The 125735-nt window shown below is 38.4% G+C and overlaps 3 protein-coding genes and 1 non-coding gene across 4 annotated transcripts; 2 read left to right on the top strand and 2 right to left on the bottom strand.

Annotated features, from left to right (window-relative positions):
• Window positions 1–18267: 18267 nt before the first annotated feature.
• LOC113180976 (U6 spliceosomal RNA) lies at window positions 18268–18373 on the bottom strand. Its single transcript, XR_003300554.1, has one exon. It is a non-coding gene; the product is annotated as a U6 spliceosomal RNA (small nuclear RNA).
• A 7102-nt stretch (window positions 18374–25475) lies between these two features.
• Window positions 25476–32453, top strand: Ucp1 (uncoupling protein 1). The gene is made up of 6 exons (XM_026386209.1): window positions 25476–25601; window positions 25924–26122; window positions 29956–30153; window positions 30243–30344; window positions 31257–31437; window positions 32339–32453. The coding sequence occupies exons 1-6, from the start codon at window positions 25476–25478 to the stop codon at window positions 32451–32453; spliced, it is 921 nt and encodes a 306-aa protein (XP_026241994.1).
• Window positions 32454–38846: 6393 nt separating this feature from the next.
• On the bottom strand, window positions 38847–66162 carry Elmod2 (ELMO domain containing 2). The gene is made up of 10 exons (XM_026386210.2): window positions 66063–66162; window positions 64734–64881; window positions 62874–62902; window positions 55403–55500; window positions 53831–53960; window positions 51383–51516; window positions 48028–48096; window positions 46569–46702; window positions 42266–42407; window positions 38847–40488 (listed from the first exon to the last, which is right to left on the bottom strand). Exons 2-10 carry the CDS (start codon window positions 64873–64875, stop codon window positions 40410–40412), a joined length of 957 nt encoding a protein of 318 aa, XP_026241995.1. The 5' UTR covers window positions 64876–64881; window positions 66063–66162; the 3' UTR covers window positions 38847–40409.
• Window positions 66163–77986: 11824 nt separating this feature from the next.
• On the top strand, window positions 77987–125451 carry Mgat4d (MGAT4 family member D). The gene is made up of 11 exons (XM_026386168.2): window positions 77987–78080; window positions 92988–93146; window positions 95824–95958; window positions 98906–99039; window positions 102663–102709; window positions 104380–104487; window positions 105140–105215; window positions 107444–107558; window positions 110468–110598; window positions 113715–113822; window positions 125080–125451. Exons 1-11 carry the CDS (start codon window positions 77987–77989, stop codon window positions 125449–125451), a joined length of 1479 nt encoding a protein of 492 aa, XP_026241953.2.
• Window positions 125452–125735: the final 284 nt, after the last annotated feature.

Below are 125735 nucleotides of genomic sequence, written 5' to 3'. Positions count from 1 at the left end.
AGAAAAGAAATCAGCACCCTTATCCTCCTTTATCTTCCACATCGTCCTCACAGTGGGTTTATTGGCATCAGATAATGAGGATATGTTCTCAATCCCTCACTCTGTTATCCAGTAGTTACTGCCTTATCTAACTGTGTTCAATAAGGCAATAGAACACCATGCAAGAGTCCTCTACATGAGTTTCTTCAACTGTGGTCTAACTTCGGCTCAGGTCAGCAAGACTGCTGGACTTGCCACTGCACTGAAACCACTCTTGTTGAGGATACCAGTAGCTCCCTGCTGCCGGATCCAGTGAATTCTGATTCTTTAGTGGTGGTGGCTGCTGTTTTTGTAGTGCTGGGGTGGAACCCAGGGCCTCACTGAGCTACACAAAGCTCACAGGGCCACACGCCCAGCCTTGACTACTAATTAGCTTATTTCTTCTTTCTGCAGCATTTGGTTCTATTGACTCTCCCTTATTAAAATCCTCTCCTCCCTCACCTGGTCTCTGTGATGCCAATATCTTTGAAATATTGACAAATACAACTAGATTCAGTAACACATGCCTGTCATCCTAGCAACTCAAGAGGCTGAGGCAAGAGGATCTCAAGTTCAACTCCAGCCTCAGCCACTTAGCAAGGCCCTTCCTCAAAATATGAAATAAAAAGGGCTGGGGGTATGGCTTAGTGGTTAAGTGCCTCTTAGTTCAATCCCTGGTACCAATAAATAAATAAATAAATAAATAAATAAATAAATAAATAAATAAGAAAAGAAAAGAAAAGAAAAAGAAATATTATATTGACAAATCCTCCACTGACTTTCCTGGCTGCATTCTTAGCCCAACCTTCAGTGACAACACCACAGGGATCTGCCCTGCGCTCTCAGGTCTTGCCTGCCATGAGCTAGCTCACCCACTTGCATGATTTCAAGGCCACTCTTTCTACTACTGACTCAGCAGTGCTCTCCCAGCTCAGACTCCCCTCCTGAGCCATCTCATTTGACAGTATGTTGTGTGGCCAATGGCAGCAATAACACTGAGCAAATGCAGTCCATGCTCTCTCTTCCTGAACAGGAGTTGCTTAGGACACACCTCTAGTTACTAAGCCCCACCCACCTTCTCATCTTCTTCTCTGCTCCTCTGACTTTTTCCATCACTCTGCCTCAAGCCGTGTGTCTGTTGATAGGTCCCACCCTTCCCACCCTTCCCGTGGCATCCCACAGAGCCTCATCACCATCTCTTCTATTTTATCCCACTAACATCTAGGCCACTGTATCCCACTAGGGGGCAGTGTTGGGCTAAGGATGGTCACCTCCTAATCTGAAGCCCACATCCCGTATATTCTCACTCAAGTTCTATTTGTCTGATCAAAACTAAAAGCACAGATTGCCCCTTCATGCTAGAGACAATTGGGGCAGAAAATAGGGCAGAGCTATGAATTCAAGGGTAACAAAAATGACATGATCAAAAAGATTTTGGCCAAAACAATTGTTCCATGCAACTCTAAGGAGGACCTCAAGGTTTACTCGGTGACCAACACAGGAAGCCAATGGAGGAAAGAAGAGGAACCAAGAGGGAGAAGGTGTCTCTCCTGACATTCATGTTACCTAGTATCGAATATTTTCACAAAATTTTGTTTCTGCTTAAAATGTAATTTCCCCTTGAGTTCATGGCCTTAAGCTGGCAAAATCCCCTCCTAGTCCTGCCAGAGCCAGGTTTCTGCCAGCACAGGCTGTCTCAGGAGTCACAGAGCCCTCCTCCCCAGCCAGCCATGTCTGCCACCCTCCCTTCAGGGTGCTGGCCAGGACCCCAGCGACTCCCTGGAGGCCTCGCCTGCCAATCACAAGCTCACGGAGGAACGTGGGCTGGAGGCCAGCTTTTCTCCATTTGCCCCACGATCATGCACAGAAAAGACCAGGTCACCCTTCAACCTTGGAAAGATCTTCCACCACTCTCAGGGCACTCGATTGGATGACACACTTTCTTTCTCCCACAGAGGAGGCCAATTCTGTTGCTCTTTGAAAAGCTCCCTTAAAAATATTCAAGATCTGAATTTAAAAAAAAAAAAAAATTCAAGGTTTGAATGAAGAAACTGAAATGAATGTCCGAAGGATCTCAATGAAATGAAACAACCATCCGAGGGTTCAATGGGTGACCTTAAAATTAATATAGCCTGAGCCCTGACTGAGGGATGGATGCAGTCTGGGTCTTCTACTAAAAGCTCAAAGGCGGCACCACCAGCAAAGAAAGAGGGATTGTTTTCTTCCCCAAACTTGGATGGATAGATAGATAGATAGATAGATAGATAGATAGATAGATGATAGATAGATAGATAGATAGATAGATAGATAGATAGATAGATAAAGAGAGAGAGGGAGAAAGCAAGAAATGTGAGTGGAAGACCCAGTGAGCTCCCTGAGGAAAATGGATTTCAAAATCGTCAGGAGTAAAGGAGGCTTGCCCCCCTGAGGGGGTCTCTGAAGGTCACCTTTGGACGTGACATCCGAGGTATTGAGAGATGTGAGGGACACTGTGAGCTGAGCCTGTGTCAGCAGGTAACAGGTGCTGGCTTACCTCCCACGTGCTTCCTGGGCCTCCCTCCCCATCCACAGATAAGGAGCTTGGAATGGGAAGAGCTACTGTGGCCCTGTCTCAAGTCCCTCACCTGAGCGCTTGAAGAACACCAGGAGTGGGAGTGTGGTGGGGACTCAGCAAGGCAGAGCCCTGGGGAGAGGAAACATCCTCCCACACCCTCTCTTGTCTACATGGACTCCCGTCTCTCTTCTTTCTCTCCTCCTCTCCTCACCGCAGGGGCCATTGAAACTTCTGTGAATTGCAAAGCAGGCCCAGGATTTTAGTGAACCCTTTGATCCAGAAGAGGAAAGGAAGGCATACCACTGCAGACCACTCCTGAAGGACCAAGGAGAGGCCGTCAGGGAAGCTGGGCTTCTCTCCATTCACACTCGCCTGAACCCAGAAGCCCAGGGTCCCTGCCTGGACAGCCCTGAGCCCCTCCTGGCCTGCACAGCCTTCCTCCCGTCCTCCTGAGAGCAGATCCATGAGTCCTAGACCTGGGCACCCGAGGCAGAAGGTGCCTGTGCATTGCCTGACACGTGGTGCTCTGGTGCGGAAACTGGAATCTCACCTCCCTACCGCAGGCTACCCGGTGAGATAGGCAAGATGAAGGCTGCTACCCGTTAGTACGACATCAATTTATAAGGTCACCAGTTGACCATAACACCATACATAGGTAGGGTGGAGCGAGGGACAGAGGGGCTGTCTGGCTCCACGCTGGTCCTAAGCTAACACAGTAGGCCTCCAGCTGTCTAATCAACGGTCCTCACACACCTAATGGCATTGCATTGCCCCAAACCCAGCTGAGGCCTACGAGGGGTTCATTTCCTATGCCAAGTCCTAGCTTGTGTATTTTGTGGGTGACTCTGGGGCATTCTCTGGAGTTGCCCACAGAAGGTGCCATGATCAGTGAGCCAGGTCCACCAGGGCAGCAGGAGAGAGAAGAGCCGCACGATGCCAGGGTCTGCGACCCCTGCTGAGGACAAGCATTTTAATACTTCCTACTCCTGTGCCCTTCCGACCGGGTCCTATCTTACCCTGGAAAGTCCTACGGAGAGCAGAACAGGTCAAGGCTAGACTCCCCTTGGGACATGCGGGTTTTATTTTCTGGACACCAGAACACGTCCCTTCTGTTAACTCATGCTGATGGATGGTTTGGGGCTGTGGCTTATCCGGAACTCCTCCTTCTTCTAGAAGCTGCCCCTCTGTCCCCATCAGGGCCCTTCTCCCGGCACCCATGCGGCTGCAGTGGCCCCACTTTGCCCGTCCAAGCGACCTCAGGCACTTGGGAAGAGCTGATGGGTGACAGAGGATTCCCCACATTCCAGTCTGCCCTGCGTGGGCCCAAGTAACTGGAGTAACAGATCCAAGTAGTCAGGCTTCTGAGCTCTGAATCCTCCTCTGACAGGAGGTAACTGAGACAATGAGGTTCTACACCCACAGTACAAAAAGAAAAAAGAAAAAAAAAAACCATTTACAGACCATCATTTTTATGTTTTAAAAGATATCAAAAATTACTCGGTCCAAAATCCCTAATTATTTTGAAAACTTTTTGAAGCTTTTTTAACTTATTTATTTATTTATTTTTATGTGGTACTGAGGATCGAACTCGGTGCTTCACATGTGCAAGGCAAGTGCTCTACCACTGAGCTACGGCCCCAGCCCCCAAGTGCCTAATTTTTCCAAGAGAGGAACTGAGACTCTGCATGTTTAAACTCTACTTGAATTTTATAGAATAAAAGCAAACCCAGCAATCTTTTGCTACAACTCTGCTTGATGGCCAATATTTCTATCCAGCCCCAACAAAAGAGACTCAGCGGTTTTTCTTCTCAGTGTCCTGAGTAATTCTCCCTAGCACAGGCTAGACAGATGGGGGACAGAGGCTTCTGCTATAGCCACAGGCCACCATGTCCCCAGGAAGCATTAGAATCCATTGGATCGTGGAAACACGAACTTCTCTGCTGCTTCTCACTATTTACACTAAAGACAGTCCCCTTAGTTTTTAGCTGGTAGCAAACACTGCTCAGGCTGCACAAAAGGCACTAAGGTGTAAGCTTATGGCTGCAGAGTACAGTGCAACCCAGTCACTTTTACAGAGACTGGTCCAGGGTGTCTCATAGATGCAAAAAAAAAAAAAAGAAAGAAAGGAAATTTAGTAGATGTATGTGAAAGCAAATACTCTACCTGTTTTAGATCCTTTGATATCCTTAGGGATTTCCAGTATAAAACAATTTTTAAAGTCAAATTTATATTTTACAGTACAGGTCGGTTTAATTTATGGTAGCTCACTAATAATTTATCATACAGAAAAATAATTCTATAACTTGGAGATCAATCAGCTGCTCACCTCTTTTTACTCTTCTTTAAAAGTATGCTATCAATGCCGGGCATAGAAGCACATGTGTATAATCCCAACACCTGGGAGGCCGAGGCAGGAGGATTGCAAGTTCAAAGCCAGCCTCAGCAACTTAGTGAGGCCCTGTCTCAAAATTTTAAAAATAATAATAAAAAGGTTGAGGGGATTTGGCTCAGTGATTAAACACCCCAGAGGTCAATTGCCAATACTAACCAACAAACAAACAAAACAAAAAAACAAGTACGTTATCAAGTGCTCATCTATTTTGTGGCAGATGAGCACTATTGCAAAAACAACTGGAAAAGTTGGATAAGATACCAAAACACTGAATAAAACCCCCTTGCATAAGGAAGTCATTAAAGAAGCAAGGACTTCAGGGATCCAGGTCCTGGACAGAGGAATTGTGTGTGGAGGTGACCACGACATTCTGCTCAGCTTTCTCTGTTAAGAAATTCTCCAATTATTTGTCAGTACAGGGGAAAGAGCTTAGGATGTCAAATGAAGAGGCAAAGATGCTGATCAGAGATTTGGACAGTCTCTTGAAGCTAAACAGACAAAAATTAGAGTTTGAGAATGATAAGGTGCAGAGGACATATGGAGCTCGTGTCATGGAGGGAGGGCAAGTGAAGAGGCTTGAACCAGATGTTGGGGGCCCCTCTCCCTTCCGGACGTTTGCTGTTTCCCAGGCAGCACACCAGCAAGAGGTTGACCTCAACTTCTCACAAACCAGGGAGGTAAGAATGAGGTCTCAGGGCCAGCCAAGGAGGTGATGCCAACACCCCAGGCTGCTGGCCGGAGCTGCTGCTAGTCTGTATCTCAAGAGCGTGACCCCACAGGGACCAGTCTTTATCAAGACTGACACCCAGGAACAAGTTCAACCTCTGTCAGGGAGATCTCTGACTACTTTCATGGGGTGTCAAAAAGAAAGTAGATCCTCTCTGGATGATGATACTATCACCCAGAGCCTCTGCCATTTTTCACATATAATACCTGGCATTAAATTTAAAAGTCACTAAGCATACCTTGGTGCAAGACTAGGGAAAAACACAATAGGATCAAACCTAAAGACGATCAGATATTGACGTTTGTGATACAGGCTTTTAAAAGAGATTGTATTTAATTTGTTTAGGATGAAGAATTTTATGAGAGTAAGATGCGGATTAAAATTCCATAGCAGATAAAATAATAACTACAGTTAAAAACTCAGTAATAATAAATTGTACAGAAAGTTAGATGCACCCCCCACCAAAAAAAGTTGATGAGCTAAAAAGAAAAGTCAATAGAAATGTCCAGACAGAAACAGAGAAAGAAAAAAAATGGAATAAAAGATACCGAAAACAGTATCAAATAAATGTGAACTTAGGGAGAAAGGTCTACAATACAGAGAACATAGAAAACAGTATAAAATAAATGAGGCTTAGGAGAGAAGTTTGAAATACATCAGTGCACACTCAGAAGAGAAGGAGAGAGGATGGACAGAAAATTTAGAAGTCATTTTCAGTAGCATCAGAATTCATGATTTACCTCAAAATAAATCCAACAAGAGGTGTGTTAAGACCTCTTTACTGATAATTATAGAATATTGTTGAAGAAATGTAAAGAGGGAAAAACTAATGAAAGCAATTTTCCATATTCATGGATTGGAAGACTGAATATTATAAAGATGTCCATTTCCAAGCAAACTTGTAGTAAATGTTAATTTTATTTTGCCTTATTTTAGTGGAAATGAAATCTGGTTCTAAAATTATTGGGCAATGCAAAGGATCTAGAAGAACCAAAGCAATCTTAGTGGAGTTATAGAAGAACCAAAACTTTATTTTAAAGCCATGATGATTCTGGCAACATGTGAGTGGCACAGATGAGACGGACAGACTGATGGCATTCGACTTACAACAAAGGCTACAATGAAGAGCATTGAGAAAAGAGTGGTTTTCTCAAATAATATGCAAACCATTCTGTATGAAACAAAGATGTTTGACCCTTTTTTCAAGGTCAATACTGATAGTGCTTATTTAGCAAATTCAAGTAGAAATCCCAAAAGATTTTTGTAAACTTAGCCACAGTTGCCACATCATTTGGAGCCTGCGTCAATGGCCTCCCAATTCTTGCCCTCCCTGAAGAGATTCAGAAATGGCTGAAGAGCTCTCTGTCTTCAATCCTGTCTCAGACTGAAAAGCCAGTCCTCAAGGTCAGGCAGCCTGGCGGCTGGGCCTAGGCTCAGCAAGGTCAGTCCCAGGAGGAAGTCAGATCATAACCAGGAAGCCTATGAGAAAACCTGGGCCTTCTGCAGGTCTTCTGGAGTGCAGGAGTGAAGGGCCATGATCCCCTAACTCATCTTGGTACTTGAGTCCTACTGGACTTCAGTTTGTCCTGGAGGAGCACTGTCAAAGCCCTCACTGGTCACTAATCATTCATCTCCGTCTCGTCTTCCTCTGGAAGTTGCCTACTTTGATGTAGTGAGCAAATTGTACAGCCAGGATTCAAACCCAAACCTTCCTGTCTGCCCACGTTCATGGCCCTGTAACACTCCAGCTCCCATGTCATTGACACGCCATTTCTGGAACCTCAGCTTCTGAATCCTAGAGATTTGCCTGGCCTTGGAAGGGAAGTAGTGCTTGCAGGTTTCAGATCCTTCATTTTGTACTCCTGAGCTCAGCTTAACAATAAATCACCACCCAGAGAAGAAAGGATCCTCACAGATAGGCGAGGTGCGAGGGGAGGAAGGAAAAGGCATTGAGGTGCTCAGTAATACACCTGGAATCCCTGTACAGTCATTCCCTTCTCGGAGCCCACCTCTCTGGATCAGTTCTGCACTTGTGATCACCTCCTGAATTAGATTCAGGTTTATTCCATTACTTCATTCTGGTACCGCTCAAGTGTTAGCTTATTAGTGACACCTGTTCTGAGTAGTGCATCAAAATGACAGCTGCCAGTCTCTCCCCATCCCTTATTCTGCATTATTTTTCTACATAGCATTGATTATTACCTAAAATATTGTCAATTTACTTACTTGTTTACTATCTTTTTCCCCCCTCTACTTTAATCCTAATATAATTTGGGGAGGGCAAGTAAACTGCTTTATCTATAGGGTCTAGAATAGTTTTTGAAGCACATTGAGGGTTGAACGTATTTGTTAAGTAAAAGAAATGTGATGGATTCCTAAATCATATTCAAAAGGGTGAAATAGGAAGGAAAACCGAGTTAACAAAAACCTGTTCTAAATGAACTTACAATCATAGCATTTAAAAAGAGGGATGGGGTGGATACAATTTCACACCCAAGAGGGGAATGAAAACAGCAAACCACTCCAAGTTATCACCCCTGTTGACTTTATGCACAGTTTGGAATCCAGCCTCCAGGACAGCCAACGTGTGGTGGGGCCTGAACCAGCCCTGGGGACAGGATGGCAGGTGGGAGGAGGGCTACTGTAAACGCCCACTTCAGGAGCCTGAGAGGAGGTAAGCAGTATTTTCAGGCCCAGAAGAGATAGCAAACATTACAAATATCTTCTCCCACCTTTTTAAGCTTCTTTTTATTATTTTTCTGCTTTTTTTATGATAGCCACAATAATACTTCATATATTTCTCTAATATTAGCAACTCTGTTTCCAGGTCAGCACCCTCAAAATCATGAAAAGAAAAAAAAAAAACTGATTTATGCTGGCCAAAGTTTTGGTTGACACTTAAAAGACTGGTTGAATTCAAAAGACCTAAATCATTTAGTTGATGATAGGCCAGGCCATATATGGCAATGTAGGCAAGCCACAGATCTGGGATTCCAAAACAACCAATGAAATCAAGTGCATCAATCCACTTAAGAGACTGAAGCCAACTGTCTCTACATAGTCAATTACATAGTCACTGTCAATCACTGAGGGCGAATTTGGAAAGAACAGTTATCTAAGGGAGAAAGGGACTTCCTGAGTTGTTAAGAAGTCCCCATCAAATTACTTAGCTTGAAGGGGACCAAATTAGCTCAGATGAAGCATGGGTTGTGCTTGTATGTGCACAGCAGGTGCAAGGCGGAAGGAGACAGTGAGGTAGCATCTGGGTGCAGAAACTCTCCTCGTCCCCCAAGGATACACCTTCACAAATAAACAATGACCCCAAAAATGGGAAGAGCCATGGAAGGGGATATGTGCAGGGAACCTGGAATCTCTGAAAGGTAGCTCACCGCCTGGGGACTGCGAAGGGAGGATGAACTGGAGGAGGTGATACTTCCTCTGAGTCTCTGGGGTGAAGAGGAGTTGGCCAAACCTGAGGAGAGAAAGCCCTTCCAAGCAGGGGACACAGCCTGCAAGTGAAACGCAGGTGAGAAAGAACACCCAGGAGAGAAAGGTACCCGAGTGACGCGGTGGGGTGTGGAAAGCACGGCCGACTGAGTCGATTTTAGCTGTATTCGTGGTTAACTCTCAGAAGTTTTACGTTGTGACCTAACAAAATCGATCGGTAGTTTCTTGTTTCTTTTTACCAATTTTGTGTGATTCTAATATGCTTTTCCTATTCCAGGTCGACAAAAGTCATCTTTTGTATTTTCTCTAGTACTTTTATTGTCAGCTTTTTTTAATGTAATTTTGTGAATAATGTTAAAAAGAGATATCACTCTATCTGCAATGTCATTTCCCCCCTCATATCAAATTACAAGTAGACAGGAGTCAAATTATTCAGAGACCTAGAAGTCTCTTTAATTTTGTTCTCAATCTGACAATTGATTTGAGGGTTGATTTATCATTTTGAACTGTCTTTTTTTTCACATATGGCGAAATATAGTCTCTTTGGTGTACAGTTGTACGAACTCTACCATATGGTATCTTCATGGAATTATGTAACCACCATTGCCATAATGATGAGCCACTGGAAACCCACGTCCTCCAACCCTCCTCATTCAAGCCCTTCTTATTCAAACTCTTCCCCTCCCGCTGGAAACCAATGATCAACTGTCTTCCTCTCTCCAGTGCCTATCCCCAAATGTTGTGTAAATATGCTCACCCTGTGTAGCCTTTTGAGTCTAGCTGCTTTGACTTGCACCATTCGTTCATAAGCCATCTATGTAGCTTATCAATCAGCACATCATTCCTTTTTATTGTGAGTAGGATTTCATCCAGGTACAACTGTACCATGGTTTGTTTATACATTCACCAGTTAACTTTCCCAGACCCCCTAATTTCTAGACACTGATCATCTAATATGGGTTTAAGGAACACGGTCTTTGCTATACTACCCTTTTCTGTGTACTATGTCTTCTTTTTTAAAAATACCATTTCATCAAATTGCTGTGTTGTTCTGTGTGTGTGTGTGTGTGTGTGTGTGTGTGTGTGTGTGCGCGTGTGTGTTGCTAGAGAGTGAACCCAGAGTCTGGTGCTTGCTGAGCATGTGTTCTACCCCTGAGCCGTACCCCCAATCCTAAATCAACATTTAAAATGCTTTGAACCATCATTCTCAGGATATTCTAGAATTTTTAAAATCTTTGAACATAAAGTATATAAACTTTCCCCCCAACTATTTTGATGTAACAAGCTCTTGCTTTGTTTTATCATGGCAAGTTACTAATAGATGGGTTTTATCGAAGTTTTTCCATTCATTCAATAACACAGAATTTTTTTAAATAAAGTTATACTGACCACTCATAAGTGTATTCACATGTGATACTTGGCCTCTTAAAACTGAGCTTTTTTTAACTAAACTAGTAAACTGTAAAAATAAGAAAATTGATTATATATATGTATACATACACATACACAATATATACATGATGTTCATCTTGATACAGGTTGAAATTTGCACTGTAGTATAGAAAAAAAGGTTATTATTAAAAGAGTGTAGTGCCCAGTTTTTTTTTTAATGATAAACTAGGTAAACTAGGACAAGAATACAGCATAGAATTATGTCCAAAATGAAAATAAGGGGCTAGGGGTGTAGCTCAGTGGTAGAGGCCTTGCCCAGCAAGTGACAGGCCCTGAGTTCAATCCACAGCATCTCAGAAAAAAGGCAAGGTTCATTCATACTGGAAACTACCTGGTAAGATTCTGTGCACCAGCTGTCAATCCCAAGGAGCAGAACACCTTGCACATGTTAGTGACCCCAGAGGAGGATCTTGCCGTCAGAGTAGCCAAGGAGAACACACGGCAGTCCAGCCCTGGATGGAGTGATGCTTTACTTATACAGAGGAAAGACACAGCAACATCGGCTTCAGTGGTGTTCTCCCAGCATGAACGGGTCCCATGCACCCCTCTAGTAGAAAAATTCCCATCTCTCCCTGGTAGAGTCTGAAATATTGAAAACTGGGAACACAGATGCACATGCTTAAGCAGAACAAAAGAGAACACACCGAGTCTGAAACAGGGAAAGGGATTCCCAAACAAGGCAACGAACTGAGCAGAGACTGTGGGGCTCTTACCTAGTGATGCGGAAGCCTTTCGGAGTCAAGGGCTCTTCACAGTAGCCCATTGAAGGTCCAGAGACAGCAAGCAGAGGGCTGCCTTCCCCGGTACCATCCCAACCATCTGTGCCAGAGTAACAGCTTCTTCCAATCAGATAGAGCACTGGATATGCTAGTTTGGCCCTTGGCCTTTTTCCCTTGTAAAAGCCAGACCTGTGAGAGTCGCCACCTAGTAGAAAAGATATGGAAAAGTTTAAGCTCAAATTCAGACTTCAGTATGTAGCGGAGCTCCTAAAACAGATGTAGGAACTGCAAGACAAGTAAACTTAGTGGATTTGTGATGAATTTAGGTAGAAAGGCAAACAATTTACCAATGTAAAAAGCCATAAATAAAGGACATAATTTGAATAGAAAACTGATAACTTACCACATAAATATACAAATTCTTGAAAGAATATAATGGATTTTTGTTGTTGTTGTTGTTGTACTGGAGATTGAACCCAGGGGTACTCTACCACTGAGCCACATCCCCAGCGCTTCTTGTTTGTATTTTTTATTGTGAGACAGGATTTCACTTAAGTTGCTAGGGCCTCACTAAATTGCCAAGGCTGGCCTTGAACTTGCAATTTCCTGCATCAGCCTCCCTTGCTGCTGAGATTATAGGTATGCACCACTGCACCCAGCACAATGGATGTATTTCTTTATTATTTTTTAAATATATTTTAAGTATATTTTATTGGTTCTAATTAGTTACACATGACAGTAGGATGCATTTTGACACATCATACGTAAATGAATATAACTGCTCTTTCAGCTGGTTGTACCTGATGTAGAGTCACACAGGTCATGTGATCATATATGCACATAGGGTAATAATGTCCAATTCATTCTACTAACATTCCTACTCCCATGCCTCCTCCCCTCCCTTCACTCCCCTCTGTCTAGTCCAAACTACCTCTATTCCCCATTGTGAACCAGCATCCACATATCAGAGAAACATTTGGCCTTTGGTTCTTTGGGATTGCCTTATTTCACTTAGCATAATAGTCTCCATTTCCATCCATTTACCAGCAAATGCCATAATTTCATTCTTCTTTAAGGCTGAGTAATATTCCATTGTGTATATATACCCCAGTCTCTTTAGCAATGGATGTATTTAAAGTTAAAAATTGATGAATGTTATTACAATGCATAATATTGCATAACATTCTGATAGGATTTTCTCATCTATCATGAAGAATTTCTTTTTTTTTTTCCTGAGTATAATTTCAAGAAACCAGGAGCTGGCATCCGGCCACTGCTGCTTGATAGGTCTAGTGTTAAGAAGTGCAGTTCTGTCAGGAAAGGCATTCTCCTGCCTTTAAGTTTCAGAAGTCCTGCTGACAAAAGGGGGAGTCATGTTGCATTGCTTTGTTTCCTGTTGGCTGTCTTCGCTAGCATGGTCTATACCAGATAGCATTGTTTGGGTAATTCGGACTCCCTCTGTTTGGTGCTGCTTAGTCTCTTACTTTGTGCATTTCAGTGTTCACATGCCTGGAAGCTGTGGATATTAATCCCCCAACACTGCTGGGCTCCGCTCCTGGATCTGCAGGTTCTCAAAGTGGAGGGTTTCTGGGGCAGAGCTCTGGGGTGCACAATGGCGGGCAAGGGCTGGAGAGGGTGGGCACAAGAGGGTCCTTGCTCTCCCACTTGCCCAACAAGAAATGGAGGTGGGGGCGCCTGGTTCCGCGGTGCAGGGACAGGATGCTTGACAGGAGCCGGCGTCCAGGGCAGTGCCCCAAAGCCGGTGCACCTGTCCTGGATCACCTGGTGACCAAGTCCCTTGCAACCGGCCCAGCTTGGGGAGACCCTGCCTGCTGGAGCCACATTCAGACAGAGTCTAGGAGCTGGCGGCAGGGTGCCTCGTCCAGCTTCTTTAGCTTTAAATTTTGATTGGTCTGCCCTGACCTGCTTTATACCCAATGTCTTGAGGATGCTATTCTGAGCTTTGCATATCTTATGGTTGACTTTTCCACAACTGCCCATTCCTCTGATCAATTTTATTTTCTTGTCCAATGTTCTATACATTTGGGAGGTTTTCTCCAATAGCTGATTTTAATTCCATTCCTGCCTCTGAGACATTGGCAAAGGCAGGGATGCTACTTAATTTCTGATTCAGAGCTCATTTCTGAAGGCCTGGTAGAAAATTTACTTTTAGTTATCATTGGACCTCCTCCTCCCCAGGTCATGCTGAAGATCTTACAGCGTCAAGGGTGGAAGGAAGCTCCTTAAACAGCCCATCCCTGCAGGAGCATGCTACAGGGAATGCAAATCAAAACCACAGTGAGATGCCATCTCATCTCGGTTAGAATGGCTATTGTTGCCAGGCACAGTGGCGCACTCCTGTAATCCCAGTGGCTCAGGAGGCTAAGGCAGGAGTTCCAAGCCAGCCTCAGCAACTTAGTGAGGCTGTTAAAAAATTCAGCAAGACTCTGTCTCTAAATAAAATACAAATAAGGGCTGGGGATGTTTCTCAGAGGTTAAGTGCTCCTGGGTTCAATTCCTGGTACCAAAAAAAAAAAAAAATAGCTATTGTCAAAAAAGTAAAATATATCTTTGGGGGAAGGTGTAGAGGGAAAAGAAACTCTCATACATTGTTGGTGGGAATGCAAATTAGTGCATACAGCCATTATGAAAACAATAAGGATGTTCCTCAGAACAACTCAATATAGACCTAACGATGGATCCAGCTACCCCCCCTTTTGGGTATAATCAAAGGAAATGAAATCAGCCATATCAAAGAGATACATATCTGCCCATATTTATTGTGGCAGTATTCATAATAGCCAAGATACAAAATCGACCCAGCTGCCCATCAGTGGATGAATGGATGTGGAAGATGTGATCCATACCCACAATGGAATGTTGTTCCCCTGTGAAAAGTATGGGAATCCTGTCATTTGCAGTAAAATGGATAGAACTGGAAGATAATTAAATGAAATAGGTCAGACACAGTAAGACAACTACCAAGTATTCCTTCTCATGTGTGGAGCTTTAAAATGGGGCAGGGGAGAGGAGTCGACCTGAGTGTGGAATAGTGATTTCTAGAGCTTAGGAAAGGGCAGGTTGGCTAAAGGGAGGGTGGATTTGATCAGCACCCAAGGTGTTAATGTAGTACGCTGCACCCCACTAATGTATACAATTAGTACATGTTGATTAAAAAAAGATTAACTCCCTTTCTAGGATTTTGGGAAAACAAAAGCTAGGAATGGAGTTTTTTCAGGAAACATGTCTTTCCATCCTTCCCTCTATCTCCTAAAACAGGGAGGTTGGGGAACCAGTTATCTGTTTGAAAGAGATGAAGGAAAAGAAGAAAATAGAGGGAGGAAAGAACTCTTACAATAACATTTCAAGATACTAAGTGGCTCTACACAAGGGTCTGCTTAGCTCTTTCACCCCCTCAGATTTCTATGTGGCCATCGACATTTTGGGTTCCCCGGGTTTCTTCCTTGTCTCCTAGGTCCCTGTTCTCTCAACTTGTCTGCATCTCCTCCTCTTAACTTTCACCGTTACACGATCACCCTCGACTTTCTGCTTTTGTTTTAAAAAATCTCATCTTCCTACTTCATTTTAAATAGGTCACTCAATTTCTCTTACAGTTTCCTCTAGTTCCAGAAGAAAGATCTCTTAGCCACTACATGTCTTCTTTCTCTGTTTCTCTGTTTATTCATTTCCCAAAGGGGAACCTCTGCAGACTCAAAGCTTGCTAAAAAAACAAGTAAATAAATAAATATGCCTCTGCAGTTTGTTTTTGTCACCTGTCAAGGGTTAAATTGTGTCCCCCCATCTTTCAAATTCATATGTTGCTGTTGTAACCTCCAATGTTTTAGAATGTGCCTTTATAGCAGATATAATTAGTGAAACTCAGATGAGCTCATTAGAGTGGGTCCTAATCCAGTTTGACTGGCCCCCTCATTGAAAGGGGAAATTTGTGCACGCGTACACACACACACACACACACACACACACACACACACCATGGGAAGACAAAGGCATAGATGGGGTGGTACCATTTTCAAGCCAAAGATCTCCAGAGATGGCCAGTGACCTACCCGAGGCTAGGAGAGAGGCACGGGGCAGATTTCCTCTCACGGCCCTCAAGCTCTCCCTCCTCACACCCGTCAATCTCCCAAAAACATAAAGTTCACTTTGTGGCTTCCCCCTAAATACCTCCTTGATATTTATGAGATAATAGGATCGAACCCTCTGGAATTGCCCTCTGGAATTGCCAAGGCTCCAGCCTGACTCCTGCTTCCTGCTGCCTTGTGTGCTTCTGGGTATCCAGACTCACAGGCCCCTCCCTGGCTCCACATCCTGGCTGGGCCGTCACAGCTGTCAGGCAACACGGTTCTCCCCACTTCTCTGCCCTGTCCCCTGCCTGAGTAACTCCCACTCAGTCTTCCGTGTTTGGGTCCATCTGTGCCTTTCTTGGGAAGCCTTCTGTTGTGGTCTGAGAGTCATCCCATCCTAGTCTGAACGGACTGACTGGGTGGTAGCTGCAGGCAGCTGAACAGCGACTGGAGGAGGTGGGTTCCTGGGGCCATGCTCTGGAAGGGCTCATCCTCCCTGTGGACCTTGGTCCTTTCTCTCTCTCTCTCTCTCTCTCTCTCTCTCTCTCTCTCTCTCTCTGCTTTCTTGCTGCCATCAGGCCATCAGCCTTCCTCCACTGGGCCTTCTACCATGATATTCTGCATCACCTCAGGCCCAGAGCTGTGCAGTCCCTCGACCATGGACTGAACCCCTGAAACCATGAGCCAAAATGAACTTTTCCTCCTCTATGCTGTTCTTGCCAGGTCTCCTGGACAGAGTTGTGAAAGCTGACTAAAACACCTCCTAAATGCCCTGCCCACAGTACTCCTTCTCTTTGACCCCCAAGGACATGTTGAACACTGCACTTAACCATACGGGACTGCAGCCCTCTGTTCAGGTGTGCATCTCCCCGGACTTTAGCACAATGGTTGCAGGGGGTGCTCAGTAAAGGGATGTGTGATTAGGCATTCACTGAATAAACCAAGAGTTCAAGGATGTCTGCTCCATGGAGAGATGCCTCCAATACAAATCCCCTTTGTGCTCTACCAAGAAATGGCAAACAAGGGTGTTTTTAGCAAAGGATCTTAACAAAGAGGAACACCCCAAAAGATCAGTGGCCCCAAAACATAATGCCAAAGAATGTTTTCTAAGTGATTTGTTTTATCATGACATTCTGTCAGGCAAAGAAAGCCTCCTGAAGCCATCAAAAGATCATTCTACAGATTTTAGACAATAATAGGGAAAAAAAGCTTCATTCTTATCTGTGACAGTCAGACATTTAAATCATCATATTTGTGTTTCCAAATAATCATTTTCATCATATAAAGAAATTCACAAGAAAAGGCTCTTATAGATTTTTTTTTTCTACCAGGGAATGAACCCAGGGGCACTTAACCACTGAGCCACATCCCCAGCCATTTTAATTTTTTTATTTAGAGACAGGGCCTCGATAAATTGCTAAGGTTGGCTTTGAATTCCCAATCCTCCCAAGCCACTGGGATCACAGGCGTGCACCATAGCACCTACCACTCTTATGGAATTTTAAGCATACACACGTATGGGCACACTGTGAGGCGTGAATACACACTTCCTCAGTGGTTTTTCCCTCCTTCAACCACCGCACCCTGGGCAGCCCAGATGTGGAGACTCTGGGTCCCCTTTAGGAGGTTCCCCGTCCCCTGCCCTCTAGCTAACATGCTCAAGCAGCAAGTTAAAACTGTGAGAGGTAGTGGTTTCTTCATTATTCCCTCTGCACTGTGCTGTAGAGGAAATCAAATCCATCTTTTTCCTGGTGTCTGAACCTCGTCTTTCCTAGACACTCTGGAATAATCCATGGCCACACGAGGGTTTCTTCACAGAGGCAGGGTCCCAGCAGAGAAGGTCTCCTGGCTTGTCCCCCAACTTCCACGCACTCCTGGAAGTCAGCCAGCAAGCACAGACACCCTAAGGAACTCTTCCAACGTCACCTCGGTTCATCTCTGCCCCTTCCCCCAGTGTCTGTCACGTTCACACTTGGGCTGCAATCCTTCACCTTTCACACCACTCCACAGTATGCACTTGTCAGGGAGATTAGCAAGGAGGGACAGTGGAAGGAGAGCCCTGGAGTGGTCTGTGACCTCTAACCTGGCAACTCTGTCCTTGTTCAAACAGGGACTGAGCAGCCACTGAGCACCAGGAGCCGCAAGGCTGACTCGAAGCTGGAATGTCCCCATTTCACCTTCATGTGGTTCCTGGGAGCTCTCCATAAAGAGATCTGGGAGCCTGTCCTGCTTTGCCTAGGTAATGACTGACCCTGAGTGGGCTCTAGCACCATAGGCTCATAGGATCTCTGGGTGGGAAGGGACCTCAGCAGAACTGTTTTTCTTTAATGGTGAGCAGAACAAATCCAGCCTGTGCATCGGACATGCCTGCCAGGGTCCCAGGACTGTCATATCCTGTTCTGAGTCATTTTTTTTCTTTTTCATTCTCTGGTCCCCTCACTGGTCTCCATTTTTACAAATCTCATTTGTCTTTTCTAAATACAATCATATAATTTAATTGTAGTTCTGAACAGCCATTACAATCATATGTATTATAAAGCACTGATTTACATAAAGATCTATACTTGCCTCGTTCAGTTAACAAATGCAGCTTCCTAAGTTATTGACTACAGCTTGTGCACGCCCTCATATTAACTTGCAAACGAACCCAGGAACTGCCTCTAAGTTATAATACACAGCATAACTGAAAGATTTTCTTAGTGTTGCTATTTTATGAAAGTTAAGCATTTCTAAAGTAGGAATTTAACTATTATATCAAGTTCCAGGAACTTCCTCAGCCCTTAGGGTCATTACCAAGGTTATACAGTGTTTGTGGGAGTTAAGGCACGAAGCACCATTAGCAAGCTAGAGGAATTATGGGTTGTGGTAAAAATAAAAATACAGACTGCTTCATGAATTCATGTGTCATCCTTGAACAAGGCCATGCTAATTTTCTCTGTATTGTTCCAATCTGAATATATGTGCTGTCGAAGCCAGCACTGAATCTCATTTCTCTAAATCTCTTCCACCAGGTGCTACCAAAGATGAAAAAAGTTCTGTTTAAGCTACAAGTGGCATTATGTTTATGGATGTCTTTGAAAGTCCCCTAATAATATCAACAAACCAAGTAAAAAATACATGTTCCATGTGATTCTTTAAAAACTTTTGATTTGTCTTACCTAAATAATTAGTAGGGTAGTTAGTCCTTATATACCTTCACATCATAGGAAAGTATCAGGCCACACACATTGGATATCACATAGGAGCTGACATCTAGAGGTCTGTAGACCCTCTGTGCCATTTCCTGGTTATGTGACCTAGGAGAAATCACCCACCCTCTCTGAGCCTCTGAGTTTCCTGTAAAGTGGGGATGACAAGAGTATGTAACTCGAGGCTGCAATGAGAACTAAGTGTGTTAAATTCTGTACAGTCCTTAGAACAGTGTGAGTCACGTGGGTGATGTTACAGAAGTGTTAAGTTTATGAAATAATACTCCATGTTTTTATGAGGGTTATGTACCCCATGTGTATCAGTATATCAGGTGCTTTCCTCAAAGAGTGACTTAATGAGAACAACCTAATGGTGCAGGAATATTGTTTGCTGTTGCATCAAAACAGCAAACAATTTGAAATTCAGTGGAATAAAGTAATTTGATCATTCTTATCTAGTCAGTATCTCAGAATTTGAACATAGGACCTTTATTCTCTCAAATAGTAGGCCATCTGCCACCTTAACCAGAACAGAAATGGAATATTTTCTCCTTATCACAGTTCAGGAGTCCTCCTGTCTCTGGGATGAGCTAGATCAGGAAAACCCAATCCTGTCTTCTCCCTACTCTTTCTCTATCACTAAGAGCAGTCTCCTTTCCCAGTTTCACATCAATTCCAAACAGAGGACACTTATGGGCCATCAATAATGCACAGCTTTTCAGACAATCCCAGATATGCACATAGAGATTCCAAGTGTATACAGAATGATGCACATTACAGTGTAAAAATGTTAAACTGTGATATGCATCATTCTGTATACACTGATTTTATATTTGGGTGAATTATTTTAGGGTAGAAATTCAGAAGCTGTATTACTGAATCAAAGAACTTAGATGTTTTCTTAACTCAATGCACACTACCAATGGGTTTCAAAAGAATTGTGTCATTTATAAAGCCACCATTAATACAGCATTGATGTTATACTTATTATCTGTTTAACATTCATAATTTTTAATTATAACATTCACAAGTTATTTAATTATATTTGTAATATTAACTCAAAATTTATACTATGTATAAATGTTACAATAGTTATTATATTGATAAGGACAAGGTATTAATTTACTAGATGAAAGATGCACATTTTTTTGTTAGTTGTATCAAATTTATCTTTTGCATGTGTTTTTTAAGTTTGTTTTTCCTCCTTTATAAATCGTTCCTTCTGCCATTTGATCATTCATCTGTATAACTACACTATGATACAACCTACCTTTGGCTGAGGAGAGCATTGAACACAGTTCAGATGCAAAGGCTTGTTTTGTCTAGATGTCCTTCAGTTGATGAATGGATAAAAAAAAATGTGGCATATATACACAATGGAATTTGACTTAGCAATAAAAGAGAATAAAATCACGGCATTTGCAGGTAAATGGATGGCGTTGGAGAATATAATGCTAAGTGAAGTTAGCCAATCCCCCCCAAACCAAATACCAAATGTTTTCTCTGATATAAAGAGGCTGATTCATAGTGGGGTAGGGAAGGGGAGTATGGGAGGAAGAGACAAACTCTAGATAGGGCAGAGGGGTGGGAGGGAAAGGGAGGGGGCAGGGGATTAGCAAGATGTTGGATGTGATGGTCATCATTATCCAAAGTACCTGTATGAAGACACGATTGGGTGTCAACATACTTTATATACAAACAGAGATATGAAAAATTGTGGTATATATGTGTAATAAGAATTGTAATGTTAAAAAAACACCAAAACAGGTATGAAGACATGAATTGGAGTGAACATACTTTATATACAAAGATATGAAAAATCGTGCTCTATATGTGTAATAAGAATTGTAATACATTCCGCTGTCATGTTTTTAAAAATATAAAATCAACCAAAACAATGGCTTGTTTTGCTTTTGGATTTAAGATGAACACATTTTGTCCAGTGGCTCCTGATTGACCGACCACAGTTTGAGCAAATGCACTTGTTCATGTTCCAAATTTTAAAAGAAGGACTGGGAATCGAGTCCATTCGGAATTTGCTGCCACTCCTTTGCAGCGTCACAGAAGGCCGGTGACCCTTGCTCACACTGCACTTCTTTACCTCTCCACTTCTTGTGCCAGAACAGCAGAAATCTGACCCTTTAGGATGCCACCCTCTCCCCTACTATTCTCTCCAACCTGAGACAAACTTTCTCCTACTTCCCTGCGCCTCCCAGAGGCTGTGAGGTCAGCCTGCTCCTGGGAATCCACAACCGTCCTTTGTCTTGAACTTCTGTGACCTGGCAGGGTCTCCTTGCCTAGATTGTCAGTTCTGCTTCTCCTTGATCCTTCATAGCCAGCATCGTACCTGGCACATCCCAGGTCCCCAGTCACCATGGAGCTCCACTGATGCTGTCTCCTGGAGAAGTCCCAGTCGATCGTGTCTAGCCCGGTATTAATAACCCAGAAGGTCATGCAGTCGTCTTCTTTACATTTTCAAGCAAATTAACCTCTTCATCCTGTCTCGGGTCCTCTCTCCCAACCTGTCTTCATGTGATCTGTATCATGATCTATTTTTTAATATTTTTAACTGTGTCTCTGACATACACCCCTTTTAGTAGTCATCCTCTCTCCTTCTCCTTTAGTTTATCATACTTTGCCTTTAAAATAGACCAGCACATGTTTTATGCAAAACAAAACAACTTTTGGTGCACTCTGTTTCTTCCTTACAATTGTATTGGGACTTCATTTAAGGAGAGAGAAGGGAAAGCATATGGAAATGGTAGGAGACCCTCAATGTTACACAAAATTACATATAAGAGGTTGTGAGGGGAAAGGGCCGGGGGAAACAAGGGAGAGAATTGAACAACAGCAGATGAGGTAGAGAGGGAAGATGGGAGGAGAGGGGAGGGGGTTATAGTAGGGGATAGGAAAGGCAGAAGAATACAACAGTCACTAATATGCCATTATGTAAAAATGTGAGTGTGTAACCGATGTGATTCTGCAATTTGTATTTGGGGTAAAATTGGGAGTTCATAACCCACTTGAGTCAAATGTATGAAAGATGATATATCATGAGCTTTGTAATGTTTTGAACAACCAATTAAAAAAAAAAGATTCCTTTGCAGTGTCACAGAAGGCCGGTGACCCTAAAGACTCGACACCTACCATATCATCCAGTTCCTCATCATGATGGTAGGGTTGAAGGGGCAGAGAGAGCTTATGCCCATCCCAGCTCCCCAGATAAATGAAGTTGCTGTTCTGCTCACCCTGTCCTACCTTAAGACAACACCATTTGATTTCATCTCATGTATTCATGAACTTGGGCAGGGTTTGACTGGGTGATTCTTCTGTTCTGCTGGTGTTGACAGAGATGACCTAGTGGTAATGAGCCTGCAGATCGGCTTATCTGGTGGGGTTCAAGATACCTGCTCTTAAATGTCTGGTGCCTTGGTTGGAAGGTTCAGAAATGCCTACAGGGCCTCTTCAGCAAGATGACCTCAAAAAAGTTTAATTCCCATCCCCACGTTGTACTGGGAATTGAACCTGGAATGCTCTACCGTCGAGCTACATTTCCAGCTCTTTTTATTTTTTATTTTGAGACGGGGCCTTGCTAAGTTACCCAGGCTGATCTCAAACTTGCAAACAGGCTCCCTAACAGCTGGGATTATAGGAGTATACCATATGCCTGGTGGGAAGTTTGATTTCATACATAGTGACCTAGGGCTCTGACAGCAAGTGTTCCACTGAATAAAGCAGAAGTTGCAAAGACTTTTATGACCCAGCCTTGGAAACCACACAGCTTTGGTGTTGTCTTATTCCATTGGTCAAAGGACTCATAAACCTGCCAGAGGCAAGGAGAAGGGACATGGACCCTCATTTTTTTTTATAAGAAGAATGTTGTGAATTTGCAATTATATTTTTAAAGGCCATTCCATATAAAACCACCAAGAAAGATTCAGGAGTAGCGTACAGGTGAGAGTTGGAGACTAACTAGTTTATTTTGAGGGTCCCTAGAGTGACTAAGGAGTAATGCCCCTCATACATTTAGTTAGAGTATGTTGGATACACCCAATCTCTGCTTGCCTTAACTCCATGACAATGGGTCCCTTAAGGTCACAAAAAAATGTTAGAACCAAATCCAATAGAATTTTCTTTGTTTTGTTCCTTTGACACTTATCCCAAACTTGACACTGGTCAAGACTCAACCTTTCTTTAATTGTATATCTCAGATCCAGATTCCAGGACTGGGCAAGATACTGTTTCTTATCCTAACTCTGCCGTTGGGAGGCCATTCTTCTCAGAGAACTCTGGGTTCCTCTATGGTGTGGCCCCTGTCCCCTTTTCCTATAGTCCCATGCAAGTGCACCCCTTTCAACACGTCCATGTCACTAACTCCCAAGTACCTCCCCAACTTCAAGTTCTCACTCTCTTAGCAAATTATAGGCAACTTCCTGTAGTAGCTGCTACACATGTAACAACGCCATTCTTTCCAAATAAATTCAAGATTTTAAATGTTGTTCTCATCTCCTTGCCTCTAAAATCACCTACCCTGGGCTGGGACTGTGGCTCAGCGATAAAACACTCGCCTAGCATGTATGAGGCCCTGGGTTCCATCCTCAGCAACACATAAAAAAATAAATAATTAAAACAAAGGTATTGTGCCCAACTACAACTCAAAAAAAAAAAAAATGAAGATCACCTTCTCTTCCCAGCTGCCTCATGACAATTAGTTTGCTACATCACGGAACCTGCTGCCCATTAAACAATTCACTTTTGAAAAATCTTTGATTCCACATCTAAACTTTCATAAAACGGTATTGTCTATTAGATGAAAAGTGACATTTATGTGAGAGCATTTTACAAGCATTTCACAGGTATGAGGTGACAATATAAATCCACAATTACAATAGATTTTCAGGATCTGCTCCTCATTTGACTTCTATGGGCTCATCTCTTTCCAACTTTTGGTCTTCCCCCTCCTTTCTCTCCATGACTGACTTCCCAGTCCATCAGGCCACCAGAATACACTCCTCCCTGTATACCCTGCTATACATCTTCACGCATGCATCTTTTGCCTTAGTGGCTCTTTATTTCAACAGGTCTTTGTAGAGGAGAAACCTCTCTGTCTTCTTCCTCCTATTTATTGTGAGTCCACCCATTAGTGCACATGGCCTTCCTCAGGCAAGCCCTCAGAGTGTGCACTCCCGTGGAAATTCCTTAGAACTGGGTTCTTGCCAGGCAAGGTGGCACACAGGGTGATCCCAGTGACTCAGGAGGCTGAGACAGGAAGATGGCCAGTTCAAAGGCAGCCTCAGAAACCTAGTGAGACCGTCTCAAAATAAAAAATAAAAAAGGACTGAGGATGTGGCTCAGGGGTTAAACACCCCTGGCTTTATATCCCTGGTACCAAACCAAACCAAACTGAACAACAATAACAAAAAATAAAACTGGGTTCTTGCAGAGAACACACCCCTTTTCTTATAGAGGATTTGAGAATTATTCTTTAGGAGCTTCATGTCTTAATTGCTCTCCTCTGATGACTCCAACTTCCACTCACTCTTTTTGGGTTGCATTCAGTGTTGAGTACCAGCAGGACCCAGGACTCACTATGGATGATGGTAATATCCATGGGATCTTATCTTGAGAGGTCTTGAAAATGGGGGCCTGATCTTTTTCCCTGCCCTCTTTCTTTCTCCTGTTTCCTGTGGTTTCCCACTTACATTTTTTAAAAGGGCATTTTCAGATGTTTTCAAAATATAAATAAATCCTTGCACAATGGTAGAGGTATGAAAATCTTCTGCCACAAAACCACACATTAGGGTATTTGAGTTATCACTATAGTTAGCAGGATTCAGACCTGGGGCAGCTCTGGAACCACATTGTATACAGTAGGGAACAAGAGTCGCAGTAAAGATGACTTTCCCAGGGTCACGGAACTGGTAAGGTGGTAGAGCTGTACCTGGAGCCAAGCCACCTGCCTATTGCTTGCGTCCCTTCCACTGTGTCCCCTAAGAAATGTACCTACAAGGAGCAAGGGATAGCTCATTTTGTACAGAGCTGTAGCAACTTGCTGACCGCGTTCTAGGGCGTCTATAGTCTCATTGGACTTTTCCCTACAAAAAGTAATCAAACATTCTTTTTTTTTTTTTTTTTTTTTTTGAAAGCTTGGTCTTTACGTGGATTTTTTTCCAAGTCTGATTTTGGTGATGGGAAAGTGACGGGAAGGAAAGAGAATGGTGAAAATAAATGGAGAGAAATGGAAGCAGAAAATGTTTCCAGGTGCCAGCAAGGAGCCCGGGGAGTAGGAGGAATGCCGCCAGCGCCGGCCACTTGTCTCTTCTAGGAGGCCTGGCGGGGACCTTTTTAGCAAGAGCTCTGAGATCGCGCTCGTTTGGGGGATCCCCCACCTGCTCCCCTCCCCAGCCGAGGGTCCCAGCAGGAGAGTGACAGAGGGTGCCGCGCGCCTACTGCGAGGAAGGGGGTGTCTGCCTGTCGCTAGCGCGCTTTCCGGGTGACGTCCGGAGCTTGGCGCAGACGGTGGGGTCCCGGGCCAAGGATTTAGTGATTGAAGTGAGGCTGGGCAGGCGCTGGGCGAGGAGGTGTGGGAGGTACTGGCACCAGAGCACGCCCCTGCAGGTCCCCCCGCCCAGGTCTTCCCGGCTATATACGCCACCGCGGGTCGGCCTGGGCGCAGCGAGTCACCCCGGCGCGAGCGTCGGGGGGAGACGCTCGGTTGCACCACTGTGCTCCGCCTGCAGCCGTCACCTCTGGACTGCCACCTCCCTGGTGGTGGCTGTCCCAGAAGTCAGAGAGTGGGCTCGCTGCCCAGGCCGGGAGGGAAAAGAACTTCCAACTTGGAGGTTGGAGCCTTTCACTCTTGCCAGGCGCCTGGCCCCGCTTTCTGAGGGAGGATGGTGAGCCCCACAGCCTCCGACGTGCACCCGACCATGGCCATCAAGATCGTCTCAGCCGGAGTGTCAGCCTGCTTGGCGGATGTGATCACCTTCCCGCTGGACACCGCCAAAGTCCGGCTACAGGTAGCGAGCCAGAGGCGGATGGCTGGGGGTCTCGGGGAAGAGAGAGGACCACCCGCTATGGTGTGTGTCCCTTTGATGCAATGTTTGGGCTCAACCATCCTTTCAATAAGCGAAGGATGGTGGCAGCCTTGGAGAGCGGCTTGGCTGTCTGAGATTGGATGCTTTGGGATGGGAAACTGAAACTTTTCCAGGGACTAGTTGAACCAAGGTCAAGGATGATGGGTTGACCATAACTACTGCCAAACCCTCCCCAAAAGTTGGGGGCCCTAAGAGTTCTAAGCACCAAAGTACTAACCCTAACCTGTACCTTTCTCATTTCCAGATCCAAGGCGAATTCCCAGTCTCCAGCGGTATTACGTATAAAGGTGTCCTGGGAACAATCACCACCCTAGCAAAAACCGAAGGGCCCATGAAACTGTACAGCGGGTTGCCTGCGGGATTGCAAAGGCAAATAAGCTTCGCCTCTCTTAGGATCGGCCTCTATGATTCTGTCCAGGAGTACTTCACCTCAGGGAATGAAAGTAAGCAAACAGCCTTACTGGGGCTCCTGGGGGGCTGGGCTCTTTGAAAACGTGACCCTGGAGGCTGTGGTGGAACTCAGTAGTAGAGCCACTGGCCTAGCTTATGGGAGGCCCTGCCTCTATCCCAGCACCACTAAACCAACAAACAGGGTAGTGGTCTCCCTAACAATTTGGCCACAAAATATCAATATTTGAATTCTTGTCCTTTCCCCAGGTTCATAGAAAGAAAAACAAGTCTGCAAATCATTTTTTTTTCAGATGCAAATTTACTTATAAAAATCACCCAGACCTTGATGCAAGTTTGGGGTCTAATTTAGGTCTCCCTCTGGAGAATACGAATGGGCTGCAAAGTTCGCTAAACAACAAAGTATATCAGAAACACCTCTGGAACTTGTTGAAAATCCAAATGAAATCTACCATGGCCCTCTGAATCTGAATTCTCAGGAATCTGTACTTTCTTGTACAAGCTTTCCTGGTAATTTGGATATCTAACATGAGATTTGTGAAGAAAAGGCAGCTAGAACTTGAGAAGAGAGTCACAGGACAGGAAAAACTCATCTCCTTGTCCAGAAGGTCCTAGGAGTCTTCTACCGCTAGGGAGGGCCAGATAATAGAAGGTATTATCTATGTATCTGGGTTTGTTCAGGGGAAGGCAAGGAATCAGATGATTTCTGAGTGCCAGTGTAGTCTGAGCTCCTATCCGTTTAGCCAGGAAGTATTTAAGTCCTTCCAGTATCCTGGGCTTTTAGTTGAGATACATCACAACTAAAAAGATACTGATATTATGATCCCTTGGCAAATGGGGAAATTGAGCAATTTCATAACGTGCCCAAGTTCACATACCAGGAAAGGGGCAGAGCCAGAGTTCAAACCCAGGCAGTCTGTTCTCTGACCCCAGCTTTTAACCACTACACCTGCTGCCCTCTGCACCTGGCATATGATCCTCTACATCCTTCAATCCGGACAGCAATGCCATGAGTAGAAGGTATTATCTGTGTATCCAAGGAGTCAATTGACACAAAAGCACACAGTACATAGTAGAGATGCTGTCATGTGAAGTAGACAAGCCAGGGAGATGTGCTAACAAGGAACCAATGAACTTACTCCTTGGCTTGATGTCATCATTTGTCTTGAGTAACTTTTGAATACTGTAAGTATATGGGATAATTTTAAATTATTATGTATCTGTACAAATATAACTTAAACTTATCCACACAAGTACTCTCAACGTGAAAATAAAGTCTGTATGTTTCTAGATCGACACTGAATTGTCCAAGGTAAAGATGAGCATGAAACACAAAAGATGTAAAGCTGTCCGTTCAGGTGGTTTTCTTCAAAGAATGACTCTTCTAATCCGTCACTGAGTACTTTAGGCACCAAATGAATGAGATATATTTTGGTTCTATGGTGCAACTATTTGGTTCCTTTGGTAATCTTTGTTGAACTGCCAACATGCCAGAAACTGTGATAGATGTACAGATGTTCATGGTTCAGAGTAGGGGACTTGTGGGGAGGAGGAGCCAATAGATAACTATATATCATGGCATGTGCTATGTCACAGTGAAGGGAAACACAACTAGCTTCAGGGGCGTGGTCATACCAGATTTTCCTAAAGCTAATGTCTGAATTGAGTTGAAGGATCAGTAGGAGTAATCCAGGCAAAGTGGTAAGAAAAGACCTTTCAAGCTGAGTGAAGTTAATGTACAAAGATTCAGACAGGATGGAGAGAACTTACAGAGCAGAGGGGGAGGGCATGTTGTCCAGAAGGGAGAAAAGCAGGAAGGAGCAGATCACAGGCCAGGCTAATGCTAAGGAGTTTGGACTTTGTGCTGACAGTGGTGAAAAATTATTGAAAAATATTAAGCAGGGAGATGGCATAAACACATCTCATAGAGTATATATAAAGAAAGGATAAGAAAGGGGTAAGTCAGAAAGTAAGAAATAATCAAGTGATGTCCCAAAGCGTTGGCAATAGGGAAAGAGATGTCAATCAGAAAGATTTAGGAAGTGCAATTGACTGAACTTGGTGAAGGACTAGAAGTAAGGATTAAGGGAGAGGTAGGAATGTAAGGTGAGTTCTGAGTTTCTGGCTAAAGACACCACTTCTTCAGGAGGGAATATAGAAGCTATCTCATGGGGGGAAGATAGATTCAGTTTAGGACTCACCCAGAGGTGATGTCCAGTAGGCACGTGAGCTTAGGAGACAGATCTACGTGAGATTCCAGGAAGCAGAATGGCAAAAACACATTCATCAGAGTAAAGGGGTGGAAGGACTGTGGAGGAGCGGAGGACTGAGGAGGAAAAGAGGCGGCAAACTCGGCCTCTCTCAAGGGGCCTACCTGTGGTGAAGAAGGACAGGAGGGAGGGAGACTGGCAGGTAGGGTAAGTGAACCTGAGTGAGATCATAGACACGGGCCTAAGTGAAGGCAGCCTTCACCATGACATCAACAAGTGTAGGCTCAGCTCTTGGCCAAGCAAATGTGCAACCAGAATAGAGAGGAAAATTTGCTTCCAGTTTTGTGTATTTCCTCTGTACTATCCAGTGTGTTGAGGGCTTTGTCTATATTATTTTAATTCACACCATGATTTTATGAAGTCAATATTATTATTGACTTCATAAATAATATATTATTTAAGAATACTATGATGTTATTATAATTTATAATTATGTATATAATTAAATATAATATTTGTATAATTATGTATAATATTAATATTATATATAAATAATATTAGGGATAATATAATATTATTTATATAATATTAATATTATTTATATATAATATTTCATATATAATATAAACATTTTCTCCATATGATATTTATATTATAATAATTTTATATGATATTAATATTATATATGATATTAATATTATATATAAATAATATTAGATTATTATTCCTGTTCACAGACTAGGAAACGGAATTAGGAAGATTGAGAGTCCTTGATGAGTAAATGTTATTGGACCATAACTTTATATTTCATGACTTCAAGACTCTTTGTAGTTGTATTAAGTTGTATTAAGTTGTATTAGGCTTCAAGACTCTTTGTAGTTATATTAAGTGATACCTGTCTTGTTTTGTTTTGTTTGCGGTGGTATTGGGGGTTGAACCCAGAGGAGTTCTACCACTGACTTACACCCCAGCTTTTTTATTTTGACACAGGGTCTCCCTAAGTTGCCCAGGCTGGCCTTGAACTTGTGATCTTCCTGCCTCAGCCTACTGAATAGCTGAGATTACAGGAAAGCATCATCGGGCCCCGCTAAATGAGATCTATCTTGAGTGACATTGAGTGACATTAGCTAATTTTCCAACATTTCAAGACAAATATCACCTTCTCGACTTCTTTCTTCTTACTTTCATCCTCTTTCTATGGTGTAGCCTACTACTACAAGTTAAGGCAACTTGTCTACTGGGCTTCTCCTAAGACCACAGAGTCCAGTGATTAACATCGTCTTTGAAAGGAGGAAGACAAGCATCACAGGTGACCGGTGCCTCCTCATAGTTGGGAAATACTGAAAAAGACAGCAAAACACAGGAGGAACTATGCTGAATGCTAGAAAGAACGAAACCACTGTCCATTTAGACATTTTAACTTTTTCCTTGAACGTCTTTATTTTTTAAAAAAACTTTTAGGCAACTGAATTTTCCTAGCCCAACTATGATTTGGTCCTTTGTCAGTACATGGTCAACACATGAACACACAATTGGGAAAATAGAGAAGACGTAAAAATATGAAAACACTAACCACTAAACATTTAAGAGAAATAGGAATGCATTTGGGGTTTTGAATTTGGTGTCTTGAAAAATCATTTTTTCTCTCTGGACGGCAGCACCCAGTTTGGGAAGCAAAATCTCAGCCGGACTCACAACTGGAGGAGTGGCAGTGTTCATTGGGCAGCCCACCGAGGTGGTGAAGGTCAGGCTCCAAGCACAGAGCCACCTACATGGTCTCAAACCTCGCTACACCGGGACCTACAACGCGTACAGAATTATAGTAACAACAGAGAGCTTCAGGAGTCTTTGGAAAGGTAACTAACTTCTAGGCGCATTTTCTAACCATTAAAACACATTTATCCAAGAGTTTATTAAACTTTGTCTTTTGGTTTTTTTCCTCCAGGGACTACTCCTAATCTGTTGAGAAACGTCATCATCAATTGCACAGAGTTGGTAACATATGACCTGATGAAGGGGGCTCTTGTGAGAAACAAAATCCTAGCAGGTAGCTTCCTATTTCAGACAACACACACATTGGCACCTCTATTATTTCATCTTGGAGTTTTTATAGCCATGTTCTACTGAATCTCTTTCTCTCTCTCTCTCTCTCTCTCTTTGTACTGGGGATTGAACCCAGGGGCACTTAACCACTGAGCTACACCCTCAGCCCCTTTTTATTTTTTCATTTTGTTTCCTAAGGCTTTACTAATGTTGCTGAGACTGGCCTCAAACTTGAGATTCTCCTGTCTCAGCCTCCTGAGTCTCTAGGATTACAGTCGTGTGCCACTGTGCCCAGCTGAATTCCTTATTCCTAATAGTCTTCCCATTTTAGAACTTAAGCAATTTTGAACATTAAATATAATGTTTTGAGAAGCAGAAAAAGAGCTATAGCTTTGCTGCAATAAAATTCTTTGCAACAAATTTTTGTTGTACTTTTGCTGCTGCAAAACCAAAATTCAACTGCCCTTCATATCAACATTATTCTCATTTAAGACTAATATATGAACTTTTGTGAGAATCATATTCCTTCTATAGCAGAATTCTGGAGGTAAGTCCCTCCTGCACTGTAGCCCAAAAAGCTAGTTATATAAGGAGTCCATCAGTGATTCCATCTTCCATAGGATAGTTCCTCAAAGTAACATTGTTTCTAGAGACACTGAAAGTCTCTTTTGACAATGACTTTCATTCAGTTAAAAAGTGTCAGATGCCCTTGTACCAGGCATTATGCTGGGCCCCAAGGCCACAGGGAAAACAGTTATTCTCAAGTGTTTACAATCCATTTCGCCAGGTACTATTGACCACCTGCCTAGCTGCCACCATGACCTTGTGATTAATTATAAGACATCCACGTTGATCGCCTGTGACCAGTAGGGTTACAATGAGTCTGGTGCTGACCTGTCCCATTGACACATTCTAGATGATGTCCCCTGCCACCTGCTGTCCGCTTTCGTCGCTGGATTTTGCACCACACTCCTGTCCTCGCCTGCTGATGTAGTGAAGACCAGATTTATTAACTCTCCGCCAGGGCAGTATACCAGCGTGCCCAGATGTGCAATGGCAATGCTCCACCAGGAAGGGCCGTCGGCATTTTTCAAAGGGTAGGTGGTGCTCTTCTGCATGTGCGTGGTGTGCAGGGTGCCTGGTGCCTTGGGCTGGGTCTCACCTGAACAGCTGGAACCTGGCTTTCCAGCCTTAGCATGCGCAGTGGACTCAGTATCGACTTTTCCTCGCCTCAGGGTTTCTCCAACCCACCAATTCCACTGTCCCAGAAAAGAAACAGCTGTAATGGTAATAAGTTCTCAGCTTTGCTTAGAGGCTTATTCAAAATCAATATCCTTCTTATTGGTTTCAGTCTATTGGAAAGTGTGTAAGACCATATTCTAATCATTAAACCGTTCTTGGAGCAGGAGAACTATAAACTAGAAGAAAGAATAATAGAGGGCCATGAGAAAATAAGATTTGGTTTTCATTATTTTAATTTGATAGATTTAACTTTGACAATTTTATTAAAGCAAAACTAGAGAAAAGTCATCACCACCCATCTAGAAAAGTGATGCAGAAAATGATGTGGCTTAACTTATCTAGAAACTAGTATTGAGTAACAGGTCGTTTTTCCATAAAACTACATCATATCATATGAATCATATCATGTCATAAATCACTTTCCTAAGAAAATATAGTATGAATTTAATTTCTGAATATTTTCAGAAAGGTTTATTCTATTGATAGTAAAAGTCTCAAACCTTGTAAAAACAAGCAGGAAACTGGTAGTGGTGGCACACGCCTGTAATCTCAGTGGCCCAGGAGGCTGAAGTTGGAGAATCAGAAGTTTGACGCCAGCCTCAACAACTTAGCAAGGCCCTGAGCAGCTGGGGATGTAGCTGAGTTCAATCCCCAGTACCCCACCCCTAACCCTAATGAGAGGCATTAACCATCTATACCATAAAAGCTTTAAGAATTTCAAACAAGCTAATAGAATGGTGACATGCACTTTTCTAGATTTCTACCTTCCTTCCTGCGACTGGCATCCTGGAACCTCATTATGTTCGTGAGCTTTGAACAGCTGAAACGAGAATTGATGAAGTCCAGGCAGACAGTGGACTGCGCCACATGATCAGCTTCCAGAAAAGCATGTAGCACATCAGAGGGAATTGCTGACTGGATCCCTAATAAAAACAATCCCCAAACGACCCTATTGGTCTTAGTTCACTCTAAAAAATCAAAGAAATTCTGGTAGACAGTTTGGGACTTTCTTTTAAAAAAAATAAGAAAGGAATGGGGGATAGAGTTCTATGAGCAAATATAAAGAAGCTTAACATGTCTTAACTATAGTGTCAACTGGTGGAAAAGGAAAAAATAAGTACATTTTACATTTATAAATACTTAAAGATGAAGTTATCACAGAAAATTTTACTGTTTCATTTATTAACCACAGTTGTCAGTTAATATAATCAATAAAGTATTGCTAATATCTTTTGAAGTTGGTCTTTGGGGATCTGCACCTGGATATAAGAGGAGGGTTCACCTCGAACACAACATTATCCAACAGCAAGTGAAGGTATTTAGAATCAACTGGCAAAAACTGACGGAATGTGGTTAATATAGATTTTTCAAGTCCATGCTTTATGGCAGCTATAACCACTTCTAATGTGAGGCGTTGTTGGTGTTAGAGTCATAGTATCCAACATGGAGTCAGAGAATTTTAGAGTTGGAATGTCCATTTGGGCAGACAGAGGAAGCATCCACGATTCCTATGAGGAAAGTAAAACTTCATGGGATCTTTCCAGAAAAGCCAAACTTATTATCCATATGTGTAAGTGAGCTTTTTATGCTTAAAAATGAGTGCAGAAGAGACAAGGAAAGCAGAGACCAGAGATGAACAGAAGTATAAGACAAGGCCAACCTTGTTTTAAACCCCAAACAAGGACTGCCAGGAGGACCCGGGAGCCTATAGACATCCAAGCATTATTCTGTTTCTGTTTTAATCAACCTTACATTACATTTATGATCACAGCTTTCCTCACACTTAAGACTTCACACTTAACTGTGTCTGACCAGTTAGTGTTGCTATTACAAAATACTGAAACTGGGTACTTTAAAGAGAAAAGATGTTTATCTGGAACATCTACTCAGTTCTGCTGAGAGCCTCATGGCCTATGGAATCGCAATAGAGGGAGTGCATGCTGAAGAGAACGTATGGTGAGACAGGAGGCAGAGTCTGGGGAGAGGCCAGGCTTGCTCATTTTATAACAATCCATTCTCAAGGGAACTCACTCCTCAGAGACTCAACCCACAAACCAGGAGCCCCTCTGGACCTAATTACCTTCTACCAGGAACCTCCTCTTAAAGGCTCCTCCACCTCAACACTGCACACTGGGGACCAACCCTCGAGCACAGGATCATCTCAGGGACAAACCACACTCAAACCATAGCACTTTCCTTCCCCATATGTTACAGGTGAGAGCGTCTTGTGGCAGACGCTGGCAGGCCCCCTACATACAGGATTCCTCTTAACAAGTTGGTGCATGCTGGCCTGACTTCTGGTTGCCATGTCAGCCCCTCCTGTTTTTAGGATCTTCTCCCAGCTTTGCCCATCCGCTCGGGGCACACTAGATGACTGGGAAGTAGCACCCTTAGACACAGCCTGGACCAGTGACTTGCTTGAGATGGTGTATCAGTATCTCAGTTCTCTGGACCCGCCCCCACCCCCAGGTGAAATACAGCTGAGGGATCAAATGATCAAAGGCCAGTGGCATTTTGCTTGATACAAAGTCGCTGTGTGGGCTGACTTCAATTCCCTCTCTCAGTTCCCCACTCCCTTATCAGTGTTTCCTGGAGTCGCCTCCCAGATGAATTGCAAATCCTTTACTCAATGTCTGATTCTGAAGGAATCCAAACCAAGACAAATCACAAACTTAGTTTGGCAAATTCCTGGTATGCAGAAAAGTCAGCAGACATACGTGAGAGTCTGACATTGTATGTAGTGGTGAATAGAACCGGCTTGGGCACTGCCCTACACAGAGGAACTAGAGGGGAATAGATGTGGTATCCAGTCAGTGGTATATGGCCATTTTCTGAGTGACCCCCTCATCCCATAATAAGCAGCCTCAGTAATCTCATCTGGTAGGGAATACAACTTGGGGAAGAGCCCCTAGAGGGGGCTTGAGAATCACTATGCAGTGATTTTTCTTTTTCATGCAAAGTAAATGGCAATAGTTAGAGGCCCTGGGTTCAATCCCAAGTACTGCACAAATTTTAAAAAAGAAAAAAATCACATTTGCCTGTTTTTTTTTAAGATCTCTTTTTAAAATGGGATTTTTATTTTATTGTAGACTATAACACATAGAATTATGAATATAAAAGTGCATAAATCCAATTAATATTTTAGTGTCGTATTACCAAGTGAATACACAAGTAGCCACAGCAAAGCTTAAGAAGCAAAATTGCAAGCACCCCAGGTTGGCCTCCACTTCCATAAGCACCACTCAGAACCATCCTAATTCCACATTCACAGTAAATGATTTTTTTCTTAAAACTATAGATTCACCATTAAGTATTTATCCCTAGGCAAAGCAGCTACTTTTTGAACCTTATTTAAAAAGATTCATCTAGTATGTTTTTATTTGTAGCACATTTTGACCAATACATTTTAAGATTCATCCATGTTGTTTGATATAACTGTAGTTTGTTCATGATCAGTGCTGTACCATGTTCTATTGTATGACTGTTCAAGAATTTATCCTATTTGATGAACATTTGTTTCTATTATTATAGTGTTGGTATTAATTCTTATGATGTATTAGTTTCTTGTTTCTGCTGTAAGAAATCATCACAAACTAGGTGACTTGAAACAACATGAATTTATTATTGTACGGCTCTGTCGTTGAGTATCTAAAGTGCTTGGGCAGGGTTGTGTTCTGCTTCGGGTTCTAGAGGACTCTGGTCTTCAGCTTCTTGAGCCACTCCTTGGCTTATGACCACATATCCACTATCTCTGCTTTATTGTATCACCCTCTCCTTAGTCAAATTCTCATCAGTCTCCCTCTTCTATGGACAGTTGTGATTACCTTGGGGTGCATCTGGATAATCAGATCATCTCCCCTTCTTAAGTCCTTGATTTAACAACATTTACTAGATCACTATTACCATGCAATGTCACATTCTCATAGGTTGTGGTACGTACAACTTGGTCACTTGGGGAAGGGGTTATTTAGTCTATATACATACATATATACATATATGCTGGGGTACACAATCACCAATTTCTATAGGGTAGCTACCAGGGTCAAGTTTCTTTACTACATATGATAGACTGGATCATTGTTCAACAAATATTCACTCCTCTCTTCACCTGGAAATGGCCTATACCTCCTCACTACATTCAGTGTGGCTGTGTCAATTACTTTAGCCCCTGGTATAAACATGCATGACGTAAACAGAACATTTAAATGCACTCCAATAATCTGCCTTGAGTGTAAAATGCCCTGGGTAGCTGCTGATCTAAGGGGATGCTGGAGACCTATGGAGCAGTTTGATACAGATATTGCCCCTCTAGGTACACACCATGAATGAGAAGAAATGAGAAAAATAAATGCCTTGAATCTACAGTATGCATTAAATCTACTAGACCAATATAAAGAATAGCTTTTCAATCCTTTAATATGGTATGTATGACTATAGGCTTTTAAAATTGTTTTCATTAGTATTATAGTCTTATCCTTAGGGATATGAGTTTTCTTGTGTTATATTTATTCCTCATACTAGGTACTTTAAAATTGCAAATAAAAACTTTCATGACTTTATTTTCTAGTTTAATTTTGCTGATATATAAAAATGTAGTTGATTTTTTGAAATAGTATCCTTTTATTTATAGGACAGTTCTGAGCTCTACTCTGTAGGTCTATTTGGGTATTCAATATATTATTCTCAGTTTTAAGGATGTTAGAAATAGTGCATAGCTTTTCTCAATTGGCACAAAATTGTACATATTTATGGGGTACCATGGAATGTCTCAATTCATGTATACATTACATAGTGTTCAAATCCAAACTATCTCTATCTCCTCAAAAATTTACCATTTCTTGTGAGACTATTCAAAATTCTTTCTTCTAGCTTTTTTGAAAGAGTTCACTATTATCTATAATCTATTTTTATATTGGTAGCTACTGATTTGCCAAACTTTTAATCTATATATCAATTCTTTTGAATTATGTTTCTCACCACCCATTTGTCTTACTGTACTAGCTAGGATCCCCAGTACAATGCTGTAACAATTTGGATTTATATGGCGTATTGATTCCTCTTACTTTCCCAGTTGTTTTTCTCTGATCTCTTGACATTGGACTTGGCCACAGGATTTGTCATGACCAATGGAATATTAGCAGACATGTGAGTGAAAGACTGAAATGTTTGAGCAATTGGGCTTGTTCTTGTGCGTCTGCCATCACCACGAAAAAGAGAAGGGTCTCCACTGGCCCCAGAAGAATAGTCACATGGAGCTGACCAAAACAGTTCATAAACCTATGGCCCTGAATCCAGCTAAGATGATCAGACCTGACTAGCTAGCCACAGATGTATGGAATAAATGCTTTCTGTGTGAAAAAAAAATATATATATATACACACACACACACACACACACACACATATATATATATATATATATATAAATAAATAAATAAATAAATATAAATATATAAATAAATAAATAAATATATATATATATATATATATATATATATATATATCTTGTTTTGTGGTTATTATGGCAATACAAATGATAAATTCTTAATTTGATCCCAATGTTTCATTATGATGTATACTGATACATTTTGTAAAATTATCTTTTAAGTTACATTTTCTATATTTCCTATTGTTTTCAACATGAATGGAAGTTGAACTTTTTTAAAAATTTTTTGTCAATAAACCTTTATTTTATTTATATGCAGGGCTGAAAATCAACCCAATGCTTCGGACATGCTAGACAGGTGCTCTAACAATGAGCTACAACCCCAGCCCACATGGAAGTTGAATTTTTAATCAAGTCCTTTTGCTGCGTCCAAGATCATTATGATTTTCAAATGTTAATGTGGCAAATAGCATTAGTTTATCATGATGTTAAATGAACAGAACCACAACTGATCACATAATTCATAGTATGTATGTACACACACACACACACACCACCTATATATACAAACATGCTAAGTCAACATAATAAATTTGGTATGTTTCTGGATTCAGTATGCTAACATTTTATTTAAATCATTGCATCTTAAGTCACATTGGCATAAAATGTTTCCTTCCCATACTGTCCTTTCTGGTCATCAGATTATGACAACTTTGGGTTAGGGATGTGGCTCTGTGGCATAGCACTTGCCTACTATGCATCAGTCCTTGGCTTTGATCCCCAGCACATCAAATTATAAAAAATAAAAAATATGAGTTTTCTGAATTGCAGAATGTACAATATTATTTGGAGTTTATAAAAAATGACACCATTTTAAATGTGTTATTTAACTCACTGATGCAAGCAAAGTTTTCAGTGGAAAGGTTTTCAATTCAGTTTAATGGCTCTAGAACCTTTCCTTTTTTTTTAATTGTATATTTTGATGTCATATTTCAAAAGAAATTTATTTAACTTTCAAAATTTGAAAAAAGTTTTTCTTAATAATTTTCCAATATTTGTAGGCTGTCATGATGTAATCTTATTCATTCTTCACATAATTATTTGCTCTTTTTTCTTGTCTCACTGAAGTATATTCATATCCATCTTTTTCAAGCAACATTTTATTTTTGATCTTATGACACATTTGTTTTCTATTCTCTGCAATTAAGCTCTACTTTTAATAGTTTCTTCTCTAATTTCTTTACATTTGTTTTGTTCTTCTCAACCAAACTTCTTAAGATGCTGTCTTTAGCTTTCAGTCTGTTTTCTAACATATGCATTTTTTGTTATAATTAGTAATATTAAGTTCTGCTTCACCCTTATTCAGCCAGTTCTCAATACAGTATTTTTGTTTATTTCAAAATTACACACACACACACACACACACACACACGAATGCTACCCAGCTGTAAATAACAGAATAAGGACGCTATGTATTAATATGAAAGTAGCTCAAAGATACACAGCATAAAGTTAAGGAAAAAATAGTACAGTACAGTATGAATTGTCCCTCCCTTTTGTAAAGGGTGGGGTGGAAGTAGTGGCTTGTTTTAGAATGAAGCAAATATACAGCATCATAATCTCCTTTTCTCATTAAATAACATCTTAAGTAGTAATTCGTGTGTGAGTTAAAAAGTCACAAAAATAAAAATTTCTGTATATTCAGATTCACCTATGGCACCAGAATAGATGATTAAACAAGACAAAATTGTTTTATGAATATAAATAATTGAAATAAAGGTAGGACAAGAAGACAGCAAGTGCATCAATGGAAGGGCTTACAACAATTTCAACAGGTTTTTATTTGATCACTTAACATCACAAACAAAATGACATCACGTTTCACACTATTGCTTTTGCTTAAGAAGTCAACCGCTTTATCCAAGTAGACAAAAAATTAATTTAAGTTGCCAACTGGCAATTCTTCCTGCAGGGAACACTACTGCTTAAATATTTTTTTTAAATACTTCAACAAAAACACAGAATTGCTCTCTAATAGCTGTAGTCGCTGGGTCTTACCTGCACTACACTTTTAATGCTTCTCATCAAAAGGTGAAGACAGAAAAAACACCAATTCAAGTCATGGTTTCTCTCAGAGTACTAACAATTCCATTAATCTTCATCTACAAATTGCTTGTGTGAACAGGTTCTTAAGTATGAAAGTGGAAGTTTAGGCTCCCCAGACTTGTTCAGAGAGGCAGGGTGAACACATCCTGAGAAAATCAGCTGCTGGTCCCCAGTCACCATTTTAAGGAAGATGATAAACGTTATGGCCCTGCAAGCCACAAAGCTGCGTGACCTTTTCTATCCCAGAATAAGCATCCCTTTGCATGCTCATATGCTATATATCCTTTGAGCAGCTCTTTGATCAAATTCTATTTAACTGAATGTTCTCAAAGGGGAGAAATAGTGTGTGCACAATTGTATGAACGCTAGAATAATAAGAATGTACATACATACAAGTGTAAACACATACAAAAAATTAAAGATGCTCTTGGAAAAAAACCAAAACGGACATTTGTAAGAAAAAAATGTGTTTTCTAAACTATAAATGCTTTAACTGTAATGGCCAGTTTAAGATACTGATTTTAATCTCCAGCTATATTGCCAGAGGTTGGTATAGGTTCACTGATGACCTCCTGATTTCTCCTGTTTTAGATTGTCTTTCAGAATGTATTTAAACTGCAAATGATTAAATTGTATTTTTTTACACTACTCCTGTCACTGATGTAATCTCCTCAACCTGGCATATACAAAAATTCACTTCCATGTTGATTTTACTTTTTGATGCTAAAACTAACATAATTTTCCTGCTACTTCAATGCCATAATATCCTATTCACTACTTTGGCATTTTACTAATCGTAGAAAAGGTGAAATTCTAAATATGGATTTTTACAATACATAACATTCTAACATACATTTCAAAGTAAGGGGGAGGAGGAAGGAAGAACATTATATTGTCCTTTTCTTATATGTCACTATGACGTGAAGGTCAGAAGGCTCATGCTACACTACACCTGGGAAGAGCTTGCCTTCCAAACTATCAAATCTGAGAATCTGCTGGTGGTCATTAGATCAACTGACAACACAGTGTCTGAAATAGTTAGGGTTATTTTAAGCAAAAACAGGACAACATCTGTAATGTACAGAGATGAATCTGAAGAACATGTTATGAGAAAACTTTATAATGACATTTTCTTAACCCCATTCATTTTTTCCCCCTCTAAAAGGGGAAAAACTTACTTAACAGTATTCCCATCCATACTTTAAGCATTCTTTTAATAAGCATCCTGACAAAGGTTTAAATCAGATCAAGATCTCAGTTGTTGCAAGATTAAAACATAAACAAATATTTTCAGCACAAAAATTAAAGACTAACTGAATTACTTTCCATAGAATAGTTAATACGGTAACAGAGTGAACTTCATGGTTAACACCTGATCTTTGTTTGAAATTCTGCTACACATCAGAAGACTCCAGCTGAAAGAAAGAGCATGAAAACACTTTTGAAAAACAGCTGAAGATATTCCCAAAAGGTGAGAAGTCCCCTATAAGAAATCAATTATGAACTTCCTATAATACTGAAGAGTTAAATTGTCACTATTATGACAAAATGGACCAAGTTTTTAAAAGTTTTATTTAAAAAATCATTTTAATGCATGTACTTGAATGCATGTGGTATAAAACACTGCATGTATTCCTTTCCAATTGGATATTTCTTACCACTCTTTGACAAGTTTGAAGAGAGGTCTGTCAACAGACATGAGCAAACACTTGAAAAATACCAAGTCTTGCTATATCACATACAAGTCAGTACTTAAACAGTATATATACGTGTGTGTGTATGTGTGTCTGTGTTTGAAAGATGTGCAAAATATTATCATGCTTTAAATTATGTCTTTTAACAAGTTGAATTCCACAGGGTTTAAGGAGGACTTAGTTATCACATGAACTTTCCTATCTTTAAGCTCCTTTAGTTTTGCTGAGTACAAACATGTAAATCACATCAAGAAGAAATTCCCATTAGGATCTCATCACATGTAATCCTTGACAGCACCTGCTGCCCTCCTGAGATTTTTTAGGAGAATAAAGCTATACAAAATGCACAGTCAAGCTATTTTAGTGTCCCACAGACAGTTAACAGAAGGTCCACACTTGCTATCTCAAAACACCACGGAGTCAAAGCAAGAGTTCAAAGTAAGAGAAGCAAGAGTTAATGGTTCAGTCAAAAAAACCAATGATACTTAAAAAGATTATTAAAAAGCTTTAAATTTTCTTCTTAAATTTCCAAGACTGCTTTATTTTAGTAGAAACTGCTGAATAAAATTAAAATTTTCCTGGGCTGGAGTAGCTCAGTGGTAAAATACTTGTCTAGTATACGTGAGGTACTGGGCTTGATCCTCAGTACTGAAAGAAGGGGGATTAAAAAAAAAAAAAAAAAAGGAAGAAAGACTTTTAGCAAATGCATTGCTTTTCATAAGCACACGCAGGTAGAAGCCCTCACATCAAACCACTAAGTAAATAAGGTTCTTTTCTACAATGGATAAAAAGCAAAGCAAATACTGAAAATGAGAAAATGTCAGTAAGCCTTAACACTGTGATTTTTTAAAGCAGTATTTAAAAACAACAAAGCTAGTCACACCGCCATTCTCTCATTATCTGTTATGTTCAGTAACCAAAGAAAACAAAAAAGGAGGTCATGATTCTTGATCCTGTCTGACATCTCTGCTCTTGTTACCACTAATACAGTGACATCAGGACAAGTAATTGAGATGCAAAGAAAGTCCTAAGGAAATACTCTTGCTGTTAATTAGCGTAGAAATAAAAAGAAGACAAAACAAATTAAAAACAGTTATTCTAGGCCAAAACACTTAAAGTGTTTTTAAAAGGATACCAATTTGATAGCTATGACACGTAAGAATGAAAACTGACTTGTACACATTTTCATTAACCAATTTAATATAAATACCTGATTTATACTTTTCCACAACGGGCTAAGTCCCAAGTTCCAAACTGTAGCTGACATGGCTCTACAGAGGGGATCTTTGGAAGCATAAGGTACCTTTGGAGAACAGTGTATAAACAATTGTAAACATACACTGATTGTCCACTAGCTTTCTTAAATAGAATTTCTGAAGTATTTTCGTAGGAAATTATATATAAGAGTGTAATTGATCAGATACTTTCTATTACAACATATAAATTCTGTTGTGTGTGCAAAACGTGGTAGAAATAGAAGATACTATGGGTGATTTACATTTTTAAAGTAAGTGCTACATTGCAATCCATTAAGAGTCCTTTAATCTTTTCATGAAACTTCTCTCTGTACAGGTTGAAATACATGATGCTTTCTGGTTCTTCTTGAAACCAAAACTTGTCAAATTCATAGACAAGATAACCTGCAGTTAAAGAAAAACAAAACATAAAGCCCTCAACAGTAAAACCACATTAAAAACATCTTATATCTAGGAAGCATATAATCACCCTTAAATTCCATAGTTGGATACAATCATCAAAAATAGCTGTAAAACTAAAAGAAACCTGTGAAACTTGGTAAGAAACAGTATCTATGTTCAAAATATACAACAATTCAATAGAATATTTAGTGCACATTTACTGTTTGTCTCAAAAATTAGAAAATCTCTCAAATTTGAGAGATACAGCACTTTAAAAAAGACACCTTGGAAAAAGGAAAAGAAAATATTCTCAGAGACACCTGAAGCACAAAAATGAGAATAATGAGAAAATGTTGGACTAGGATAAAGAAAAACTGTTCCCACCTGATTTCTAACTCTAAGAGTTATTTTTTTCTATGAACTATTAGCACTTTCTCTTTTTGAAAAGAATAACGTGAAGTACAAATAGGTTTAATATTTTTGTTATTTCAATACCTTCATTACAATAACCCAAATGAAGCCTCAAAATGTTAAAAAGTATTTTGTGAAACTAAACATATGAGTTTAAATGTAAATTTAAAACCACTCCTAAATCTTATTTTACATTCAACCAAATATATTTATTAAATAGTTTTAAATTACTTATATAGTGCTCACCATATGCTCATTTTCTCTTTTAACAGAGGAGCACAGAGGCCAAATGATGTACCCCAAATGCACAGTTTGTAAGTGGTCTTGGATTTCTGTTTTCATTAGAGCCTCACTGTGCCTTCTAAAGGGACTTTCAAGAAGGGATAAAAGTGACTTATTTCAGCTAAGTCAAGAAAATAAGTCAATGACTTTATATAAAGTGTGCCTAGACTATTACTATTGCCTAGTAAGAGAAAAACAAATAGAAATTCCATTTTAAAGAGAAGCAAAGATTAATATTAGGAGCCAGAATGTTTCAATTACATTTTACTTCATAAGAAGGTTACCTTAAGAGTGATTTCAGGTTGGGGCTGGGGATGTGGCTCCTTAGTAGAGTGCTTACTTAAGCATGCCTAAGGTACTGGGTTGATACCCAAGAATACCAAAAATAAAAATAAACATCACAATAAAAAGATTTCAGGTTAATTTCTTGATGTAAGATAAAACAGATTTTTGTCAACCAGAATATATGAGAAAAATCAAAGAATGAAACTTCCAGAAAAATATCCTCTGCTTCTGGTATCAAAAGAGGGACTGAGAATGGTAAACTTGTAATTGTTTTTCAATGCTATTTCCTATCTTTATTTCATTCAAAACTTATTCTATACATACATTAAGCAATAGTATATGGGTAGAAATTACCTGTAATACATGAATTGAATCTATGCTCATCTCCACTCCTAATACATTGGTAGAGATATGCAATATAAAAATCTAGAGATAAAGTTCTAGATAGCAGGAAAAATCAGCTATTCATCAAAGCTTATGATATACTTTTTAAAAAATATTTCTGGTTATTAGGTTGTGGCTATTTCCCCCTCCTTATGGTAAGTTGTTTTTGCATTACTGTCAGCAATGTGATCCATTCAAATGATTACACAGGCCTGGAACAAACTGGTGAAGTACTAGAAATGTTTGCTTTACAGAGAAGTTGCTGGTCTATAATGTAACTGAGTGTCTGAGAAAGCCTGCCCTGAAAGCTGAGACTGCAATAGTAGTCTGATTTATGAAAACATCAGGAAACATGGGACAAAATGATATCAAGATTCCAGGAAGTGGGCAGGACATCTTGGTCAAGCCTCTTAAGCCCTATAGAAAGTAATGGAAAAGAGCTATTTTCATGAAGCATATATATTGTTCTTTAGACATTCAGAGGGTGGACTCAATAGAAGTTACTCATAAGAAAGTATAAACCTAAAAATTCCTGCATGGTTGTACTTAGGGGTGAAAAATAAGGAAAACACAAGAAGGGGGATTAATGGTAAAACAACATGAGGGATCTTATTAAGGTGACAAAAAATGTTCTAAAACTGCATTCTGATGATGACTGGCTAACTTGTGAAGCTCACTAAAACTCATTGAAATATACACTTAAAATGGGAGAACTTTATGTATATAAGTTATCCCCCAATAAACTTGTTACTGAGTTATAACTTTTTAATCATAGAAAAGGGATATGCCATTTTTTTGGAACCACCAATCCAGAAGTCCTGCTCAAACAACGGCGCTCAAATCCTGCAATGGGGACAACTGGACAGCAGCATCTGAAAGATGGAGTGCCTGAGCCCTTTTGCTAGACCTGTGGTCAGCAGCTTGCCAGGGTGAGAGTGGATACCTGCTCACAGGTCAGAAGGTGATAATGGAGATAAGAAGCTAAGGTACCACTTGTTATTCCCAGCCTTTCATACAAAGAATAAAAAAGGAAACAAAAAATGGCCAAGAGAATAAAGAGAAAGAGGGAGATAAATGTGGGCACCAGGAAATAAAATATATGAAAGAATTAATTTCTCTTGGCGAGGATGTGGGGGAAAAGGTACACTCATACATTCTGGTGGGACTGCAAATTGGTACAGCCAATATGGAAAGCAGTATGGAGATTCCTTGGAAAACTGGGAGTGGAACCACCATTTGACCCAGCTAACTCTCTCCTTGGCCTACACCCAAAGGATTTAAACAGAGCATACTACAGGGACACAGCCACATCAATGTTCATAGCAGCACAATTCACAATAGCTAAACTGTGGAGCCAACCTAGATGCCCTTCAGGAGATGAATGGATTAAAAAATGTGGCATATATATACACAATGGAATATTACTCATCAATGAAAGAGAATAAAATCATGGCATTTGCAGGAAAATGGATGGAGTTGGAGAAGATAATGCTAAGTGAAGTTAGCCAATCCCAAAAAACCAAATGCCGAATGTTCTCTCTGATATAAAGTGGCTGATTCATAATGGGGTAGGGAGGGGGAACAAGAGAGGTATAAATAAACTCTAGATAGGGCAGAGGGGTTGGAAGGGAAGGGAGGGAGCATGGTGTTATAAATGATGATGGAATGAGATGGACATCATTATCCAAAGTACATGTGTGAAGACATGAATTGGTGTGAATATACTTTGTATACAACCAGAGATATGAAAAATTGTGCTCTATATGTGTAGTATGAATTGTAATGCATTCTGCTGTCATATGTAAATAAAAAAAGAAAGTTAATCTTTCTATAGTTTTTTCTTCTGGAGAGGATTCATGATGCTGGAACTGATTTGTGCTAACTGGGCCCATTTTCCCAATAACAAAATGATGTGTCTTCAGAAGACAAGATTTAAAACTATTCCTTTAGTTAGAATAGGTCACTCCTGGGAAGAAAAGCCTTAATTAACACCCAAACTGTCCCCTGATACAAGTACTATGTCATGTATTATAAAGGAGATAGGAAGAGTAGACCAATGCAGGAGAAAGTCAGGATGTAGACAAAACTGAAGCAGGTAAGTAGGCAGCAGAGATCGAGAAGGAGCCATGAATGATACTTTCCACACAGAACTGAGGAAGCCAACTGGGCCACTTAGTATTTAAATAGCTTCCCATATTCTCCCAACACGCAAATGATACAGCAAAGCCACAAAAATACCAAGGAAAGTAGAGTGCAAAGCTAAGCTAGATATGAATTCTTTGCTTCTCAGCAGTAGATTTAGAAGAGGGATTTGCTCAATTAAACTATCAATGTTCAAATATTATCAAAATAAAAGTTACTGTAATAAAGGAACTGCTCTAGTATTAACACCAAATTAACACCAGGCAACCTGACCTTGAAATAAAGGGGTGAAAAGTTCCTTTAAATTTATTTTCCTATAAGAGTATAAAAAAAAAAAATCTGCAAATGATCTATCATTGACTCCTTAGGGAGTATTTGAGAGGGAAAATTCATTTTGTGGTTAACTGGAAAATGAAAAGCTACAGAAAAACTACACAAATTCTAAATTTGCACACTTGAAAAATATCACAATTTTTTTTTAAAATAAACAAATATAGAAATGAAGTACCAAATACTCTTATGGACCATCCCATTACTTTCCTGGCTTCAAAGATCAAAAATAACAATATAAACTTTATACTTGATAGAGGTATCAGATTAAAATACACACTAATGGTTTAAAAATTCTCTTAGAGCTAACTTTCTTATTCTAATACTCACAATAAAACTGGTGAAAATGTTCCATTGTTGGTACACCAGGAACACAGTTGTAGAGATGAGACTTCAAAGCTTCATTCTTCAGCAAGCTATAAGCCATCTCTGTGAGATTGATTCCAACTATTGCATAAGAATACCTATGTCAGAAACATGACCAGTTATACCAGCTAGCCAATAGCTCATAAAATACATTTTAAATTATGTAAGCAATCAGTAAAATTAGAATTGCTTCATTTCTAATACACTACTGATTTTATAACAATCTCTATAAAATAAGAAAAATAAAAGTGAAGGGGTCCAAAAATTTTTTCTAACGTCTATTCATTTTCTGAGTATAATATAAGAAATAAAAATAAAGTTCTGTTTCATGACATCTAAAACAAAGAGAATTACATTCAACAAATCTCTCTGGTTTCTAAACTACACTTAATAATTTGATATTTTCTTCTTCATTATAAGAATATTTACTTATTTTTATGATCTAACATTATTTTTTCCAAAGATTAGTTTCATCAGAATATAAAAAAACTAATTAATTACATGACCTCAATTTGCATTTCACTTAATAATTTTCAAAGCTATTTCTCATTTTCCTATTTTGAAGCTATTCCTATTTTCAACTCCATTTTGAGAAAAAAAATTTTTTTTGATCTCAGGGGATTGATCTCAGGGCTTCACACACTCTGCCACTGAGTTATATCCTCTTTATTTTGAGATATGATCTCACTAAGTTGCCCAGACTAGCCTTGAATTGAGATCCTCCTTCCTCAGACTCCAAAGTGGCTGGGATCAGGCATTTGACGCCATGCCTGGATTTGAAAAAATTTTCTAAAGACCCCTATTCTCCATTGTATAGATTAAATTATATCTTGTGATAAAAATATATTGAAACATACACAAAATTGGTTTATGGTTATATTTTTTATTTAAGAATAATGTAACATGAAATATCTTTCATAAAGTTTTTTTTTTTTCTTCTTGACACCAGGGATTGATCTCAGGGCACTCAACCACTTAGCCATAGCCCAAACTCTTTTTTATTTTTTTTTTAAATTTTGAAACAGGGACTTGCTAAGTTGCTTAGGGCCCTACTAAGTTGCTGAGGCTAGTTTTGAATTTGCAATTCTTCTGCCTCAGCCTTCTAAGCTGCTGGGATTACAGGTGTACATTACCATGCCCACCTTTTATAAAGTTCTGAATAAAACAATTGCTTTTTTTATTAGTTAATTATAGCTATACACAATATTGGGGTTCATTTTGACATGATTATACAAGCATGAAATATAATTTGCTCCAATTCAGTCTGTAGAACTTCCCCTTTCCCTACCTGCCTTCCTCTCCTGTTTTCTACTCTACTTAACTTTCTTCTTAAAATAATCTCATTTTAAGAAATACCTTCAAATTCACTTAATCATGTAATCACCTTAGCAAGAGACTAGTTTATCAGTGTCATCCAGCTTACCCTAATTTTGGATGATTTGAGCGGGAAAGAATCTGATGAGCTTCACTGGTGTAATTTTCACTGAAATACCTAAAAAAAAATAAGGAAAATAACGAAGGAAGTATATGTCAATCAAATTCAATATATATAGAAGCCACTGTTACTGTCAATATGATGGTCCTAGTGTTGACCTGTCATCCTGATATCCAGTTCATATCACTTCAGTGATTCAGATGTTTCCGAACGAACATTCAATCCCAATCAGTCCTATCTATTCTAGGACATGGACCTTTGGCAAAATTGCAAAGGTTTTAATAGATCATCTAAAAAGAGACTTCCTACCTACTTAAAAAAGACAAAAGGAAAAAAAAACCCTGTAGAGTTATTTTTCTTTAATTTGCTCATTCGATTTCTATAAAAAAGTTAATCTGTATCTGTTAAGACACTCTTTTCTTTTCACCTAAGCTTACTGTTTCTACTACAACTTAAGTCTGTATTTTTTTTTATTATTATCTACACATGACATTACAATGACCTTGGCAATTGATACATCTATATCATTTGGATATAATTTCTCATTTTTCTAATTGTACGGATTGCAGAATCACACAAGTCTATATTCAATGCCATCAGAAAAGAAAAAGTAAATAATTTTCCTTTTGTACCTAACATCCTTCTTGATCAATGGTATAAACTACAATACTGGCTATAAACAGAACTGTCAGTAGGTACATGAGAAATACAGAACACATATATCTGTAGGTTCATCTGACATTTTGGCCTATATTAAGGCAACAACCTTTGTCTCACTTCATAGTGCAGTGGTGTGTACACACACACACACACACACACACACACACACAGATTAGGTGTTGATATGAAGACCAAATTATACATAAAACCTGACTTCCACGGTTTATTTAAAATTTAGAGGATACAATCACTGAAATTTTCATAAAAAGCATAGAAATTTCTAATTTAATCTTCCCCCTCTATTTTTCTTCTTGGAATAATACTATACATACACTTCCATTTTGTTTCCCTGGCTTGAATTTTCAACTCATTAATCCAGGCATGGTTGATTTAGAGGTCCTTAAGGAAGGATCATTTATAAATGAAGAGGGGGGTCCATGAACTACCATAAATTTTGAACGAATTTTTCTGTGGATACTTTTATTGGGGAAAGAGCACCCAAGGCTTTCAAGTCTTTCATGGGATCCAGAAACCCCAAACAGTAAAAAGTCCTCCCTGGTACACAGTTCCCCTAAGTGCTCTAAGGTTCTACTTTATCCCCAAGTTAGCTCCAAAATGCCCTTTGTGGTCTGTTTATACTTCACATTGTGCACAATACTCCTCATATATTTAAGCATTCATCAGCACTGTAGAAGTGATACTACTTTTAAAATACTCAGTCTGTAATAGAGTAACTTAATCTCCTTGCTGGATTTATTTAGCTATCCATGATCTTAAAGTAGCTAATGGTGAAGCCAGGCACAGTGGTACTTATCTGTGATCTCTGTGACTTGGGAGGCTGAGCAGGAGGATTGCAAGTTCAAAGCCAGCCTCAGCAACTTTTTGAGATCCTAAGCAACTTAGAGAGATGCTGTCTCAAAATAAAAAATAAAAAGGGCTGGGGATGTGGCTTAGAGGTTGAGCACCCCTGGGTCCAATCTGCTGTACAAAAAAAAAAAAAAAAAGTATCTAATGGTAAAAAATAAACATCTATACAATAAGGTAAACTATTATTTACAAATGATCTGCATTTTGAATTCTTTACTTCATTTCCCCCCTTCTACTTACCTCCTTTTCCTTCTTCCCTAAACACATTTTTAGCCTTTACTTGCAGATTCTTCTTCTTTGCTGTTTCTACCTTCTAATTAATTTAGATTTCTTCTGTCTCCCTTGAATGCATTGTGTGGCCTCCTTTCGTTTTCTACAGCTGACTTGTCATTCAATGATCTAAAGTCTTGTTATTTATCAAACCACTATCCATCTTTCACAGCAAAACGATATTTTAAGAGATCACATGCCAAAGGCCAAGAAATTTAAAAGATAATATATTACATAAGGACATTTTAATATCTTGCTTGTTCCTTAGCTGTATATTTGGATATTGCAATATCATAGCTCCATATGCAGGAAAACAGCAAAATTATGGAGGAGTCAGAGCTGATTTTATATTTTCATTCATTTCTAGTATATTGTTGGCAATCAAATAATTACAAATATATGCGAGTCCTGGTCATTTTTCAAAAATTTGACAGTAGTTCTAAATAGTGTGGAAATATTATGAATTATTTAAAAGTTTAACAGAATCCCTACCCACAGTCTAGAGTCAAATCCTATTAAATTATTTATACTTTAAGCTAAACTAAAATCTTTTCTGGTGAACGCTAACCATTTTTTTTTTACATTATCATGTTTTATTATTGGTAATTGAAAAAATTGCAGGAATTGACATCCTATCATAAGTTTTTTTTTTTTTCTTTTTTTTTAAATACTGGGGATTGAATCCAGAGGCAATTTACCACTGAGTTATATCCCTGGCCCTTTTATATTTTTAATTTTGATACAGGCTGAGTTGCTTAGGATATAAATTGCCAATGTTGGCCTCAAACATGCAATCATCCTACTTTTGCCTCATGAGTGTTAGGATTACAAGCATGTGCCACTGAGCCCAGCTAAGTCTGCTATTTTCCCAGTATCAATACTGACTAAATTGTTTTTCTCAATACTAATCTAATATATCTCAATTTCAGGTTTAGTAATTCTTTTCACAGTAAGAATTATTCAGACCTTAATGTTTAACTTCCCATTCTAGACATTTTATAGTTGGCAAGTCATCTGCATATCCTTATAGGAGGAAATTAATCTTCTAACTTTTCTAGTATAGTTTTGGCTCTCAATTGAGATCTAAGTTGAATATTTTGGAATTTCACACATGAACCAAATCATAAGTATTAAATAAAAGTGAGTCCATGTAGACTCTGAAAAGTCGGGGATTTGGATCAGCTATCATGGGTGGAGAAGAACACACATGAAGAGACTATCTCCTTATCTGGTTATACGTCTCTTAATGGAATCAGAGTTCAGAGAGACAAGAGGATAAAAAGAGTGAGAAACGAAAGTACCTAATCCTCCAAGAGGCATTGAAAAGGGGGTCAGAAAGAGGAAAGCACTGGTAAATAAAGAAATCTCTCACACACACACAGTGTATTTCCAGTGCCTTCAGACTGATGCCAGCACATTAGTACCACAGCTATTAAAATTCAGAGACAGTATGAAACACCTAGATCAATTCTTATTAGAAATGAACTAGACTGGAGATTATAAGTAATTTCATTTAGAGAAAAAAAGAAAGTTCAATTTCACTTACACAAGATTGATTAATCCGAGTATACCCATGCCTCTGAAGTCTGTCTTAGGATCATCACCCTGGAAACCAATGTCAGCCCACTGCTTGGAGATTCTGGCTGTCAACTTCTTTGTGGGCATTAGAAGATTCCAAAGCTGCACAAACATGCTTCCATATTACAAATAATAGTGATGTTCTTAATTCACCAGAACATTTTCCTTCGCATACCTTATATAACTAGTCACTGAATACTTTCAATTAAACAATCTTTACAGACAAATCACAAGTTCAACAAAGACTATATTCAGAAAACTTTTCAATCATCTTTAAAAAGAAGAAATTTATTCTAGTTAAAAAAAGATTGGTATGGATTGTGAAAAGGTAGCAAATAATACACAGCAAAAAAAAAAATACACAGCAAACTCAAACATCAAGATGAGATGCATTTATCTGTTAATTAGTGCATATATATCAGAATTGGTAAACTGCTTGCTTAAGAACACACAATTAGGCCATTGACCCTAAATACTTAACTAGGCTTTATCATAACAGTGGGTGATTAATCCTTAATTCAGAGAAAAAGGAAATAGGCCTAAGGGAGGCGATTATGAAGAAATGATTCTGACAATATTCCAACCTTTAGGATAATTATCTTATAAATATCTTCAGTTTTGAAAGGAAAAAATATGACTTCATTTAAAGTAAATATAACCATTAAAACTGAGAATTTTGAAAACAGTTATCAAATATTAGATACCAATCAACTAATCAATGCAATGTAATTTAGTTATTTTCAAATATCAATATAGTCATCAAATAGACTAACAGAAGTTGATTAAAAAACATTTGTGAAAACTTTTATTTTTCCCCATTCCATTACTATTTAGGCATTGTTGAGTAAAGGATCCCTAATGTTACCTAAAATAAAATGTGAAGACTTGGGACATTCCTTTAGAAACTATAGGGCCAGGATTCTGGCTCTGAAGCTAAATTTGATCATTAGATTGGGTTTTATCTTGTCCCCACTTTCATTGCCAAATCATGTGGTTTGCTCATATTAGCAATTCCCCAGGAATTGGTTATGCCATGTTGTGGTCAGAGCTGCAGTGTAAAACCACTAACTAGTACTCAGAGATTTAATATGTATAAAGATCACATTTCTGGACTCCACCCCTGGAGATTCTGATTTCATAAGGTGGGAGGGATAAATATTAAATACTGGTTAAGTCTAATGAAGGTGGTCCTTGGACTAGGCAGAGCGACACAGATCCCACAGCTCTATACCCAGTAAGTAACCACCACCATCTGGTTCTCTGCCTCTAGAACCAAATTTCTTAAGAAATCACCAAGATAAAAAGTCCCTGGACTAGAATCCTACAACTTGTATCTTAACCTTAAGGGAAGGTATTATGTAGAAAGGGTCTGAAATTAAAGAAAAAATGATGACGACAAGGACAGAAAGCAGCTAATCCTCAGAGAATGCCATGAACTATTTCAAACAATTCAAATACAAAACTCGATCTATACAATGGCCCTTTGTTAGTTTCATTTTACAAAATCAAGTTTTATTTATCTTTTCCCACTTAGATGAAGTACATATTTTATACTTTTCCTGGGGAAAAAAAGGATTTTGTTGTTTTTAAACTCAAGTCTCTTATTTAGATACTGCCAATGTTTATTTCCACAGTACTTTTAGTTATAAAAATTTCCACTGTGCTTTTCTTTCATTTTAACCAGTTTAAAATATAATTAGAACAGGTACAGACGACGTGCAGGAGTCTCAGGTCTCTTCCAGGCCCGACCACCTCGTACCTACAGGGAATCACTTCATCTCCTCTGGGCCTTAGTATTCTCATCCCTACAACAACAGGGCACAGGAGACATCTGTGGAGCTTACTCTAGAGCTGACATTCTTTAATTTTGGCACCTCATTGGTCTTATGTATTTACATTCAGAAATAAGAAAAAATAAATAATTTTCTTCTTACTTTCTTAATGTTTCAATCTATTGTGGCATTATTCGGCAATTAATATTCAACATTCCATAAATTCCAAAAGGTTTGACATAATAATCTGTAATGAGTCATCCATATTCATAATTTCAGAACAGCTAAAAAATGCTAACCTTACATGAATAATTTATATAAAAAGTAGAGAGAAAAATCTGAGGCTTGGAGATCTATATTTTTGGTTGAAAAGATTTCCCTTTATGAATTTGTAATTTATTTTGATATTAAAGGCATTAGAATAAAATTCATTTGAAAATCTTTTAATGATGCTTATCAAAAAATTATAAAAATTGTTGACTAAAAACTTTCCATAATAAGAAATCTAACAGTAAAGTTTTCCAAGGGGCAGAGAAACTGTATGGCTAAATGAGTCTCTAGAATCTGCTCACAGATGTACTCAGCTCATACTGATGAAGTTTTCCAGTGTTAAACAATTCCAAATATAACAAACAAAAATTTACCTTCAGGAGTAGCTTCTCATGCTGCAGATTATCAGAATCATATGGCTTTTTCCTCACACTTTCTACATCCAAATATAGCTGTTTATAACCAGTTATCTGTAGTAAGCACGTCCTCATGCAGATTTTAAAACTGAAAATGGTAACATTATTATGATTTTAAACTCACACCTTTTTAGCACAATAAAACACTGCATTACCCAGGTTTTGGTGCCTAAATTAATCAGGAAGCATCTGGCCTTCAGTTTAATAGAAGAAACACCAACAGCATCCTTCAACACTGAACACTGTGCAAAGTATTACACAGGACATGATAAATCAGGGCCTAGGAAAGGGGGCAAGGTGCAGCAGGAATGGCAAACTTTGCAATTACAAGCATTTGTCCTCTTCTTCTCAGGACTCATCTGGGCAACCCCACACATTCCCAAATCTTTACAAGCAGATATCAACATACCTAAATTTTCCAAGTACATATGTAACAAAGAGTTCCATGACAGGTTATCTCAGTTTTCCCCAAAATAACAGCTGATCTTCCCTGAAACATGCTAAGTCTCTAATCTATAATGGCATAACTAAACATTAGTTCCCGAAGTTAGAACACTTCTGATCCACTTTTCTCCATCTACAATTCATACATCAAAAGGTCCCCAAATGATACTGGCCAAATTATATTGTGTGCATGTATAAAAATGTAAGAACATCCCATTAGTATGCACAACTATAATGCACCAATAATAAAAAGGTGGAGGGGGCTGGGGCTATGGCGCAGCAGTAAAGTGCTCGCCTAGCACATGCAAGGCACTGGCTTCCATCCTCAGCACCACATAAAAATAAATGAATAAAATAAAGGTATTTTTTTAAAAAGGGTGGGGAAGGAGAAAGAAATTAAAACACATAATAATAAAAAAAGGTCTCAAGCCCTTCTGTCCCTCAAAGCAATCCTCATGTCACTAATTCCCCTGCTTTATTTATGACTTGATCCTTAATCTTTTTTTTTTTTGCCTAATGATTTGCTTTCCTGTTTTGCCTTTATTCCCTACCATTCTCTCACACACCCTAATCTACCCTCTTCCTTCCTTAAATACATATGTAATATGCAGCTTGTTTGCTTCAAAACCAGAGGATAACATCTAAATCCCTGAGTACAGTAAGCAAAACTCTGCAATGTGTCAAGCCAGCACTCAGTCACCTCTGATGGAAGAACACAGCAGGAATTGCAGTGCAGATGGTTCAAGTAGGACACAGCAATGCCCCCAACACCAGAGGAGGAGCCACTGGAGGACATTGCTGGAGGAGGGTACGGAACTGAATTTTGAAGGACAGTAAGTTACTCAACCTTAGGAAAGTAATGCTAAGCTACCTTAAGAGGCAGACAGACTGGGAACCAAGAGGTACAGGTCTTAGTCCTGTGTCTATCTCTTACCTCTCTGGACCTTCACTGTTCATCTAGTGAAGCCAGTGTCAAATCCGATTATCTCCACAAAACCTTCAGCTCTAAATTTGCAATGTGTGTGATCTCAACACCTCACAGAAGGTAAATGGGTAACAAAAGAGAATAATGTGGACACAGCACACCTGGTATCCTTCTCAGGGTTAATGTTCTTTTCCTTCATTATATCTTCTACACATCTGTCCACTTCACTCTGAATAACTCGTGTTGCTTTCTGTAAAATCTATTTATATGAAAGAAAGGTGAATGAGAAAAGTTCCTGAAAGCCAAAAAAGAAATATATTTTAAGGCATTTAACTGACTTTATGAAACAGATATGAAAATGTAAAAGCAAACCAATTTGTTTCAAATTTTCCCCAAGGATTATCATATGCATATTTTGTCTGGGTTTCTAATCAAAGAAAACCAGCAACAGGAATTGAGAGTTTTCTTCCCCCTACATGGCCATCCAGTTATTCTGGCACCATTTATTGAAAAGACTTTTTTTTCCTTATTAAACTTCTTTATTAAAAGTTCTTATTAAAAGTTCTATGACCTCTTTGTAGGCACTGTCTTGGTCTTTCATCTGCTATATTCATCTATTTGCCCAGAAAAGTCCTGAAGTCAGGTCATGTGAGTACTGTAACTTCTATCAGAAAATGATTTGGTCTACTGTAGGTTCCTACCATTTCTGCAAACTTGCTAGGATTTTGATTGGAACTGAATTGAATCCATAGGTCAATTTGGGAATTCACATCTTAACAGTATTGTCTTCCAATTGATAAACATAGCTTATCTTTCCATTTTACTTTTTTTCAAAACTGTTCTCTGGGCTGGGGCTGTAGTTCAGTGGCAGAGTGTTTGCCTAGCATGTGTGAGGCACTGGGTTCGATCCTTACCATCACATAAAAATAAATAAAGACATTCTGTCCACCTACAATTACAAAAAAAAAAAAACCAAAAAACAAAAAACCAAGCCTATTCTCCAAGAGTTTGAGTGTAGAAGGCTTAAATTGATCCCAAATATTTTGTTTCTGGATGCTAATACATGTGGTATTTTTTTTAATTTATTGTCCAAGTTTGTTACTAACATATAGAAGTACACTGTGTTCTGTGAGACAGTTGAATTTATTTATTAATATGCTTGTAGTTTCTGCAGATTCCTTAGGATTTTCTAATTACAAACTCTGTCTTCTGTTAATAACATTTTACTTCTTTCTGATTATTATGTCTTAAATTTCTTTTTCTTGCTTATTGCACTACCCAGAATCTTCAGCACAACGCTGAACAAAAATAAAGACAGTATACATGCTTGTCCTTCTTTTCAATTAAACGTGCAGAGCACAGGTTTTCCATCATGTTAGCTGCAGGTTTTTCATAGGTCACCTTTAACAGGTTGAGGAAATCTTTCTATTCCTAGTTAAGTGAGAGTTTATAATAATGAATGGGTATTAAAACAGTTTTTCTAGTATTTCTAGTATTTGCTGAAATTATATTTTTTTATTTACTTTGTTGCTATGGTAAATTATATTCATTGATTTTTGAAAATTCAGTCATAATGTATTATTCTTTTTATACATTACTGGAATCAAATTACTAATGTTTTGCTGTATATGTATGAAGGATACTGCCCTGGAATTTCATTTATCTTTGTCAGTGTCTGGGTTATACAAGTCTCATAAAGTGTTTGTTTCTACTCTATATCCTTGGATTTCATATAATAGTGGCATTGGTTCTTCTTCCTTAAATGCTGATAAGAATTCACTAGTGAAGCCAAGATTGGAGATTTATGCAAAAATTCTAACTCATATATTTCATCTCATTCCTGGGTATATGGTTACTTTGGTTTTCACTTCTTTTTGTATTGGTTTGACAAACTTGTTTTCAAGGACTTTGGTCATTTCTTCCAAGCTATGGCATTCACTGGCATAAAGCAATTCACGGTACCCCTTGACTTTTAATAACTAGAGGTGGGAGCGATGCCCCTTCTGTAATCTTAACATTGGTAATCTGCGTTTTCTCTTATCTGGTCAGTGTTACTAGAGGTTATTAATATTATTAACCTTCTTAAAGAACCTACTTGTGAGCTGTTGATAAATCTTTTGTTTGCTAGTTTCACTGATTTTTTAAAATCTTATTTTAATAATATCCCTTCTTGTATTTACTTTGGGCTTCATTTTATTTTTTAACAGTTTCTCAAAATATAAATACAGATATGCCTTTAAAAACTGATTTGATGAACTACACAAATTTTGATTTCTTCCCCCCACATCCTTGCCAACATTTCTTATCCTTTGGCTTTCTTTCTTTCTTTTTTTTAACAGTCATTCTATCAAGTATGAGATGATATATCATGGTAGTATTTTAAATTTTTTATTATTTTTTCTTAGTTATACATGACAGTAGAATCTATTTTGATAAAACTATATAAGCATGGAATAGATCTTATACTAGTTACAACCTCATTCTTGTGGGTAGGCACAAGAGTGGGATTCACTTAGGTCTAATTCATATATGTACATAGGAGAACTGTTAGATTTATTCTGTCTTTCCTACTCCTATCCACTCTCCCTTTCTTTGTTTCCCTTTGTCTAATCTACTGAGCTTCTCTTCTTCCTCTCTCCCACATAATGCATAAAAAGAGTAATACATATGACTGAATTTCTGGGATTGGCTTATTTCACTTAGCATGATAGTCTCCAGATCCATCCATATACTGGCAAATGACCTAAAGTCTTCTTTATGGCTTAGTAATATTCTATTGTGTATACATACCGTAATTTCTTTATCCATTCATCTGTTGATGGGCATCTAAGTTGCCTCCATAGTTTAGCTATTGTGAATTGCGCTGTTATAAACATCAATGTGACTGCATCACTGTAGTATGCTGATTTTAAATCCTGTGGATATATGCTAAGGAGTGGGATAACTGAGTCAAATGGTAGTTCCATTCCTAGTTTTTGAGGAATCTCCATATTGCTTTCCAGAGGGGTTGCACCGATTTGTAGTCCAACCAACAATGTATGAGTGTTCCCTTTTCCTCATGTCCTTGCAAATATTCATTGTTACTTGTAGTAACAATGTATATTGTAATGTAGTCTTGATAGCTGCCATTTTGACTGGAGTAAAATAAAATCTCAGTGTAGTTTTAATTTGCGTTTCTCTAACTGCTAAATATGTTGAACATTTTTTCATGTATTTGCTCATCATTCTTATTTCTTTTGAGAAGGGTCTGATCCGTTCCTCTGCCCATTTATTAATTGGATTATCTGTTTTGTGTTAAGTTTTTTTGAGTTCTTTGTATATCCTAGAAATTAATGGTCTGAGGTACAGGAAGCTGATTTTCTCCCATTCTACAGGTTCTCTCTTCATGCTCTTATTTCCTTTGCTATGAAGAAGCTTTTTAGTTTGATGCCATCCTACTTATTGATTTTTAATTTTATTTCTTGAGCTTTTGGAGTCTTGTCAAGGAATTCAGTTCCTGAGCCAACATACTAAAGTCAAATTGGGCCTACATTTTTTTCTAGGATGCGCAGGGTTTCTGGTCTAATTTCTAGGTCTGTGATCCACTTAGAGCTGACTTTTGTACAGGTGAGAGATAGGGGCTAACTTTCATTCTGTTACATGTGGATTTCCAGTTTTCACAGCACCAGTTGTTGAAGAGGCTATCTTTTCTCCAGTGTGTATTTTTGGTGCTTTAGTATGAAGCAACATTTAAGTTGGTTTGTCTGTGTTTTTTTATTCTGTTCCATTGGTGGTCTTGTCTATTTTGGTGCCAACACCATGCTGTTTTTGTTACTATAGTTCTGCAGTATAGCTTAAGGTCTGATATTGTGATGTCTCCTGCTTTGTTTTTCTCACTAAGGATTGCTTTAGCTATTTTGGGCTTCTTATTTTTCCAAATGAATTTCATGACAGCTTTTTCTATTTCTATGAAGAATATCATTGGAATTTTCATGGGAGTTTATTATTTAGTTCGATTTTCTTTTTATATTTTCCTATGAATTCTTCTTTGACCTATAGATTACTTAAAAGTTTATTTTCCATATACTTAGGGATTTCATTTTTTTAGTAGTCCTTATTATGTCATTGATAAGAAGGCCCTAGTCTAAAAACAAGATGATGAGTCTCAATTTTTAACAAAGAATATCCAATGAGGGACAGTTCACAACCCAACAAAAACATACTTTGAGATCACCACTTTAAGAACCAGCCTTAATAAATAAAAATCACTTTTATTCTCAGACATTATGGTAATGACAAACATTTAAGGACCTACGAGATTTCATGAACATCAAACTACTAAAATTCTTGTAATATATATTGGTTTAATTCCATTATCATTAGTATTATCAATATTAGGTATTCCCTAAGATTGCTTTCATATTAAAATCTCTAATCCTAAAAAAAACATGTGGATGTTAATACTTTTACAACACAAAAATAAGTAACCTATATAAGGTAGGACAACTGGTATGCAGTTAAAACCAGAATTTAAACCTATCCTTTTTTTTACATAATAAGTAGATTTGGTCAACAGAAATATCTCTTAATCAGAATTAGACTTTCTCTTTAAAGTAAATGACATATACAAATAAAAGAGACACACAGTACATGTGTAAATTGATAGGCTTTCTCTACGTATTAACAAGTTTGTCTTAGATTTAAAACTTCAATAGAACAAAGCACCTGTGATTTTGTTCAGTTTTTAAGTACTCATTTGTTGATCAATCTTTTAACAGTATGCCTGTGCACTATTATCAATTTATAATTTTTAATGATGAAGTTGTAAGAATACAAATTTAATTTTTACTTTCCAAATGAGTTTTTAAAGCTAGCAAATACCACCAATACCTTAAGAGTCCCCAAATGCTCTAGTCCCAATTTACCTTTTCCTTGTCTGAACTCCTGTATATAATAACATTTGATATCAGTCTCTATTTCTCTCCTACGTATAATGAAATTCACACCAAACTTTACTTCTTTTGTATATATCAAAGCCCCCAGTGGAATACTGAACATATGGTAGTCACTCATTCTGAACTTAAGATTTGACCAGTGTAGCAGAGTTCTTAAAGTAATACCCTATGTACTATTCCCCTTAAGCTTTCATGATTTTACCATGCATCAATCCCATTAATAAATTCTGAGACAAATTGTTAAAATCTATTATAGTGATAACAGTTACACTGTCAGATACAATGCCATCTCAATTCTAGGACCTGGCTATTGAAGGAGCAATGAAAGAAATGCTACAGACTCTGTTTGGAGAAAAAGGAAACTTTCATTTACCTTCTACTCTTTGCCCTTTTATATTCCAAGCCTTTATTACATTCTAGACTCTGTTTCAGAACTACTGATATATCAGAAAAAAAAAAAAAAGCAACACTGTTTTGTTTTGTTCTTTTGTGCAGGACAGAATGGAAAAAGGCAAAAATAAAAAAGGTGAAACAACTAAACAAAGACTCCAGGGAGAGTTGAGGGGGCATAATTTTGAGCAGAGAGTGGTCAGAGGGCTCATGAAGAGGGTCAAGATTGAGCAAACACCTGAGGATGAGGAATTAAGTTAAGCTTTTAACTGCAGGAGAAAGATGAGACATAAAGTTCCTGCGGCCGGGTAATTTTGATTCTGAAGGGCAAGGTGGAGTTCTGAGGGACACTCTGGGGCAGAGGGTATCAAGGTATTTGAAGGCACACACTCCTGCAGAACTGGGAGTGATGGCTGAGGACTGTGGGTGCAGCATAAAGAGCTTAGTTACAGTTTTATACTCTGCAATTTCAAAACTGAAAGAAAGCACATTTCACAGGACAATTTATTCTAGAGGGTTTAGCATCCAAATAGTTCCAAATTTTTGACATTTTGAAACACAACTTGCTTAAGGTCATTTGGAAAATGAACATACTGTTTCCTAGAGAAACAAAGAGCAGTTATGAGGCAAAATGATCCTTCCCAGAGCATAAATATGAAGACCCTCAAAGCAGGGCCCTGACCGGCAGCAGCACCAGCAGCACCTGGAAACATGTTGACTGGAATCAGAAGTGAATAAGAAATTCTGGAGGTGAAGCATAACCATCTGTACTTTAATAAGTCTCCAGAAGATTCTGACACATTCTCAAGTTTGAGAGCTACTCTTTTAATAGATTTGACATAAACCACTTGTCAAGTGCATCTATTACAATTTAAAATATCGTTCCTTTGGGTAGCTACATCATAAGTTTCAATTAAAGGAACTACATGGTGGGTAAGGTATAAAAAGATCTTTTGAACCAGTAACTTGCTAGCTTTCTGGATTCCACAGTCTCATTAGAAAGAAAAAAAACACTAATCACAATTTATGATTCTGACAAAAGAGGACTCTGGCCTCCTCTCCCCTTACACAGACAAATCAAAACTAACAGACTACAATTGAACTAGTAAAGCCCCTACTTTATAGGTCACTCTCCAGAACATAACAGATCACTTTCACACTCAACAACATCCATTCTGTTTCTAGCACAAATCTATCTCATATATTTTCTACTCTATTCCTTTCATTGTTGTTGAGTGTGGATTGTGATCTATTAATGGGCTTTCAACAACCCAAAAAAGCAACACTGTTTTGTTTTGCTCTTTTGTGCAGGAGAGAATGGAAAAAGGAAAAAATAAAAAGGCGAAACAGCTAAAGAAAGACTCCAGGGAGAGTTGAGGGGGCATAATTTTGAGCAGAGAGTCTACATGACTCAAACTCAATCTTTGGCCATAACAAAATTTACTTAAGGGAAGTAGCAGCATGTGAAAAGACTGAAATATTGGTCCCAAGTTTTCACTGCCCTGAAAGTCAATTATACACCTACCCGCCTACCTCAATCTTATGGTGGGCATAGTGTAATTCTCCTCTCCTTCACTTGGACTTGGCCACTTATTTTAAACAATGGATGCTAATGGAAATGACACATGAGGTTTAACATACATCTGTGTGGCTGACCACCGGTGATCTACTGTAAGAGCATTCTGTTGATACACAACTGCATCTCCTACCTGGTCCCAGAGTAAAACACATGAAATAGAGCTGAACTTGAAGAACTCGAAGAAGAGCTATTCCAGCTAACCCAGACACAAGAGATGACATACTGCTTTATGCTCCTGAGATTTTATAAGTTTCTTGTTCAGCAAATGCTGACTAATATATAGCATAAGCTGCTATATATCAGGGCTTATTGTGGATCAAAAGGTACACAGGTGCATGACACAAGATTTCTTGATGCAAAGTTGCTCGCCCTTTTCTCACATGTCCTCCTTTTGAGGACACAGTCTCAAAGAAGGTTCTACCCTAAGACTCTGTTTTCCCAAACACTATAAACTCTTAAGGCAAACTAAAGGGGGAAACGACTCAGAACTATTCAAATATCATCTTTGTTCATCACACACACACACACACACACACACACATACACACACACATTCAAAAAGAAAATGTTTTGAAAATAGACTTATTTTTATATTCTGGAAAAAATTTCTCAATGTTCTTTATCGCAAAGACATGGACACTAAAAATAATGAATTCTTAAATTGAGGCATTCTTTTAAATAAATGGTATTTTCTTGTTTTTTAGAATCATTGTCTTAAAATGATCTTACCTTATTCTTGGAGTATGTCAAGGAATTTTCTGAAATTAAAAAAAAGGAATTTATCACTTCAATGTTTTCTATAAATAGCTCCATAAACAGTAAAAATAGCAAAACACGAATTACTTTCAGTTTGAGAAGATATAATTTATACATGAATATAACATAGCAAACATTTTAAAATTTATTCTTACAGTTAAAGAAGCAGCTTTCATTCAAAAAAACCTCAACCAAATACAACATACCAAGCCAAATAGGCAATGCTGACCTAATTTTTCCAGGGTCTTGGTTCATGTTTAGACCCCAAAGTGACCACAAATAGCTCAGGTTCCAGAAACTCATGTGAAGACCACAGTGTGCTCTCTACTATATGTTCCTCTTTTGTCAGCCTTGAAGAATTAAGCATTAAGACCTGAGGTGCTAGCAACTGAACTGTACCTGAACAAAGGGACCAAGACTTTAGGTTATCTGGCTAACCATCTACTCACCCAAGAGCAAAATAGCTTCTTCATTCCTGGCTTCTGTGTCAAGAATGACAAGAATATTTTTACTGATCTATTAAAATATTTGTGTGGCACAGTTACTAACAGTCTTCTCAGCAATTTGAAAAATTCAAGAAAAATGCTTTTACCACAAAGTAAAGCTTTTTAACATATATTCTTCTCTCACACTAGAAAACACCAACAAATGCTTCCTGTAGAGACTTCTTATCAAGAGGTACTTTGTTCTTCTGAGCAGTCAAAAGGGCAAGTCAAAAGAGCAGACAATAATTTAAGTCAACCAGTAAGTTGTAAGAGAACTAGGAAAGTAATTAAAACTTCAATCATCTAGCTGCCCTGAGGCGGCTTCTGTCATTCTTCCAGTGCTGTCTTGGATGCCCATTCAGACTGCCAACACCCCACTCTCTCCACTTTACAGGGCTGATTTCACATTTGAAGCACACTTGATCAACACAAAAGGGGACCTGGTTAGTTTACGACTTTCCATTTAATACAGAGCTCATGATCTGCAGCAGTTCCCAGATCTTCCTTACCCTGGCTAAAAAAGTAACTTCTAACCACATTTTTCACTCTTCTGTTCTACTTTACAGCAATATGTTTAATTAGCTATTGAAAAACTAAGATATTTTACAAAGAGAGTAGCACTGTTCAACAGGAATATAATGCAAGCCAATATGTATTTTAAAATTTCCATAGCCACATTACTGTAAAAGAAACAAAACTCTGATACACTTTAATTTAATAGGTCCAAAATATTATATCACTTCAATAATCAACATAAGCAATTATTAATAAGACATTTTCCATTCTTTTTTTCACATAAAGCCTTTGAAATCCAGTGTGTATTTTACAGTTATAGCACATTTTAATTCACACTAGTCACAACTCGGGTGCTCCATTACCAAAAGTGGCTACTGGCTATGGTACTGGTCAGTGTAGATTTTGAGTCTAATAACGTTTTCTAGGGACTACTGAATAACTAATTACTGTCCTTTCATAAGTACCAGTAAGAAATTAAGATTGGTAACTGAGGCTAAGTATAAAAGTGGATGTAGACTAAAGCACTCTTCACATTATTTGTGTACTGTTTCAAACAGAAATAGGTTGTAACTAGTATCTAAGGAACAAGTGGTAAATTTATGAAGCCAGAGAGGATCATTGTTTGCATTGATATGGAATACATAAATGTAAATATACATATAAACATTTTCCCATAAAGTAAGAAAATTGAAAGCTGAAACTATTCAGAAATTACAAAGTTTATGAAACTTAGTTTAATTAGATCAGAACAAACCTCTTGTACATCATCACCATGCGAACTAAAATATATTGAATTAGTTTTATTAGTTTTTATCTTTTTGAATAACATTACCTATTCTGTGTGTCCTTTGGGCACCCACATAGGTATCAAAAATTCGCTGCAATTCACACTTTCCAGTCATCTGTCGTAAGAGCCATTTCATCCAAAATCGAAAAAAGTGCCCATAGAAGAACTCCCACAAAGTAACAAACATTTTTTCCTGGAGAAGAAAATACATAAGACAAACTTAATGACCTTAAAGTTGAATTTTAAAACTACAAAAAAAATTGTTTACCCAACTCGCCAAATCTGAGATTATATTAAAATCTATTAACTCATTGTGTCCATTTGGTGATGGTGTTTAATTGGTGTTTAATATGAAAACCACAACAGGCGTAATCCACAGCCCAGATTAATTAAATGATGGCTAGCCAGAAGGTCAATTTATCACTTTAAAAATTGTAAAGATCAAAAGAACTCAAATCAGTCACTTAATGGCTTAAAAGAAGCTAATAGAAGGTCTCCATTTTTTTCCCCAAATATTTCATACTTTCCTATTTTATCCCTCTCTGAGAAATGGGACTAAGCAGTTTAAGAACAAGAGGACCCCAACTAAACAACCAGTATAATAAATATCTAACATCAGAATTGTTTCTATAAGGAATAAGCTCTTCTAAACCCTTGTGGATAATTTGTTACAACTGTCGCACAGTCAGTTGATGTCAGGCAAATAAAGACACTACACATGGCTTACAAACTCAAGTACAAAAGTTGAAAGCAGAGTAGATCACACTCCAGCTAATTCATCATTTTCCATTCAATAGATGAAGTGCAGAAATACTAATAAGAGGTTAACCCCCCGACACCCTGAAAACAAAAACACTACACACTTGATAAAACTGGATGTTCAAAGGAAACTCTTCAGCTCCTCAATGAGGAGGAGATGCAAGTGAGGGGCAGATACTTAAAAAAGAAGATGCTCATCTCCTTCCCGCCCTAAACGTTCCCACAGACCCTGCCTCTCTGAAATAGGGCCCGAGGGGTTGTCAGATTCGAAATCCTGGCAGAGCAGTGCGGAGACAGCGCACAGCACAGACGGGATGATCTGTATCTTTAAATTGAATTCATCCGGTCCGCGCTCCTCAGGACAAAAGAAGCCGAGGCAGCGCTGGACTCGCGCCCGCCGCAGCTCCCAGACCTCGGGGCGTCTCTGCGCCGAGCCCCCAGCGCAGTACCGCAGCGTCCGGCTCGAGCGCTGCTGCGAGTGGGAGGGGACGGCGCGCACAAAGCCGCGCGGCCCAGGCGCCCGCGCAACTCCCGCAGGAAGGCGCAGGGCTCGCGCTGCCCTCGGCGCAGCCGCACGGAAGCGGCGCGGGGTGAGAGAAAAGAAACAGCAGCCACCTCACAGCAGCGGAAGAACTAGGGGAAGCTGGAGCTGCCTCGGTTTCCCCAACTGCAAACAGCCGGCAACGGAAACGACGCTGTTAGCCAAGCGCTCCCTGCAAACACCGCGACCCGGAAGTCGGGGAGGGAGGCCTCGGGACCGCCCTCCCCGGACTCTGCGGCCCCGCCCCTGCGGCCTCTTCCGATTGGCCCGCGCTCCACCTATTGCTTTCGCTGAGGGCGGGTCGAGAGGAGAGGCCCGGGCGTGCGTGCCCGGGCTCCCGGGACGCTCTCATGGTTACCGTGGCAACCGCGGCTGGCAGACACGCCCAGCGCCACTGTGGGTTTTCCTAGTTGCTCTTGGTACTTTTCTCTCCTTAAACCTCAGAGCGAGTTAAAGCCATGTACTGTTCCTAGGCTCCACGCACAGAAGTGACTGTGTGCTTTTGGTAACTTTTATAGCACTTTCACCCACATTTAATCTTAGTTCTGACAATTAATTAATTGCTCCAGTTGATAAACAGGTCAATTTAGTTGCCCATAGCTAATAAGGAACGCTTTACATGTTGAGAAGTTTAGACATTTTCCCTCTATAATAGTAAACATTTTAAAGGTTAATGCATCATTCACTCCTTCACTATTGTTTTCACTGGAAAAGTAATTAATGCACATGATTTTCTTTGAAAAACATCAAATGGTACAGTTACATTCATTAATTCAATAAATGTCTGTTGATCACCTATTATGCACTATACCATGTTCCAAAAGGGAGTCATACCCTAAACCAACAGACAAATATTTAGTATGCCAGATGGTGCAAAATAAGGGTTTTAGGCGGGTATTGGAAGTGACATTAGGGAGTGTGTGGGAAGACTCTGCAGCAGTCTCAGGAATAATGTGACCTTTGCGCCTCACTGAATGAAGGGAGAGAGTGTCCCATGAGAGTGGGGGATGGGGCTAGCCAGTACTGCAGGTACTAGAAAGGCCAGTACCAAGACCTGAAATGTTGGAGGAACAGCAAGAAGGCGAGCGTGGCTGGAGGAGAAAGAGCAAGGCGGAGAGAAGACTCTAAGTACAAATGATAGCTTACATTAAACAATAACTTTATCCACCCATCCAAGATTCCTAGACCTCAGTCTCTTGCACAGAAGCAACTAGTATTAATTTCTTATTTATATTTTAAAATTATTATCTGCAATTATCTATCTATATATTTCCTCCATCTCCTTGTTAATAAAAATTGAAGTAAGCAATACACACTTCCCCACATCCCAGATAGTATTTTAATGTTAAATACTCACTGTGGAACACTAGACATGTGAAGGATGTGCACCACCAACCTTTGTCCCACAGAAGTTCATTTATTACAATGAACTTGGTAATGAAGTCTGGATGTATACTATGAAAATAAAATCATAGGAACCTAGGCCCTGAGGAGAACTTAGAAATTATCATAACTGAATGCTGATCTGTTTAGTCACAGTCTGAGAAATTGGTTAAACTGCGTTTATGAGAAGCAGAGTCACTGTACATTTAAATTTATGGTGTGTACTCGTGGCTTTCTCTTTTCCATGAATTCTCTTGTGTGTATCTGATGCAAGTATTAAACCAATCCTGTTCCTTAGGGAAGATTGGCCAACTCTCTTTCTCCCATATCTGGTCTTCTTCCATGCACCTGGCTAAGGGGTGGTTCCGTCCTACAGTTTAGATTTTGGCTTCATGGAGAAGGTGGGACCTTCTTCATCTAGGTCTCTGGGTCTCTCAACTAACCTGTGTGCTTCTTCCTTACCTTATCAAATACCTACATGGAAATCAAAGGCTACATCGTAGTGGAGTTTGCTTATATTTTTTAGTTGTACTGAAGAATCCCTGCTTTTTTTGAATTCTCAGACTAAACAACTATGGAACTGTTGATTTTAGGAACTGCTTAAAGGAAAACATTGTCATAACTACTAATGAACAACTTGTTACAGCATATCCAGCATTTAATCCACAGAATGTCCAAGTCAATATTCCTTTTGGAATATGTAAAGTCTGGAACATAGCAAATTTATCCTGAGAAGCAAAATGCTGGACAGTTGTCCCTTGCTATCCATGAGGGATTGGTTCCAGGATCCACTCTGATGCAAAATCCACAGATGCTTAAATCCATTATATAAAATCAGATGGTGTTTGCATATAACTTACAACATCCTCCTAGATAGGTATTGCACTTTAAATCATTTCTGAATGTCTTATAACACCTTATACAATGTAAATATAATGTAAAGGGTTATACTCTTTTATTCAGGCAATAATGACAATAAAACAATCTGTTCATGCTCAGTACAGACATAATGCTTTCCCAAATATTTTTCATCCACAATCGGTTAAATTCACAGATGCAGAACTCATGGGTAGAGAGGGCTGATTGTATATTCAGCACAAAGTAGAGATTTTAATTCACCTATTAAGGTTGTGGGGGAAGAAACCTTCACTTGACTCCTGGTGAATGGCCCCAAATATGATATGACTAATGCTGAATGGCAGAGGAGAGTAGAAAGCTTTTTAAAATTACTTAAAATTATTGAATGTACCTTCATGACAGTGATAAATGTACTAAATACAAGCAGCAGACTGAAAAGGCAATATAATGGTATGGAAACTGAAGTTTGGAACATATGGAAATATTACCATGTTACCATGTTACCAATGGATGGCACCAGAATAACTATAAAAATGTATTTGGAGACATAAAAAAGAAAACATAATGAGCTCTTGCTTTTACCTAAATACATAATTAGAATAGATATGTTAAAGGCCTTTGTCATTACCAGCTTAAGCTACTTGTCTTTAAGAGAGATAAATATGCCCTTCACGTAGTTTTAATTAGACATGCATAAAGAAAGCCCTATAGTAAGTATCAGGAAGTATCAAATGCTGGAAGGACACAGGCATCTTGTCTTTCATTAAGAAGCAGTGGAGAAAGAGATGCTAATCTCCACTGACACTTTCTATTTATCTTGCATGGCTCTCTATTAATCTTGCATGGCCAGGGAGAGCACAAGACAGCTCTTAGAGGTTACTCTTGTTGAATTTAGTCACAGTCTGTTTTAAACAAGTGTCTGCTCTTCCAGGCATCGCACAAGCTGCGCAAGAGGTCTAACATGCTGAATGTGAACCTTTAGGTGATAGATTAGGCCAATGCTGTCTCCTTGAACTCACTCAAGAGTCAGCTTAGTTTGCTTGTGCATGTTTATGGCCTTTCTCTGATGATATCTGACCTCCTCAACTTGCTGTCACACTTTGGTGAGATTGGATTTAGATGTGATCACTAATGAAAATCAAGTTAATTCATTGCTTTGATGACGACATTAGGTTGATTTCGCCTTGGAAGAAGAAACTCAGAAAGATTTGAGAGTTGTAGTGGTACCCATTACCAGCCTATGACTGGTTAATGCATCCTGCTAAGATTCAGAACCTACCTTAATCAGCAAAATATCAAAAGATAACTTTGGACCATCAGAGGTATTCCACAAAAGGTAAATAATAAATCCTTCTCCCTCCAGGATCCTGACAGTAAAAAGGAGGCATAAAACCTGAGGGGCTACTTGACAAGCTGTGGCCAATATGTAATGGTCAGTGACCTCAGTACATCATTGGGACCCTCCAATTCCAGTACATTCACACGATTTTGTAAGTTTCTAACTCCAAGATACATGGGAATAAAGGCTTTGATTGAAAGATAATACTGCCATCTTGTGGTAACCACTAGGATTTTGACCTTGAAAGTTTCCTGATGATGGGACTAGGGAACTTTTGCCAGTATGCTATTGAGCTCTCATGAAAACAATCTCCACAACTTAAGAGCATCACATTAATTTAAAATCCAAACTACCCATTATAAGTTGGAGATATCACAAAGAAGTAGAATAAAAGCAGAACAATAAAATTCTCAAAATAATTTGTCATGAGAAGTGTCTCTGGGGAGTTATGAGACATACCTGAGCAGATAGCATCGCTGTCTTAGAACTAACAAGTAGCCCACTTCTGTTGCTGAAAGGTCTAGACATCACTACTCTCTTTCCACCAAAATTGGAGAAATGTATTCATTTATCCAGAAGAATGCCTATATAGCAGGAATACCTGTACAACCTTCTACTCTTCGCCCTATGGAGAGAAAAGACTCAAAAGATTCGAAGGCAAGTTCATGCCCTGGGCAGAGTTGAGAGCAGTGTGCAGGACAGAAGAGGGAGAGCTTAGTTCTTTACTTTGGGTGATGTTTGGATATTTGTCGAGTCATGGACAGTAACCGATAGCTTAACTGTGAGGTCAAGAATGTAAGAATCTTGATGAGTTAACAATAAGAATTCTCTAGTACTAGAGATTCAATTATGGAAGACCCTATAGGATTTCTATGGGATGATGTAAGGTGAATAAGATGCCATCCCCTGGAAGCAGCCACTGGATAGCTAATTTGAGTTGGCATGGTGGTGCCAAAGTCATGAAATAATGTGTGGAATAATTATATGTACTACTTGTTCCTTACCTAAATCACTAATGTGGTAAGAAACTGTTGAATGTTAACCATTTAAAGATGGCTTTGGGGAAAATCTCCTTGGCTTGGAGGAGCATAAGGGCCTGTGAACATATAGAATTACTATTTGGAGCCACAAAGGATTCAAATAAGTTTGACACTTATGTCATCATGGGCCAAGCCAAAGCAGCAAACATTACCAAGAGCTTAGAATGTAGCATTATTTGGTTTCCTAATCATTTATCTCACTGGATCAAAGAATAATGCACAAAATTATCTACCTCCTGAAAAAGAACCCTAACATGATACAGGTGTATCATATTCTATCTTTGAGGTACTTGTCCAATGGCTACTGGAACAAGCAATGGAAAATAAAACAGATTATCTGAAGGGCTGGCTCAATTGGGTGAATGTGTGCTTTTTCCAAACATACGGGCTAGTAAAGGAGGAACAGTTTTAAAGAGGCTTTTGGGTGCTGGAGAAAGGAGTGAGGAGATGGAAGATGATGTCTTAACAGAACTCTCTTTTACAACATATGGATTTTTATTTTATTTTATCCTAACGTGCCGGGTTTCTGTTCTTTCAACTAAAAGGCTCAGGGTTTACTCCAGTTGAACTGGGCTGACTGGGCTATCCAAAATAACCACACAGGAGACACAAATTCCTTTCTCTTTGGGGTCACTGTGATGGCTCCTCTGACCTTAAGGGTCACAGGAAGAGAGAGAGAGAGAGAGAGAGAGAGAGAGAGAGAGAGAGAATGGGCTGTCCCCTTTTATTGAGGAGAAGCTATTCAAATGAGGCAAGGGGTCAGGTTTCAGGGGGCTGAGTCTATCTTCATGATGTCCACTGTCAGCAGGTTGACTGACACCTGGGTAGGCCACACCCAAGGGCACAGTAAGAGAAGGGGACACACACAAGGCACTTCCATGGAAGATTCTATCCTAAACAGGGCAAGGGATTATATTACAAAGGAGCAGGTGAGCATAGCTTCACCCAGGGGGCTGTAGCAAGACATACCCATGCAGGAGACACCGACCCTCAAACCCAAGAAGGGTGGGAAAGCTCTGCCACATTTCTGTGACTGAGCGCCTCAGCACCCAGCCAGGGAGTGTGAACCAGTCACTTGCAAGGTTGGTCTCCCACACTAAGGAATCACTATTGCATTTGAGTGACCCAGTGAAGGGAAAATTGCTTCCCAGAACACAACTTCTATTTCTTTGAATATAAATTAAATGTGCAGTCACTCCTCTCTGCACCACCACCCAGGAAACCTCCATGCTGAAAAGTGACTTTATATCACGTGCCTAAACCGAAATGGACTGTAAGTCCACACATTATTATTCCCTCTCACCTCGTGGGAATATGGCGAGACTGAACTTGATCTAGACAACACGACCATTTCTTCCTGAGCATGGAAAAAGGAAACCCCGGGAAGTTTCCTCCTGTGCTTCTTTATGGATTAACAGTGTGGTCACTTACCCAAGAGACTTGGTCTGAATTCTGACAGGTGATAAAGGGAAAAGCACTGGTATATTAATGCCAGGAAAAAACGTGAATGGTTCACAGTGGGAAAGGACTGTCAGTCCTTGCCCCCTAGAGTGTCTAAGAGAATGATACTTGGAGTCATTAGACCAGATGTAAAGCCACATCATGATGATGATTGGAAAAGCCTTCAGAACTGTTCTATCAAATCTGTTTGAAGCTGATTTACTTGTTTGGCTTGAAAACTCTGGAAAATCTGAAGGAAACTTATGACTCAGGATCCCAAACCTTGTCTCAGCAGTAGCAGACTGGCATTGTGTGGGTCGTGACTTAACAGGCTATGCTTATTTTTCTGGTCCTTTTCTAGGTACCCTTTGTGCTAACCTATGTGACTTTTTTTTTGTTCTCATAAGGACGGAGACCTTGGCTTGTCCTTTGCTTCCAGGGCCTCGTGAGGCTTCTGGCATCCCACTAGATGTTTCTGTGTGAGTTAGTAAAAGACATGCTCCTTGCTCTAAGCACACACGTCCTGCATCAGAGTGCATTTGGAGCAAGTGCTGATTTCAGCCCTCACCCAGCCCTCCCTGGGCAGGGCCTCGGTGATAGGACATAACCCATGCACCTTCATTCAATGATTCCAGGGCTTCCAGTTTTATTCTGGAATACCAGCATTGCTGGTAGTTGTCTGATGCCTGAAGCTGACTTCACCGAGCTGAACCTCCCAGAGTCTTTTATTTCTAGATTCTCCATTACTGCTGTTCTCTGCTTGTCTGCTAGGATCCTTGTATTCATCAGAACTCTTTCAGTTTTGAGCTGTGGGACCCCACTCAAAATGATTTCCTGGGTGAAAGAAATGTATTGGCTCATGCAAATAAGATGACCAGAGGTGACGAGTGATACAGATGTGAGGGGACTAGGTAGACTATCAAATGAAATCCTTTACCTCTGCTGAGTTGGAATTACTCTCAGGCAAGCTCTACCTTTCTACAGGGAAGCTGACTCTAGAAACTCCAGGTCTAGATTTAAAAGTCTCATCATTGAGCCTTGTTTGACCAATCTGAGAAGAGCTGAACTAATCTTCATGTCCAAGGCCACGGAATATGATTGGTCAAATGTAAGCCCTTCTCACATACAGGAGGCTTAGAGGGAATGAGCTGCCTGTATCATTTAAGTATTGCTTATTGCACAGAGACAAACAATTCCATATTTTGTGGCTTAAAATAATGGTTCATTATTTCTATGATTCTGTGAGTTTGCTGAGTTCAGCTAGGCAGTTCTGCCTCTGGTCTCCCACACTGGTGCATCCAAGTGGAACTTGGCTAGTACTGAAATGTCTACGATGGCCTCTAGTCATTCCATTGTTTGGCTTGGACTTCTTTATGCATGCTAAAGGTCAGGAGGAATGGCCTCCATAGTTCTTGTCATTTTCCTGAATTGTGCTGAAACAGCATCACTCACCCTTGGTACAGAAGACTTCATTCTAAGTCACTGGAAACAGGGAGCAGGACAGCAGGTGTTTTACTCACATTCAATATCTCTGATTGTTTTTGTTTTGTTTTGTGGTGCTGGAGATTGAACCCAGAGGGGCTCTGTTACTGAGTTACATATACAGCCCTTTATATATTTTAAATTTTGAGACAGGGTTTGGTAGGTTGCTCAGACTGGCCTCAAATATGTGATCCTTCTGCTTCAGCCTCCTGAGTTGCTGGAATTACAGGTGTGCACTACCACATCTGGCTTCTCAGCTTGTTTTCACCTTCAGATCCTATACATATATTAGGCTAGAAAAATCTGTCTGTGCTGAGTTTACTTTTATGTTAATAACTGTCATGAGTCCACCATTTCGACTAAGGCTAACTAAAGAAGCTTTGGCGGGTGTTTGTAATGCCAATAATGTCCCTGGAGAATACTCTTTCCATTCCTATTAGCATTGTAAATATTTATCTTCAGCCTCTCGGTTCTTAACTTTGCAGCTTCTGAGTGTGACACTAACTTTTAAAAAATCACCAAAGGGAGCTGAGGTGTTTGAGAATGCTATTGTATAGTAGTCTCTGTCTACTAGATTTCCTGGAACAAAATTTTTTGTTGGCATAAATGGTAGTAGGTGGTCAGATATGGATGTAGCTCAGTTGTACCAAAGCTAGTGTTTCAATCCATCATTACCTTTCTTCCTTTTTCTTTTTTTTCCTTTTTTCTTTTGGTACTGGGAATTGAACCCAGGGATGCTTAACCACTAAACCACATCCTCAGCCCTTTCTTATATTTTATTTAGAGACAAGGTCTCACTCAGTTTCTGAGGGTCTCACTAAGTTGCTGAGGCTGGCTTTGAATGCCTGATCCTCCTGCCTCAGCCTCCCAAGCTGCTGTTATTACTGGTGTGTGCACCTAACTACCTTTGCACTATAAACCACCTTGAAATGTACAGCAGGGAATACGATGTGAAAATGTCACATGCCTCCATTCTAGGGCTCATTTAGTAGAGAGAATAATAGTTATATAATGCAGACTGTGTACACTGAGAGAGGATTGAGTGCTCCAGAAATTCAAGGAGCAGAGGAATGGTTTCATGCTTGGGCAATCAACAAAGTCTTCACAGAGGAAGGGCCCTTTCAGCTAAGTGCTGAATACTTCCGATAGGTAAGAATAGCACTCTTTAGAGGGTGCAGTTCAGGTATGAACATAAAGAAGAAGCTGGATGAAACAGAGAGCAAAGCAAATAGGTGAATATTTGTGTTCCAAGTATCTTATTTGGTGACTGGCACAGAGTTAGGTGCTCAATAAATGTCATATGCCCTGACTCATTGGCAGGGTTTTTTTTTTGGGGGGGGGTTGTTCTTTTTTGGAAAAAAAAAAAAGAAGAAATGCTGTTTTAAATGTAAATATTGACTAGAAGACATACTGTATCAACAGCTGAGTGGACTGGCGATATGAACTGGGTTCAAAGGACCTGAATCAATAACTAAGAAAACCACACAGCACACTAACATAAGTTTCTGAGGCAGGGCGGCTGGGTTGGGTGACCCCAAGGGTCAGCTCCAGCACTGGAAGAATCAAGAGAGCGAGCATACCACAAACCTTCTATTTATTGGGGAAAAGACATTTGAGAAAGTTCTACCTAAATAAGGCAAGATATTGGGTTTCAGGGGGTTACCCATCCCCATTAGGTAATGTCTGGGTAGGGCTTGAAGCAGGCTCTGTTGCCGACTGAGGGTAAAGGCCACTTAAAGCTGAGCGCCAGACTGCTACCTCTAGCGCTCCAGGCAGGGAGAGCAAGTTCAGCCCAGGGGCGATGGGTGGCTTTCCACAATACTGATTTCAAGATCTATAAAATGCGAGAACCAAGTACCTTTCTGATCTCAACCACCTGGTATTGATGAATTTGAGTAGACATGGCCTTTGAGTACTACAGCTGGAGCGGTTGAAATGGAATTAGATTGTGTGAGTGCCAGGAATCTAGACTAACAACAGGAAGTGTGCTAAGCTATTTTAAATATTGTTTTATTTAACCTCAGCAATCTTGGACAAGTGTTATTCATCTCAACTCACTGATGAAGAATGCAAGCTTGGAGAGGATTTAAAACCTTTTTCCAATGCTAAATTGCTAGTGAGTAGTAACATTGTGTTCAAACTCAATATAAAAATAATTATATATTTAATGTGGCTGTTTTGATTTTCTTTCTAATAATATTGTGCCCCTTCTTAGTTGTGCTAATTTATCGACTCCAAAAACTAATAATTGACTTATTTAGGAGGGCAGAGGAGTTATACTTTTGTGTTAGGGTTTGAACCTGGGGCCTTATGCATATTAGGGTTTAGCTCTGACTCACTGAACTAAACCCCAGCCCAAAAGTTCTGAGAAACATTATATTTATTTTGGTTAAGGTGTCCAGCCAGAACTATATTTTTTAGTTTGTTTTTCTTTTCTTTCTTTTTTTAAATCAAGTTCTCTCTGGTAAAATTTCATCAGAATTCAGTTGTAACAATTTTTTATCAAAATCAAAACACCCCCCCATCCCATTCTCCAATGAACTGGAGAAGTTTCCAAAATCTTAGAGGACAGGAAAGCCACAAGGTGGGAACAGCTGGGACTCTGAATGATCACTTGGAAAGCAGCCAAGTAATCAGAAATAGTTATTAAACATTACTTGTATAAGGGGAAAAAATCCTCTATTTTATTAAATTATGGAGATGTGAGAATCGTCTATTCCTGGAACTGGTATTATTTTAACTAATCAGTTGCTAATATGTTTTAATCAAAGTTATGAAGCAAATAGTGAATATGAAGAAAATGTATTTATTTGGATTTGTGATTTGGATTGAATAGTTATGAGTATTTGAGGTATTCAATGACATATAAAGTAAAATTACCAAATGAACAGTTTTAATGTGTAAGTACATTTCCTAAGACAGCTAACAATCATTCAGTTCACTTTGGGTATATTTCCCCCTCAAACATGGGTGAAATTAGAATCATTTTGAGGACCCTTCCTCCCAAATACATTAGGGACAAATCAAAATGAAAGGGAGGGACCTATATACTGTAGGAAGTCAGAGTGATCTGCTATCATCAGGTTTGATTCATGAAATAGGTATAATGTGAGACCTTGAGATATGGAAAAGATTTGGATGGTCAGAAAGAATGCAGTACATGTGGGCAGAGGGCAGACATCAAGAGAAAAGGCACAGGAAGAGCCATATGATAGACATATGTGGAGTAGGGGGGAAAAGAGCCTGGCAGGTTCCAAAGGCAAGTGTGTTTCCTGGGAGACAAAGAAAAAGCAGTGAGCGACTGGACAGGACTTAGTGCTAACAGTGGAGAACCAGGAAGGTCATCTGACATTGGTGAGGGCAGATGCTACAGTGAGACCCATTTGAATGTCAGTGTAATAACCAGAAACTGGGGTAATGCCAACAGAAATGCAAGTCTGGAAACGAGACATTTCAAAGAAGGACTGTAAAGATTTTAAAAACCACGGGATGTAATGAAAACTAGTGAAATTAACCTGGTGCCACTGGTAAAATTGAGGAGCTCTGGGAAGATAGCTGACTTGGTGGGGAAGTTTGGACATCTTGAAACTGAAGTGGGACATCCAACAGAAGTGGTGAGAAGACAACAAAAACAGCAAAACTGAAGGATCAGGAAATGCTGATTGTGGAGAAAACTCTGTGCTGAATAGCTTCCTTCTCCTGCCCTCATCTACGCTAAGCCTTTTTCTACCCTTCTCTATTCCCCAGGAGGAAGGTTTGTAGGACCTGGTACCCCAAGCTGACATGCTTTGTCTTCTGGCTCCCAGTAGAGTTTAGCCAAAAGACACAGACTAAAGGGATGCAGGAGGATAAAGCTGAAGTACTTCTCCCTGTGTTAGGATCTGGCTACTCCGCCATTAACTCAAGGTCACAGCTCCTGGCTATTAGCATACAGGCTTCCAATGGCGTTCTCAGGCGGCAGGTATTCCAACCATTTTCCCTTCTCAAGGTGCAAGAACCCAGCCCAGCGCTGGTATGAAGTAGACCCCTAATAACTGGACACTACCAGCGCAACTCAAATAAGAGAGATCAGAGTGGAGAACTCCAAGTACCGCACTCGGATCAAGGAGCGACTAAGCGTTTCCCAGCCTTGAAAAGAATTAACTAGGGGAAAATAAGTAAGTAACCACCACGTGCCAGGCAGTGGGGTGTTTTCCCATCGTTCATTGCATTTAACGACCAGCGCCCATAGTAAACGGGTTATAATATGTGCTGAACCAGAAGTCAGAAGCAAAGGTTCAGGAGTTCGGGGGGAAGGAAACTTCCAGGAGCGAGTGTGCTGGCGGCCCAAGCGGCACTGTGGAGAGGAGACGCAAGGGTGCGCGTGGAGAGAGGCGCAGAGGCGCGCGTGCAGAGGCCACGCGCTGAGTCTCCGCATCCTGGGCGCTGCCGGCTGCCAGCCGCTGGGCCAGCAATCATGAGGACCAAGCAAGTGAACTTGCTCATCTCCTTCGTCGCGGTCACGCTCTTCAGCTTCTCCTGCTTCTGCATCTCCAGGCTGACTCAAACTTGTAAGCGGCGGGCGGCTTCTCCAGCCCCACTTGACACCCAACCCGGCTTCCAGGCTCCAGGAATGTGGGAGTGGTCGGGTAGGGGAGTGGGGTAGACCGGGCACCTGGTGGCGTTGACCTGCTCGCGTTTTAGGATACCAGCGTCGTGTTTTGCAACTGAAGTGCCCCAGGTCCGCGTCTGGCCGGCGGTTAAGCTGTAACGGGCGCACCAGGTCCTCTGTGCGGTGACCGTGACCTGCCCCGCGCGCGCTAACGGACCTGGCGGCGGCTGGGACCTGGGCCAGTTGCTCTGTGGCTTCAGGCCCTCCAAAGGTCCCGGCCGATTCTTGCCTGGGAGGCTCTTCCCCTCCAATGGTCCACGGACTCAACCTAGGTCCCGTCTTCCCTCCTCTTCTTCCTTCTCTATCGTTTTCAGAAACGAGTGCCAACGTCTTTCATTGTCTACAGGAGGGACGATTTAGCAAGCAAAAATAAACATTGCCTAGTAAAACTGAATTTCAGATGAAGAATGAATTTTTTTTTTAGTATAAAAAATTGCATGGGACATAATTCTAACAATTTGTTCTTCACATATCTGCAATTCAGCTCTAACTAGGTGTTTTGTTTGTCAACCCTACTTGTAAAACAGTTGACGTTTAGAGTTCACATGATAAAAAATTTAAGTTTAAGACCTAGAGACGTTGTAAATTATTGATCCAGACTTCCAAAATTGCATTAGGTTGTTTTAGGTTAAATTGTCACTTTTTCTATTGAATGCATTTATATGACTCAGGTACACACTAAGTGATCTAGGTTAGCAGTAGGTTAAAGGTTTAAATTTGAGAAGGGCTCGGTATTTGTGTTCTCTAGGGTCATTGTGTACACAAAATACCCACATACTCATTTCTCATTTCAATGATTAGCAGTGTACATTAATTTATCTGATTTATAAAATTTCCCCTAATCTCTCATTAAATCATTTCCATCTGTGATTTATGCATTATCCAAATGCATTTTTATGAGCACATTTATAACAAAAACAAGTGGTTTCCTGAAATTAGAAAGCAAAATGTAAACATACAGTAATTTTGGAAGATAATTTAGAATAGTAGTTTCAGAGGATGTTTTGGGACCACTAATATTCTTATAATGAGATTGTAGACTTTGAAATACAAATCATTTTGATATGTTTTCTAGTTATGATCAGAAAGAAGAGGTTTGGTTCCTGAAATCATTTATATTACTGCCATTCAGATATTCAAGCTAAGAAAATGGGATACAGTTCTTGAAAAAAAAAACACTTTTAATTTAAAATAGCAGCTAAATTAGATTTTTCATTTTCTATGTATATGTTTCTATGGTGCCTACCTCTTAAATAACTAGAAAATCAACCCTATAATGAGAGATGTTCTTATATCAACAAAAGAAAACACATACATCACTTAGTTTTTGATGTAGTGATTTTTTATAAAGCACCTAGTATTTTAAAAAAATTGATCTGTAAGTATAATCACTGTCAATGGAAATTTGGGGATATGTATGTCACAGCCAGGAGGCCAAGGGGAACAGGAGGGTGATAGAAGGATGATGTCATCGGGACCAAGAAATTGACCGTGGGTTGCATTCTGTATAAGACAGGTGCTGTGGGAGGGTTTTATGTAGAGGAGAGGCATGTACTCACATATATATAAAAATAACTACTGATGTGGACTGTGACAGAATCATAGAATGCTCCAAGAATTATTGCATTGGATAGGGGTTTTTGTTTTTGTTGTTTGTTTTTTGTTTTTGTTTTGTTTGTTTTTCCTGTTAGGCTGGTTGTCCTGTATGTTTAGTAGTATCCCTTGGCTCCATTCAGTAGAAGCCTTTAGTAACACCCCATTCCAGCTGTGCCAATCAGTGCTTGAGAGCCACTGGTTTAACGGGAGAAATGGAGTTGCCATTTACTGAAGTGGGGAAGCAGCAGATTTGGGAGATTAAAATCAATATTTCTGTTATGCATGAAATACCTAATAGACTTCAAAGTGAAAAAAAATTCAAGAGGCAATTGGATGTGTCAGTCTGAATCAGGACTGCCATATTTTGGGGGGAGGTGGGTACTAGAGATTGAACTTAGGACACTCAACCACTGAGCCACACTCCAGCCCTATTTTGTGTTTTATTTAGATACAGGGTCTCACTGAATTGCTTGGCATCTTGCTTTTGCTGAGGCTGCTTTAATCCTCTTGCCTTAGCCTCCAGAGCTGCTGGGATTACAGGCATGCACCACTGTGCACAGCATGACTGGCCATATTAACTTAAAGACTCCATGTGGTGTTTAAAGTCATGAGACTTTTCATCTATTTCCACCTAGGGAATAGATGAAAAGTTCCAAGAAATAATCCTTGGGGGAATTCCAGTAGCTCAAAGTCAAGGAAAAACTAGAAAAGGGAGAGAGTGAAGCCAAGAAGGTATTTCCAGGAGGAGAGCACAACAGTTTTAAAATGCTGAGAGATGGAGTGAGTTCTCTCTAGTGCAGTAATAAAAAAACCACCTTACTCACACTCCTTAAAAGTCATCACTCCTGTTTTATTGGTGAATGTCGCAGCCACTTGATCTCCAGGGTCTCAATTGAAGTAGATAGTTCATCATTACCACCAAGACAATTTAGATCATTATTTTGCCAGTGCACATCGTGGACTTATAGTATTCCATTTTGGGGGAGCAGCATGGCAGGTTATCACTGCATTCAAGCCCAAGTAGTACAAATAACCAATCCCAGATTTTCTCCTTTGAGACCTTGTTACCGGAGTAATGCAGCTACCCCAAGGGCCCCTAGTTACCTCTTTTGGAAAAGCCAGCACTTGCCTGCCACTAACACTGGATTTGGAGCTAGCATGTGGTTGCTGCTGTTGCCACTGTCTGAACATCTGACAGTCCAGCAAAGGCTGGCTCTTTGGTGGAGGAAACAACAAAAGCAGAATAACATCTCCCTTACATACACCCTTTACTCTGACATAACCGCCTTCCAGTGGCAAAATTTAAGAACACCTCTGGCAAGGGAGTCTGAGGCAAATAACAGATTTCTACTTTTGTTCACAACAAAAGTAATTTAGAAAAATCAATAAAAAAGTCCTAGAAAGTCCAGGAACAAGGAAAATTAAACCACATATTATGTAGGGGCATATGTAAATATGATAAAAATTGTACTCCAAAAAGCAAAGGAATGATAAGCAGATACAATTCAGGAGAGTGGTAGCATCAAGAGATAGGATAGGAAAGGAATCCACCATAGTCAAAGGCTTGGGTGACAAGTTAGCTGTATTATATCTTTTCTTTTGTATGTGTACAATTCTTAAATGGGAAGAATTTGAATGGTGAGAATATAGAAGCAAGAAAATGGAAATGATGGTCAACGAGTACCTAGCTCACTAGAGAAGATAGGAGCAATTAAAACATTTTTTTAAAAAAATATTTATTTTTTTGTTGTAGTCCAACACAATACCTTTGTTTTATTTATTTATTTATTTTTATGTGGTGCTGAGGATCGAATCCAGGGCCCCCCATGTGTGAGGCGAGCACTCTACCGCTGAGTCACAATCCCAGCTCCAAAAAACTTTTTGAAAATGTTTTTTAAATGAACGTTAATATGCTTTTATATACATATGTGGTTGATTTATTAAAGTGGTTCAGCTAATTGGGATACAAATAAGAGCAGCTTTTTCAATGTTTCTAGTAGCTCTTCATGTGTTCTATTTAACTCCCTTACCTGCTTAACTGCAGTTTCCTGGGGATCATGAAGACTCATTTTGTCTTTTTAGGGTAACTTTTGTTTATCCATACAGTCTCATTTGTGCTTCTAAAGTTTTACTCTTTTCAGGTCTTCAGTGGCATGGTCATTAATGGTTTCTTCTCTGTTACCTCCTGGACAGACTAGACTGTGGCTCTAGAAGGAGAAGGAATGGCGGGAGAAGAAAGTGGTCTGCTCTCAGAGAGCTCCTTGTTGTTTGGTGTAAAACATCCTTAAAATTCAGTGGCTCTAAATAATCATTTTGTTTAACTCTTGACTTAGGAATTTCAGGAATTCAGGAAGGTCACACTGGATGGGAAGTGGTGACAGCCGGACACGTGGGGCTGCCTCTAGTAGATCAGCTAGATCCACTACCAAGAAGTCTCTGGCACACACCAGTGTGGAATCTCTCCTCTCCATGAGGTGGCTCATCCTCCAAGGCCTCTCCACATGGCATTGTGGTCATAGCAAGATTGTACCTTTTTTTTTTTTTTTTTTTTCCTATAAGACAGCTACCCTTCGAAAGGCAGAAAGTGGAAGCTGTCCGGCCAAGTGAAGACTATACTCCAAAGTGGTAGACCATTACTACTGCTATAGTCAAAGTGGTCACAGGGTGTACCCAGATTCAAAAAGAAAGAGATGGTACCTCTTGATCAATGATGGAAAAGATCATATTGCAGAGCACCATTTGATAGGGGAGTTGTAACCATCTTTGGCAACTATAATCTGCTACACCAATTCTCCTTTTCTGTACTTCTCCTATGGAGTTGCCCTGGGAGGGAATGGGGGAGCCAGGGGTTTCCTTGTGTGTTAGCAGTGTGGTGGTTTGGATTTCTCTAGAAGATGCTTCTCTCTGAAGCCATCCAATGCTGATATATCCAATGCTGACTGTCTTCAGTGAGGTTGCTTGTGGCTACTTCTGAGGGCCTGCTGGAGTCTCCCCACTGACCATTTCCTGGTCTAGGCTGTCCATTTCCTGCTTGGGCCCTTCCTCCCTCCCTCTGACCTTGCCATAGCTCCTTGATCCTTAGGTGACTCCCTTGTAGATGTCCTGTAATATTCTCTGGAGCCATAGCAACACTTGCATCTTTGCCACTTCAGGCTTTGTGCCTGCAGGCTCCTTTCAGAAACGGCTCAGGGCTTAGCATCTCGTCTCCCTCCCTCCTGCTCCTTGTCATCTGGCAGCATGATATTTCTTATAGTCCAGTGGCTCTGTAATTTCTAGTAGAGATGCTCCTCAGCCTCTGTATTATTTCTCGGGGGGTTTTCTTCCTTTGGTGGAAGGAAAAATATCTGCATCCTCACACAAATGGCGGAACATATAAATATCACCAAGGTGTCTGACCTTGTGGGAATATGGCAGCAATATCATTATTACTGTCCATGGAGCAGAACTGGGCAGTAGAGGAGTTCCCAGGTGCAATCCTAAGCCAGCAGCATCCAAAGTCCAAAGGTGGACTATTAAAGACAGTCTGAGGTATGTCTGGTGGAATTTAAAATAGGTGTCTAACAATAATATTTGCAACAATCACAAAAAAAGATAAAGGAGAGATATGGAGGATCATACTAATTTCTAGCACTATCATGAAATGAGAATGTAAGAAATAGATTAGACTATAATAAGTCAAGGACTCGTGTTGAAATGTGAAATCTAACCACTAAAATAATAGTACAATAATGTACAAAGCATTTATATTAAATGCTTTGAAAAAATGGAAATTTTCTGAGTGGATATAATAAAAATCCAACTTGAGGATGTTTGCAAAAAATATACTTGAATTTTAAAAGGAATGTTGATAGGGTAAGAATAGAACTATAAATCTGAAAACCCAGGCCTAAGGAAAGTTGATGTAGCTGTATTCATATCAGCAAAGGAAACTCTAAAGCAAAATGTACCTAATGTTTAATAAACAGAAAAACATCATTAGCAGTCAAGAAAATGCTTCCATTCCATACCATTCTGATTTTTTTTTTACATTAGGAAATTGGACATTTGGGGTGCATGTAGAATTTTATAAATGTTCACATTCAGTCACTTCTGTTGTAAGACACATGCATTGTATACCTTAGCAATTTTTCACTACATAATACTCAGGGTCTCCTACCTTACCTGTGGTGTGGCCAACTTCAGTTCTCACAGATCTATACCTATATCATCCAGTTGTTAAATATTTTAGATAACATCCCTACCACCGGATAGATCCTATGGGAACTCTTGAACATGCTTAATATGAGATGTGTACCCAGAGTATTCTTGGTACATGAATACTTATAATTGTTCATCAACAATAGTAGACATAAATATATTGTGGCATACTTGGTTTAGTGAAATATTTTACAGCAGTAAAAATGAGTGAACTATACATCAATATGGATTAATCTCAAAAGTATAAAGAGCAAAAGAAGTATAGACAAATACATGCATTTTACTTTTCTTAATAATGTCTAGATCCTGGGAAGAACACAGATAGGGTTTAGAAGGCTTAGCTCGTGGTTGGTTCATGAATGTCATTATTATCCTTTAAGCTGTTCTGTATACTCTTTGTCATAGCCCATGTTTTTCATAATAAAACCTCATTCATAAAGGGACTGTTCAGGAAGAATTTAAAGGGATCAATGTGTGGTATGATTTGATTCTTGCAAAGCACACACAGAGAGGAGTAAGACCAAGTGTATTTTTCCTTTTTAGCTTCATCTCCTGCTGCCTGCCTATGATCCTTTGAATGCTACATGTCCCCCAGATCCAGTGTGTTGAAGATTTGGTCCCTAGAATATTGCTCCTTGGGGGTGGTAGGATCTTTAAGAGGTGGGGCTTAGTGGGAGGTCTTTAGGTCCCTGGGGGCGTGCCCTGGAAAGAGATTGTGGAACCCTGGCCCCTTCCTGGTTTTCTCTTTTCTTATTGGCAATCACTTGAGCAGTTTGGCTCCATCCATACTCCCGGCCACTGACATGTGGCACCTCCACCAGAAACCTGAAACCTGTGGGTCTGCCTGGCCATAGATTGGAACCTCTAAAAATGTGAGCCAAAATATTCTCTTTTTTCTCAGATATTTGTTAAAGTGACAGAGAGCCGACTAACAGACTGCCTCAGATGCTCTTTGTTTGGAACCACACTGGATACAAATGAATGCATAAAAAACTTAAAGTAGGGCTGGGGTTGTGGCTCAGCAGAAGAGCACTCACCTAGCACATGCAAGGCCCTGGTTTCAATCCTCAGAAGCACATAAAAATAAATAAATAAAATAAAGGTACTGTGCTCAATTACAACTAAAAAAAAAAAAAATTAAAAAAGAACTTAAAATGCCTTCGACATTTTAAGACCATGCCTTTTGGTCTTCTTTTTTATCCCCCGAGTGAATGACTTACATTCCTCTGTCTGCACCACCTCATTTCAGGCTCTGTGTATTTATGCAGGTGCTTTCTTAGTCTGCAGTGCCCTTCCTTGACTTTGCTGTAAGGCAAAATTCTACATAATCTTCAAGTCATTAAATATTCCCTCTTCTCTGAAATCTTTCTCACCCCTTTCCTCAGACCTAAGCATTGATCATTTCTGCTTCCTCTTTCCTATGGCATTTTGGGGATAATTCCATTTTAATCATGATTATTAGTGGTTTCAAGATGTGCAACCTGATTGTCAGTTGATTTAGAAGAGAAACCTGTCTTTACCTATGTTTATTTTCAGTGACATAGCACAAGGGGTGGGAGAAAGAATGATTGTCTTGCCATGCTTCTCCTTGCTGGAGGTGTTTAGTGAGTGAATAAAGCCAGTGGAGTCAGGCCAGGGTCATGTTGTACTGGACCTTGTACACCAAGGCAAGTAGTTTGGACTTTATTCAGTGAGCATTCAGGGAACCACGTACACTCCTTAGCAGTGTTTCCAGAAGATTAATTGTGAATTGGAGGTGAGAGACCAATTAAGAAGCAATTATAATAGTGTCACTAAAGGCAATAAGCCTGAACTATGTTAATACCAATGATGGTAAAGATAAAACAATTAAAGAGGTCTACAACAGTGTTCCTCAAATTTTAATGTGCATTGTCAACTGGGAATCTTATTGAAATGCAAGTTCTGATTTAGTAGGTCTGGGGTGAAAGACCTGAGATCCTGCATTTTTAACAAGTTCACTTTTATGCTAGAGATTTGTGCAGTCCAAGATGGCGGCCCAGCTAGGTGGATGGCAAATACTCAAAAAGCAGTGTGAACGAGGAACTGAATTTTTACTTTACTTTAATTTCAGGTAGTTTAAATTTACATTTAATAACTGAAGTAGTGCAAACTATCTCTTCATCAACCAAACTCCAGCCTTCTGGTTGACATTTTGCGAATGTTATTGAAATTCAGCATTAAAACTGAGATGTGCTATAAGTTTAATACACAGGAATTAGACTGCTTAGAACAGAAAAAAGGAATGTAAGATATCCCATTGATCTTACATTTTTGGATATAATGAATTAAATAAAATATATTATTTAAATTTTCTTTCCCTAATTTCCTTTTACTTTTAAAAATATGGCTACTAGAAAACTTAAATTTACGGATGTGACTTTGCATTTTATTTCTACTGAAAAGCACTACTTTGGTCCCTGCTGTGAGAAATAATAATCAATTGTACTTAGGATCCTACCTGGGTTTTTTTTTTTTTTAATGAGCAGAAGTCATATTGGTTCACGACCTACATGAACCAGTATTTGTTTTCAGTTTCACTACAAAGATGCTCAGTTGACTCAAAGCATCTCATTATTGTTTATTTAAACCATGGCAAAGTAGATTTATAACATGTTGTCCTCACTGAATACCCAAGTGAATATTCATGTAACACGAATATTTTTTAAAAGACTATCAATAGCTGGATTTATCATAGAAGAACATAAGAAAGCAAATCTAAGATTAGAGATTTTGTCTTTTAACACTCTCTGACTACTTCTGTAAATACCTCTTCCTCTAGAGAAAACTCTTTCCATGTTTACCAAATTGATCCTTCAGGGACTTCTCTATATTCTGGAAACCCAGATATATTGCATCACTCATGATAAATGAACTCTGCACATATGATACATTTTGAAAAGAGAATATTACCCATGAATCCCTAATTCCAAAGGGTTATACTGGTTACACTATGTCCACCTGCAATGTTTTTATCTACTATATGCATAGTCAAGGCTTAAGGCTTATCAGCTAGGTGCAGTTCTTTTGATTATAGCAGGATTCAGTTTAAAAATCACTAAAATCAATGATCAACTCCTACACTGACAAATCCACTCATTACTTTTTTTTTTTTTTTTTTTTTTTGATACTGGGGATTGAACCCAGGGACATTTTACTGCTGAGCTACATCCCTAGTCATTTTTATTTTTATTTTGAGACCGGATCTCCTTGAACTGTGAAGGCTAGCCTTGAACTTACAATCCTATGTTCATTTCATTCATTCACCATATACATGTGATAAGAGCTGTAGGCCATTTGCTGTTTCAGGCATTGGGAATTTAGTAGTTAAAATAACCCAATCTTGCTGTTCTCAAGCTTACATTCTAGAGAGTTCTGGAGATAGACATGAAATAGTAAATATGTACAAAGAAATCAGCTAAGGACTAGAGATTGTGTTAGTTAGATTTTTGCCACTGTGACAGAATACCTGAGAACATGAATTCATCAAGATCTAAAACAGGTAATATGAATTATAATACATTCTGCTGTCATATATAAATAAAAAATAAATAAAAAAGATAAAACAGAACAAAGAGGACTGACTTATTTTGGCTCATGCTTTCAGAGGTTTCACTCAGTCCATGGTCTGTGGTTATGTTGCTTTGGGCCTAAGGTAAGCATCATGGCAGAAGGGTGTGGTGGAAGACAGCTGCTTACCTCATGGCAGCCAGGATTAGAAAGAGAGAGAGTTAGAGAGGGAGAGAGAGAGGGAGAGAACATGCCAGATGCCAATGATAAAATATGCCTTCAAAGACATACTCCCAGAGACCTATTTCCTCCAACTAGGCCGCATCTCCTAAAGCCTCCGTTACCTCCCAACAATGCCACCATCTGGGGAATCAAGCCTTCAACACAGGAGACTTTGGAGAACATCCCAGATCCAAAATGTAGTCATCATTTTTTTTTTTCTTTTTTGAAGACCAAGAGGAGAGAAAGGGTGCTCTGTTACATAGAAAGGCAGGGTGGGCTTATCCAAGGCAGTAATGTTTCAGCAGAAAACTGAATGAACTTAGGGAACTGTAGCCACCCCCCCCCCCATGAGACCACTGCAGGAGGGAAAGCCCTGGGGTGAGGAGGGTTAGGCTCAGCAAGGAGCCCAGCATCCAGGAGCTGTTGTCCCTCACTTCAGCAGAGAAAGCAGGAAATGAGGCCAGAGGAGAACCTGTACTTAAAGACTCTGGTAGATTTTCTAAGTGTGATGACAAATCTTTGGAGAGCTTTGAGCAGGGGAGTGATGGTATCCAGTTTTTGCCACAGGCCACCCAAAAATACTTCACTGTTACTTTTAATATTTTTCCTTCATTATTTTTTTTTAAAGAAAAGTCTATCTGAAATTCATTGTAAATCCAAGTGTTTTAGTGCACCCCAAATCATTAACGAATTTCTCTGCCAGTTGAAGTAGCATTTTTAAATATTCTTAGGTCTCTCACAGGTTTTCTTTATATGTTTTGATGTAGCATTTTTTAATATTCTTATGTCTCTCACAGGTTTTCTTTATGTTTTGATGTATTGACTATCTAACAAAGAATTGTTCCTTTGTAGGATCTGGTGATTATAGATAATAACAATATTTTTTATACTTGAAAATTGATGAGAGTAGATTTTAAAGTATTCTTACCACACCCACAAAAAAGGATGGGAGGTCATGCATATATTAAGTAGCCCCATTTAGTCATCCTACAATGTATGCCTATTTCAGAACAACATGTTGTATGTCATGAATATAGTCAATTTTGTTCAATTAAAAGTAAATTTTAAAAATTGTTTTCATTTTCATCATAGATTATACTTTTTCATTGTAAAATGAACTATATAATCTACCTCAATGCACTATTTCCCTATATCATTGTATCTGACATGTATATGGTAAAGTGAGAAACAAAAGTAGGTAAAATTCCAGGGTGATATAAAACAAAACATTAAAACATTTTCATCTTGGAGAAATGAGATCCCAATACTTTTTTCCTTTTATATGACTTTTAAAACAAATTTTTGACCGCTCTATTGATTCTCTATTGATTTGTCTAAATATTTTAAGAAAGCAACCAAGATTAAAAGCTGTTCTCCACACACCCCCTCCCCTGCCTCATTTTCTCTGGGCTATATCCTAGGTCCTTTTAATAGGTTCTAAGGCAAGTCTAGTTGTGTTAAAGTCAACACGCACACAGGACAGTGATGCCTTCAACGGAATAGCTTGTCAGAGTGGAGATTCTCTTCTCTAGCTTCACTGGAGGCTTTGAGTCCTGTCCACCTTGGGCACTGTATTCATCTGCAGGATCCAATAGAGATCCCCCATGTTGACATGAGGAAGAGGAAGAGAAAGACACACCCCTTCTCTGTCCTGGCTTAGATGGTGCAAACCAGTTCCACCCACAGCGCATCAGATGCCACCTAGACACATGGCCAAGTCATAGGCAAGAGACTCTGAGATGGACAGTCTTCAGGTGGGTGGCCATGTACCCAGCGAGAAGCCCACTGCTGTGGAATGGAAGGACAACCTTAGGGGGTGACCGTGAATGTTTCCTAGAGGCTTGAGTAGGCCAGAGTATCTCCCAAATCCTGTCTTAACTGTGGAAACCGCCTGGAAAAGGAGTGCAGGAAACAGAGAGAAGGGAGAAGAGAGGAGGCCGCCGTGTGAGAATGAGTCAACACTACTGCCGCCTCTTTTGCTCCATGGGACCCTTTTCTGAGATCCTTAAGACCTTCCATCGCATCTCTATGCCCATGGGTTTCCTGGGAGCCTCTGCTTTGTCTCTCCCCATCTCAGCCTCATCTCCAGTGGAGGCCAGGAACCAGCGAACAGCTCCCAGGGGAGAAGAATTGCCAATAATTAATTACCAGTTCCTACATCTCTGTAACTATTAATGATCAGGATAATAACAATACAAACAAAGTTTTTGAGCTCTTCCTGTTTCAATCTAATAATTTAGGACTTTTATTTCTACCTCTTTTTCTTCTATTTTCTGATGTTTGCTACTTTAATCTACAATTATAAAGGAAAAGTTTTAAATATATATATATTATTTTCATTATGTATAATCTTATTTTTAAAATTCTGTTGTTTCTATTTCGTCTTGTAAACATTTTATAAAAATTATTTATATTTAAGTCGCTATATATATGCAATGAATTTAAATGTTCTCTAATCCTTTTAGACCACAATTTTCTCATTTAATATTTTTTATCTCCAGTTACTTGGAAAACATTTTTTTAAGTACATTTTGTTAAAGAATGGTAGAGGTAAGTTACCTTTACATTTATGAGAGGGTTTTTCATTGTTGTTTTTACATATGAATAATAACTTTTCTGTGCATAAAATTACTGGATCACAGTAGTTTTGCGTTCTAATTGCTTGTCCATCTAGCCTTGTGGTTTTTCCATGCTACCCTCAGCCCTGTAAGGCCACAGTAAATTATTCAGGATGGTGATATAGCTGGCTTATTAAAGAAGCTGGAAACCTAGTTGTTCCAGTATGATTCTTCTGGAAGACTCTCTGCCTCTCTTTCCTCCAGCATCTACTCTAACACACACACACACACACACACACACACACACACACACACTGCACATGCTATTCACCCTTTGCATGTAGCCCTAACTTCTTTGGGCTACCTTTTATCTCCGCATCCAGGGCAAACACCACAAATTGTCTACCCAGTTTACAACAGCAGTCTCCCTTTTCCCTTCAGAGCAGAGATTATTGGGGGCAGCATTGAACCAGCTGAAATTTACTTCATTTCCCAGACTCTGTCTAATTCCATTGGGAGCTGCATGTGGAGTCAGACCTCTCTCTTCCAGCCTGTCATCTAGGGGCAAAATGGCATCCCAGGGACTTTAGAGCTCTGACCCCCACCCCAGTCTGCACCCATGGGAAGAATGAACTGCAGAGTTCTGGTGTCCCTGAAGACACACTTCCCTCTTTGTTTCCAACACTCAGTCTCATCACTGTATCTTCCTCAAGCCTTCTGAGGCTGATTTCAATAAATACCTTCTCCCAGTCTCTACTTTTCTGCTCTCTAATCCCCACATGCTGTGTATTTAGCCCCTCCAGCTTTCTGTTTCTATGCCTGAAGTCTTCCTATTGCTCCCAAATCCTCGTGCTTTCTGGAATTCACAGTCAGGTGCTACAGTTGCCTGCATCGAATCCTCTTCTCTGACGTTCCTTGTGCCATCTTGTTCTTGGACCTTCCCTGGGGACCCAACTTCCCCTGTGGCCTGTCTCAAAAAGTTGGGAAAGTGCCCTCTTTCCTTCTCACTGCTGCTTCCAGAACTTCCACCATTCTTCCCCAACTGCCTCAGTGTTTACTCAGATGATATCTTCTCTCCTTGTGTGACTCAGACTCATGGGTCTCTCTCTCTCCCTCGTTCCTTAAGGATTTTAACCATGCCATTAGTAATAACTGCTTGCTTCATAATGTCCATTTCAAACATCCCAATCTCTGACCACCACCTCCAAGTTTCCAGGTCACCCTCTTTGGTACCCTAATGCCAGTGACGCTTTGTCACACCAAGATACAATCTGGTGATTATTCTACCTTTTCATGCCCCTCATTACTACTTTGTTCTCACTTTTAAAAAAATTCCATGGACAATTATCATAGTTTCCTGGCATATACCCTCAAGAGAGCATCCCTGGCTTCTCTCAGTTACACTCATTTGGATAAATCACACTCTCATGAATCTACTTCTTATTTCACACTGAATAGCTACCCCGATGACTTCATATAATTGGAGTAAAACAAGCATTAAATGACTTCATTTCAAATTCGTGACACTAACTTCAAGTTAATGCTTCTTCAATATTGTATTACACATCCCTGACCCGTCCACCCTCCTCCTTTTCTAGATTATTTAGTATTTTTTTCTCTTAAGCCTCCAGTGTCTCCTCACTACCTTCACTCTCAGCCTGTGACTGTGGTTCTTATTTCACTGAGAAATAAAGGCAATAAGAAGAGAACTTCCAAATGCTCCATCACCAAGGGAAAGCCCGCCTTCCAGGTGAAGTGCCCATTTCACCAGGGCTCTGTCCTGTTATGACGGCTACAGCTGTCCCTGAATCTGGCGAAAGCCAGCCCCTAGGTTCCATCCCCTCTTGTCTACTTTCCCATGTCTTGTAAAATTCTCCCTGCTTCTAGGATCACATCCATTAGTGTCCAAGACACTGTTATTTTCCTCCATCTTAAAAAAAAAGAAAAATCTCTCTTGACCCCACCCCATTCTAGTTTCTGCCTCATTTTTCTGCTTCCTCATATAGCAAAGCTCCTAGAAAGAGCTGTCCAAACTTCCTGTCTCTAAGTCTTCTTCTGGTATCTCCTGAATCTACTCCAAATCGGCTTTCACCTACATCACATTACCAAAGTCACCAAGTCACCGTTGTCCCTTCAATGCATTCAACAGTTGATCTCCCTCATCAACTTGACTTCCCTCCTTCATTTCCAGGAGTCTGTATGCTCCTAGAGGGCCTCCTCCCTCACCAGCAAACCTATCTCAACCTCCTGTAGGCTTCTGTGCCTGCCGGTGTTGAATGTCCTCTGGCTAACTCTGTGCACATGGTCTTGGTCATTTCTTCAGATAAATTCTTAAAAGTACTTTTTATGAGTCAATGGATTTTTACTTCTAAATGCAAATCTAATTCCTGCACAATTTGGAAAACATAGGAAAAGTACAAAGAAATAAGGCAAAAAATCTTTGAGAATCTCATTTCCACCTATTACTAACATTTTGTTCTTCCTTTTTTGTCTTCTCTATATGTACATATCTACTCACATATTATGCTGTATAAATCCACATATGTATACATATAATACACAAGTACCATTCTCTATGTGGGTATATATATTATAGATAGATAAATATAGATTCATATATTTTCCATGATGTTTTGCTATTACAGTAAATTTGTATGATACAATTACCACATGTATAAATATATGCAAATATGTTTTCTTTGTAGACAATCAACTAATTAGTTGTAGAAACCACGTTTTGGAGTTTAGGGAAACTATGCTGCATTTAAAAAACAAAACTGAAAACAACCGTCAGGAGCTGATAAAAGCCTTGAATCAGATGAAGTATGAAATTACACTGAGAGACAATGAGTCCAGAAGCTTAGGTTTGTGTTGCTTTTCTTTTTGTGTGTGGTGGTTTGTTGGTTTTAGGTTTTGTTTTTTGGAGATTTTGATTTAAAGCGTTCTGATTTTAGGGCATTTTGCCTTGATTAAACACAATGAACTGGTACCCATTCTTTTATTGTGGGACATACAGATATCAGGTAAGAGATTATCACGGATTCACTCTTTCATCTCTACCTTGACGATGCTCTTCCTATTTTCTGTCTCTGAATTGTGCCATCCTGGATCCACCCCACAGATGCAGCCGTAGACCTGAGCATCACCTGTGAGCCCACCTGCTCCCTCTTGCTCACACAGTTCTCTTGATTCCTCATCCTGCACATCCCACAAGTATGCCCGCATTTCCCCCCGCCCTCTCCACTACACCAGTCAGCCCGGTCATGCCTCATCTGAATCACCCATACTCCTGATTTTTCTCTCTTCTCTTCAGTCTTGTTCCTACCTATTTATATTGACTTTAACCAAAGTGTAGACGACACCTTCAGTGGCTTCCCATCTCTGCAAGATAAAAATCCCTGCCCTGTGCTTTCCCTGGATAGTCAAGCCTTCCTCTCATTCTCAACCCCTGGCAGATTGTTTATCCTTTCACCAATTGAGGGTGTTCTGAGTTTTCAGCTATTACAAATAACTGTTGCTGTAGATTCACATACATTTTTTATGAAAATAAGTTTTCATATTTTTAGGATTATTACCTAAAAGTTAGGCTGATGGAGCATATGGCAAGTGCATGCTTTACTTGTAAGAAACTGCCAGACTTGTGAGAGCAATGGCACACGCCTATACTCCCGGCGACTCAGGAGGCGGGGGCAGGAGAATCACAAGTTCAATGCCAGCCTAAGCAACTTAGTGAGACCCTGTCTCAAAATTAAAAATGAAAAGTGCTGGGGATGTGGCATAGTGGTTAAGCACCTCTGGGTTCAATCCCTGGAACCAAAAAGAAAAGAAACTGCTAGATTTTTTCCATAGTGCATGTGCCATTCTGAATTCTCTACAGCAACGTATGAGAGTTCAGTCACTCCAGTTTATTACAGCCCTGCCAGGGTTAGAAGATCTCAGTTTTAAGTTCTATTTCCTCAGTGGCTAATGACGTTGAACATTTTTCCATTTTCTGTTTTTTTTTTTTTTTGGCCATTCATCATCTTTGAAGAAAATATATTTTAAAATCCTTTTGCCCATTTTTTGAATTGACTAGTTTGTTTTCTCACTGAGCTTTGAGAATTCTGTATATTAACCAGATATATGTCAGATGAATATGTGAATTGGAAATATTTTCTTCCGGTCTGTGGTATGTCTTTTCATTTTCTTTATTATGTTCTTTAGAGGGAAAATATTTGATGAAGACTAATATATTAATTCTTGATGAAGACTAATTATCAATTTTTCTATTGTGTACTGATTTATTTGGTTAGTTAGTTATTTGTTCTGTGTTGTATCTAAGACCTCTTTATGTAGCTCAGGGTCATGAATATTTTGTTTTCAAATTTTTCATAGTTTTTATGTTTTACATTCATGTTTTTTACTTTTTTAAAAATTTATTTATTCATTTATTTATTTGTGGTGCTGAGAATTGAACCCAGTGCCTCACATATGATAGGTAAGCAATCTACCACTGAGCCACGATCAAAGTCCCTGTATTTTACTTTTTTAATAAATATTTTTTAGTTGTAAATGGATCTTTTTTATTTTATTCATTTATTTATATATGGCCCTGAGGATTGAACCCAGGGCCTCACACATGCCAGGCAAGTGCTTTACCACTGAGCCACAACTCCTCCCGTTTTTTACTTTTTTTAAAGATAATTTTTAGAAGTGATATGAAGTACAGACAAAGGTTCGATATTTTTTTCCCACATGGATGTCCAAGTGTTCTAGCACGTTTTTGTTAACTGTATATTTTTTGCATTGATTGCTTTGCACTTTGAATTTGAATTACCAGAAGTCAGCATATTATCTGGCAGGAAAAAAAATAACTCCATAAATGTTTAGTGACTTGAATTCCAAAATCAATCAACCAGGACTGGGGACAGAGCTGGGTTGAGGAGCAATTGCCTGGTAGGCAATCCTTAGCACTGAAAAAAAAAACAAAAAACAAAAAACCCTCACCTACATATTTATGAATCTATACACTGTTCCACTAGTCTACATATCTATTTTTATATAATACCATACTGCTTTGATTTCTGAATTATGTATATCAGTTAAAATTGGATTGTGTGAGGTCTCCAAGGTATTTTTTTTCCAGAATTATAGAAGAAAATTCTAATGAATAGTACAAATTGGGTCATTAAGGGACTATATAAAACAAAGTTATAAAGATACAAACTTTGCCAAAATGATGTGAATCAAAGCAACAGAGGAAATCATATGTAATAGGTTTTAGTTTTATTTCCTTGATTTGGAAATGACAATTGTATGGGCCTCTGATGTAGCTCATTGTGCTAGGCTTAAATTAAATATTGCTTTAAAAATAAATATTAGTCACTAATATTAGAGCTATACATTATAGTATTTTGATTTTGATAATTCTCATTTAAGAGTATATTTCTCCTGAATACTAAATTAATCTAGATTAATTTACTAATCCCCTTTTTAAAAATGTATCACGGGGGAAAAATCCCTGTGGCTATTAACTCAGAAGCACTATATTTCTTCTCTTAGATGAGAAAATGGTTACCCCGAGTGAGAATGAAACAGCATCTAATAGATTTGAAGCCTTGAAGTTCTTTTTTCCACATCTAAGGAAAGTTGCCAGGGTCTATCCTGATGTAATCATTGGCAAAGGGAAAAGAGATGGTAAGAAAACTTGAAATTGAAAAATTAAATGCAAATATTTTGGTGTTTTGGGATATATGTTTAAGTTTGAAAGTATAATCTATTACTGTCCTACTCAAATTGATTTGTAGGCCACAGTCTATCTGACAGTAACTTGAACTACCAGCAAATTTTCTGACAAATAATTCCATAAATGTTTAGTGATTTGAATTTAAATTCAATCTTAATTCAGAAGCTTTGAAAATAAGTCAATATGAATCAAATATACATAAAACCTCTGCTAAGTGCTTGACAAATCTGTTCTCCCTGGTTTTGATAAAAGCTTTTCTCAGCTGGTTATTTTCCTATTTCCCTACCTTTCTTGGGGTCAGAAAAAGCTTTACAGAAGGGGTGATGTTTGAGTTCAATCCTGAAGACTGAGTTCAAATTCACCAGGTATATACATAATAAGAAAAATTACTGGAGGTTGAAGCAGAAATATTAGGCCAAGTCTCCAAATGCCTGACATCTCACAAATCTCATTCATTTCAGAGAGTGAGTAACTTTACATATAGTGAGTGATTTTACATAGAGGTTCATAGGAACATAACCATTTTCATTCATTTACTTATTATCTATGTCTATTTCTGTACGAGATTACCATGATAGTATTTGTGACAGAGACAGTATGTTAGTGTTCATTTACTATAACAAAACACCTGAGATAATCAAAAAGAGGAAGGTTTTGTTTTGGCTTGCAGTCCAGAGTCTTGTGTCCTATTCTATTAGGGTCTGTGATGAGGCAGTACATCATGGACAAGAACACATGGTGGAACAAACTTCTCACCTCATGGCAGCCAGGAATCAAAGAGGGAGACAGCAAGGGATGGGAGTCTAATATCCTGTTCAAGAGCACACCCCCGTGACTGCAAAGCCTCCTGCTAGGCTCTACCTCTTAAAGGTTCTATCACCTCCCAGGACCACCAGGGGTAGAGAATTAAGCCTTTAACACCTGAGTCTTGGGACAAGGCTTCTCCCAAGAGTCTAATATGTTGAGTGACTCTTCACAGAACAGACTTGCCAACCCTCCTGCTCTAGACAGCTCCTGGAGATCAGGCCGGCTCTGTGTCACATGCCTCTGACATGTGATCCAAGCCTCTGTGTTGGGATTAGGATGCCACGTGGTGGTGTTCAACATCTGATGGGTTCCTTCTGTGTCCCCCAGGCTAACTTCTGTGCTTTCTGTCATTATATCACTGAATCTGTACTGTCCAATGCAGTCATCCAGATGATTATTACCATCTTCCTTTTCACACCAGAGAAAGTTGGAGTTTAGAGAGATTAAAGAACTTTTTGAGTTCATACTTATCAAACTCTTTAACTTCAATCTGGGAATATTTTGAATATAGCATTTAAAATGTACCTAGGAGCACGGGAGGCATAGCTTAGTGGCTGAGGGATTTCCAGCATGGGTGAGGCCCTGGATTGGATCCCCAGCAACAACACAACAAAACAAATCAAAATAACACAAAAACACAAAATTGTTTTTCCCCCCTAAGGCTTGGGAAGCCTTTCCCCAAATTACATAGATGGTAGATCCCTCCGCTTCATTCCTGCCTCACAGCATCTGTGAAGATCAACTGTAGCTGAATCATATTTCCAAATCTGAAAGGCAAACAATAAGTCATCTAGAAGATAACCCAGGAGAATGTCTTCATGACTCGAAGATAAGCAAAGGTTTCTAAATAAGAGCCCCAAAGTGTGAACTATAAAGAAAATCATTGCTACATTGTACTACATAAAAATGAAGAATTTCTCTCCATTAAGAGGCAAAACATTGAAAAGGGAGTCCAGAGTGTAAGATGATATTTATAACACACATAACTGACAAAAGGATCATATTCAGAATCTGTAAAGAGCGTCCATACGTCAATTTTTAAAATGCAGATACCTCAGTTTGAGAAATGGGTAAGGGCTTAAACAGGGATTTCTCAGAACAGGAATCTAAAGGCCAACAAACATATGAAAACGTGTCCAGACTCAAAAGTAATCAGTGGAGCTGGGCAGGCAGCACATGCCTATAAGGCTGAGGCAGGAGGACTGAGAGTTCAAAGCCAGATGCAGCAAAAGTGAGGCGCTGAGCAACTCAGTGAGACCCTGTCTCTAAATAAAATACAAAATAGGAATAGGGATGTGGCCCAGTGGCAGAGTGCCCTTGAGTTCAATCCCTGGTACAAAAAAATAAAAAAAAAAGTAATCAGTGAAATAACGGCTCCTCCTGTTGTTACCAAAGTTAGTTTTTCTTAACTAAACATTTCTCAGTTTGTTATCTGCCAGAATCCGGAAATGATTGTTTTTCACTATTTTGTTTTTTCAGTTTTATCTCTGATTTCTATAAAGAGGATCTTCTGAGGGCCTCACCTAGCCATTCCTGAGGGCCTCCTCCACCTTCCAGGGGGAAGGGAAGTGGAGAGGCTGCATGTGCAGGATGCAGCAGGATACAGGGGCAGCCTGGACGACATGGCCTGTCCCCCAGTGCTGCACTCATTATAGGAAATGGCAGGCACCGAGGACGTGGATTCATTCCATCAAACCATTCAGAAATCAAGTCAGACTTTTTTTTTTCACAGATGAAAATATTTCACAGCACTTTTTTTCCCATTTGGGGGGGTTCCAGTGTGTCTCTAGGAAGAAGAGTAGAGAAATCGCATTGTGAGTTAGGTGAAAGCTATTAACAAATGGAAAGAGTTTGGTTTTATTCTCACTGTATCAGAATACTCCAACCTAAGAACATCATGGAGTCTCCAGCAGAAATTCCTCCAACAGAAAATGGAAAAACTGTGATAAGATTAATATAGTCTGAATTAGTTTTGTAATATGTTTTCAAACACTGTGGCTCTAAGACAAACCCAAGAATAGACATGAGCACAGAATTAACGCTAAATTATGTTTGCTCTGTGGTTTAAGCTTCCCATTCCTTTGTCTGTAGTTACCTTTGCTCTAGGTATTTCCACGGTTAACAGAGGAGCATATAGTTACCTGAAGCAAACTTTGAACTCCATCATGACTAGGATGACACCTTCAGAAGAGAAGGACTCCGTGGTGATTGTCTCTATTGCAGATGTATGTACGAAAAACTCTCGCCCTAAAGTCTCCAAGTTGCCTTTCTCAGTTATAATCATGGTACAATTTTCTTCCTTTAATTAAAACAAACAAACAAACAAAAAACCCCCCAAAAACAAAAACAAACGTAGGTGCCTTTTGGGGATTGCAGCCAATATATTTAATCCTTGCTTGGCACAACTGAGAAGAATTAAATATGTAAATCTAAAAAGACAACATAATGGCTTAATGTGAGAGATATAAGGATACTAGATTTTTATTGCATTTGATATGGGGTCCAGGCATACTATAAGACACAGAAATGATATTTACAAACAGAATATTAAAATTGATGCTTCAGTAATTCAATGAAAGGTTAGTATATGAATCCAGAAATAATTTATATTAAGTAAATTAATTTCAATTAACTACCATTAATTGAAAGACTCCTTCTACACTGAGGAATTGTGGCCAATTTTTCTAGACATGACTTACAGCCTGCATCAGTGTAAAGTAGATACCGCTATCATATCTCAGCCTTATAGTGAACTGAGCTTAAAGAAACTAAGTAATTTGCCTGGGAATTAATACAGCAGATTCAAATTTTGGTCTCCCCAGTGGCTATAAAGACTTCTACTGCCAGCTTAGTAATCATTGTACCATTTTGAAAATTTGAGTCCAACCATAAAGTACTGTGGAAATATTAATGCCATAAGACTTTTTGGAGAGAAATTTGACATGATTCATAATTAAAAGGCATATATCCTTTGTCTCAGAAATCCAGACTCTGGGAACTTATCCTTAGGAGATAATCAGGCAGGTATTTAACCCAACAAAAATACAGCAAGATCACATGATAGTTGAGGATGCAGAATCTAGATCTGCATTTCTGAGGTTCCAATGCCTGGCTCCTGAACCTGAACAACTTACTTAACTTCTTTGTGCCTCACTTTCATTATCTGTAAAATCAAGGTGATAATACTATCTATTTGGTGAGTATGTTTGGGGATAAGATTAGCTAATATATTTAATGTACCTATGTTTAGGGCATTGTACAGAGTAAGTGTATCATTGCTTTATAAAAGCATAATATTGACTTATACCACAAATATCTATCATTAACAGGACGATTAAACATGTTGTTATATATTTTTATAATGTGATACTCTGTAGCCAGCCATTGAAAGGAGACTGAAAATCTATACACACAGATACAGAATCATGTCCATGTTATATTGTTGAGTTAAAAAAGTTGAAAAACATCACATTAAATTAATGTTATCTATGAAAATGATAAGGAAGAAGAAAAAAGGATATATAGATAGAGCAAATATATATAGAAGAAAAAGAATTGAGAAAACCTTAGAATAATGGTCTCCAAGATATTAATATTGGTTTTATTTGAAAGCTAAGAGAGGAATCTTTGTTATTCTTCCTTTGTTATTTTCTTTGTTGTTTAAATTTCCTATAATAAAGATGTATTTATATTTAGAAAAATAAGAACCTGTAAACAAAACAAGCAATAGAAGAATTATTAGGATAATAGAAGTTAAAGATTTAATAGTCATTCTAGTTTGTTCTAATTTAATTTCTTACTATTGGAAGCATACCATGTCAAGTCAGCCTTCTGTTACTGTGACAAAATACTGAAGACAATGAACTTATAAAGAGAAAAAGTTTAGTTTGACTTAGTGTCATAGGTTTCAGTCAATGGAGGCTTGGCCATTGGCCTTTGGGCCTGTGGTAGCACAATACATCATGGTGGGAACACATGGTGGAAGAAACTGCTCACCTCAGGGTATCCAGGGAGCAGAGAGACAAAAGGGAAGGAGCTCCAACATCCCTTTTAAGAGCACACCCTCTAATGACCTAATTTCCTTTTACTAGACCCATTTTTTTTTTTGTACCAGGGATTGAACCCAGGGATGCTTAACCAGTGAGCTACATCCCAAGCCCCTGCCTTTAAAAAAAAATATATATTTTGAGACAGGATTTTGCTAAGTTGCTTAGGGCCTTGCTAAATTGCTGAGACTGGTCTCCAAATTGTGATCCTCCTGTCCCAGACTCCTGAGCTGCTGTTATTACAGGCATGCAGCACCACACCTGGCTAGACCTCACCTTTTATAAACCATCTTCCAGTAGCACCACATGCTGGGACCAAGCCTTTGGCATATAAGCCTTTGAGGAACATTTTTAGATGCAAACATAACATATATACAAGGCACATCTGCTAAAATGTGCAGACTAATAAGATATTGGGGAATGAATTTTAAAGTAGAATGTAGAAGGCTAAAGAAGTATAACTTTGATGCCGGGTTTAAATTATAATGTTGTTTCAGTGCATGACAAATAGTTATTGATTTGGTTATGATTATAATAAGAAATTCAAATATTATATCATGTCTGATATTTTCAAACAACCCAATTACATACTTTCAGAGTTGCCTTTCAGAGTACTCCATTTTGACAACAGAACTGTCGTTCTGTCATCAGAATACTTTCAGAATTTTATATTGGATATGTTTATGGACCCTGAGGTCACGTTTTATAAAGGCGAAAAGTTTTTCCTTTTTTAAATCATCTGAGAGGGTAAACCATCAAAAGCTTTTCACAAATGATCTGTCATCTATTCTGATATTTGAAGGGCAGGTGCACAAAGTTTATTGACAGAAAGAAATTTGAGAATTGAGTAATACTGTCCGGAAAAATGTGTGTGTGTGTGTGTGTGTGTGTGTGTGTGTGTGTGTGTGTGTGCGCGTGTGGTGCTGGGGATCAAACCCAGGGTCTTATGCATGCAAGGCAAGCACTCTACCAACTGAGCTATATCCACAGCCCAATGTGGGGTAATTTTAAAGCAAGTTTACTGTCAGCTAATACACATAAAATGAAGGGTTTTCCCCAAAGAGAAGTTCTTTGGAATAAGTTGTTCTAAGATTACCACAACATTTTTAAATATATACATGAGATTTTATTTTGGCAGGCAGTGAAGGAGGTGGGGGGTGTTTCCAGGAAATGAACCAAGGGATGCTTAGTTACAGAGCCACACCCTTTAAACAAAATTTTTTTTTTGAGGCATGGTCTCACTAAATTTCTTACAGCCTTGCTAAATTCCTGAGGCTGGCTTTGAACATGTGATCCTCCTGCCTCAACCTCCAAGTTGCTGGTGTTATGGGCCACTGCACCTGGCTCTAGATACATACAATTTTTATCCTGATTTTTATGTATAAAAATCGATTATAATATCTTATCATGGCAAAGGAGAATAATAACATATTTTCTATATTCAAATCAAAGCTTTTAAAGAAAATTGTTTATTTTTAGTTATCTTACAGAAAGTGTAAAACACTAGAAATTATCAGGAAATAATGACATTCCACACATAAATTAAATTTACTTGTAGCAAAAATGTAATCCCAGCAGCACAGTAGGCTGAGTCAGGAGGATCAAGAGTTCAAAGCCAGCCTCAGAATCAGCAAGGCACTAAGCAACTCAGTGAAACTCTGTCTTTAAATAAAATTCAAAATAGGACTGGGGTTGTGGCTCACTGCTCAAGTGCCCCTGAATTTAATCCCTGGTATAAAAAAAAAAGTTATATTAATACAACTAAGGCATACTTAAACTTACATCCCCCCCCTTATTTTCAGAGTAATGAAGATTATTTAAAGTCTGTTGTTGACATGATTATGAAAAGGTAAGTATTGTCTTATAAATTTTAAATTAGCCAGTTTCATTTCTCTATACTACTGTTTTTTCCTGTCTGATTGTATTATTATTTATCACATTCATTTGAGTGAATGGAATTGTGCATAAAGAATCTGCTATTATTCCTAACCTGGGATAAGGAATAGCTGATGATTTTCTCCAGTTTTATAATTTATTTGCTTACTGGAATTCAAATTTTTCGTGTAATAGTTGTTATGATGTTAGCCTTCATGAAATTGGTTGCCCCCAAAAGAAACCAAATTGTATTCAAAACACTCTTATATTTCTTGCTGCATGAAATTACTTCATCTCTTCTGCTTACAATCACTGGAACATACTGTTGAATCAATATAATATTATCAAGAAGGACTTTGAGCTGAGCACAGTGGTGCATGCCTGTAATCCCAGAGGCTTGGGAGGCTGAGGCAGGAGGATCCAAAGCCAGTCTCAGCAACTTAGTGAGGCCTTGTGCAATTTAGCAAGACCCTGTCTCAAAATAAAAAACTAATAAAAATATTGGGTATATGGCTCAGTGGTAAAATGCCTGGTACAAAAAAAAAAGAAGAAGAAGAAGAACAATTTTGAAACTTCTTGATTATAGATACACACCAGTAATCCCAGAGACTCAGGAAGCTGAGGCAGGAGAATTGCAACTTCAAGGCCAGCCTGAGCAATTCAGACCCTGTCTCAAAATAAAAATAAAAAAGGGGCTGGAGATGTAGCTCAGTGGCAGATTACCTCTGGGTTCAATTCCCAGTACCAGTAAAAGAATAAATCAAAGGAAGGATTTTGGTAGGAATTGTATTATTATGAATTAACATGACACCTGCGGATGTTGAACACTTTTTCAAGAAGGTAGTCATTGAGCTGATTTTTGCACATATTGAGATCACGCATATAAAACTTTGTCTTGCTTTATTTAAATTTTCAGGAAGTAAAACATAAACATTTTCTCGAAACTTTAACATCTTAATAAAAACTAATGCCTAAATTTAAATCCTATTTAAAAGCATATTATCTGTCTCTAACGGAAGACCATTCAACATGTTTTACCTGGTCTTCTACCCTTTCTCTCCATGGTTAAGCTTCAGGGAGAAGGAGTTTATGTATTTTAGTGATGTCCTTGTTAGTCTGTCAATATTAACTTTTAATAGAAAAATGCCAAAATGTAATCATAGTTTTCGAAGGAGTTGTGGACCAGAGTGAGACTTCACCCTCCCCTGTGTGGTAGTCTGATTCCAGGGGTCACGTTGCTATTCCGTAGGACTCTTACTCAATTCAAAGTTACGCATTTAAAAATGATGTGGTGTTATTGCTTAGTTGAAACTACTTTATTATCATAAGATATTAGTTCCCTTGTCAAGTGTGTGAGGACTTCTCTGATCATAACCTAAAAATTTCAAAGTTCTTGTAATTTTTATGAGGAAATGAATTTTATATCATATATCTTAATGTTTCAATCTGTCACGAACTTATAAAATGAATACTTTGACTAAAAAGTAGTGGTTACATGATGTGGTAACATATATCAACAAGTAAAATAATTCAAAAGAAAATATTACATAGCTATGCATAAAGAAGTTATATCTAAGTATTTATGTTATTTTGGTAAACTCAGTATATGTTCAGTTATAAGCCTCCATTTACTTACATTTACAGATTCAGAAGGCAAGTGAAATCTGGATCCCTAGAGGTCATTTCAGTACCAGCCTTTTTATACCCGGATAGGTTACATACCCAGCGGCCAACTGTCTCAGAGTGTAAGAGGTATGATACATACACGTTGTCCAACTTTTCAGATTTGAATATGAGATCCCAAAGGGTGAGAATGGAATTGCAAATCGTTCTTCATATCAGTATCTAGTTTAGTATTAAATTACTGTAAAGTTTTTTTTTAAAGAGAGAGAGAGAGGGATAGGAGAGAGAGAGAGAGAGAGAGAGAGAGAGAGAGAGAGAGAGAGAGAATTTTTTTAATAATTATTTTTCAGTTTTCGGTGGACACAACATCTTTATTTTATTTTTATGTGGTTCTGAGGATCAAACCCAGCGCCCTGCGTATGCCAGACGAGCGTGTTACCACTTGAGCCACATCCCCATCCCCCATAAAGTTTTTTTATATATAATTTCCTATAAATGAGGCATAATGTCAGAAAGAATATTAATTTTATTACATAGATCAAAATGTAACAAAACAAAATAATTACATAGGTAATGTTTAGCCTAGTTTATCAATGGCAGGTACTTCCCATTGAATAAAGATGGGAGGTTTCTAGTGTAAGTTTTAGTATGAATTTGTCCACTTTTATTTAATATTGCTACTATGCAGTGAGTAAACTGTAAAAAAAAATGTCTTGGATTACTGAAACATGTTCTTAAATAATAATGACAAATATTAACAGATTTTATTGCTTATCTTTAGTTGGCACATGAAACAAGTATTGGATTTTTGTATATTGATGCTGTATGCCCAATCCAAGGCCATGTATTATTTACAGGTGAGAACTTGGTATATATTAATTGAAAATACTATTTTCTCCTTCCTTCTTTTAAATCCTTTCTTCCTGTTATGGTTTGGATATGAGGTGTCCCCCAAAAGCTCATGTGTGAGACAATGCAAGAAGGTTCAGAGAAGAAATGATTGGGTTATAAGAGTCTTAACCCAATCAGTGAATCAGACTCCTTATGGGATTAACTGAAGTGGTAGGGTGTGGCTGGAGGAGGTAGGAATTGGGGTGTGGTGTTGGGGTATATATCTGGCCAGTGGAGACCTCTTTCTCTGTTTCCTGACCATGATGTGAGCTGCTTTCCTCCACCACACTCTTCCACCATGAAGTTCAGCCTCACCTTGAGCCCTGAGGAATGGAGCCAGCCTGCTATGGACTAAGACCTCTGAAATTATGAGCCCTCAAATAAACTCTTCCTCCTCTACCGTTGTGCTGGTCAGGTCATTTAGTCACAGCAGTAAAAAAGCTAACTAAACATTTCCTCAGTTGTGTTCCTCCACCTTAGTTGGTACCCAGAAAATAGAATATATCATTATATCCAAATACCAAAATGAAGCTTGAATTGTTTCTATATTAACCTTCTTGCAGGGTTCACTGTAACAGAGGAAATTAGAGTTACCTGAATGAAACTAAAGAGAAAATATAAAATTGGGGGGAAAAATAGAAGTTACTCTGCCTATATTTCTCTGCCCACAATTTTACTATACTCAGCAAATATACATTGAGCACTTTTTAAAATACGCATGAGATACTCTTTTTTGTATATAACTTTATTTTATTTATGTGATGCTGAGGATTGAATCCAGTACCTTACATGTGCTAGACAAGCACTATACAACTGAGCCACAACCCCAGCCCTGAGCACTTGTGTTATGTCAGACATTGTATACCGCACACTTTGAGAGTCGCACAGTTCTGTAGTGCCTTATTATATTGGTAAAAGTACAACATACATCGTGTGTACCCTCTCAGTCCTTGCACATTACTGAATGGTAATGCTGTGATTCCCAGTAGAAGTATGTAAACAATATGCACTCGTCAGAATTATTTTCAGAATATCTTTGGAGAGTAGAGAGAAAGCTAGACAAGGGCCAAAAACAAAATCTTTTACTGAAAGAAAAAAAAATCCCTTTTGATTCCCAGCTGGTGGCAATGTAATAGAAACATAAGATCAGTCAGTGTTCTCGTTCCAGTTTGAAAAACAACTCTATTTTGTGCCCTGGTTAGTGTGCCTGAGGAGTTCCAAGTTTTTCTGAACATTTTGAGGGCAATTTTGATCTATGGATTATGCATAGTAAATATTGAGTGAAAAAGAAGACTCTCATTTCCATCTCCCCCTCTCTCTTCTTTTATTGGAGGAGGGGACCGAGGATGGAATTCAGGGGTACTGGACTTCGAAGCAATATCCCCAAGCCCTATTTTGTATTTTATTTAGAGACAGGGTCTTTTTGAGTTCCTTAGTGCCTGGACAGGAATGCCCAGTTCCTTTTTGTCACCTCTTTGCCAAGGACAACTTTGTCAGCTGTACTAGCTGCAGATAGAACATGGCACTTATCACCCCAAGCATAAGGTTAGTTACTCTTTGTCAGGCTCAAATGTGTGTACCTCTGCCCCAAATTACTGTGCGGAAACCTTAACCCCCAAGTGATGATATTAGGAGGTGGTGCCTTTAAAATGTGATTAGATCTTAGGGATGAAGCCCTGGGGATTGGGATTAGTGCCCTTATGAAAAAGGCTTCGGAGAGTTGGCTAGTTCCTTCCACCATGTGAAGACACACAGAAGATCCAACCCTCAGCAGGCCCAAAATCTGCCCTCACCTTGATATTGGCTTCCAAGCCTCAGAACTACAAGAAGAAAGTCAGCCAGTCTAAAGGAGTTTTTCTTTTAACAACAGCCCCCCAACCTCAGACAGTCTTAGCCTAGAAGCTGAAGTGTTTGTGCAGATGAAAATGAATTCAGACAGACTCTTTCAAGAAGGTCTTGAATTGAATGTTATAGATTAGAATTTAGGAAAGGAAAAAAAAATAGCCCTGGGTCTGTTTAGTCTCAGAATCAGAGAATTGAAATTGACTAGTTGTGAATGGAATTAAAAATTAAATATTACTCATAAAACCCATTTTCAGTGTATTCTACTGTTAGTATTTTCTATCTTCAAGTTAATATAACTTATACAATAGAAGCATTGAAGTAATGCCCTTTTGGTTTTATTTTTTTCCAGCTAGAAGATGATATCATAGCTAGAAAGATGTACTTCACAAAAATGACAGATTTTTTACACAATATCACTTCGAATGATTGGTTTTATATTCAGTTTTCAGTACTTGGATTCATAGGTAAGCAATTGGTTTATTTTGTTGGATCAAGATTTTGTAGCACACAATAGTCTCAAAACTTTTTAACAACTTGTCAAAGAGTTTGTTACCAAATGGAAAGGAATGGCATGATTCCTATAAAGATATTATTATTTTAATAGTAAAGTCATGTTCAAGTACCTGAATTTCAGCATTTCCTAAGCGAAAGTTTTTTTTCTAGATATACCCTAAACATGTGCAGATCAACATATATACAGTTATGTATAAGAGTCTGGCATAGTAGCTCTCTGAAAAAGATGTACTTTTCTTTTTTTTACATAGGAGAATACCGAGGGGCCAAAGGTATAGCCCGATGGAAGAGCATGTTTAAGGGCCTGGGTTCAAACCCCCCCGCCTCCGCAACCTTTCTCCCTTGAAATTTTGAATATCAAAGAACAAAGTTCTACAGAAAGGAATTTTATCTCTGCAATTCCCAGTATGATAAAGGCATCATTCTTTAACAATATAGAAATATGATATGAACTATACCTACCACAGAAAATTTCCTTAAACTACCCATAATGTGATTGAGGTGGTGTTGGGGATTGAACCCAGGACCTTGCACACACTAGGCAAGTGCTCTACCACTGGGCTATACCCCTGTTTCCCCCCCCCCCAACTTTTAAAAATTCTGAGATAGGGTCCTGCTAATTTGTCAAGTCTGGCCTTGAACTTGGGATCCTCCTGCTTATGCCTCCTAGGTCACTGGTATTACAGGTGCACGCCACCACACCCAGCCGGGTGAATTTTTTTTTTTTTTTTAACAATTCTTCCATAGACTTTCTTTTTTCTTCCTTATGTTCTTTCCACCTTCCGTTTTTCTACCCTTCTGTTCCTTTTGAACCCCAAGGCAGCGAGTTGAAGAACAGTACTCATTTCACAGTGCCTGACGTTACTGATTCATACAGGTACCCACTCTTACTTTCTTTTATCCTTAATCCCTGCTCTCACTTCCCCCAGCCCCTACGAGCTTTTCATTCTAACATGTTGAGATGCACTTACAAATCTGCACATATCTATGTAAAATATTTGATGCTTCTCTTGTTTGTACCTGTTGTAAATTTACATAACTAGTAATAACAGAAGCCTATTTCTTTCCCTTACATTTTTCCTCAAAATTAGATTTTCTTTCTTTTTCTTTTTTTTTTTTTTTTTTTTTTTTTGGTACTAGGGATTGAACCCAGGGGCGCTTTACCACTGATCCGCATTCCCAGCCCTTTTTATTTTTTATCTTGAGACAGAGTCTCACTGAGTTGCTTAGATCCTCACCAAATTGCTGAGGCTGTATTTGAACACGTAATCCTTCTGCCTCAGCCTCCTGAGCTTCTGGGATTACAGGCATACACTGTGCCAGACAAAACTAGATATTTAAACTCTCAACATGTTGCTTTATGTCCATTCTCTTTATTTATTTTTATGTCCATTCTCTTATTTATTTTTACTGCTGCATGTATGCTGAGTGTTAATCCATTTGATTTACCCACTCCCTGAGTGGCAGACCTTGATCGTTATCAATTTTTTACTATCAGAGACAAAAAAAGAAAGGACCTGTATCCTGTGGTGAGGAATAGCTAAGGACAAATACAGCTGATTGCTTTGCAGATTGGCTGTAGTTGATGCTCTCATAAGCGCTCTAGAGGTCTTGCTTCTGGGGATCGTGTGCTTGTCAACATTTGTCTTTATGTATTTGCCATTGGGAGGCAAGTAAGGTCAATCTGTTCTTTATATACTTACTTGATCACATTGCTTTCCCCAAAGTTTCCACAACATTTTAAACTTCAGAGGTTTTTACTCAGCCTTGGCTAAAATAAGAAAAATATCATAGGTAAACATAATACCTGATGAGAAACTTCAAGAGGAAATAATCTCGTTGTATTACTCTGAGAATTTAATATTCTCAAAGAATTTTCTGTGTCAAGAACTTCAAGTACAAGAAGCACAGGGTATTTACATTAATCACCACATATAAACTGGACATGACACCAAAGTCTTACTGAGGCTTAACTTTGTGTAGGTTTTTGCCTTGTCGTGATGAAAATTCTGTTATTTATAATTTACCAAAAACATGAACCTGATAAATAGAATTTTACAGCATGCTATCAGCAGATGAGGAAATGAATTAACTCTTCCTATTATCGAATCCCTTGCTTTGGCTAATATGTAAATGAGTGCCAAAAGTTAAGATATAGCCATATAATTAAATCACCCACAAAAATCCAAGTTTCAAGGAAAATTGAAACATGCTTGCATCCTATGATCATGCTTATTAATTGGTTAAATGTATTTTGCATGAATAAAGTGACCATTTAACTGAATCTTATTCCTCTTATTTCACTTTAAAATTAAAGATGCAGTATATTAGAAAAAAGCAATTAGACCTGATAAAATCATATTTTAAACATAGTAAATCTTTAAGAATCTTAATATTTAAAAAATCAAATAATGTGCTCAAATATCAAAATAATACTGTATTTTAATAAAAATTAAGTACTAAAGGTAAGTAGGCAGTAGATGGATAAAATGTTACAAAAGTCAGGTAAAAAAAATCACAGTTGGTACAAAGTTCAGTAAGAGATTACAGTTCTTGTACTCTCCACTTATCTTTCACTTCATTTTGGACAACCAATTTGTACTAGATATCAAAACAGATTTCCTGAGAGTATCAGTAAATCTAAACCAGCTTACCCTCTTTTCTTCAGAACTGGTAACTCTTAATCAATATTTAAGCAGATATAATATTTTACTTTCTCATCTTCCAACTTCATTGATGCTTTAAACTTGACTTCTAAAGAATAGGTTATATTTAAGTTTTTATAGTTGCTGTCTTCCCATGTTTAATGGAATGGACAACTATTTATGAATTATTTGTATTTATTTACTTTTATCTATAGGAAAACTGTTTAGAACTGAGGACTTGCCTGGCTTTGTACATTTTTTTCTAATGTTCTACAAAGATAAACCCATAGACTTGCTCTTGGAGACCATATTTCAGGTAAAGATGTGTGATCCAGCAGAAAATTTTGTGAGTATTTCTTTACTTTATAAATACCAATTATTTTAAGAAAACACTGTCTTATGTAATTACCTAAAATTTGTTTACCAACCCAAATCAATTTTTTAAACTTGATACTCAATGTTTTTACCAATATTTTTGCACAACTAATGAAGTACTTATAAACCAAAAATGCTGTGAAAAGTGGAAACAGAGCCAAAGATAGAATGAGCAAATGGGGAAAAAAATGGCAGATATAAATGCAAACATTCCAGTATTTACATTAAATATAAATGGACAAAATATGCCAATTAGGAGATCATCATAATAGAACTTTTTAAATTATACAACAGTCAATGTCTATACTCAGTTCAAATATAAGGTATAGATTGAAAGTCATACATGGAAGTTGGACATTGTGGTGCATGCTGTATGCCCAGTGACCCTGGAGGCTAAGGAAGGAGGATGACAAGTTCAAAGCCAGCCTCAGCGATTTAGCAAGCCCCTAAGTAAATTAGTGAAAGCTGTCTCAAAAAAAAAAAAATAACACATGAAAAAATATATATGATGCATGCACAAATCAAAGGAAATTTGTAATAATAGCTACATTAATACAAAAGTGGACTTCAGACCAACAAAAACCAAAGAGATCAAGAAAGATATTATGTGCTGAATGCTGAGTTCACCCAGAAGACATATCAATTCTAAAAGAATATGCATCCAACTAGAGAGTATCAAAATACGTGAAGTAAAATCTAACAGAACTGAAAGGAGAAATATATTTATCCACAAATATAGTTGGAGATTTTTAATACTGTCCTCTAAGCAGACAAAAACCAGCAAGGAGAGCAAAGAACTGAACAACAACAGCTACCAACTGGATTTAATGAATATTTAAAAACCACTATACCCAACAATAGCGAAAATGAGTTCTTCTAAAATACATGTAGAAAAGTCACCAAAATAGTCACATCTCGAGTCATAAAACAAAGCCTATCACATTTAAATTGAAATAATAAAAAAGTATGCTCTGACCACAGCACACTCAAATTGGAAATCATAATGGAAAGATAAGTAAAATCTCAAATGTATGGGAAGCAAGCAACACTCTTCTCAATAAACAGGGTGAAATAGGATGCCTCAAAGGAAATGAGAAAATTATTTAAACTGAATGAAAATACAGTGTATCAATATTTGTGGCATCCAACTAACACATTAGAGAAAAATTTATAGCATCACATCTAAATCTTAGAAGAAAACTCTCACATTAACATCTGCTGCTGTCTTAATAAAGTAAAAAATAAGGGCAAAATAAAGCAAGCAGTGGGGAGCAAACAATGACAGAGCAGAAAACAATAAGAGCACAACCCAATGGAGATTAATGGAACCAAACGCTAGTTCTGTGAAGAACAATGATACATTTCTAACAACTGACAAAAAAGAAGACACAGTTACCATATCAGAATGAAGGAGAATATCATGACTACTTCACACACATTAAAAGGATAAACAGGGAACACTACAAAGTGTTCTGTGCTTATAAATTTGTCAGCTTAAATGAAATGAACCATTCATCACAATTTGCAACTACCAAAACTCATCCGGAAATAAGTAGGCAACCTGAATGGTAATATATGTACTGAAGAAATTAGATTAACAATGCAAAACCTTCTGAGAAAGAAATTTCCAAGTCCAGATTGTCTCAAAAATGAATTTTATCTAAACATTGAAAGAAGAAATAATGGCAATTATCCCAACCCATTTTACCCTGATATGAAAACCAGGCAAATATCATGCCAAAAAAAAACAAAACAAAAAACAAAGACAAATATTTTCATAAATATCAATATAAAATTCTCAACCAAAAAATAGCAAATTGAATCCAGCAGTACATAAAAAGAGTAACACATGTGCCAATTGCTATTTATCTTATGAATACAAGACTGTCTTAATATTTGAAAACTATACAATATAATCTATCCATTTAAGATTCTAAGGAAGAAAAGCCAAAAAATTATTTGACAAAATTCCACATCTACTCATGATAAAAATCTCTCAGTCAAATGGAAATAGAAACTTGGACATCATCCAAGTGAAAAAAATAAATGACTTATGTGTTGTAAAAGATACGTTAAGAGAATGACAAGAGAGCACAGAGTAAAAGAAAATATTGATAAATTTCATATCCAGCAAGGGACTTATATTCAGAATATATACATAGAATTCACAAACACAGCAACAATAAAATTAAAAAATGGCAAAAGATTTGACCGGATACTACAAGGACTCCCTGGGATTGTGGCTTTCCTTACTGCCATATGTGATTCATGCAGGTTGACTTTACCAGCAGGCTCTTTGGGGTGTCCTGCTGGGAAGTCACATTTGACAATACATTCCCACCAGAGCTGTATTAATGGCTTAACAAATATTGTCATACTTGTTTCATTTTAACTCCTCAACCAATTTTATCTGATGTAGTTTCAAATTGAGTTAACTCTAGATCATTCAATTGTTATAGTTATAAAAATGATCCGTTAATACAATGTTTTCTAACATTCGGTACTGAGTAGAAATTCATCTGAGTAAATGTTATTTAAAAAAAAAAGAAACCTCTTAAGTACATGTATGAAGACATGAATTGATATGAACATACTTTATATACAAATAGAGATATGAAGATATGTGCTCTATATGTGTAGTAAGAATTGTAATGCATTCCGCTGCCATGTATTTAAAAAATAAGATCAATTAAAAAAAAAAAAAACTCTTGTGTATACTAATTAGTACAGGAAGAGAAAGGCAGAATAATGTTGTGTGACAGAAAAAGATAGGAAAATACTAAATTTTCATTTAAATTATTAAAATGAAAAGAAAGGAAAGGAAAATGATAGCAGGCTCAATAGCAGCCTTATTTTCTGAGATGGAGTTCATGAAAATACAGGCTTTAACCAAAACCTTCTCCTAGCCCAACTCTTTTGCTCTATTATGAAGAAGGAGCTAAGAACTAAAGGTTTGCTTAAATTTTGAAATAGTAATATAGAACTCTAGCAAAAATGAATATCATAAAATTCCTGTTGTCTGTAAATGTGATAAAAAGGAATAGCTGGAATTTTACAGAAGATTATTGTTTCATTTTTTTTCCCCAGAAAGAATGTTCAAAACGCCAGAAACACATACTTCTTCAGCATAAACCTTCTCTTTTCCAGCACGTGGGTACACATTCGTCACTTCCTGGAAAAGAACAATATTACAAAGTAAGATTTTGAAATGGAACTTACTAATTTATACTGTTTCATGTAATTATAAAATAATATTTAGAAAAGGAGTGATAATGTGGGAGACTATAAAATACTGTTGTTTAGGCAGAATTCATGCAGAACAAAACCATGTGTTGTGAAGAGATTAGAAATTTAACAATTAACTCTTATTAAAGTCCCAAGTTATTTTATCAGGATAAGGAAACTTATAGTCTAAATAAACATGTTTACCTTCCTACTTTCCACTGTGCAATTCAAGTAATAAGATTAAAAAAAGCATTTTGAAAATCATGATAAAATTCACTATCTAAAATTCAAAATTATAAAAAAATTCAAAAATTGGGGACCTTTATTGTTTAGTTTAAATTTATAATCATTTTTATTTAGATGACTCTATCAGATAAAGAAAATTTCAACTTTGTTTCATATTAATCATCCTTAAATTTCACATTATTTTTGGAAGTAATATTATTGATAATTAACTTAGCATTTTTGTTAGTTAGCTTTCAGCACTGTGACAAAATACCTGACATAATCAACTTAATAAGGAATATGGTTTATTTTGGCTCATAGTTTCAAAAATTTCCTTCCATATTTTTCTTGTCTTACTGCTTTGGGACTGTTGTGGTACAGTACATCATGGTGGGAGACATGGCAGAAGAGCTGCTCACTTAATATTGGAAGAGCAAAGAAAGAAAAGAGGCTAGGTTCTAATATCCCCTTCAAGGCACATCCTCAGTGACTTAACTTTCTCCCAATAGGTCCCACCTCTTAAAGTTTCCATCACCTCCCAACAGCACCATAGGGTGGTGGTGACAAAGCCTTCAACACATGGGACTTTAGGGGCTACTTATCCAATCCACGGGAGCATCTTAGCAGATTACAAAAAACAAAGGGTTCATTTTCAAAACACCAAAGTCAGTCTCAGTGACCTAGGACTGTATATATACATATATCTGTGTGTGTTTGATATTAGACAAACACTTCTCTGAGATTTCTTCAACAATAAAACAAAAAGAATAAATTAAATGACCTTTAGGCTGCTTCCATCTTTGAGATGCTACTGGCATGGCTCTCCTTAGTGTTTTCACACAACAAAGGACATAGTTGCTTTATTTCTGTGTCAACTGAGATGAGAGTTGCACGTCCACATCCTCCCATCAACCACGACCTGCCCTCTTTCTACCTTTCCTGCTCCATGTTTGGTACCACAGTCCTAGAAGAGTACTGGGAACACAGTGTAAGCTCAGTCAAGTCAGCTGCCAACCCTCAGGCAAGGGAGAATCCAGGAACAAATGTGTGCAGCAGACAAGACATGCAAGTGCCTGGAATAATAAAATTTTAAAGGTTGTGAATTTTTATGCAAAAAAACACCACCATCAAAAACATAAAATATGGCAGCACAAGGTGTAGGCATAAGCTGGTCTATGTCTTCTTATTTGGGGTCATCTTGTTTTTTATAATGGGAATCTTTTCTAACATCTTCTATTTTTACCACATAAGATCTTAGCATTTATAAATTCATGGCAGATTAAGAATGTACATGTTAGCATTCATATTTTGATGTTGTAATCTTGGCTATTTTTGCTTTGTATACTTCATACCGCATAAAATAGAATTTATAACAAATAATATGCCATGTATTAAATTATTTTAAAATTATTTTAAAAATTTCTGACAGGATATCTATTATTAGGATTTTCATAATTTTAACAGCTCCTTTAAAAATCATCAGACTCATTCTTTGGAAAAAGTAACATAACAAGAATAAAACTATTTCTCAACCTTCTTAAGAATGGATAAGAGACATCATATTTTTAAAATGTTAAGCCTTTAATAATAAAGTGGTAAGTATGAAAATTGACATAATATGTGGCAGTTATTAGATATTTGTTAATCTTGTATCATTTTAAAAAATTGTGTTCTATATATGTTCAATTTTTGTTTCTGTTTTCCTTAATATTAATTCCTATAAGTTTTTCTTAAACTTTCATGTAGAATGCATTCCTTAACCAGTTAAATTATGTATTATACTTACTGTAAAACTTTTAAAATTTAAGATAAGTTTTTTAGATTACAATTTTATTAAGTAGAAAAAGTATTATTTAACTTGTAGTTCAAAAAATAATCTAATGAAATAAGAAATACAATGTCATCTTAGTGATGAGCTTTCTTAATTTGAATTTTTTTGAAACTTGCCTAGATCTTCCACTTAAATGTTGCTTAGCATGTCATACTCTGAATCTATAATAAACATAACAATTTTCCTTTTAGAAATTACTAAAATATTTTGGTGTGGGTAAAATGGTGATTTCTGAAAATCCACATAAAATATTTGCACTGGAAAATTTTTTAAAAATTGGTAAGCAGGGCTGGGGTTGTAGCTAGTGATAGAGCACTTGCCTCAATGTGTGAGGCATTGGGTTCAGTTCTCAGCCCCACATATAAATATATGAATAAAATAAAGGTCCATCAACAACTAAAAAATATTTTTAAAAATTGATAAGTAGACAAATAGCATGTTTTTTTTTAGAACTAGCTAATGTTCTTTCCTATGCAAAAAGTCATTTTCCTTTTACTGCACTGCACCAGCTGAAGGGCCAAGCATTTAAATGCACTGGAGATAGGGCCACCAGATAGAACACACAAATCCAGTTATCTTTCAGTTCACCAATTACTTTTGTCACCTATGTCCCATTTGTTTTGTTGTTGCTGTTGAGAACCATGATGAACCTAGCTGAAGGTGGAGGAAGAAGGGGTAGAAGGAAAGATACTTCGCTTTAAAAACGCTGAATTCATTTACTAGTTGTAGAAGTTTTCTGGTAGAATTTTTTGGGTCTTCTAGGTATAGAATCATATTGTCGGCAAATAGTGCTAATTTGAGCTCTTCTTTACCTATCCGTATCCCTTTAATTTCTTTCATCTGTCTAATTGCTCTGGCCACTGTTAACAATGACTATGTTACATAGAAGTGGTGAAAGAGGGTATCCCTGTCTTGTTACAATTTTTAGAGGGAATGCTTTCAGTTTTTCTTCATTTAGAATGATGTTGACCTAGGGCTTAGCATAGATAGCTTTTACGATGTTGAGATATGTTCCTGTTATTCATAGTTTTTCTAGTGTTTTGAACATGAGGGGGTGCTGTATTTTGTCAAATGCTTTTTCTGCATCTGTTGAGATGATCATGTGGTTCTTATCTTTAAGTCTATTGATGTGATGAATTATGTTTATTGATTTCCATGTGTGGAACCAATCTTGTATCCCTGGGATGAAGCCCACTTGATCATGGTGCACAATCTTTTTGATATGTTTTTGTAATCGATTTGCCAGAATTTTATTGAGAATTTTTGCATCTATGTTTATTAGAGATATTGATCTGAAGTTTTCTTTCTTTGATGTGCTTTGCCTAGTTTTGGAATCAGGGTGGATATTGGCCTCATAGAATGAGTTTGGAAGTGCTCCCTCTTTTTCTATTTCCTGTAATACATTGAAGAGTATTGGATTAGTTCCTCTTTAAAGGTCTTGTAGAACTCAGCTGTGTATCCACCTGGTCCTGGACTTTTCTTTCCTTAGTCTATACCCAAAGGACTTAAAACAGCATACTACAGGGACACAGCTACATCAATGTTTACAGCAGCACAATTCACAATAGCTAAACTGTGGAACCAAACTAGATGCCCTTCAGTAGATGAATGGATAAAGAACTGTGGTATATATATATACACAATGGAATATTATTCATTATTAAAAGAGAATAAAATCATGGCATTTGCAGGTAAATGGATGGAGTTGGAGAATAATATAATGCTAAGTGAAGTTAGCCAATCCCAAAAAACCAAATGCCGAATGTTTTCTCTGATTTAAAGATGCTGATTCATAAGGTGGGGGGGGGCATGGGAGGATTAGATCAATTCTAAATACAGAAAAGGGGAGGGAGGGAAGGGAAGGGGTACGGGGGTAGAAACGACGGTGGCATGAGATGGACATCATTACCCTAAGTACATGTATGAAGGCATGAATGGTGTGAATATACTTTGTGTACAACCAGAGATATGAAAAATTGTGCTCTATATGTGTAATATGAATTGTAATGCATTCTTCTGTCATATATAACAAACTAAAATGAAAAAATAAAAAAAAGCTTTAATTTGGCTGATTCAGGCTATGGGAATACCCTAGACTTTTATTAAAGAATGATATGCAACATTTCTGCATTTTATTTAAAGTTTTATGTTTTCATTTTTTATAAAGATCCATGTGACACATTTTTTTTCTCAGAATTTGGAACTAGAAAATGATGTTCTTTCCTAAAGAACAATGTTGATTTCTTTGAGTCATTGTGGGCATTTTTCCCCTTTCAAGTTATAAGAAATCCAAACTATTGTCATATGAAATGTAATAACTATATTATTTTATATTGACAGCAAAATATCATCAGTTCATTAAGTTTTATATCCAATCTCTTTCATTTATTTATTATAATTAAAAATTTCATTATAATTAAAAATTATTATAATTTATTAGAAAATTATTGTATGTGTTTTCAGAGTAAGTTACACTAATGCCTTTCTACATTATCTACAATAATTCTTTGGTTGTAATGATAATCTGAACATACAGATTTCCCAGGAATCCTGCTGATGGAAATCCACTTTCACTATTTTTTTTTATTATAGTAATAATCATCTTTATTTCTTTTCTGGTCTTGGATAAGTGAGGAATGATCTCATGGTAGCCAGTGATGAGTTCAAAAGGGTATGGAGCTTTTAAAAATAGTCTGAAATACATAGTTACAGATGTAAATGGCATCCCAATTAAATACCTAACAAATACAATGTATTACAACCACTGATCATGGGCATAATAATGCATTTCATCAAATCTTGAAAATACATTCAAGCCATGTGGTTTCTGCTTATTTTTGTGCGTTCACATCTTCATTTCCAGAGGTGTATTCATATCAGTTTGGTTTGCTACACATTGACACCATGCTTGTGTTGCCATTCACATTTTCAAATAAAACCATGCCTGTATCTCATTAATCCTCTATTTTATAATACAAGTGTAACTCAATTGTTTTCCAATGTATCAACATATATTCACACATTTGTAGCCATACATGTGTATCAAAACAGGTAGCATTTTATGAAAATTGGGCAACTTTCTCTAGTAATTATACATTTTTGAGTGTGTTCCTTACCTCTGATTTACCAATGACCTTGCTTTGCTTCTATGGCAATGCCTTTTATAATGACAGCTTCAAGTACTTTGAAAGCATTAATTGGTTCATACCAAAGAATTGTAGGAGATAAATGACTGCTGTTGATTCTAGTCATCCTATCCTCCTGCTTCTGATTGCCAATTGATATACTTAAGTGGCTCTCATTTAGTTACATACATTATCAAGTACCATTCACCCAGGCTACTTGTATTCCTCATCTAATTGCTGCAGCAGAAAGATTTATAAGTCTTAACAGTAGTCCCAAACTGTGGAGAGACAGATTATGGACAAAATTTCACATCAGTTTTAGGTAGGTTACAGGTACTAAAGATCCTTTGATTCCATTTGATAAAACTTGTTTCCAAGTGATCTTATCCACTTAAATTATATTAAAACTCATGATTCTGGAACTTGTAACCAACTGAGACAAATCCATAGATCCAAAAGCCCAAGTCTCTGTAGCACAATAAGTAAACAAATAGGATAAATATGTCATGTCCAAGGAAAGGAGAACTGGCATGGATTTCCTAGTAGGTTTGACTCTGAATTTAGTTATGTTGTTCATTCTTCAAAGTAATGAGCAGTCAAACAATGCTCCCTAATTTCGACATAAAACTCAGTAATCCAACATCATTGATTTGGACTTTTAAAAATATTCATTTAAAATTTTAGCCATGAGATACTTTCTCATGTTCTAGGAGACAGAAGTTAACTAACCATTATGAGGAAAATATGACATGTGAGCACTGTTAAATAATGGTGTAGAAAAAATTTCAAAAATAATTATGCGTGAATTGCAATCAACATTTACTTGCATTAGAACTGGTCTGGAATACCCCTGTAATCATGTGTCTTGTTCCAGACCCATAGCTTTGATGTTCCTTGGGCTACCAGCTTCTTCTCCAGCCCCTTCCACTGTGGAGGCCTTGACTTATTGCCCTATTTCTAGCTCTTTGCCTCCAGACCAGCTTCTTGAAAGCTAGGTCCATCCTCACCATCTCAACTCCCCCTTCACCCCTTAGGTTACTACAGCGTGGTCTCATTTGCCAATCCTCCCCCCCCCCCAGTTAAGCCATGAATATTGTCACTGCCCAAACCAACATTAGTATCTAAGATTTCATATTATTAGATCTTTCCTCAACACCTCACACAAGAGACTTATAGAGTCTTACAGATCCCAAATGACACTCTTTAACTTTTTGAACTTTCATTGTTTGGATTAAATCCTTCCATAAATTCTCACTGCCTTTACAGAAAAGTTCAAAGTCACCAGCCTGATTTAGAGACAGCCTTCATATTCAAGCTTTTTATTTCTTCAGTTTAATTTTTTTCTTTTTGCATTCTCCTCCTCAGAAGTTTCCATCCCCTCTCAACCCTTAATTTAACCACTAAACTGAGAGCATACTAAGTCAATTTTGACTCCTTGAATTTACTACGTCTTTTCTCGAACATTTTCCGTTTCTAAAACACTCTTTCCTTAACCCTTCTTAACTCTCAGGTTTCAGAAGCTCGGCCACCATTTCTTCCAGGAAATCTTTTCTTATATCCAAGTCGCCATTCATGGTCCTGTTTTCTTTTTAAACTTTTTAGTTGATTTTTAAAAAATAAATGATAGCAAGGATGCATTATAATTCTTATTACACATATAGAGCACAATTTTTCATATCTCTGGTTGTATATAAAGTATGTTCACACCAATTTGTGTCTTCATACATGTACATAGGATAATGATGTCCGTCACGGTCCACCATCATTGCTAAACCCCTGGCCCCTCCTTTCCCCTCCCACCCCTCTGCCCTATCTAGAGTTTTTCTATTCCAGCCATGCTTCCCCTCCCTACCCCACTATGAATCAGTCTCCTTATATCAGAGAAAACATTAGGCATTAGTTTTTTTGGGGGGGGGATTGGCTCACTTTCGCTAATTTTAACACCAAGACAGTACTGAAATAGGCATTATCTAATAAGAATTATTTCTTTTGTCAATGCAAAGTTATCTTCTCCCTTTAAAGGGTGATGTAATGATATCAACGAAGATACAATAAATGAACCATCAATAAATTGTTAGAGAAATAATTATATATTTATGAGTTATGTTTTTTCTCAAAGTTAAAGTTTTCTCACTTTTATTTCAGAAAATTCTAAGATAATAAGAATATCAAGAAGAAACTGCAATACTTGGAACTTCAAATAAACTTGATTTCTAATATCATCTTTCAGAAATTGAAATAGTGAGAATATTTAATCATCCAGAAGAGAAAAAGCAATGAAGAAATTGGCAACCTTGAAAGTTTTAAATGACCTCTTATGCCAAGGGGGAAAAAATAGAACAGGAAGTGTGAGTGCAACTCAGTGGTAGAGTGCTTGCTTAGAATGTACAGGGTTCCATCCCCCAGTACTGCCAAAATAATAATGATAATAATAACAGTGATAATCGATCTTTTTATTTATGATGTGTGTAACTATTACAATTTACTATCTAAAAATCAGTAAAGGCAGGGACATTTTAAAAAATTAAGAACTGTATTTTATCAACATAGAAAACAAGGCTATCCCATAATCTCAATAAATAGCTAAAGCTCAGAAATGTACTACTGTCACAGACAAGTTCTGTCCAATTGTCATATGGTCTTCTCCATCTTGCTGCAATACCTAAAGAAATAGAAAGCACAAATTTGAGCAAGGCTGGCAGTGCCAAACATCTTCTTGTGTTTTAATAAATAACATTGAAAACTCTAAACTTATTCCTAGGTGCCATTTAGGCTGATTGTTAAACACCTTGTTATGTAAATATTCTTGATAACCATTTCATTTGAAGGATTTATTTAACCTGTGGATTATTTGGGAGTATGTTTGTTTTTTCATACAAGCTAATATATTTTTGTTTTGCTGATGTTAGCTTTATTTCCATTTATTTTTATTGTTGATTTCTAATTTGATTGCATTGTTAAGAGAATGTTATCTGTGTGATAAAAGTTTAGAACTGTTGTGAATCCTTATGTTCAGTATGATTTTGAAAAAAATGTATAGTTTCTGTACACTTCTTTAAAAATATGTGGAGCTCATTTGTTTTTACAAATGTTGATTTTATGCTTTAAACATGTCTTTTTAAAGTATTCCTAATTATCGGGTCTGGGCTTTTCATTTGGTTGCTTACATCTTTTAAAATATTATTTGTCTGCCTCACCCATCAGTTTCTTACAGGGATCTTTTAAAATGTATTGGTTTTTTTCTTTCGGATTTGTCTTTATTTATTTTGAGCAATATAAGAGATATTTCTTGCTTTTTATCCTTTAATCAAATGCATCTTAATTTTTATTGCCATCTTACCTGTACCAATTCTTCACACATTTACCTCAGTATAACTTTATCACATGCCAATTTGTAAAGAAAATATGAAAGATGTGCTGTTCACATGTGTCCATTCAGTTGTTCTTTTAGAAGAGGATACATGTATGTTACAAAGATTTTAAATTTAACTTCAATTTTGAAATTTTAAAATTAAGTCTGCTAGAGCATATTCCAGGTTCATATGTAGAATTAAAATTAAGTCTTGGTACAGTTTTATTCAAGAGGCAACATTCTTTTGGGGGACATTCTGGATCCAAATTACAGCAGAACATTTATGTGAATTTCTAGTAATATAGCAATATTACTAATATTAGCAGTAATAGTAGATATGTTTCCACTCTTGAATGGAAGGGAAAGAGATACCCTCTATTAAAACAGATGTGTAAAAATGTCTTGGGGCTTTTGTGTTTCTTTGCATGGACTTCCACTCTAGGGTAGAACTGTGACAGTTTTGAACAAATAGTGGGAGGTAAATCTGGGCTGGTATTACTGATTGAAACACTGTATTTTCTTTCTAAGAACTTTGGCATCCATTTTTAGATGCTGTGTTGACTTGGAAGCCATTATTAGGCAATGAATTATGAAGAAGTTCATACAAGCTAAATATATATATTTTTTGCTGATGTTAGCTTTATTTCTCTACCTGCAGATAAAATGAATAATATATTAGGAAACACAGTTTACCAAAATTGATGTCAATAAAAACAGAAAGCTAAACCGACAATTTTTCATGAAAGAAATAGAGAATGTGGTCAAGAAATCACCTAACAGCACAAAGAGGCACCATTCCCAGGTGCTTATACAGGGGAATTGAACTAACCTTTTGGAAACCGAGTAGCTCCAGTACTTTTAAATTGTTTCAGAATACAGCAAAATATGAATTTTTCCAAATTATTTTAATGGTGTAAATATAACATTAGAATCTAATCCCTATAATGATAGCACAGAAAACTGCAGAGCAATATCTTTTATGAGGATAGTGCAGAATTCCTAAATGCAGAATTAGAAGTAGCCTCCAAGCCACGTTAACATATCATGCTTGGTATTTATACCAAGAGTGCAAGAAATTGTTGGGATTCTTTTAGGGAGGCTGTCATGATAGTATACAATCCCAAGAGGTCTAAGGAGAAAACAAAAATCATATGATTACCTCCACAGAGGCTGAAAACAAAACCTATCAAAAATTCAACACCTATTTCCTATAAAAACTTTGGAGAAAATTTGATGAATGAGTACTTCCTTGATAAGTTGAGAATAAACTCTCATACCCTGTTTATGGGAATACAACTTCTACAGACCGTATTGGTAATTGTTAAGAAAACTATGTAGCATTTAAAACCACAGATATTGCTGGCTGCTAGAAAGGCTAAAATTAAAGTGACCTACTAAACAATCTTACCAATGTACAGCAACTGAAACTCTCATGCATTGCTAATGGGAGCATAAAATAGCATAACTAGTTTGGAAAATAGCTCTCAGCATGTTCTTAAACAGTCAAATAAATGCACTCCCACACATTTCACCCTTTCCACTCCTAGTTACTCAAGAGAAATTAAAACGTATGTGCCTCCAAAGACTTGTACGTGAATGTTTACAGCATATTTATTTGTAATTGACAAGACCTGTCCATTAAGATGTGCATGTAATAAACAGAGGAGTAACAGTGATTAAAAGGAACTAACAATACAAACACAAGGATGGAACTCAAAGTAATTAATGCAGATTAAAAGACAACCCCCCCCAAAAATAGTACATGTTGTATGGTTCCATTTATATTAAATTCTTAAAATATGCAATCTAATCAAAACAAAAATCTGTGATTGCTTAGGGATAGGGACAGGGAAACAACTGGAGCTGACTAATTCAGTATTTGTTGTGATATGTCAAAAGTTATCAAATTTTGTGCCAAACATGCACAAAGAGCTAGCTCTAAAGACCTCCATTTATCAAATCTGGGACCATTTGAGCACCAAAATAACTCAGCACAGAAATGGACTGTAATTCATTGAAAAGGAGGAGGAGGAGGAGGAGGAGGAGGAGGAGGAGGAGGAGGAGGAGGAGGAGGAGGAGGAGGAGGAGGAGCTCCTACAATTCTATACCTATGATAAATTAGATGAATGGATAAATAAAAGCTCTAATGGAAGGTTGCCTATTATAGAAGGAAAATGAGAGTTAGAAAATCACTGATCGAGGCAAGTATTGTTGATAGTTCCTAAACTCAGGGTAGAGAGAGTGGAATTTAGTAAATTTGATGAAGAACCAGATATTTACACATCCTCAAAGTTTGTTCACACAGATTACTTATCAGTTACAAATGGAGAGTTGGAGCTGTGCAGAAGGGAAAGCAGGCAACACTTTAAATGACTATTCAAAACTAGCACCACCAAGAAAAGGCTCAATGGATGTCATGCGTCTCAGGTAAATTCTTAAAAATGTTGTAGAAAGAAATGCAGTGTTTCATATATAATTGATTACCTTAACATCTAATATATATATCATACACGCCGATGAAATAGCCGGCCTTCCTGCTGATAACAATCACAGCTCACATCTTAAAGTGCAGAACTCTAGAAGAAACCTAGAATGCTCATCTAAACCTGCTGCATCTGTAAGGGAGCACCGTCCAAAAACGTGATGAACCTAAACTTCAGGATCCAATTATGGTGCAATTTACATAAATTTCAGGGCCCAATTATGGAACCTACTGTTTGCCCAGAGATGCCGGCGCTCAGGATCCGCTGTCTCGGAGCGGCGCGGCGCGAGCCCGGGAGGACGCGCTGGACTGCGGGCTCAGGGCCCGCGGCGGTTGAGCGCCCAGCTGCAGGTGAGCGTCGCACGCGCCTGGGGCCGCGGCCGCCTCGCCGCTGGACGCCGCTCGCGCATGCGCGGTTAGCAGTCGCTGCTGGGCGACTGCCGGCGGGATTTGTCTGGGGAGACGCGGAGACCGAGTGGCAGCGAGTCTGGACACCTGAGCTGCCACTGCTGAAAACTGGCCCGCAAGACAAGTGTGTGGGCATCGGGCCTCCTTCCTGCCGCCGTGCGCTCTGGCTGGGGTGAGGAATCTCAGTCTTTGCTGCGCCCCAGGGTGAGGGTTCCTGGGCCACACCCTTTTCTTTTGCGACTGGAAAGGCTGAACAGGTTAGGGCCAGGTGAGGAGGTGGATGTTGAGGTGGAGCCTGGGGGTGCAGCTAGCGCTGCTGTTGGGTAGGTTCTGGCGGCTTCGTGGGCACACAGGCCAGCTCTGGGCAGAGGGAGTGGATGCCACCTCCCGGTGGTTGGGTCCTCTGGAACTGCTGTGTGCACCTGCTGCGCTGGGGCAGACGCGGGCAAGGCCAGGTGCC

Source organism: Urocitellus parryii, chromosome 10, assembly GCF_045843805.1.
Source record: "Urocitellus parryii isolate mUroPar1 chromosome 10, mUroPar1.hap1, whole genome shotgun sequence".
Classification (NCBI taxonomy): Eukaryota; Metazoa; Chordata; class Mammalia; order Rodentia; family Sciuridae; genus Urocitellus; species Urocitellus parryii.
This window is presented reverse-complemented; position numbering and strand designations above follow the sequence as displayed.

Coding starts and splice junctions, on each gene's coding strand:
- Ucp1 (XM_026386209.1), top strand. CDS start 25,476: ATGGTGAGCCCCACAGCCTCCGACGTGCACCCGACCATGGCCATCAAG. Junction 26,123..29,955: donor CTTCACCTCAGGGAATGAAA/GTAAGCAAACAG, acceptor TCTGGACGGCAG/CACCCAGTTTGGGAAGCAAA. Junction 30,345..31,256: donor GAGAAACAAAATCCTAGCAG/GTAGCTTCCTAT, acceptor GACACATTCTAG/ATGATGTCCCCTGCCACCTG.
- Elmod2 (XM_026386210.2), bottom strand. CDS start 64,875: ATGTTTGTTACTTTGTGGGAGTTCTTCTATGGGCACTTTTTTCGATTT. Junction 62,903..64,733: donor CCAAAGGACACACAGAATAG/GTAATGTTATTC, acceptor TTTTAATTTCAG/AAAATTCCTTGACATACTCC. Junction 42,408..46,568: donor ACATTTTCACCAGTTTTATT/GTGAGTATTAGA, acceptor CTTTAACTGCAG/GTTATCTTGTCTATGAATTT.
- Mgat4d (XM_026386168.2), top strand. CDS start 77,987: ATGAGGACCAAGCAAGTGAACTTGCTCATCTCCTTCGTCGCGGTCACG. Junction 93,147..95,823: donor CAATGAGTCCAGAAGCTTAG/GTTTGTGTTGCT, acceptor TTCTTCTCTTAG/ATGAGAAAATGGTTACCCCG. Junction 113,823..125,079: donor GAAAAGAACAATATTACAAA/GTAAGATTTTGA, acceptor CATAAATTTCAG/GGCCCAATTATGGAACCTAC.